At 41.8% G+C, this 144179-nt stretch overlaps 2 protein-coding genes across 3 annotated transcripts; one reads left to right on the forward strand and one right to left on the reverse strand.

Moving 5' to 3' along the window:
- Window positions 1-275: 275 nt before the first annotated feature.
- Window positions 276-35874, forward strand: ptchd4 (patched domain containing 4). The gene is made up of 3 exons (XM_061704614.1): window positions 276-881; window positions 20167-20662; window positions 33338-35874. Exons 1-3 carry the CDS (start codon window positions 333-335, stop codon window positions 35005-35007), a joined length of 2715 nt encoding a protein of 904 aa, XP_061560598.1. The 5' UTR covers window positions 276-332; the 3' UTR covers window positions 35008-35874.
- Window positions 35875-57510: 21636 nt separating this feature from the next.
- On the reverse strand, window positions 57511-110070 carry opn5 (opsin 5). 2 transcript variants are annotated; one of them, XM_061704601.1, is made up of 8 exons: window positions 97759-97790; window positions 96762-96876; window positions 96150-96296; window positions 88737-88856; window positions 62759-62929; window positions 62323-62657; window positions 62001-62239; window positions 57511-58244 (listed from the first exon to the last, which is right to left on the reverse strand). In XM_061704601.1, the coding sequence occupies exons 3-8, from the start codon at window positions 96280-96282 to the stop codon at window positions 58178-58180; spliced, it is 1065 nt and encodes a 354-aa protein (XP_061560585.1). In that variant the 5' UTR covers window positions 96283-96296; window positions 96762-96876; window positions 97759-97790; the 3' UTR covers window positions 57511-58177. The 2 variants fall into 2 exon arrangements, with proteins under 2 accessions (XP_061560585.1, XP_061560584.1); XM_061704600.1 differs by lacking the exons at window positions 96762-96876; window positions 97759-97790 and adding an exon at window positions 109829-110070.
- Window positions 110071-144179: the final 34109 nt, after the last annotated feature.

Consider the following 144179-nt stretch of genomic DNA (forward strand, 5'->3'; position numbering starts at 1 on the left):
GGCGGAACGTGTGTCGGCAGACAGGAGAGCCACGCGCGTGCACATGCACGTGCACACATCACATCACATCCCATCACACCGCCGCCACAGTCAAGTAGGGTCGCGCGGAATGGCTTGAAATGAAACAAGACGGATTATTTTTTCGGAGAGGCTGATGAAGGATGAATTAGTGAGTGTCCGACTGCCGGCGCGTCTTTGCTGCAATGCTGTCTTCGCAGGTGTGTGTTGGTGCGTGCACGGCGTTATTTCTCTTGCGAACTGGAGCGAGAGTCTGATGTCACACGTGCTTCGTCGGAGGAGACGGGGCATCTGCAAGCTGGATTCGGTGGAGGATGCTGCGGCAAGTGATACACAGAGGGCTCAAGGCTTCCTTCTACTGGTTAGGCTTATTCGTTAGCAGACACCCCGTTTTCTTCCTCACCGTGCCCGCGGTTCTCACCATCATTTTCGGATCTACGGTGTTGAGCCGATTCAAGCCGGAGACGGACCTCGAGTTGCTGGTGGCCCCGACGCACAGCCTGGCAAAGATTGAACGAAGTCTGGCCAACAGCCTGTTTCACATCGACCAGTCCAAGCACAAGCTGTACTCGGATTTGCACACCCCGGGCAGATATGGCAGGCTGATCCTGTCGGCCAAGTCCGGAGGGAACATCCTGGAGGTGGCCGATCAGGTGCTGCGAGTTCACAAGCAGGTGTTGGATTTGCGGGTCAATTACAAAGGATTCAACTATACGTTCGCGCACCTCTGCGTGTTGAGCCACAGAGACAAGCGCTGCCTCCTGGATGATATCGTCACCATCTTCGAAGACATCCGACAGGCGGTGCTTTCCAACAGCACTTTCCACAAGGTGCCCGTCAGCTACCCCAACACGACGTTAAAGGTGAGTTTGGTGCCCTGCGGCAGGCCTGTTCTTAACCTCTACTACCCTCTCCTCTCCAAAATATACTAGAGAAAGAGAGAGAGAGAGAGAGAGAGAGAGAGACCCCGTGATGGTGCAAAATGCAAATATGCGTGCAAGTGCCGCGATTTCTGAATGAATGCAGCATTTGCTTCGTGGCGGGCTGCATTGCTGCGTACAGTGTGGCCATGACTGTACACGAGGGAACCCTCTCCATCACCCAAACATCGGCAAGAGCTTTTCTAGGTGTTGGTGCAGGTGAATTGATTGGCTCCACTGGGCGTTCAGCTCTCTCCGCACACACACACACACGCGCGCACACAGGGATACCCTCGTTCTTTCTTTCTTTCTTTTTTTCATGCAGTGGTTCCCTCTTGCCATCTCCTGGCAACACATGCAGCATGACATGACTGCAATGGATAAATAGACTCCATCAGAATTCATTTTCCATTTTCGCTTTGTGCCCTTGCACTACACGCACGCAGCAATGCAATGCAGCCGGGATTACGCCATTTATAACACTTGCTAAGTGAATAAAAGACTGTTTTTCGTAAGGTAGCAGTGTGACTTGTGTGCTACTTGCTGCATAATTGTCCTGCATTTCTTCAATCATTTGTAATTTTATTTACTTTTAGTTCCCTTCACGACACTTCCGCTGTGGAAAAAAATATGAATGAAACAGTGCTACTCTCCAGCAAGTGTTGGATTAAACAGACATGGGTGCATTCTATGTACAGTGTAGGAGTAATTTTCTGATCATTTGATCAATAACGGTAAAGACACACACACACAAAAAAACAACTAATTCAGCAATTTAGCCATCTTGGTTTTATATGGGTAAACGTCTCCCATTGCTGCGGATACAAGTGTATAACTAACTAACTAATCATTAAACCCATTACGCTCTTGTTTTAAAAAAATCGTAATAACGGTAAAGACGTGCAAGAGTTCTGACACTTTCAGAAATTCATACATATTCATATTCATTCATATCTCAGAAATAAGGCCCTTTATTTTTCTCTCTGTCTGATATTGTGTTAATGCAAAATGGCTGCCTTATCCTGGTACAGCTTGCAGATCCCTCTTGTTTATTGCAACAACATAGTGAGGCTCTCTACGGTGGCATTAATGGTGAAGACAAGTTGTGTGACAAAGACAGACCATTTGTAAAAAAAATAAAATAAATTGAACTCGGACAAGATGCATTTATGTTAGTTTTTATGGAAAATGTGTATTTAGCAATAGGAGAAAAATCCTATATATTAAAAATGTAATTAGCATCTTCAGAAAACATGTTACAAATCATCAAACATAATTTCGGACACCTAACAGTAAAGAAACTTAAAAGTTTGAAAAATATAACTTTTTTCTTGGAAACCATTTTGATATTTTGACGGATAATACTAATACTGGTTAGCACATCTGCCTCACAGTTCTGGGGACCGGGGTTCAATCCCCGGCCTCGCCTGTGTGGAGTTTGCATGTTCTCCCCGTGCCTGAGTGGGTTTTCTCCGGGCACTCCGGTTTCCTCCCACATCCCAGGTAGGTTGATTTAAGACCCTAAATTGCCCGTAGGTGTGAATGTGAGCACGAATGGTTGTTTGTTTCTGTGTGCCCTGCGATTGGCTGGCGACCGGTTTAGGGTGTACCCCGCCTCTCGCCCGAAGATAGCTGGGATAGGCTCCAGCAGCCCGCGACCCTACTGAGTATTAGACTTTACACCGATTTTATCGGGCTGATTGGTATCGGCCGATATTTAGTATTTTATGCTGATCGGCTTTAATGTCATAATTCACCGATCCGCATTGATCAGCTCCGCAAAAGACATTTACTCTGTGTCGCCATCGTGCACAGTATATTTGAATTCAAAAGCTACTTTATTTTTAGCCTCTTCGCGCATCTTTTGACGTAGTATTGGAAATATCTGACGGCCAATAAATTTATTGAAAAAAAAAAAAAAAAAAACATGTTGGCGGTGTGGAACAGACAACACGTAATGCTACAGATTACAAGACAAATTTGCTCTTTCACAATTGCACTGTCAGACTACTGCAATCAAATCTTGTATTCCGATACCACCGCATCCCGTTTTTTACGATTATTGGCTTTATCTTGTCAACTAAAATGCGACCGGATACACTCATTACCATGGCGACAACAACAAGAGTAGAGCGTGCCGACTGTATTATGAGGACAAAATGTGGAAAAACGTGTGTTGGTGGTCACCGGTGCTCAGGACCGGAGAGGACGTTCGTTTAAGGCTTGCTTGAGGTATGGTCACGTACTTTGAATACGATACGGCTCGCAAGCCAGGCAACAGAACGTTATGTAGCCTAGCAAGCTACTGCTAGCACGAACGGTTGGACGTAAACATGCCGCCGTTCTGCCGAATCATGCTCTAAAGTTTCGGTGTGGGTGAAGTAATTTAATTCAAAATAAAGTAATTTAATTACAGTAAGTTAGCACCAATTATTTCTGTCATGTTGTAATGTTGGTTTGACCTGACTGATTAGAACACACGATCTGACTAGAGCAGTGACTTCCAACCTTTATGGAGCCAAGGAACATATTTTAAAATATAAAAATCTCAACAAACAAAAATGCAGAGTGAGGATAAGCGTAAAGAAAATGGATGGATGGATGGATGAACCATATGGACTTTTGCAATTAATCAACCGTTTGGTTGTATCCATAAATTCCTTGTACATGATTCTTCTTTTAAATACATTTCTTCTTCTTTCATTTCTTCAGATTGAGGAAAGCCTATCTCTGTCTCACTGTGGTCCATAAAGACGAATAGGTTGGATACTTTGTTGCTGTCATTGAAGAACATTCAAGCCCATCCATCCATCCATCCATCCATCCATTTCCTACCCCTTATCCGAGGTCGGGTCGTGGGGGCAGTAGCTTTAGCAGGGACGCCCAGACTTCCCTCTCCCCAGCCACTTCCTCCAGCTCTTCCGAGGGGATCCCGAGGCGTTCCCAGGCCAGCCGAGAGACGTAGTCTCTCCAGCCTATCCTGGGTTGTCCCCGGGGTCTCCTCCTGGTGGGACGTGCCCGGAAAACCTCACCGGGGAGGCGTCCGGGAGGCATCCGAATCAGATGCCGCAGCCACCTCATCTGGCTCCTCTTGATATGGAGGAGCAGCGGCTCTACTCTGAGATCCCGGATGACCGAGCTTCGCCCTCTATCTCTAAGGCAGAGACACCCTGCGGAGGAAATTCATTTCGGCCGCTTGTATGTGGGATCTTGTTCTTCCAGTCACGACCCACAGCTCGTGGCCATAGGTGTGGGTAGGAACGTAGATCGACCGGTAAATCGAGCACTTCACCTTTCGGATTAGCTCCTTCTTTACCACAACGGACTGATACAAAGTCCGCATCACTGCAGACGCTGCACCGATCCGCCTATTGATCTCCCGTTCCATTCTTCCCTCACTCGTGTACAAGACCCCAAGATACGTGAACTCCTCCACTTGGGGCAGGATCTCATCCCTGACCTGGAGAGGGCACGCCACCCTTTTCAGACTGAGGACCATGGTCTCAGATTTGGAGGTGCTGATTCTCATCCCAGCCCCAACACACTCGGCTGCGAACTGCTCCAGTGAGAGTTGGAGGTCACGGCTTGATGAAGCCAACAGAACCACATCATCTGCAAAAAGCAGAGATGCAATTCTGAAGCAACCAAACCGGACCCCTCTACGCCTCGCCTGCACCTAGAAATTCTGTCCATAAAAGTTCTTCTCCAAGTCCACAAAACACATGTAGACTGGTTGGGCGAACTTCCATGCACCCTCGAGGACCCTGCCGAGGGTGTAGAGCTGGTCCACTGTTCCACGGCCAGGACGAAAACCTCACTGTTCCTCATGAATCTGAGATTCCACTTCCTGACGGACCCTCCTCTCCAGCACCCCTGAATAGACCTTGCCAGGGAGGCTGAGGAGTGTGATCCCCCTGTAGTTGGAATACACCCTCTGGCCCCCCTCCTTAAAAAGGGGGAACACCACCCTAGTCTGCCAATCCAGAGGCACTGTCCCCAATGTCCACGCGATGTTGCAGAAACGTGGCAACATCCAGAGCCTTTAGGAACTCTGGGCGAATCTCATCCACCCGAATCTCTTGCCACCAAGGAGCTTTTTAACCACCAACCGCGCCCCATCCCCACTATACACAGTGTTGGTGCTGCACTGCTTTCCCCTCTTGAGACGTCGGATGGTGGACCAGAATTTCCTCGAAGCCGTCCGGAAGTCTTTTTCCATGGCCTCACCGAACTCCTCCCATGCCCGAGTTTTTGCCTCAGCGAACACCAAAGCTGAATTCCACTTGGCCAGCCGGTACCCATCAGCTGCCTCAGGAGCTCCACAGGCCAAAAAGGCCCGCTAGGGCTCCTTCTTCAGCTTGACGGCATCCTTCACCATTGGTATCCACCAACGGGTTCGGGGATTGCCGCCACCACAGGCCTCCGTAAGGTAGTACCGACTACCTTAGTCGGTACTACCTTACGGCCACAGCTCCGGTCGGCCGCCTCAGCAATGGAGGCACGGAACATGGTCCACTTGGACTCAATGTCCCCCGCCTCCCCCGAGACGTGGGGGGAGGCGTCCGAGTGCTGCCGGAGGTAGGAGTTGAAACTGCCAGATGTTCCCAGCAGACCCTCACAATACGTTTGGGCCTGCCACGTCGGACCGGCATCTTCCCCACCATCGGAGCCAACTCACCACCAGGTGGTGATCAGTTGACAGCTCCACCCCTCTCTTCACCCGAGTATCCAAGATATGGGGCCGCAAGTCAGATGACACGAACACAAAGTCGATTATCGAACTTCGACCCAGCGTGTCCTGGTGCCAAGTGCACGTGTGGACACACTTATGCTTGAACATGGTGTTCGTTATGGACAATCCGTGATAAGCACAGAAGTCCAATAACAGAACACCGCTCGGGTTCTGATCGGGGGGGCCGTTCCTCCCAATCACGCCCTTCCAGATCTCACTGTCATTGCCCACTTGAGCCTTGAAGTCCCCCAGCAGAACGATGGAGTCCCCAGCGGGAGCGCTCTCCAGCACCCCTTCCAAGGACTCCAAAAAGGGTGGGTACTCTCAACTGCTGTTTGGTGCATAGGCACAAACAACAGTCAGGACCCGTCCACCCACCCGAAGATGGAGGGAGGGTACCCTCCCGGGGTGAACCCCAACGTACAGGCGCCGAGTCAGGGGGCAATAAGTATACCCACACCTGCTCGGCGCCTCTCACCGTGGGCAACTCCAGAGTGGAAGAGAGTCCAACCCCTCTCAAGAGGACAGGTACCATAGCCCAAACTGTGTGTGCAGGCGAGCCCGACTATATCTTGTCGGAACTTCTCGACCTCACACACCAGCTCGGGCTCCTTCCCTGCCAAAGAGGTGACATTCAACATACCTAGAGCCAGCTTCTGTAGCCGAGGATCGGATCGCCAAGGTCCCGACCCCTATAGCCCCTCCCACAGGTGGTGAGTCCATGGGAAGGGGGACCCACGTTACCCTTTCGGGCCCCATGGGTGCAGGCCCACCAGGCGCTCGTCTTCGAGCCCCACCTCCAGGCCTGGCTCCAGAGGGGGGCCTCTGTGACCCGCGTCCAGGCAAGGGAAAACGTCTTCCTGAATTGTTTGTCATCAAAGGGGTTTTTGGAGCTTTGCGTTGTCTGGTCCCTCACCTAGGACCTGTTTGCCATGGGTGACCCTGCCAGGGGCATAAAGCCCCAGACAACTTAGCTCCGAGGATAATTGGGACACACAAACCCCTCCACCACGGTAAGGTGACAGCTCAAGGAGGAGACATTCGAACCCTGGTCTCTCAAATAAACTCCTTTGGGATGAACTAGATCGTGAGCTCACATCAGTGACCTGACCTCACAAATGTTCTTCCAGTTGAATGGGCAAAAATGTCTCCAGACACAAGTCTGCAAGAATGGAAACATTTATTTCTTATCAGTTCTTGTTGGTTTAATAACCATATGTTTTTATTATTTTGTGCTTATCGTGTGTCACATGCTTTTTTTCTTAGCAGGATGGGTTGTAACTTGTAGTGAGATGAGTGCTTCTCACACATTGGCATCCGATTTTAATTGTTATAAATCGAGGATTAATTGTCCTTCAATTGGCTGGCGACTAGTCCTGGGTGTCCCCCACCTCTTGCCCATAAATCAGGTGGGATAGGCTCCAGCTCACCTGTGACCCGAATAAGGACAAGTGGTACAGAAAATTGATCAATGGATGCATTGTCCTGCAACATGTTTTTTCTCAATTGCCTGGCTATGAATAGGACCATCTTCTGTTTTGCAATTCATCATTTCTTAAAGTTTCAGTGATCACATTCTGCACCTTTATACAATATTGTTTTGACTTTCAGCTTGTCCCATCATGAGTCGCCATAGCAAGTCACTCGCATTAGCTCTTTGCCACAGTTTTTGCCCTTTCTAACACAATACTCGCATTTATCTGTGCTTGGGACAAGGAATCAAACATGCGCCGTCTGCATGAAAGGCACCACACGACCAGTGCCTGCACCTTGAAACAATAATATATATTATTCAAACGTTCCATTGGTGTCGTCTGTCTACTTTTTTACTTCATTGGGAGACCTAAAATTAATTTTAAAAAAAATAAAATAAAAAAAGAAATATGTCCTTCTGCTAGTCAGCTAAAAGAAAACTAATTGATCAGTAATTTGGTCCATGCAAAGCAAACTCATAGTCCTGCTGCCCTGCTGTTATGCTCCATTTGTAGCATTGCCATCATATTGCCTGTTCACGTGTTTTCATAGACTTGTGAAACGTCGTTAGTACTGATCTTATTACAGTTGGGCGATATGGATATATGAGGAAAAATCCCAAGGACAATATTTATTTTTGTAAGGTGTATCAGAAAACTTCACCAGCAGCTAATATACATGCATCTATAGCTTACTGGTTTTCCTTTATGTAATTTTGCTCAATCATGAAACAGTTTTGTTCTATTTCTGACTTAAGTGGACTTAATTTTCTTTCAAATTATACATTCTCATCTTTTCTAGCTAAAACACAGGGGGCTCTTAAGCGTCTCAAGGCAATTCAAAAATTTTTACTGCGTGTTATACTGTGAGATGCTATTGTTTAAAGGGGGGGTGTTGCACTTTCAAAACTGCTACCAAGATTTATTCGAGTCTACCAAAGCCAGCCCCTTACAGCTGCTACACCGGTAACATTACTTATTTGTGATGGAGTGTTACTGTAACATTTAATGTTATCATTTTGAAGTTTTACTTTTTGGAGTGTACAATAAATAAAAAATCAAAAAGAAGTTATCAACCTTCCTGTTGAGCAGAAATGTTACTCATTTTGTGTCAGTTCTGAATCCTCTACGGTCTTTGACTGATGAATGAAAAATTGCTAAGATTATGATCAACGTCTAAATAAGCACTGTACCTATTCTATCCAGAAAATTAAAACATTGGTGTGATCTCAGTAGTGTGTTTGTGGTAGGTGGTAGGTGGTAGGAGGGCTAAAATTTGGAATGATTAACCTGCATGAAGGCGCCTTTAATCTATTCCCACAAGATAATTTCAACAGATGTTATGCTGATTTATCTCTCATGTCATTTGTGGTTGCAGCAGATTCAAAATGGATCATGCACACACAGCCCCATGTGTGCATGTTCACGCAATCATGAACCGAAGCGCTCACGTGTGTGGTTGAAAACGAATTCACGGGAGCCACAGACACACAAAACACCAGATAATTGTTGTAATATATTGTACTTTTGCTGAATTGATCTCATTTATCGTGGGGATGACAGTCTGTTCCAGAAAACCCCGCAATAGATGAAATCTGCTAAATTGTCCAAAAATTTACTCCATATTATATAAATTTTTAAGTTTCATATATGCAGTTCAATGTCAATGTGATACTTTAGAGATGTGCATTTATTTAAGTGTCCACAAGAGGTCACCATCAACATACTTTATACAAGCGCGTGCCTTTAATGGGCGGGTGTGCTCTGATTGAGTGAAATGAAAGTCAACCCATGCAGACATGCGAAAGACGGGCAATTTGTTGGCATTAGGCAACGTGCCTTACAGTGACTGTCTCTGAATTGTAGGCAGTGTAAAGCATCATTGTGCTTGCTAATGCTTCCCAGAATTCCTTGTGATGCTCTTTTTTACTACAGGTTGTTGAAAATCCAGCTAAACATTGCTCTTTACTTGCATTTGTTCCATATTGTTGTCGCAAACAGTTCCACATTTTTCTATATTGTTATGAGTGTGTGCATTAGTTATACTGTACATCGGGCTTTGTTAATATTTGTGTATTTATTTCATGAAACTCTCACTATGGCATGTGTGTTAACCAGTGGTATTCAGGTCATGTTCGCTGTGTTATTAAGCAACTTGGTAACTTACCAAGTGTGTCAGTTGAAATGGCTCAGTAGAGTTTCTTTTTCTGCAAAGAGAGCCTATTTGTCTTTATATGAGTCATTGCTGCCACATTATAGTCAAACAGCCAGCAATGCTTAGTGAACCAAAGATGTGCAGGTGAGTAACCGCACTATACTCTTGAAGAAAAAACCCTGCAATGCACTGAATCTGCAATAAACGAACCGCGATATTGTGAGGGATTACTGTATACATATTGAATATGTAACCGAGATCAGCAAAGGGAGTGTGCTTTGTGTGAGGTTGATGCTTAGCAAAGTTCACAATCACATCTGAGGTCTTTTTTTGGGGCACATTGGTTCCACGTATGTAGCACTTTGTACACATGGCGCAGCTTACAGTAATTTGTTGCTACCCTTCAGTTAATGAACTGATGAGTCCTTTCCCAAATACACATTAACACAAAGCTTCTGTGGGAATGTCGTTTGGAAAGATCAGACAAAACAGGAGCTTTCTTTTTACTCACATCAGCCCTATATTTACAGATGCAAAAATTAAGCATACAAAGAAAAGAACACTGTACATTTTATGAAACATGGAGGAGGCTCGGTTATGTTCTGGGGCTGCTTTTCAACATCTGGCACAGTGATGTCTTGAATATGTGCAGGGTACAGTGAAATCTCAAGACTATCACAGCCCTTAGAAAGCTTGGTCTTACCCACAGGTACAGAGGTACATTACATATGGTTAGTGGTGTTATGGCGTTGTTAAAGATATCATGCATCACCTTTTTTCTTCAACACTCATGTAAACATGGAGAGCGTTTGCTGATATCTAACACAAAATGAGTTAAACATAAACAGGTAGAAGAGTGAACCTCTCAACAAAATGACACGTGGTCAGGTGAAGTGTGATGTTGGTCTGTGGTTTCATCCAGCATGCACACCACAAGCCACCGGCCTATGGTTAATTAATGTTTACCGATTACTTTCAAACAACAAAGTGAACATATGCCCATACTCGTATGTGAGTATCTGCTGATACCCATTAGGGCACTTTCAAAGACTTTCAGCGCAGAACTGACAAGGACGCATGGCGCCATTCTACTACCTCATTAGCGTGGTATTTCTTTACATCATGTCATCCACGAAGGTTGAAAAAAGTAATGAGCCTATATTGATATGAATAGAAATCACTGATAAGTGTTTTCAAATGGAAAGGAAAAATGAGTCACAAAAATAAGTACTCAAGTAAAGTACAGATACCTGAAAAATCTACTTCTCTCAGTTTATCAGTATAGACCCCCCATTCTCTCTCAATGAATCATACAATAGGAGGTGAGATGCAGTTGCGGCATGCAGCAGGTTAGTGACAGTTTAAATAATTGTGACTAGAGGAAGATGGGAGAGCGGATGAGGCAGCAGTGCTGGCTGATAGCGTTTAGGGTATGAAGGGCTATAAATGTCTGGGTCCGCTGTCCATGTGTGTCGAAGGCAATAAAAGCAAGTCAAGAGCAAATGAATGACTATGCACTCAGTGGCAACAGCATGTGCATGATGCGATTCATTACAAACATGTTGCCTTTAAAAAAAAAACTAATTTAACAATTCTATTTTAGAATTGTGTCAAATATGTTATGCAGTGAACATACTGAGCACGGTGACCTCTGCCAAAGGCAAAAAGCAGAAGGTGAGATTTTAAATGGTTAGTTAGCTAATCAGCAGCAGAAGGCAAAAATACAGAGAGAGGATCCTCTTATTTTTTTCACTTTTTTCATAGTGCTATTGAGGTAATCAAAATATTCAATTTAGACACAGTTCTCGGGATCCAGTACAGTTCTGTCACTGCAAACAACAAAGCTAAACTGTCCATTACGATTGCAAAGGCAGAATATATGACACAGGTCTTGAATTGGATATATTGTGCAATTGGTCATAAAGACAAACAACTTGAGCAACAAGAAAACAAAACCACAGAAGCAAAGCAGGTCAAGGGAGGTAAGCAATACAATAATACGGTGTATTCCATCTGCTTCTTCTTTTCCTTTCGGCTTGTCCCTTTAGGGGTCGCCACAGCGCATCATCCTTTTCCATGTAAGCCTATCTCCTGCATCCTACTCTCGAACACCAGCTGCCCTCATGTCTTCCCTCACGATATCCATCAACCCTCTCTTTGGCCTTGCTCTCGCTCTCTTGCCTGGTCATCTCCATCCTCATCATCATTCTAGTAATATACTCACTATTTCTCCTCTGGACGTGTCCAAACCATCGAAGTCTGCTCTCTCTAACTTTGTCTCCAAAACGTTGAACCTTGGCTGTCCCTCTGATTAGCTCAGTTAAAATTTCCTCCAATTTGGTCACTCCGAGAGCGAACCTCAACATCTTCATTTCCGCCACCTCCAGCTCTGCTTCCTGTGGCCTCTTCAGTGCCACTGTCTCTAATCCGTACATCATGGCTGGCCTCACCACTGTTTTATAAACTTCACCCTTCATCCAAGGAGAGACTCTTCTGTCACATAACACACCTGACACCTTCCTCCACCCATTCCAACCTGCTTGGACCCGTTTCTTCACTTCCTGACCATTTCTCTTCCCATCGACACCATGGTAAAATAATTTAAACCCTGCCCCTAAACTTCTAGCCTTACTGTCTTTCCACCGGGTCTCCTGGACACACAATATATCAACCTTTCTCCTATTCATCATGTCAACCAACTCCCGAGATTTTTCCTGTCATAGTCCCAACAAAGTCCCCACATTCAGTTCCAGGCTCTGTGCTTTCCTCGTCTCTTTCTGCCGAAGAACCTGCTTTCCACCTCTTCTTCTTCTTCGACTTCGACACACAGTAGCTGAATTTCCACCGGCGCCCTGCAGGTTGACGCCGCCGGTGGCGGACGCTGTTAACCCAAGCTACGACCGATCCAGTATGGAATTCTTTGGATGAACGCTCATATTTGTTTGGCAAAGGTTTAAGCCGGATACCCTTCCTGACGCAACCCTCTGCATTTATCCGGGCTTGGGACCGGCCTACAGTTTCCACTGGCTTGTGCCCCCCATAGGGCTGCATTTCTTCCTTCTGTTTCTGCTGAACCTAAATACCCAGCTGATTGTCATGATCAGCCGGTGCGGCGCAGGAGGCTCCACCCACCAGCGCTCACCAAGGAGACGGAAACAGAAAAAAAGGCAAAACACAGGGAGAGAGGCATAACAATTTTACCATTAATATTCAATGTGATGCGTATACAATCCAACCCCTTGTGTCGGTTCCACCTGCTCACAAACCCAAACAAAAAAAAAACAAAAAAAACCACCCGCAACTGTATTTTTTCAAATTACAAACATAGTCAATTGAAATTTCAATTTGTCAGAAACGTACACAGGGTATGTGCAACCAACTTCTGAATTCACCAAAACAGGTCGCAGCACTTCCATCCGGCTTGGGTAAAGCTTTATTTTAGCGAAGCCTTAACGCAAGAGATAACTGGCGGAACTATAAAAGTCTACAATTTGTATTGTTTTCCACAAGGTGTCGCCAAGAGCTACCAAAGATGATAACATCCGATGTTTAGGCTTTCGTTCATGTTTACAGATATCATATCATATTTCTATAAAAAATAATACATACATGTCTTTAACTCTTGTCCAAAATTTTAGCAAGATGGGGTTGAAGCCATCATGACATGAACCTGCTAGTTCTGCTAGTTTTTGCGGCATACTCTGTAAGTCCGCTAACCTGTTTTACATGTTTGGTCACGTGACGTTCCGGATAAAGCGGGTTATTTATCTACAACAAATAATATATCTTTCTTCATCTAGCTATGCAAGTGAGGTATAGTGATTGGCGGAACAATTAAATGCTCTTTCACTAGATGGCAGAAGGTACACCTACCGTGTGTACCCACCTTTATGCTCACTGAAATAGGCCCAGATTTCACACTGAGTATGTAAATTTGTGAGTGCATTGAGAGGAGATCATTATTATTTCAGTATATATACTTTTTGTGACATTTTCATTTTATGGTTTGCCACAAGTTCTTCTCTTTTGTAAAAAATATGTGCCTTGTCTCAATAATGGTTGAGAAACTGTTGTTTTCAGGATACCACTGAAATAAAAGGACTGTTACCTTCGGAACAGTTATAACTCAGATCACCTGTGGATAGCAAGGGAAGAAACAAATATTCCATGAACAGATGTGATTTTGATTTGAAGGAAATTCCTTCAAACGAGAAGTAATCTTGGTCTGAGCAAGGTGGGTAAGGTGCTTCATTTGCCTCTTATGGCTTGAAATTGATTAACAAAGCTGGGAAAGATAGGGGAGGGATTTGAACCCAGCACAATTTAATTGTAAAAAAGATTTTGAAACATTCATAGAGTTGCAAAAGAGCAGATCCCTGACAGGCTGGGCCTATAGAAGTTTACTATAGGTCTCATTTAAGAAACGTCTGAGCTCTAGTTACAATGCAGTGCAACATCGGGTTCCGACTGTCCTGGTTTACGAACAAATCGGGTTACGCGCAAAAACTTCAAAAAGAAACCACCTCGATTTACACACTACTTTGGATTTGCGAACTGTGTTGCAAGGATACCTGTAGGTTGTGCTTTTTCTTACGATAAGTAAAACTACTGGCGATAGAGTTATTAGAAAACTAATTATGATCATCGTCCAGCGATTGGCTGGCGACCAGTTCGGGTTGTACCCCGCCTCTCGCCCGAAGATAGATGGGATAGGCTCCAGGACGCCCGCGACCTTAGTGAGGATAAGCGGTACAGGAAATGGATGGATGGATGATCATTTTGAAAAACAAGGATGGTGTCTTTTTGTTAGCTCGTGTTAGAAAAAATATTTTCTTTGATGATTGGTGACAGTTTTGGGACATTAAACCACATGTATGATTGCTTGGGTTCATGAGGCTTGCAAGGATGTGGCACTCGCCCACCGTGTTTGTATCATTTAAATCGATGACACCCTAATAAATTGGAGACTTTCCAGCGTATAAAATAAGCAATAAAACATAATTTTGGGTTGCTAGCTGCTGTTCATGTGCGATAGCTGTTGTTCAAATAAGAGTAAAACAGTATATGTCAGCAATATAAGGCATAATACCAATTTGAATAAAGAAGTGTTTGGAAACTCCAGGAAGTTGTCGTTTTTTTCCCCCCTGAAAAGTTGTCATTTTAATGGTGAGTGGATTCCACCAGACAGCTATGATGTATAAAATATGAGTTAATACTACCACCTTTATAGTATAATACATTTTCCAACAGCGCCTATGCAGTGAATTTGGTCTCCACCACGTCACACCATGACATGGCGACAAGTCGAGTTTGGCGATAAAAAGGGGATGTCCCAAAGAAAGGCAATTAGTTATTTACAAATTGCTCCAAAATGGATTGATTTTTGATTTTCTTCAGAAATAAGTACAGTCAACTTGTAAGTAAAAAATGGACCAATATGACCCACCGTCCGTCCCTTTAAGCGACATAAGCTTTTTCTGTGGTAAGCGCTCATACATGGAGAGCAAACACTTATAACGTCCATAAAATCCTAAATATTGGGGTGATCGTTCTGATATTTTCAGAGGTTGAAGTGGGCATATAAGTAGAGAAGTCCATATACATTTTGGTGACAAGTGATTGCAGTTTTGGCCAGCCGCAAGTCTCGGGTGCCAAAGAGGCTGGAAAGGGGAGTACAGTAATTTAAGGAAGAGAGAAAGAAAAAAGGAACCAGCTGGGGTAACTTGCTGTGCTGGCCGTGCCCACTCACAGCACACCGTCTTCGGATGCGAGTGCGCTGACAACCAGCTGAAGAGGACCAAGGTGGGAGGAGCATTACGTGGCGCAAATGAACCAAATGCGCACATTTATTGTGTCTAAAGTACTTCAGCAATCAAACTCGTGCGAGGGACACAAGGCTAAAGTTCGTTTTGGGGCCGGTGTCAATGTAGCATAAGAGTGTGTTCAATCTTGTGCAACCAGATTGGTTGAGTTGTTAATTTTTTCTTCCTCCCTCGATAAGATGTAAAGAAAAAATTTAGTCGTATAGGTTATATATCATATCGTTTATCATTCTTTTACTGTGTATATCACAATCAGCTTTATTGGCGAAGTATGTTACAAGACACACAAGGAATTTTTCTCCGGTAGTTGAAGCCACTCTAGTATAACAGCAAGCAGCCAATATGACAAAATATACATTTAGGACATTTAAAAAAAAAAAAAAACACACACATGGTGAGTCATTGAGCAATACTGATATAATGAGTCTTTAAGCACTTTAGAGCAGTTTAAAGTGATTAATTGTGCAAAGATCTGGTACAGTGACGATTGTGCAAATGGTGCAGAGCTCTCAAGCACACGAGTGGCCAGTAGTAATCAACAACTGGATGCAAATATTGCAGCATGATAAAAAAGTGAGTGCACGAATAAGGTAGAAGTGCTCCAACAGAGATGTGCACAATTGGCAGCATCTTGCAATGAAACTGTAAGTTAGTTGTTTAAGAAGTTAATGGCAAGAAGAAGCTGTTGGAATGTCTTCTGGTTTTAGTTTGGATTGTTCAATAGCTTCTACCTGAGTGAAAGAGCTTGAAGAGGCGGTGACCATGATGTGGAGGGTCCTAGAGGATTTTGCATGCCCTTGTTTAACTCCTGGCAGTGTGCAAGTCCTCAAGAGTGGGTAGGTGGGTATTAGGGTTGGGAATCATTTGAATTTGAGCGATTCCGGTTCCGATTCCGGTTCCTTATTTCGATTGTGGTTCCAAACGATTCTCGATTCTGATTCTTTTGGGGGGCTGGATCCAAAAACTTTGCATGGTTTAAATAAAGGGTGTCCAAATTTTGAACATCCATTTTCTTAGCAGCCCCCAGCATAGACTAAAATGAACATTTGACTCTTGGTTCTTTATAACAAATATCAATATCAAACCTACGAACTAAAAGGCAATGTGCGTGGAACTAACCCTCCATCCATCCATCCATTTTCTGAGCCGCTTCTCCTCACTAAGGTTGCGGGCGTGCTGGAGCCTATCCCAGCTATCATCAGGCAGGAGGCGGGGTACACCCTGAACTGGTTGCCAGCCAATCGCAGGGCACATACAAACAAACAACCATTCGCACTCACACCTATGGGCAATTTAGAGTAGTCAATTTACCTACCATGCATGTTTTTGGGACGTGGGAGGAAACCGGAGTGCCCGGAGAAAACCCACACAGGCACGGGGAGAACATGCAAACTCCACACAGGCGGGGCCGGGGATTGAACCCCGGTCCTCAGAACTGTGAGGCTGACGCTCTAACCGTGGAACTAACCCAATTTACTTAATATTCATTAATTAATGTTTAAGCTAAAAGGTAAATATAGAATTGCTAAATATAGTTATTTGGGACTGTTTTATTACGTCAAAAGGTTTATATGTGCAAGTTTGAACTTGACTTCCTGTTTTAAGCTTGTAGTCTTTTATTTTGAAGTGTATGCAGTGAAACTCAGCATTTTGGCACGAAAAGTAACTTCACACGACACGTGTGAATTTTGAAAACGAAAGTAATGGAACCAAATGCTAAAACACGTTCCTTTCCCTACCCACCGATGAGGCAAGGTTAGTGTTTGTGATAGTTGCTAGTTTGATCTTTGGGGAAGTTTTAGCTCAATGTTAAGCTTTTTTTTTTTCTGTCATCAGCTCTTACGTTGGTTTGAAGACTAAAATAAATCCTAAAAAACATCAGTGCAAAAGTGCAACCAACTGTTTACCTTGGTAACTGTCTCAATGTTGGCACAGACATATTTTATTGTTTCACTCACCCTATTGACTGAGAGTTTGACTTCACTGAAGTTCTGTGCGGTGTAAGCTGAGGCTCAGAGCGGAAGGGAGCACATCAGACTTCTACACTTCATGAAAGCCTCCTTTGCACAATATAATATTGTTCCAAGTGTTGCACTGAGGCTATTGGTAATTAATTTTAACAAAGTTAAGACACACTTGTTCGCCGCCTCCGTTATGCACAACCGCGTCTTCGTGCGCATTCTTCTTCGTTGGTTTTCGCCACTCTTTTTTGGGGTTGGCGGACTGTAGGCATCGAAACTGGGAACCAAATTTTTTTAATTTGAAAGATTTCAGGAGAACCGGAACGTCAGTCCCGGTTTCAATCGGTTCTCGATTCTCGATGCCCAACCCGAGTGGGTACCGCTAATTCTTTTGGCAGTCTTGACTGTCCGTTGCAGTCTGATTTTGTCCTTTGTGGAAGCACCAAACCAGACTGTGATGGATGAACACAGAACTGATTCAATGACTGCTGTATAGAACGCCCTCAACAGCTCCTGTGGCAGGTCACGCTTCCTCAGAAGCCATATGAAGTATATCCTTTTCTGGGACTTTTTGAGGATGAAGTTGATGTTGGTCTCCCACTTCAGATCCTGAGAAACTGTAATTCTCAGGAACTTGAAGGTCTAGACGGGTGACACAGGGCAGTTGTACAGCGTGAGTGGCAGCTGTGGTGAAAGAGGCTTCGTGAAGTCCATGATCATCTCTTCCTTCTTAGGCGTGTTCAGCTCCAGGTTGTGTTGGTTGCACCAAACCTCCAGCTGCTCCACTTCCTGTCGATACGCAGACTCGTCTTTTCTTTGATGAGGCCGATGACTGTGGTGTCGTCTGCAAACTTCAGGAGTTTAACAGCCACCTAAGTTGAAGTGCACTCGTTCATGTAGAGAGAGAAAAGCAGCAGCGAGAAGTCACCGGTGCTGATGGTGCTTCTGGAGGTCCATCCATCCGTCCATTTTCTGTATCAGCTATACTCGCTAGGGTCGCCGACGTGCTGGAGCCTATCCCAGCTATCTTTGGGCGCGAGGCGAGGTACACCCTGTACTGGTCGCCAGCCAATCGCAGGGAACAAACAACCATTCGCACTCACAATCACAGCTAACGTGCAATTTAGAGTACCACGCATGTTTTTTGGGGATGTGGGAGGAAACCGGAGTACCCGGCGAAAATCCACGCAGAACATGCAAACTCCACACAGGTGGGGCCGAGATTTGAACCCTGGTCCTCAGAACTGTGAGGCAGATGTGCTAACCAGTCGCCCACCGTGTCACCGCTTCTGGATGTTATATTAAAAAAAATCAGTTTTTATATCCACTTTATATTCAGCAGGCCTTACAGTGCTGTCACGGCATAACTTAGCTTTATCATAATTTATCTTTTTGCCATATGATTTATATAAAGTTGACTGTGTAACAGCACATTGTGGTAGCTTGCTAGTGAAGGATTAATACACTCAGCAAGAGTAATAAGAGCTAAGAATAATAAAAAAAAAAAACAGACATTGTTATGTAAAGCAAGTTAATATCACAAGTGAGTACAAATTGTCCAGTGCAAGTGAGACTCCATAAAGACAGGAAAAGCATAAATTGTATATTCCCATGTGGAGGCAGCACTTTATCACCACTGTCGCATTACACTTGTCAGTTAGTGTGTGGAGCGCGTATGTGGCACATGCAGCAGGCACATGACTGAACACAAATACCCCCGCCCACAACTTTATTGAGCAATCAATTGTGTGCCATTTATCAAACACTCCAGCTCCACTTTTTTGCTTTGTCTGGCTTTGACACAATACAGTGTACGTTTCCGTGTCATTCATCGGCCTGTCGCTTGAAAATAGTTGATTTTTGCCCAGCTTAACTAACAAATCATGGGTTGATTAAATTTAGGTAAGTCGTGGTATTATGTGAATGAGCCTCACTTTTATGTCTAAGTATGGCAAAAGTCAGAACGGGTTGCTCACCAACACATTTTCAGGTTGTTGTTTTTTTCAGGCTGCAGGATAATTGATTCTAAAAAGATTCGATAGTGACAGCCCTAAATTAATTGATTATTATTCAGTTACGGTTACGGTCCGTAACAGGTCAGAAAACAGGAAAAATGTTGATCATTGTTTTCCAAAGTAAAAACAAATGTTGCACTTTGATTAAACACAAAGATCAGGCTGCTTTCAAGGAGGACTACGGAATATCTGAGAATATTTTACAGTTGATAAAATGAAAGTCCGAGGATTTAACTTTTAACAAGGCCTCTAAACAATGAATCGATAATTATTATCAAAATCAAATCAAATAATTTGATACTTGATGGTGTGGCTCGGAAATGTCTGCGATTGGCTGCCACTTGCTTTCACGAAAAATGCATATTTTGATGGTGAAAGCTCATGTGATATGGCATGGCATTTTTAGATTGGCCGTTCATCTGCTACATATCAACGCTGTTCGCCGCGAATTCAAATTTTGAATTGCTGCAAAACCAGTGGCTGACGCGCTCCACTAGTTCCCAAGCCTCACACACTGTGCGACAGTTCATTCGGTTTTGGCCACATCGCTCGGTGTGTCGGCCTAACGCAACATGTCTGCATTAGATTGGACCCTCAGCTCGAGTGTAACCCCGTCATAATTAACTATTTATCAAAGGTTAAAAGTGAACCTTTCTTTGCAGTGTTCAAAATACCTTTATTTTATTTTGAAAGGTAGAACATTCTAGTTAGCATCATATACATCTATGGTCCTACCTGCTGACATCATCCTTTGAAACATGACAAAGATTCAGCCAACAATCACCTCATACTCTCAAAGCGTGTACCTGTGTATTGTTTTCCAACACTTTACTGATCTTGCCCTGGAAGGAGTGTAATTGTAATGACTCCATGCACTTGCTTGGTTGTGTAACCAAATAGGTTTGCATTACATCATCTATTTCTGTCCCCATCTTTAAGGAGTTAGTAAATCAGCACAAGAGAAATTAGGGATGTTATAATACAGTCATCTTTTGCTGTTCAACAAAGCATTGAAATATGAATCAGTAGTTTGGTGAATGCTCACTCCAATGTCCTTTATACTGCTTGCAGGATGGTCGAGTATCCTTCATCGGTCATCAGCTGGGAGGCGTGTCCTTCTCGCCCAACAGCCGGGACCAACAGGTTAAGTTTGCCCGTGCTGTCCAGATCACCTACTACCTCCGCAACAAAGGACCTGTGGTGCAGGATGCCATTGCAGAGCGCTGGGAGAATGAGTTCTGTGCCCTGGTCAGTCGGCTATCTACTGCCGAAACACCTCATGGACCAGACCAACTCCACATCCACTCCCTCACTTCCTTTAGCTTGTGGCGAGACTTCCATCAGACAGGCGTGCTAGCCAAGGGGGAGGTGTTGGTTAGCCTGGTCCTGGTGCTTCTGGCCGCCACCATATCCAGCTCCATGCGGGACTGTTTGAGGGGGAAACCCTTCCTGGGCCTCCTGGGGGTGTTGACCATCTGCATTGCCAACGTGACAGCCGCAGGGATCTTTTTCATATCAGATGGGAAATTCAATTCCACACTCCTGGGGATTCCATTCTTTGCTATGGGTGAGTATGGGAGTAAGTTTCATTTGATTTATGTCAATGTAATGGTCAATTGAGGCATTGAGCCGATAATGTCAAAACAGGATTCAAGTTACTGCTTTTGATTTTCTATCAATATTTAGGGGTTGTTACGCTATAGCTATGAATGCGTGTCTATTTGTACCCTGCGATTAACTGCCGACCAGTCCTGGGTGTAAACAGGCTCTCCTCCAAAATCTGCTGGAATATGATTCTTAGGAATGATTTGGGCGGATGCAATTGTACAGGAGCTCATTATGTCCTTTCCATCAATATATCTCCACTGTATAGCAAGTTCTGAGGTGATGATTGACAATTCAAAACAATAAAATAACGTAATTAAAAAGTTCAGGTTGAAATTAAACAGCAACACTATGAAGATCAGGGGAATCCAAACCGTGCTTTGGGCATTGGTATTGTTTAATATTGGAAAAACCCACTGATATAGTTTTATTTTATTCACAATCCATTAAAAGCACGTCTCTTCATCTCTCATTTCCTCTCTGTTATCTTCTATAATACATAAAGTATAGCGTGCAGTCCTCCCTTGTACAGCATTAAGGTCAAAGGATTCCCTGGGATTTCAGTTTAGCCCTACTGCAGGATTGGTGACGTCACACAAGTTTTAGTAAATTGTGGGAAAATGGAGGCTTAATGAACTTCTTGTGACCAAGATGGAGGAAATGTAATGGGGATTGGGTTAAAAAAAAAGGGACCCTATAAAAGGAGAAATAAGCAAAGAGGAAAAATGTATTGGAAATAAAAACACGAGTCCCTCAACATACAGGGAGGGAAAAGGAGAGAAGAGGCAATGCAGAAGGAGACAGGCAAAGAGATGGCGAGGACTTGATTAAGTCTATAATTTTATGTGACAGGACCTTAGAGACAGCAGATGTCCACACTCCTCCCTGGAGCCCCTGACTGACACACACTCCTTCTATCACTGTATCAACGTCACATCAGGGTTGACAACTGAAATGGATACAGTTTTTTGTTTTTTTTATCCTTACTCGAGGGCCCAATCTACTAGTCTGGCACCCCCACATTGAGACGTCACTCCATACTGTATATTTCTTATTTTCCTATGTTATTAGTTATGAGAAATTCCACCAAGGGCTAGCTATTCAGAACATCTTGAATTTGGCCTAGTTTACTGAAAACAGTTTCTACTTTTGTGTTAATGAGTTAGCCTGCAGCCACAGGAATATGTTGACTGTGAAGGTAGAATTTAAATGTTTTTTGTTTTTTTTGCTAGAGCTCAGGGAAACATTCAGTTGCATTATTCTGCATAGTGTGATTCAATCGTGGTTGTGAAGACCTCAAGAATAATTATCTCAGGATGTGTCCTCCTGGCTGTTTTGATAATGACGACTGGCATGTCAGATGTTTTCACCCATAATTGTTTGTATGTTTCCAGCATAACAAAAAAAAAACTTGCACAATCAATTTACAGTTGATAGGTTACTTACTTTGTAATGCCACCTACAGGACCACAGGGGGGGAGCCATTGTGTGGCCGCAAGACACCAAGAAAGCATTTCACCTGCACCCACTGTTAGAAATCCCACATTGTTTAGATATTGTAGTCATTTAAGTTATGTCTGAGTGTGGAATGTCCTATGGTGTGAGCACTCTTTGAACATACCTCGTGCCAAGTGCAAGTGAAGTCATCCGTCCATCCATTCTGTAACGATTCTCCTCACTAGGGTGACGGGCGTGCTGGAGCTTATCCCATCTATCTTTGGGCAAGAGGCGGGATACACCCTGAACCAGCCGCCAGCCAGGGCACATATTAAAAAAAAAAAACATTCGCACTCACATTCACACCTACGGACGATTTAGTCATCAATCAACCTACCATGCATGTTTTTGGTACGTGAGAGGAAACCAGAGTAGCTGGAGAAAACCCACACAGGCACGGGAAGAACATGCAACCTCCACACAGGTGTGGCCAGATTTGAACCCAGGTCCTCAGAAATGTGAGGCAGACATGCTAACCAGTTTTCCACCGTGCCGCGCGAGTGAGGTCCGTGTTTTTATTTTTGCTTCTCTCGACACAGCTACTGTATAACTGTGCAGTCAAACTTTGTGGTTCGGGATTACCTGTATTCTAAATGTGTTGTATCTACCATAATTTCTTGTGTATAATGGCACCCAAAGTTAAGCTAAAAATTCTGGAAAAACCTTCTTCCTATATGTAATGCATTTTTGCAATGCATAATTTTGCTTCTTCCCATATGATCAAAACATTAAGTATTATCTGTATTTTGTTAATTTTTGTAAGAATTATTCTGAAGTTAAGCACTTTATTTGAACACTTATTTAAACAATTCACAGCCCTACTTTTATTTAGTAAATGAGAAAACACACAGTTGTGCTCATATGTTTGATTACCCAGACAGAATTTGTAAGATGTGTACAATTCTTTACGAAAACACGAAGGACCAGGCGAAACACATTTAATTTTATTTTTATGGGATTCAAATTAAACGGTCAAGCTTTTCAGAAAGGCATTATCATTAAACAGAACATCACCATAAAGAAATGAATGATGGTTGTTGTTCAGTCATGTGTAAAATAATAAAAATAAAAAAAAAAATCACACATTTTGCCAGGGTATGTAAACTTATGAGCACAACTGTACATACAGTATATGCAGTCATACGTATTCCTGTCATACTGGAATGAAAGTGTAGGCTACACCTTTCTCATAACCTCTAGATGGCGGCATATATTAAAAAGGGTGACAGTCTTTTTCATTTTCTCCCATACCTTTGTGTAATGCGCACTATTGACTTTTGACAATTTTTGGGGGGGGGAAATGTCCACGAAAAATTACGGTAGATGCCAAAGGGTGAGTTTAATTACTTATAGTGTTTGTGTTGTGTTTAGTGTACACTGTAGCATATATGTCAGTTTATAATGCTTGCGATTAACACAAAACCTGACATTTCAACAGGGTGTGGAAAGACTGGACTGTATTGATATATATTGTCATGGATGATGACAAACAGGAATTCAGAGTTTTATCTGTCAGTCAAGTCGAGCAATCTCTGGACATAGATGAGTTTATGAATATCTTTTCTACCAACCACCATCATTTTCGAGTAGAGATGCTGTAATATACTGTAATAGGTAAGGTATCAGGCGTTCAATGTATTATATTATCAATATGTATATTTTTTTTATTGAGCCATTAATGTTTTAAAAGCTGCTTTGCAGTTTGTCTGTGTTCCTATTTCATTGGAAAATAAATGTACAGTATTGTGTTCCTGAGCTAAATATGTACTGTCAGACGAGTAGTAGTATAGAAGTCTGGGAATCTTGTACTCTACTTAGTAAGCTTGTTAACTTAATTGCAATTAACTGATACATTTAATTAGGCATTACACAATAAGGATTTTTTGGGCCGATCACCGATCATCGAGTTTAAAAAAAAAACGATAACCGATCTGATCACATGAGAGAGGAATGTGCCTATTTAAATGACCTGTTCATTTACTGTATATACTTGTTTACCTAATTGCTCCAAAAATCCATCCATCCATCCATTTTCTGAGCCGCTTCTCCTCACTAGGGTTGCGGGCGTGCTGGAGCCTATCCCAGCTATCATCGGGCAGGGGGCGGGGTACACCCTGAACTGGTTGCCAGCCAATCACAGGGCACATAGAAACAAACAACCATTCGCACTCACAGTCATGCCTACGGGCAATTTAGAGTCTCCAATTAATGCATGTTTTTGGGATGTGGGAGGAAACCGGAGTGCCCGGAGAAAACCCACCCAGGCACGGGGAGAACATGCAAACTCCACACAGTCGGGGCCGGGGATTGAACCCCAGTCCTCAGAACTGTGAGGCTGACGCTCTAACCAGTCATCCACCGTGCCGCCTGCTCCAAAAATCTATTTACAATAAATAATGTATCTTTGTTCCTCTATTTATGCCAGTGAGGCATAGTGACAGACAGAACAAATGAATGGTCTTCTATTAGATGGCAGGAAATAAATACAGTAATTAATGTATCCACTTTTTGTGACATTTTTGTTTGTTGGTGTGTCGTGAGATTTTTCAATTGTAAAATATGTTCCTTGGCTCCATAAAGGTTGGAAATCACTGCTGGAGTCAGATCGTGTCTTCTAATCAGTCAGGTCAAACCAACATTACAACGTGACAGAAATAATGGGTGCTCACTTACTGTAATTAAATTACTTTATTTTTAATGAAATGACTTCACCCACACCGAAACTTTAGAGCATGATTCGACAGAACAGCAGCATTGTTTACGTACAACCGTTAGCGTTAGCACTAGCTTGCTAAAAGTACAGGAACATACCTCAAGCAAGCTTTAAACGAACGTCCTCTCCTGTCCTGAGCACCCGTGACACACGTTCTTCCCCATTTTGTTCTTACAAACACGGCGCGATCCACTCTTGTTGTTGTCGTCACGGTAACGAGTGTTACATTTCAGTTGACCAGATAAAGGCCACTGATCGTAAAAACGGGATGCGGTGGTATCGGAATACAACATTTTATTGCAGTGCAAGCGTGAAAGAGCAAATTTGTCTTGTAGTTTGATCCGGGCATTACATGGTGTCTGTCTCAGACGCGTTGTCTGTTCCACACCGCCGACATGTTTTTTTTTTTTGGAAATAACTTTATTTGCTGTCAGATATTTGCAGATCCTGTGGGGTTCACTGCTGCCGTGATCAGTGAGGCAGTGATCCACAAACCTTTCAGCGCCTTTGACTGTCATGCGAAGACCTATGATTTACACACGACGGCCATATTTCATATTCCGTCAAGTGTTACGACAGTACTGTAAAGTGTCATGGTGTTTTGGTGTGCATTGTCTTATTTCTATGATAAATAAAGTTTTCGTTAGCATACAGTTGTTGTCCGCACAATTTTGGACAATAATCTGGCGATGAAGCTTCACACTTTGTGCCGCTGCCCTTTTTCCTCGCTGCCATTCCGTGGTCCCGCTGCAGCTGGTATGAGGCTAGGGCCGTTAGCTTCGTTGGTATCAGCTATCGACTTGAGGCTAATTCGTGTTCGTTCATCCAGTCAGTCATGTGCCACTCACGGGTTTTCCTTGCGTATTTCACAACATCCTGTCTCGGCGAGATGTTTTGGTAATGAAAGTATTTCGGTCCGCAACGGAAAATACACTTTTGAGTCCGTTTTGGCAGGCAAAAGGTTTCGGTGACAGAAATGTTTACTGGCCTGTATGTTTGTGAACTGGTTCTAAGTGTGGTGTGCATCATAAAGTATACACCCAAGTGGGAGTTGTATTTCCACTTGAGGGAAACTTTAAGTACAAGAAATCCCCCCCCCCCAAAAAAAAAAAAAAATTAAAATAAATATATACATTTACCTATGTCACATCCATCCATCCATTTTCTGAGCTGCTTCTCCTCACTAGGGTCGCGGGCGTGCTGGAGCCTATCCCAGCTGTTATCGGGCTGGAGGCGGGGTACACACCCTGAACTGGTTGCCAGCCAATTGCAGGGCACATTGAAACAAACAACCATTCGCACTCACAGTCATGCCTACGGGCAAGTTAGAGTCTCCAATTAATGCATGTTTTTGGGATGTGGGAGGAAACCGGAGTGCCCGGAGAAAACCCACGCAGGCACGGGGAGAACATGCAAACTTCACACAGGCGGGGACGGGGATTGAACCCCGAACCTCAGAACTGTGAGGCTGACGCGCTAACCAGTCGGCCACCGTGCCGCCCCTATGTCACATAGGTAGTCTAATTTCTGTGTCACAACATAATTCTGTTTACAGGAAAACACTCAATTAAGCAGCAACATTATATTAGATTTAAAGTCTGGCTGGGTTTAAAATGTGTTTTGCAGTAATTGCCCCCCAGGTGCAACACAAAGCACTTTGTCATTTACAGTCTCAAGTACTCTGTACAGGCAAGACACAGAATCATCATTTAATCTTTGTTTTTGTTATGATCATTGATAATATAGCAAATAATAAGGGAGCCACACCATTTGTTTAAGTGATGCAGTGTTACACATCAACTGCTTTCACTTTTTGTGTTTTTGTTTGAGCTGCATATTACTTGTAACTGTGTGTTTCCGATTTTCCTCTTAGAAAGAAAAATGCAAGTGGAATTTTTTTCTGGGCAAAATGCAAGTTCACTGTTGATACTGTCTATTATCAGTGGACCCTCTTTTTTAGCGACTAAAAAGTGTAAAAGGGGAATGAGTGGCATGAAATTTGCATGCTGGTCTTGGTCAGCTCAAAAAGCATATTTTTAATCTTCTACTCGGCATGTATTTGGGTTGAGAATATGAGCTACAGGAGTATGTACAGTAAGTAATGCGTAATGCGTCTGTTCGTCACATTAAATGTAGACTTTGCTCAATTTTTTTTTTTTATTAAACTCATTCAGTCCTGTGCTCTGCCTTACGTGAATGGAGGTGACATATTTAGAGAGAAATGCGTATTTCAGTCTTTTATCAAATGTACAATTTTAGACCAGTTTTTCAAGTTACATACGAGAGTAGGATACATTGATAAAGGGTCTCACTAAAAAGATCTGAAAATTGAGTTTGTAATTTATCGTGATAGTAGTTGTCCAAACTCTGTTGACTGTTGATGCCCCACCAGCCCCGTTTGGATGTCCCCCGCCTTCCCCAAGGTGGATGCTAAGTACTTGCTGGTACATATTAAATGGGGAGCAGTTCAAGGTGCTTTGCAACATTGTCTTATTCACCTTTTCAAACAAATAATTCATCCACAGATGGCAGAGGATGTGATGCAAGGTTCTGTCCAGCACATGGAGTGATTAGTGGTGCGGTGAGTTATTCAAGGACACGAGTTTCTGTAGGAGTCAAAATACTAACCACTCTACCTTGTGAACCATGAAAGTATTTTATGTCCGTCTATACATGGATGTTGTTACTGTGATCAGCATCACAACTTTTAATGCAATGAAGACAATTGTAATTTGAGAATCGTGTACTGAGGTTTTGTGTTGAGTGCATGCACTGTGGCCTGAATGAATCACAGAATCATTCCATTGGATGCATTCTGTTGTCAACTCTGTCTGAGTTTATAGACCACAGATACAGAAGTACATCAACACACAAAGCAGAATAATAAATCAAATTGTATTTTTTTTTTGTCATTGCACAGCAAAAGAAAAAAATTGTGCTGTCACTTTCTCATGTTTAATATGAGCTGACTTCATAAGAAATTATTGACAAAGCATATAAAAATAGCCCATTGGAAATAAATATACCTTTGTAAAAAGCTTGATTGGCGATGAGTATTCCTGACTCTTTAAAAATGCAACACTTTGTCACTCCTAGATGCTATATTTAGCGATATTTAATCCTTTTGAGGTGCCACTTCCTGCAGCATGTCCCATTAAAAATACATCCTCACTAGGGTTAGCGGGCGTGCTGGGGCCTATCCCAGCTATCTTCGGGCGAGAGGCGGGGTACACCCTAAACTGGTCGCCAGCCAATCGTAGGATACATATAAACGATCAACTATTCGCACTCACATTCACACTTACGGGCAATTTAGAGTTGTCAATTAACCTACCATGCATGTTTTTGGGATGTGGGAGGAAACCGGAGTGCCCGGAGAACACTGTTTGTTTCTATGTGCCCTGCGCTTGGCTGGCGACCAGTTCAGGGTGTACCCTGCCTCCCGCCCGAAGATAGCTGGGATTGGCAGCACGCCCGCAACCCTAGTGAGGATAAGCGGTATGGGAAAATGAATGAATAAAATGTGTCTTTATCTAGTGGTCTTTGTCAGTGCAATTGCACCTAGCATTTAAACAGTGGTGTGCAGACCTTTTATATCCACTGGAGAGCTGCCTCGTTCCTGTTTTTTTGTAATCTCTGCCTGGTGAGCCTATTGTGCTCTTTGTTTAACAAGTGGAAACAAAATTGTATAAGACAGTGTCTTGGGGCTGAATTTGCCTTAATTTACAGTATATTACTCATTATTTAAGATATTATTTAGCTTTTTTGCTCCATATATGTGCTAAAAAAAAAAAAATGTTAGTGGGTCCAAACAGGCCAGTCAATGTCATTGTCCACAATCCACAATGTTCTTTCAAAACAAAACTATTTTGTCGTCATTTTTTTCCCCCATAAGGCCTTCCCAGTTCCTCTTTACAAAGTTCTCTTAGCCTGGAAATATACCCAGGTATTTTAAAACCATCCTTTGCCAGGTCAGGTTTTGGTAGAACAAGAAGGCCTGTGGGCCATGCCCCAACAGCAAGGCCTTCACTCTTTAGTTCGCCTTGGCTGAGAAAACAAAATTAAAATGATTTGTTTAAATGTTGACTTCTTTTTGGTCTTCAATTTAAAAAAAAAAAATCAGTGTGAGCAGAATAATTAAAAAATAATAATTCAAATCTGTTAAAAACAAGCAACACACACAAAGATTTTCTGAAGGAGGTGTTCCAGGGAGTGGATAGTGCACGTCCGTGCACAACCCTGCCGTACACCTCAATTTATTTTTTTAAAAAGCACACATGCTCACACCTCCGAGAGTACCCGATCTTGGAAGCTAAGCAGGGTCGGTTCTGGTTAGAACTTGGATGTGAGACCATGTAGAAATGCTGGGTGCTGGCGTTCAGCAAGGGGGGCAATCCACCTACTCCTGTAAAAAACCTACAGATTGCAGAAACTGCATGCACATTCTCACATTACTATCTTTGGTCAATTTAGTGTTTTAATCAAGCATTGTCAGCATATGTCAACTGTGGAAATGAGCTAAAGTACCACAAAAACACAAGAGAAAGCATGTAAACTTCACGTTAGAAAGGCCTGAATCTAGATTCAAACCTATAACCTCCTTGCTGAGTACCTTCACCTTGAAGTAACTACTGTCTATGTTCAACATTAAATAAGAGCTTAAACGCCATTTTGACAATCACCTGGCAAATTTCCTTTGGGACACATCCTGGTACTACCAGGTACTATTTCTAATTCCTGGTCAGCTAAGATTCCCACTGCAGAGCTGATACCACCACAAAATCGAGCACATTTGTCTCTGTAGCATTTTAGGATATGCAGAACGGAAGGCTGTAATGTTCAAACAATATATACAATCCACACATTGCAGTACAGTGCAGATGATACAAGAGCAAAAATAAATAAATGAATAAATAAAAATACAAGGAACAAAAGCAACCTTGAAATGTTACCCAAGAGTAGAAAGAAAAGATGTTTTCATATGCACAGGCACTAATAAATCGCTAAAGTTTGCAGTTACAAGTTGCTCTGTTGTGGGAAAAGGCCAGAGGATGGCATTCATAACAAGTGTTCTCTCCCAAATATTGATTTTTATTTGAAGATTGATTTTGTCCTCCTGTGCGTTCATCTTAACTTTCACTTTCCTCGTGTGGTTTTATTGAGTTTCGATCTCGTCTGCAGTCCGACATCCCCCTTGCAATATTGCCTCCGCTGTCATTCCTGCAGTCATCCTGATTGGAAGACTGTATGGTGGGTGGGAGGAGCTGCCAAGCACTCTTGCCATGTGATGGATGTGTTTTTGGGGTGTGAAAGCCACAAAGGTTTCAGTGAAGTGATTTAGTTTAATGACTCAGTGGCATTTTGGTGTGGGCCAAGGGAAGACGGGAGGCAAATGCAGCCAAGGCTTCCATTATTGCCGTGCTGTGATCAGGCTGTGGGATTATTGAACAGAGACACACACTACACACACACACACCTCGTCTCGTGATAAAATAGCCCGGTTACAGGCCGTTGACGAACTGCTCTCCTACAATCCATTGAGCCCTGTACCTGCAAGTGGGACAGGCTTGAGGTACAATGCCTCGTGTCTCTGCCTCCTTTCATACTGAGCTATAGTTTATTATTGTTCTCTCGCGCTTTAGTCAGCCCTGCTTGCTGACTAACTGCTGCAGTGGCTGCCAGACAGCGCAGGCTGTCCCTTACTCAAGGGAGGGGGTAGGTGGACAAGGCTTTGCGGCTGGTTATGAAGGCCATTATTAGTCCATTCATCATGACGCTGGGGAAAAACTCAAAGCAACAATACTGAACAAAATTTGCTGGACAAATTTGGAATTCTATTCAACGGAGTGTTTCAACATCAGCTAATAACACAATTTATAAATTGACAATCAAACTCTGTATTCTGTCCATCTGTGACACGACCAAGAGGCAGCATATAGTTCAAGAAGGGATTCTTGAGTAAATACGACAATCTTAACATGAGAAGACTACATCAACTTCAATAGCTGCTTCCCTCTTCAGGATAATTTTATGTGTTCACTTCATTCAGTTCTTCAGCAATCTAAGGCCATGCTCCTCTCTACAAATGCTATTGTCTGCTACCAGTGAGAGACTTGTCAGCGTTGTAGTGAATTTGACAGAGTACGCTGTAAAAATGACTTTCTTATAACAAAAAAAATATTAAAGACAAGATGTCCCTCAAATAAGTGGAAAAGAAATCTGCCAATGGAGCTAGTATGAATTGACTTCATCTATCCAGCCATCCATTTTCTGTACCGCTTCTCCTCACTCGGGTCGCGGGTGTACTGGGGCCTATCCCAGCTATCCTCAGGCGAGAGGCGGGGTATACCCTGAACTGGTCGCCAGCCAATCGCAGGGTACATGTAAACAAACAACCATTCGCACTCACACTCACACCTACGGACAATTTAGAGTCTTCAATTAAACTACCAGGCGTGTTTTTGGAATGTGGGAGGAAACCGGAGTACCCGGAGAAAATCCACACAGGCACGGGGAGAACATGCAACCTCCACACAGGCGAGGCCGGACTTGAACTTGGGACCTCAGAACTGTGAGGCAGATGTGGTAACCAGTCGGTCACCGTGCCGCCGAATTGATTTGATATAAATCTTAAAATAAGAACTTGTATTTTAAAACAATCTTTGTCTTGCTTAAAATTCTGGGAAAATTTCAAAACGGTCTTAAAATAAGCACAGTAATAAGTTTTTACTAGAAATAAGATAAATTCATTTGGTAAGATTTTTAGTTTTTCCAGAGGCGGATTTCACAGAGTTGAGGTCAAGATTGACAATATGTGACACTAATACCAAGTTCATGGAGCATGCATGTTTTGATCTTAGAACACTTGTGGAAATATCAATGATTTCTAATATAAAATTGAATTTTGTGAAATCTTAGGTGAAGGACATTTAAAAAGTCCTTATTTAAGTCAGGTAACAACACATTAATGATGACCAGAGTGAATCATTCATAAGATGGACAGATAAATGGTGGGCAAAGTATGACCCTGCTCTGTTTTTTTAATCAAGTCCACAAGCATTTCCATTATTAAAAGACTTGTAATAATTGTTGCATTAATTAAATGCCTTTTTTCTAACATTGGTTGATCAAAATGTATTCATTTTTTTAAATTCCTTTATCTCACTATTGGTTATTTATTGTAAATTATACAAAACTATTGGTAATGTTAACACATTTACGTGTTTATTATTAAATAAATGTTTTACATAAACCTTTGGATTTTTAAAAAAAAAATTTTTTTTACCTCATCTACGAATGATCTTTACCATCTGTTTTCAATATAAAGTGTGGCCCTTGAGCACAAACGTTTGTACTGCTTTATATTATAAGCAGGTGTGTGCTGTTTTAATGTGCTGTAGGTCATATAGTTGTTGAACCTCAGCTAACTACCGACTGTCTCCACCTTATTTTACGTCACCTCCCTTCTCAAACCTGTGTCACCCTTCTGCCATTCTGGTTGTGCATCATTCAGCATTCATACATTCAGAGAATTTCCATTGAGCTCCAAAGCTGATTAGGATTGAGCAGCAGTTTGCCTCACAGCCACAGATTCCTCTCCTCATTTCGCTTCAGCTTCACAAAAGCTATTTCTCCAGCTACACTGGCCAGACAATTTTTAACAACCAACTACACATTTTACTGTTTACCAGTAGTGTAATTTGTAAGTGCATGAAAGCTATTTACCCAGATTTAAAATTGGACAACCATTGGGGCATTAAGCTTCAGTGGTTTCACTATGTTATGCTCCATTTGATTTACTTGATTTAAATGTGGCAGCAGTGACTCAGGCTACTGGGCTCTTGTTCTGAGCAGAAAAAGAAACCTTACTGAGTACCTTAAAACACAAACCACTGTTAGAGTTTCAGGGAAAAAAATGTATAAAAGATCAACCTTAGACCGACAATTAGCTAATGCACACACTCGTAACAATAGTGACATGAACAAATGCAAGTAAAGTGCAATGTTTAGCTTGATTTTCTACAACTACATTACAGTAGTTTAAAACATCACTACAATTAAATCTGGGTAGCCGCAATGCTTTTTGTTGACTTCATTGCCAGGACTGTGAGGCACGGTGCAAATGGTTAACCCAGGAAATCGCCTGTCCGCATGGGCTGTTGTTCACTTTTAAGCAGGCTATGTCCAATAGGCCTTTGCTTGTGTTGTGTAAGTGGATGGCGACCTCAAGTGGACAAAAAAAATACCTTTAAAGTGGAGTATGAAACTTATACATTTATATAGTATTATAATAAATAATTAGTCGCTACTTCACAAATTGAATGCACTGCGTGGGTTTTCTGGGAACCCGACCCCTGTGATAAATGACGGTTTAGTGTACATACAGTACATAATGTCTTACTGGTCTCTCTGTCATGTGTTCTATAGGTCATGGAAGCAAAGGGGTGTTTGAGCTGCTGGCAGGCTGGAGGAGAACAAGGGAAAACCTGCCTTTTAAGGAGCGTGTCGCCGATGCATTTGCCGATGTGATGGTGTGCTACACGATGACCAGCTCGCTCTACATCATCACGTTTGGCATGGGAGCAAGCCCTTTCACCAATATTGAGTCAGTGAAGATTTTCTGCCAGAGCATGTGTGTCGCCATCCTGGTTAACTACTTCTACGTTTTCTCATTCTATGGCTCCTGCTTGGTGTTCGCTGGGCAACTGGAGCAAAACCGCTACCACAGTGTATTCTGCTGTAAAATTCCCTCAGTGGAGTACTTGGACCGCCAGCCCACTTGGTTTAAAACCATGATGAGTGATGGCCATGACCTCTCAACACACCATGACAGTGTCCCTTACCAGAACCACTTCATCCAGCACTTCCTGCGTGAACACTACACAGAGTGGATTACAAACACCTATGTCAAGCCCTTTGTGGTTATTCTCTATCTCATCTATGCTTCTTTCTCATTCATGGGATGTTTACAAATCAGTGACGGTTCAAACATTGTCAACCTTTTGGCGAGTAACTCTCCAAGTGTTTCATATGCACTGACTCAGCAGAAATACTTCAGCAACTACAGCCCTGTGATTGGGTTCTACATTTATGAGCCCATTGAGTATTGGAACTCGACAGTGCAAGAGCATTTGAAGACACTTAGTCACGGCTTCAACAAGATCTCTTGGATTGACAACTTTTTCCACTACTTGCGGGTGGTGAATGTGAGCGCATCGACCAAGAGTGACTTCATCAATATCCTCAAAGGATCATTCCTGCGGAGCCCTGAGTACCAGCACTTCACAGAGGACATCATATTCTCCAAGAACCGTGATACCAATGAGTACGATATCATTGCCTCGCGCATTTATTTGGTGGCACGGACAACAGAAAAGAAGCGCGAGGAGGTGGTGGAACTTCTAGAGAAGCTTCGCCCACTGATGCTGATTAACAGTATCAAATTCATTGCTTTCAATCCCACATTTGTGTTCATGGACCGCTACAGTTCCTCTGTCATTTCTCCAATCCTGACCTCAGGCTTTAGTGTACTCACCATCCTTATTCTTACTTTCTTCCTTGTCATTAACCCCTTGGGGAACTTCTGGCTCATCCTCACAGTTACGTCAGTGGAGCTGGGCGTCTTAGGTTTGATGACTCTTTGGAATGTCGGTATGGACAGCATCTCAATCCTGTGCCTTATTTATACCCTAAACTTTGCCATGGATCACTGTGTACCACACCTATATACCTTTGTGCTGGCCACCGAGCACACAAGGACACAGTGCATCAAATTGGCACTGGAGGAGCACGGTGCGGCCATCCTGCAGAACACATCTTGCTTTGTGATTGGGATCATACCTTTAGTGTTTGTGCCTTCCAATCTGACCTACACACTGTTCAAGTGCTCGCTCCTCACAGCCGGCTGTACCGTGCTTCACTGCTTCGTCATCCTGCCCGTCTTCCTCACCTTCTTCCCACCATCTAAAAAGAGACACAAGAAAAAGAAACGGGCCAAGCGGAAAGAAAGGGAGCGGGAAAGAGAGAGGGAACGAGAAAGGGAGGAGATCGAGTGCATAGACGTTCGAGAGAATCCTGATCATGTGACAAATGTCTGAGTAGTTTGTTGTTTTCGCAGTGAATGTTCATTGGATTATATAATGTAATAAGACAATTCTCAAGATAAAGTGCAGTGAAGACGTCTGTCACCTGTGTGGTGAAGGGCTGCTTACTCCCGGCCAATAGCAACTAAGCAGCCCATAGTAGAGTGCAGTCCCATTGGACAACCTTTCAGTATATGTCCTGACAGTGTCTTTCATTGCTACCAACCACAGCATAATCATAGTTCTACTACTAGGTACAGTATATGTGAAACTAGGTTATCAGAACTGTACACAAATTATGAATATATAGTAGATTGCTCTATTGAAATATTTGTAAATCAGACTTTATCTCCAGCGGCCCTTATCTACATGAGTGAGGCGCAAAGCAGTCTGTTAGCCAAGAAGGCGCAAACAGGCTAGAGGAAATGTAATCATTAAGAAGCTACCAATACATCAGGGGCGCTTCATCCATTGAAGAAAATTGTGCTGCGTTTCATACACAATGAGTGAAAAGGATTTGGATTCATTTGTTTGTGTATGTCAACGGATGACTTGTCTGTTTTGCATCAACTAAAAGGTTTGTGACCTCCATATGCTAACAACACCTAGCTTACAATAGCTAGACTTTACCAGAAAACCAAATCTCTTTCGCAACTTTTATTAACATCTTTTTTGCCAATTGATTGGGCTTTGCCTACATAAAAGCAAAAATAATGAGGATTACATTGTTCTTTTTCCTCCCTCCAAATTGTAAATTTTAGTGGGAATTTTATGAGGAAAATATGGGATTTGGGAAGATTTCTAAGAAAACAAACCATAAAGCAAAAAGATCGGTATAAATGTGTGTTATGTTCTTTTCCACACTGTGAGACTTGAACCTTCCATAAGCTGAATCTGAGCTTAGTGCAAATCAGTCAAAACCTTCTGTTCTTAAGTGCCAAAACGGTGAGCAACCTGGCTTCAGTTTGGAGGTGGTACAACAGTTCACATCCGATAAGGCTGCAACTTACTTTTGCAGAACAACATTGCGAAGTTGCCCTTTTGCCAGGCCTCATAAAAGTCTTATAAGTGAGGCATTACAATTCTTGGATCAGATAGCTGGCAATTAGTATGTTCGGGTCATCATTTAAAGGGGAAATACAAGCGTTCCCATGCTGATAAAATGTAATGTCAAGAAACATTGTTACAACAGATTCTTTCAGCACAAATTTATATTCTAAAACACATCAGATATAATGTTTTAGCTAGATGCAGTCATGCATGTATTCCGTTACTTTTCTTTTATGTCACACGTTTTCCCAACAGAGTTGTGACAAGAGTTCAGCCACAAAGTCCTCTTAATATATATATATATATGTGTGCACACACATCGCATTGAATCATATAGTCATACCTGTTAAGATGTTTGAATGAAAAACTAGGGCCTGACAACATTTTGCTACTGGATAGAAAGTAAAAAAAACAAAAAAAAAACAGGAAGTCAGACCAAAGAAGCGAAAACATTCAAAAGTATTAGCACAGTGGGGGAAGTCTTTTATTTTTTGCTGAAGAATGCTTTGTTTGTCATCAAATGATTACTATGAGACAAGACAGCAACCGCTTTTTAGGTATTTACAGTTTTTGTTTTAATCCACCCATTTTCCATGCGAGCAAAAGTATAGGAACACGTAAAGTCATAAGATTGAAGACTGAGGGTTGAGGCACATTCAGGATGCGTGAGCATCAGAGCGGCCTCACCAGCAGCGAGTCTCCCCCGTGAAAGCCGGTTTGCAACACTTCAATGTTTTTCCTCCTCCCCGCGCTTGTTTTTTTGTTTTGTTTTTCTGGGAGGAATTGACAAGCGGAATCCTCCGGCAAGCAAACAAACGATTCCTAGGAATCAAATTACTGGGTATAGAGGGGAAGAAACAATTTTTCAATTCCCATCCCTACTTGGTACACCAGTTGTTTGTTTTCCAGGAAATTCTTAATGATTGCATTGGCTAACACCAATGTTTTATGCAACTGCTTTGATTGATCTTCATTCTTTAAAAATCAGACAATGGGATTTTCTGGATTTTCTTTCTCATTTTGTCTCCAATAGGTGAGGTATACCTATGATGAAAATTACAGGTCTCTCTCATCTTTTTTAAGTGGGAAAAAATTGGTGGCTGACTAAATACTTTTTTGCCCCACTGTAAGTGATGAGCGAATGGTGTTATTTATATTTCATATTTGTCTTTTGTTTTTTTACAGAGAAAAAGTTATTCACTATGAGAATCAATTAGCCTGTTAGGGAAAACACAAGGAGACCACTGGGAACAAAATACAGTATACAATTGCTCAATTGCAAAAGTGAGATTGCTTTTTGTTTGTTTGTTTGTTTGTTTGTTTTTGCTTGGATGTTCTCTCTGATTGGTAAATAAGATATATAATGAATAGTCTTCTAGTTTTTCAGAAAAGGGTCATTGCAAGACAAACTGTATTATCGCACATAAATCTTAGAAATAATACCCCGGATGAATTGTCACATTTAAATCAAAAATAAGAAGTCTAATTAGTAGTATAAATTGGTGTTGTTGAGCGGGAAAACAGGTGTAATGCCATAAGAACACAATATTTTTTTTAAGGAAAAAGAGTATAATATTTTGAGGATAAAATTAGAATGTTACAAGTCAATAAAAATGTAATATTGACAATGAACTCATAAGAAAAGAGGGATTCCACTGCAGGAGCAGTTTGTCACTTGCTTGAAGATGAGGAATGTGGAGGGTTGTCTTATGTTGGTTTAAGAAATACATAATTACTAGTGTTTTCCCACATCAATATTAGATTCTCATCTGTATCACAGTTTGTGTCCCAGTGAAAGAAAAATCTACACTCTACACTCTTTTTTCAGTTATTTATATCTTCAACTAGGATTTTTTGGAAGTAATATTAAAGGGGAACTAAATCAGAATCTTCATTATTTGCCAAGAATGTCAAAAACACACAAGGAATTTGTCTCCGGTAGTTGGACCTGCTCTCGATAATAGACAGCCATTTTGACAATGAATACTTTTGAGACATAAAATCATCAAAACACACTGTTACTTAGCCTCTAGCAGTATAATAGCAAGAGGGAAGAGGCTGTTGGCATTTCTGCTGGTTTTAGTTTGCATTGATCAATAGCGCCTACCTGAGGAAAGGAGCCGGAACAGCTGGTGACCAGGATGTAGAGGGTCCAAGAGGATTTTGCATGCTCTTGTCTTAGTTCTGGCATTGTGCATGTCCTCAAGGGTGGGTAGGAGAGCCACCAACGATTTTTCCGGCGGTCCCGATTCTCCGTTGCGGTCGGAGTTTGTCATTTTATGTGGCAGCACCAAATCAGATTGTGTTGGATGATAACACAGGACTGATTCGATGACTGCTGTCTACAACTGCCTCAGCAGCTCCTGTGGCAGGCCGTGCTTCCTCAGAAGCCGCAGGAAGTACATCTTCTGCTGGGCCTTTTTGAGGATGGAGTTGAGGACTTCAGGTCATTAGAGACTGGAATTCCCAGGAACTTGAAGGTGCCCCCAATTTCTTTGTAATATGTTGTATGTCTCAACACTAGTCTAAACATGGCATCCTCATTGATATTACGTTGGTGGAATAAGAATTAAGAATTAAACCCAAACTTGTTCAAATGTTGTTCAAACTATCATTTCATCAACCTTTTAAGTTATGCTAGTTATCATCGCATACATGGGTAGTGTACCTGTTTTCCGGGTTTGTTTACGTAATGTTTGCAACGCAAACAGTTGTGACGTTAATTTCAGTGGACAGCAGATGGCGAATTGCTAAACATGCAAACATGACAGCCCCCTGAGATGGATGAAAATTCATGACTTAATCTGTTTAATTCTCATTCTATGAACATGATATTAATCAGAATACCATGTTTAGACTTTTGGGGGCACAGACATTCTTGCAAAATATTGTTTTTGTTTAGTATCCCTTTAATATCTCTCAAGGGAGACTGACAAATATACGCTCACGTTAGAAATACAAAAATTTCTGGTGAAATTATGTCATTATTCTCACAGTCTAATAACATTTGTTTCAGACATTATAATAATATCGGCACTTTTTAATTTCCTTATAAAATCAAGATTTACTCTTGCAATAATTGTCATATTTCAATTAAAACTTCTCACTTTCTCAACATTATGGATTTATACTTGTAATTAGATTTTTTTCCTTATTTTTGATATCATAATTTTATCTTGTTATTCTTTCTCTTTTCAATATTCACGGCAAATTATTTCAGTTCAATTCTTTCTTTCCTAAGAAACAAGCTTCAGGTCACAGGCCCCCATAGACAGCACTTTTTCAATGACATCGTTCAATGAGATCGGAGGCTTGTCAGTGCATAGTTTCAGGTTCGTCACGAAGGAGCTTTCCTTGCAGTGTCGATGACAAACTGAATGGTTCACGCACAGACAGTCATCTGCGTGTGGGTGTGTGAGAATGTGTGTCTTGCAGAACGATTGCACAGGTCATGACGGATCAACGTTGCACAGGACTGTGTGAACTTTGTGACGGTATAAAAAGTTGTGTGTGAATTTTAACAACTATCGGTTTCTAGTTACAAATGACAGCTCAGCTATTTAAAAAGTTCTTCTGACAAGTCATTGTCGAAGTCTCACTTATACATGTCATCAATCAGACTTTGCCCTACTTAGAAAAGAGCAGTAGCAGCAGTTGAACAGCAGGTGATGGACGAGGTGTCATATACGTATAGCAAGAAGGCATGAAGTGTTAAAAGGGGGAAGGCGACAAATTGCATGGCACTGCATTGTATGTATGCATGTATGGAACTTGGTTTATATTCTTTGCAAAATCTTCTGACGTATGTTTGCTCTTTCGATGCATATTCTGTAACACCATGAGCTGCGAAAATAAGAAAATGACTCATGTATGAGCCTAAAGAAGATCCAGAGGATATTCCAAGTGTAAAATAAATGTACAATACTATTTTGTATATTTTCTAAGAAAATATATAATATAGAAAGATTTTTCTTGACAAGATTTTCTTAAAAAAAATGGAAATGGGAAAAACTTGAACACAGTAGACCAGTAATAAACAGTGGGAATGTTACCAGAATACATCTTATTCCTTGCACAGTGCACTGTAAATGTTGTTCATTCACATTTAAATGGGACACAGTGGCCAACATTTTGTTTACTTGTCTTGACTGCTCCTTGTCCTCTATGTGGGCTCATTTTCACATCTAAGGGAATTACGGTACAGTACGTACATGCATATGGATTGATATGATACAGAAATGCCCAAACTGACACCATCCAATTAATTGTCTCGCAGTTTGGCAGCAGTGCTAACCAGTGTGCACCAGGAGTTGCTGTCTTGCGACAGCAAATCTCGTGTCTGTGCTGATCTTTACATTTACATTTTTCTGATTTCCCTTTTCAGGCGCTCCTTTGTTCACACCAGGCTGGACATACAACACATCGAGGTTACAGACAATGCACGGACGTACTTACTGTATTTCATTGGACGGTTTTATATTGAATGAGGTGTTATTGGTTATTGATGTGTTATAAATATTGACTGTAGTTATGAATTTACACATATATTTGCGTCGCTAATACACATGCTGCACAACAGTTCGCTCAGCGACAAGTGTGAACACACGATTAAGAATAAAGACAAGGGGTGCTTTTACACCTAGCTGTCTCTGGTTCAAATTAGTTGATGATTAATTTCGAAAGACCATGTTAGCATATACATTTTCCACTTTGTGTACCTATGCATACTCCCCTCATATCTGACACAATCAACAAAAGTCCCCCACTTCTTATGACAGCTAAGTCTCCTCTGATTGATCAACCCACACAGGACATAGATTAGCTTGACATGAACTACTCTTCGTACCTGGTTAAATTGAGAATATCATCACTAGTCTTTAACTACCTACCGTAGTTTTACAGCTGCACAGTATTTCCAAAACATAAGGCAATACAATTATGAAAACTGAATTTTGCTCTTTTGTTTACAGTATTTATCTCTTATTAGCACACAGGGAGGAACAGTGATGACTTACATTCATCAAGGACAGACGGGAATTAACCACATTCATCAAGTGCTTTACACAGATGTAAAACAACTTCAGAATAAAGTAATATTCATCCAAATATTTGAAATATAACCAGGTGTCTCGTTCTGTATATAGGTTACTGTATACTCCAGTGGCAGGCGGTACATTTTCGGACATGGGCCTTTGCTCAGCCCCCCACCCCATTTTAGTCCCTCTATTTAAAACTTTTTTATAGAAACTTAAATGCACATTTAGTTATTCCTCTTACTAGTCTGACAGTTATGAAGTGTCAGTTTGTCAATGTCGATGTTCGATGTCCGCTTCAGATGGAGGGAAAGTCAGTATTCACTTCCAGGTGGAAGCTGGCTCAGTTGGGTGTATTGAACTGGAAAAGGTCTAAACGCGCATATTAAAAATGAAAAAGGACAAAATCCAGTGGTTGGATGTTAAACTGCAGCGTTAATGGGGCAAAATTAGCTAACCAAAGGATGGAAAACATCTGATAAACGAGTTTACCGGTAGCTTAAATTCACCGTCCTTCGCTGTCAAAACCTTTTGTGACTTTTACTTTAGACAATAATGTTTTTTAAATACAAAGCAGACATTTTGTATCAACAGAATAATTGTTTTTGAGGAAATAAAGCATAACTTTTGAAAAATACAAGGAATAACTAAGCTTTATTCAACATAGTTAGTGTTCCATTGTGATATTAAGAACAGAATAAATTGGCAGAATCAGATTGCAATTGGTAAGTGCAAGCCTGTAAATATTCTCATTCAGGTCATTTAATTCTCAGGGCAATGAATCGATCGCAACTGGACTGTTCTGTCTGCCTTAGAAAAAGTTTTGCCTCTCATTCGAGCAGGCTTCATCAGTTCATGCAACAAGGGTTAGTTACGACGCACTAGCCAATGTTTGTGTGGAAACCTCAACTATTTATGCTCCAAGTTGACACTACATAACACCACATACACAGAAAAGCATTCTGATGTGTGTGGTCAAGTGCAGTGACGAATGCACAGATACATTGGGGAAACCAAGAAACCACTGCGCAGACGCATGGCACAACACAGATGGGCAAGACTCAGCTGTCTATCTGCACCGCCAAGAGAAATGACTTTCTTTTGAGGATTAATATGTGCATATCCTGGACAGGAAAGACGAATGGTTCGAAAGTGGAGTGAGAAAGGATCTACACAAAGGTGGAAAAAACATCGTTTAACAGAGGAGGGGGCTTAGTACATCACCAATCTCCCACTTATAATGTAATTCTTTCATCCATTCCAAAGAAACTCAATAATTCTGCCTCGAACAAACTGCATGGCCTCCTTGACCATGAGCCAAGTCCACTACCACTTTAAAACTGAATTGAATATTTATGAGGGAGTTTCCACCCACGATGGACTGATAATAGCTTCTCTGCCAGGCATCTTAACGACTCTCCACCCTTTCTTGCATTCCAAAAGAATGATAAGATATGTGATTTGGGGCGTACTTCTAACTTGGAGCAGAAATAGTTGCGTTTTCCACACAAACACTGGCAAATGCATCCTCAGTCTTGTTGCATGAACTGATGAAGCCTGCTTTAGATGAGAGGCGAAACATCTTCTAAGACAAAGAGAGCAGTCCAGTTGCGATCGGATTAATGCCCTGAGAAAGTACAAGTGTGTTGAGGATATTGGAGTAAATCCAACACCTGCACTCATTTAATTGGTGCTGTAGTTTTTATGTCTGGACATGGCATGGCACTATTTGTGTTTGTTTGTCTGACAATCTTGTGGCAAATGACAGTTTCTGAAATCAGCAGAATGCACTGTAACGAGAATGGGCTTGAAGTCATCCAATTCAGAATTCGACTAAACATATTCTTCACCATCAAAATATCTTCATTTGTCAACCTGCCGTGAATGACGTCACACAAATCCTCCAAAGGTTTTCGCAAGACGTCAGCATATCTTGTGAGACTGCAGCTCAGTGAACGCCAAAACTTTTTTTTTTACTTTTATGAACTTTTATCCATTCATGTAGAGTATTTAATTTTGCTATGCCACTACACCACAGGATGCAATAATGATATTGACACGAAAATTGGATTTATGTTACAGTTACTGCTACTAAAGTGGAGTACACACGATCATCGGGATGAATTTGAGCATTTTTCCCCATTTATGATCAAAGTCAGAAAAGGGCCTGATTATTGGATGTCTCTGAAAGATTATCCTGTGGTATGGGATGCGTTAAGAATGCCTGTTCTTTTGGTATGGGACTTTAAAACCACCATTATACACTCATGGAAATTAGAAGAGCTGTGCGTGTATGTCTGTGCGACCACTATGATTAAGCTAGGCTCTTTTTGACACTGCATGATGCTGCAAATCTTAGAGTTCAAGTCACTGTCCTTGTGTCGTTTTTATAATCTCCCCCAAATATTGAACTTCCTGTGCAGACAGACTGACAGCAGGAGTTGCTTCTGTCATGTTGTGCTCCGTTGCTCCAAAATGCCTTGGCCTGGGGTATTTTTGTCTCCCAGTGCTTCTTAATCATGTCGCGTCTCTCTGGATTATTTGTACTTCTGCAAACTCACTGTTCTATCTTTTTAACGTGGTTTCATTTTAATGCTGTCATTGTACAGTGCCACGGTGGACGACTGGTTAGCACATCTGCTTCACAGTTTCTGAGGACCGGGGTTCAAATCCCAGCCCCGCCTGTGTGGAGTTTGCATGTTTTCTCCAGGCACTCCGGTTTCCTCCCACATCCCAGAAACACGCATGGTAGGTTGATTGAAGACTCTAAATTACCCTTAGGTGTGAATGTGTGTGCGAATAGTTGTTTATATGTGCCTGGTGATTGGCTGGCGACCAGTTCAGGGTGTACCCTGCCTCTCGACCGTAGATGGCTGGGATAGGCTCCAGCACGCCCGCGACCCTTGTGATGATAAAGCGGTACAGAAAATGGATGGATGGATACTACGGTGCAGGTTTGATCCGAGTGTATGTGCTTAATCACAGCTCCTTTTTTCCAGTTTGCAGGCTATAATAGAACATCTGCCCTGTTCTCCACACATCCGACAAAAAAAGAAGTAGAGGACTTAATCACATTAAGATGTTTCCTCTCCTCTCACTTTCACTGCAAAGGCTTTTCTTTTCTTTTTGAATGTCAACTGGGTTTGCTGCTGAGGACTGCTGTGAATTATTACTTCCATTTAATTATTTCTTTAACTCTTGCTCCATCTTAAAGTATTTGGGTATTTTAATAATTATATGTACTTGAAAAACATAAACACAAAAAAAGAGTAAACTAGTACAATCCTAATGAGATCTAGGAAATGTGTTCTATATACCTTGTTGCCATTAGTCTGGCTGTAATTTGCAGTAGTGAAGAACTGCACAACATCTTGCTTTGAAATTTTTTTTTAACTCTTCTGACTAAAGTAAACCTTATATCAGACACACTGTATCTCTCTGACAGACTAAATAAATACTGGGCATTAGCATTAATAATGTGGCTAGCCACAGCCAAAATACCTAAAGAGGGTGAGGCAGATCCTGAATAGTCAGCTGAATGGCAAAAATAAGATCCAGGCCATTAATACCTATGGCCTGCAGGTAATCAGATAGTTCACTGGCATAATACCATGGCCATAGGAAGAGATGCAAGCCACTGACATCACTAAAAGAAAGTTCCTTTCAATGCATGGAGGGTTCCACCCCAAGTCTAGCATATTGAGACTCCAAGTAGGGGTGGGGGTGGAGGGGGGGAGGTGAGGACTAGCGAGCGTCACAGGCACTATCCAGGAGGAAACAACAGGTCTCCAAGAATAAATCAAGAAGATGGCCCAGAGGGATGAACTACTAAATGAATGCCACAGGTAACAGAAGCCCAGTAAAGAGAAGGAGGCAGATGGGCTGTCATGGAAAGACAAGCTCCTGCACGGCATGTACCACTGACAAATTGAAGAAGTGGCTGACATAGACAAAACATACCAGAGGCTGGACTGAAAGACTGCACGGAGGCACTAATCATGTCAGCGCAAGAACAGTTCTTAAACACAAGATCAATCGAGGCCAGGGTCTATCACATCAGACAGGACCTCAGAAGCAGGCTGTGCAAAGAAGCGTCAGAGACAGTGCAGCACATCACAGCAGTGTGTAAGATGATGGCAGGCAAGGCGTACATGGAGCTGCATAACCAAGTAGCAGGAATAGTGTACCAGAACATCTATACCAGCTATGGACTGGAGGTCCCAGCATCAAGATGGCAGACACAAACTAGTGGTGACCTACCAGCCTGAAATAGTGGTAGTAGATAAACATAAGAAGACTGCAGTCATGATTGATGTAGAAATCCAGAGTGATAGCAACATTCGGAAAAAGGAACACGTAAAGCTGGAGAAATACCAAGGGCTCAAGGAAGAACTTGAGAAAATGTTGATAGTGAAGGCAACAGTGGCGCCCGTAGTGATCGGGACCATTGGGGGCAGTAACCCTTGGGAGGATGGCTCCAGCAGGAGCTCCCAGGAACAACGTCTGACACCTCCATACAGAAGAGACCAATACTGGGAACAGTTAAGCTCCTGCGCACAAACCTCAAGCTTTCAGGGTCCCAGGACCCGAGCTTGAAGTAGATACTGCCTCTGCGGGCAAGAAAATGAATGTGAGAGGCGGGGTACACCCTGAACTGGTCACAAACAAATCACAGGGCATATACAAACAAACAACCATTGAGACTCACATTCACACCTACGAATAATTTTGAGTCTTCAACCAAGATACTATGCATGTTTGTGGAATATTGGAGGAAACAAGAGTACCTGCATAAAACCCACGCAGGCATGGGAAGAACATGCAAACTTCACACAGGAAGGCCAGATTTGAGCCTGGGAACTCAGAACTGTAAGGCAATTCATAACTTGCGTTGTTTTTATTATGTACTAGGGCTGTGAAAAAAAATCTGCAAACTCGGCTAACTCTACCACAAAAATTGGTCGACACAAAAATTTCTGTATCGAGGCAATAAAAAGTATTAATAAAATCAAATTTATGCCGCCCGAACCATTTGACGAGTGCCCATGTTTACCAATCGGACATACTGTTGCAGACGGACACTGTTGGGCCAGTGAAAAACACTGCAAAAAGCAACAGAGGCGCGTCTGTAAGTGATTTTTAAGACACTCTTAGATGTGTAATGTTCGTATAACATGTTGTATAAGTGAGCTGATTGGTAGTTAACATTTTTTTTTTGTACCTAAAATGATCATTGCTGGCACGCTAATGCTAATCGAGAATCCTAACTGTTTGCTATTTTAGCAATCGCTAAAAAAACAATCTTGTTAAACTGAAAAGATAAACAAGCCACTAACATCAACCAATGGCAAAACCTTGTCGTAGAGTAGATACAGTAACACTAGAAAATATCTTTGCTAAACGTAATAACCCTTTCTCTGGGACCTTCCAGCCGGTCGGGAACCGCAGGAGTTTAGCCTCATACTCTTCACTTTTTTTTAATTCTTTTTTTTTCTACTCACGCTGTACATATTTCATTGGGGACATTCTCATTCAGGGTCCCCTCGTGGGCTGGTGCGAGACACGATGGTGCCGTCCTGGCAAAGCTTTGCTGCTCTCCCGTCCGGTCGCTCCCCTTCTCTGCACGGCCAGTCCCTCGGTTTTAATGCATCACACAACAGTCAGTGGGGGGAGGGCAGTGTCAGACTGGGGAGGACACACTTGTTCTCTGGCCAGCCATAACTTTCGCCCACTGATTTATTTTTTTAATGCACCACATACATTGGGACATCCTTTGGAGAGCTGGTTGTTCTGGATGGGAGTGACGGTTGCGGGTCATAATTGCCCCGTGACCGTCTCGCCTCACCCACACCAGTCTTCCCAATTTTAATGCACGACACCCCACCACACAAGATCACGGTACAGAAACAATGACTGCCATTCGGGGACATGGTAAGCATATAAATCGGGTGGGTATTCACATTTCTCTTAGCTTGACTCTTACGGCCTGCACAACCCCACCCCCCTTTTGGTTGCCGGGCCACAGGGAGACGGGGGTCCCTGCCTTCCTCTCCCCTCTCCTGGCTCCCTCGCCCGTCATTGCTTGCGGCTGGGACTTGACATAGGCTCACTGTTGGCTGGTCCGGGTGCTTTGGCTGGGCTGGGGGGACCACTCTGTGTCCTTGGGATTGGGTGCCGTCCCCCTCACTGATTGCCCCACTGGATGGGGAAGCTGGCTCGCCCCCCCCATTTGCGGGTGCACCTCAGTGTGGTGGCACAGCAGTTCCGTGAACCATTTGACTAACATGCATGTGATATGGTGTTTATTCACGAATACGTTTCATAGACACGCTATAGGTTGGACTCGCTTATGCTGGGACAACTAACAATAACACAGGTTGTATTAAGATATCAGGTTCTTACAGGTGTTTAGAAACTATAAAACCACACCACTCATCATTAGCACTGCCTTGCTCTTTTCCACAGCCAGACCTACCATTCCCTATTCTGTCCACTCTCATCTTGTCCTATTGTTTAGCTGTTGCATGTCCTCACCCCCCCTCACCCCCTTCCAGATATTAGAAGCGATTTCACTTTGTAAAGTTACTTTTGGTCAAATATCAAGACTGTCTAACTATCGTTCTGCTGTGGTTCACACCCCTATTCCCCTTGTCCGTTCTGTCCCTCTTTCTGTCCGTCCCTAAAGCCTTTTCTGTACGGCTGCATTTTCAGTAACCATCAGAGTAATTAACAAAAATAATAAATAAATACATTAAAGAGAGGGAGTATTTCAAACTCCCCTGTTACACAGCAAAACGGCTCCAGCACACAAGGCATCCACAGGCTCTGCACCATTCTGCAGAGCCATGCAGCTGAACAGGTTAAAAAAAAAAAAAGATTCAATAGTGACAGCCCTATTTATGTAAGTTACAATATCTTGTTATGTACATAATGGTAACTTCAGATTTGTTACTTCTTCTCATAGGTGTTGAATTTGTTTTGCTTCTGTCCTCTCGAGCATCTTTTTATCTTTAATTAGTATCATCATTATGATTGTTATTCGCGGCATGGTGCTTAGCACATCCACCTCACAATTCTGGTGTTTGCGTGTGCTCCCTGTGCTTGTGTGGGTTTTCTCCAGGTACTCAATTTTCCCACATTCCAAGAACATGTTTTTAAGGTTAACTGAAGACTCTATATTGTCTGTAGATGCCAATGTGAGCGAGAATGGTTGTTTGTCTGTATGTTCCCTGCGATTGACTTGCAACCAGTTCAGGGTGAACCCTGCCTCTCACACAAGGTCAGCTGGGATAGGCTCCAACACACCCGCAACCCTGGTGAAGATAAGCAGTACAGAAAATGGATGGCTGGCTGTTATTATTAGTCAAATGTGGTATACTCATAAACAATAGTGTCATATAGTGTGATGCCTCTTTTAGCAATGAAAAATATGATCTGGTATTTACGGACATTGTTCTGATGATGCAAAAATGCATGGATGACTTAAAAAAAGAGAGATAAGAGTAATCTCACACCAGCTACAACGATAATGGGGCTCATACACCAAGACTTCGTATTTGTTCTTACAGTATGGGATTCTACCGGGATTAATTGTCACACGTTTATATTGCATTACATACGTACTATACTCTTGACTACTGACAAGGCTGAGGCAAAAGGCTTTGTCTTCCTCAGTTGTACAACTTGAAAGTTATGTGTCCAATTACATATGGTTCCAAATTGACTTCACATTTTCTAATAAACAAATAAAGCTGACTTGCTTGAATGATATCCACTTTAGTGCCATGGTGTGTATACATCTTTAAATTGACCTTAAATTGTTGACATCAAAACCGAAACTAATTATTAATAGGTATTTTTACGTACTAATGTTCAAAAATACGTCTTGGTTTTTAATCTATAAACCCGAGCAGGAAAGTCTTGTGATTACAGGTCAAATAGATGGCATGTGGTGCACAGATCTGCCACCAGGTGGACTACTTGCATCTGCAATGAAGCAAAATAAAGAAGCAGATAACGTCACAGCATACCTGAAACAAATTATTCCTATGGCTAAAACAGAATTATATTTCTAAAAGTATTTTCATATTTGACCTTACATTATTATTATTTTTTAATTCATTTGATTAGCTAATAAAATTATAATCATATTCATTCATACCTCTTTCAATAGTACAGTTATGTTTTTATTGTCATTTCCCTGTTTAAGCACCATTTGACATTGGGGACAATGTTAATAGGACAATTAGAGTTAAATAGCCTGCCATTCTGTGCATTTCACTAAGATTAAACATTCTGTATGCCCTGATCAATTACTCAGCCAAGCCAAGCATTAGGAAGATTAACATTGTTTAAGAGACTTTTCACACTTTACAGTTGGTCTCCCTTTCGTGATTTGGCCTCCCGGGAGATGTGACGACTGAATGAGCTGTATTTAACAAGCCAATCCTCAAGGTAATGTACAACAAGCTCTAGTTCGTAGCATGGGCACTACATTGTGTTTGCGCATGTTTGAATGAGTGGATGGGTAGTTCGCCTGTTGTTGTTGACTCTTTGACATTCCAACAGCCTAGGGGGTCTGACTGGTACAGTAGATGCCATTTGAAACAAAATTTGGCACACATTGCGCAAGTTACACCCTGAACTGGTTGCCAGCCAATTGCAGGCCACATAGAAACAAAAAACCATTCGCACTCACATTATACAATATCATATTTGTATAAATGAATGATAGAAATGTATTGAGCTTTTGTCCAAAGACACATGCCATGAAAAAAAACAAACTTTTAGCAAGTTTGGCTTCAAACAATTAATTACTCAAAGCGTAGTCATGCTTGTTACCATAGCAACACAGGAAGTCAGCTATCCCGTTTTCTGGGTTTGGTCACGTGACATTCCTCATGGAGCAGATTGACCTTTTGGGCAGTTGTGATTAAGCTTGTTTCGACTGATGATATGCGTGTTCATCAGCGATTGGCATCCTGATCGCCAAATTTGTGACCTACGTTAGTCTCGCAGCTCTAGCCTGTCCACATTGGTAACAGACAAGAGAAGTGTCCCATTACCACTGATAATCTTCAAGGAACCATCGCAGACTTTGTTGTTATGTTGTACGAATTCTGCTGCGTAATCGTCTAACCTAATGTAGGTCTTTGTTCTTTGTGCACTTTTTGTGCACTTGTGTAAAAGTGCACAAATTCGTTTGAGTCTCTGACAGTAGAACGTACAATGTGAATTTAAAAAAGTTATTTCGTAATAATTTCACAAGTGCAGTAATGAGATACACCTCTGATTATGATGCCGTTCAGTTCTACGCCACTGCAAACTACAACCATGACAATAAACACATTGTTAAACCTACCTCTCTCACTCTGTCATTCAAAAAATGTTTATGATGTTTTTTATCGGATACGATTGTATTGGGCAACTGGTCGTAATGCTGTTACTGGTAACAATATACTGTAGACATGAATTTGATGTTGAATCAAAGATGAATAACGGCATGTACTGGATCAGGTGGGGCACTACATACAAAATGTATTGAGAACAAATTGACAGTTACTAAATTAGAGTAATTTTGAGAGGAATCTTTAATGTAATACATTATATTGCCTATATATATATATATATATATATATATATATATATATATATATATATATATATATATATATACACACATATATAGAGGATAAAGGTTATGACAGTTAGAGAATGTCGGATTCAACAAAAAAGAATAAATATACCGGGCAGCCACCGCATCTGGCTAGTACCTAAGCAGAAAATCTTGATGCTTATCTTCAAAATCCTCCCAAAGAACTGCCCCTTATGCAGATGTATCAGTTGCTACAGTGTGTGTTTCTGAATAGGAATGACTGCCGTTGCCCTCAACCATTTCATCGTACTTTTGTTTATGAAGCCAGTTGATGTTTTGGAATCGCGTCCTGGAATTGATGTCACCTCTGTCGACCTCGTCACCTCCGAGTTGCAGGAATTTTCTCAAGTGGACTTCGGAAAAGTCATAAAATCATTCAAAATTGAACTATATGGTATTTTGTTTTTGTTTTTGGGTGAGTTTTATATCGATTCGCATATATAAAAATACACAAGGCATCACATCTGACAAAAATCATCATCTGGTATTACTTCACATATTGTGTGTAAAGCACTTCCAAAATAAAAAGTCAGATGTTGTTCATTATGTATTTAATGTTCAGTTAAATGTTGAGTCAGTGCATCAAATAGAAATGCATTGAAACTTCCACTTTCACTTGATTGCGTCTCTTTCCTTGACTGCCGCAGCAGTGTTACTATTTTATTTTTATTCCCGCGCATATTTTCATCTCACTATATGCCATCATTAGCACCTCCAATTCCAGGGGGAAGTAAGTAACGCGACATGATTCTGTTTCCGTGGTGAATCCACATATCGGGGCTCCATTGATGATGTCTTTTTGTTGTGGCACACATTTTGATCAAGGCAAGAGTCTACAACCTGCGGCTCCATGTAGCTCTTTTATCCTTCTGCTGTGGCTCACTGACTTGAAAATAAACGAGTATCAAGTTGAAATTTGTCTTTATTTTAGTTTGTTTGTCTTTCAAATGTAATTCGGAATTTGAAGATGATGCTGATTTTGTAACAATAAAATAAAATTGCTTGTGTTTTTTTTTTTTTTTGTCTGTGACTGAAAATGTGCGTCACAACCGCCGACGTGCGACACCTGGCACCATGATTTATTGAGCTAGTCAACCCCCAGAAGGTAAACTATGGATAAATGCAAGAAAAGTTTATGAAGAAAACAGAACATTTAATGCTAAGTGCTACATGAACTAAAGTAAAAGCAAAGATCACGCTGAGATTCAGGAGCACAAATCACAGTAAGCAGGGACGATATTTTAATTGGCTATTATTTTACTAATATATATTTTACATTAAGTGAACTAGTCCTTTTTATTCAATTTGACAGCATACGGCACACTCCACATGCAATAAAATTGTGACGGAACACAAAAGCCGATGGCATTTTTGGTTTGCTGCAGGTGAATAATTAAAATTTGTCTTTAATTTCATAAATACGTGGAGGACAGTAAGAGTCACGGTATTGCAGGATGGTTAACGGTACAGGTGGGGCGAAGACGCGAAAGCAGGACAACCAAAAAAACCTCTTTTTCATGCTGGCCAAGTCCTCGGTAGGCTTTAATGGTTTCTATACATCTTCCTACAGGTTGTTTTTTTTTGTGAAAAAGACATCTTCAAATCATATATTACCATGCGCTCTATCCCTGTCCATCCGATTTTTAGATTCATATACTGTAACGCCAAAGCGCTATTATTTCTGCAGCAATAATCATGCTATGCTCACAATAACAAAACTGTCCATTGCGAATTTTTCTGTTGACTAATTTAACAGTATTTGAAATATTTTGTAAATTTATAACATTATAAATTGGATACTGCCTACTAAGGGATTTATTTGCTTGAGTCCAAAAATTTAAGTCAGAAACACAGGAGCAGGCTTAAAAGCAACCCAGGTTTAGAAACAGCCAAGTAGCAATACAGTAAAAGAAATAATCATGGGAATCCTACAGTTTCTTTTCCTCTGCCAAGTGATATTGTGAGATGATTTATTTTTCTGAGCAGACTCTGTAATATGTTTTTGTTTGAAATATGGACATTTCTATTTCAAGTGTTTAACACATTAACAGCCATTGACGGCTTTAGAAGTCAAATATCCATATTAACTGGGAAGGGTGGCAGTGAATGAGTTAAGATAATGAGTTAAGATAATTTATGTTTGCATTGATGTCTGTATTTGTATGTAATGGACCTATTTTATTATTTCATTTTTGGCAGTCATGGAATGAATTGGCGGAGGGATATGTTAATACGGGGAGACCATATTTCCTCTTTGTGTGATTTTCTATCTAACCCATGAGTTTTGCCTAGATATAAACACTCACGAGTACACCACTCAACAGTGATACTGTTACAATATGCATAAAAATTCGGCGGGAGGGAGGGCAGCGTCCAAAGGGGGTTCACGGCGGCGGCCGCCGCGATCCAAGCAGCGGATGTCCACTGGCAGCCGATCCCGGCCCGTGGGTCTGCATCTGGTTGGACAGAGGCCGGCGCAATCGATTGCAAAGCAACGCTCTGACAGACGTAGTAAGCCATAGCAAGTTGCAATACTTCCGCATCTCTTCCAATGCAGCCTTTCGGTCAATTCGTGGGCTGGCAGTCAATCAGTGTATTTCTTGTGACGTGCCCACATTATCACATAGGTTACGCGTCCAGTTGGGTGCGTTTACACTCAAAATGAGGAAGGGAAGCACACTAGCACCTGGCTAAGCGGTGTGACTTCGGCCCAAAACTAAATTTTAAGCACAACTGCTCAGTATTTTATACCGAAACAAGACCATGACGATATCGTGACAATTGTGACATGCCTAATAGATAAGTATTTTTATCCTTTGTATCTTTAGTTTCTCTTATCTCATTTTCTTAATCTTTTTACAGTACATTTCACAAGTATCTGGACTTATTTGGGCTAATTTGGGACCGTGGGTATCGTATTTCATGCCATATCATTTGCAGAGGTGGGTAGAGTAGCCACATATTGTACTCAAGTAAGAGTACCGTTACTTCAGATTAATATGACTCAAGTAAAAGTAAAAAGTAGCCCTCCAAATATTTACTTCAGCAAGAGTAAGAAAGTACTCAGTGAAAAAAACTACTCAGGAGTAACTGGTGAGTAACTTCTGATTAAAAAAGAACAACAAAAACAAAACAAAAATCAGAGCATGAACGTCAACTAAAATGAAAATGAATAATAGTACTCACACATCTGCGCCCATTTAAAATTTTAAGTGCCCCGAAACCAACCACTCATGCATTGGGCCCTACAGAAACATTATATGCTTTATTTACTTAAATGACTGAAGAAGCTGACCAGCTTTGCAGTGCTCAAAAGACTTATTGATTGTGAGAGAGCGAGAGTGAGAGAGAGAGAGAGAGAGAGAGAGAGAGAGAGAGAGAGAGAGAGAGAGAGAGAGAGAGAGAGAGCGGTCATGTGACTGCCTTGTGCCATCTGATTGGTGAATTGAAGTCAAACAACACTAGCGATCACATTGGATTGGCGCAACGGTGCCCGATGCTGAAGTTGAAGATGAAGTCTAAAAATAGATCGCACATGCAATAATGAATAAAAGTAGCGAGCAGCATGTAAGTCATTGTAACAGTTTAAAAGTATCGATTCTTTTTATCATAAATACTGAAAAGTAAAATGTATAGTGCATTCAAACTACTCGGACAAGTACAATTTATCCAAAATGTTACTTGTAAATGTAACGGAGTAAATTACTACGTGTTACTACACACACCTGATCATTTGTAAATGTGTGTTGGTATGAAAAGTAAATTCTTTGAATCCTTGAAACAGGTTTTGTGGCTCCCAGTGTTTTCTTTTGTTTTTTTTCCTCTCTGTAGGAGATGGCCCAAATGGCTCTTTTAGTATTTAAGGTTGCCAACCCTTGGCTCAAGGTGATTGTACTCAGACTTAAGTGATGGATACATTGTAATTTAATCATAAATTTAGTACACCTTTTATTTATTTCCCAATATCTAAGTGATGTGTTAATGTTCAAACTGTGCATATAATGTTACAGTGGCTTACCATAATCTTAAATACACTTTTTAGGTATTAAACCTCTGTATCGTTTTTGATGAACACGCCAATATTGTATTTTGATGTTGGTCGTGAAGGTGGTACTGTAATTGAAGAACTATTTTATTTGGTGACACGTGGTGTAAAAAGGTTTGCGAACCACTGCCTTTATTAAATACATTGAAAAATAAAAATATAAAATGTTTTTGCTCCCATTTTTCATTACCTGAACTTAAAGAGCTAAAACCTTATATGCACAAAAGGCCTATTTGTTTCAAATATTGTTAATGAATTGCTGTTATGATAATTTTTCCTTTGCCAAGAAACAGTAATTCATCCATCTCATAGATGGGGCATATTGAGATGCTTATTAGACAGCATGATTATTGTTATTTGTGTTTTTTCGTGCAGTTACCGGATTTTGGCAGGAATTGGAACATGTAGTCGTATACGGATCCAAACTACCCAAACAAGCTCAATGGGTGATACATCTTGGGAGTATGCTGGCTGTGCAAAAACTGCAAACAATTGTTTACATGGGGACATGCATTACCATACTGCAACATAATGTGAAGGTCACAGACGATGAATGGCACAACTGATCAACTCTATGCATAAAAGATGTGTTGCACTGTGTGAGGCAAATGGTGGTCACGCTATATATTGACTGGTTTTCTTTCTCTTGCTGTGCATGGTTCCCCACCCTTGGTGTATAGCACAATAACTGACAAATTTGAGAAAGAAAAAGCTTACACTCAAGCAGTGAGGAAATAATTTCTTTCTTAGGTAAAAACATAAAACATTCGGACAATATACTTTGAGATCGAAACTTTTAAAATCTGAAACAAGTTCAAGGCCACTGATGAACTCCAGTGACATCAGAAAGTAGGTGGCCGCTTTGTCTATTGTCAGAGTGATTTTAGCTATCACTTAAAGTTGATACTGCTTTGACCTAAAAAATAAAATTAACTTACAAAGTACAAGAGCAGGTTTTGCATATTTTGTGATCGAATCGGCTGGTTTTTAAAACTTAAACACGGGTCAAAGCAACAGAGCTAATGACATTTTGGCATCAAATATGGCAAGTAGCGAATTGTTTTGTAATTCATTCATCATCTTACAGAAAGGTGAAGTATCAATCCGACATAGCTACCACAAAAAACAAATAAAACAAAAAAAAAAAACATTTGTGTTCTTTGCTGACATTTAACATGAATTATGTGCAGTGCTTTATACAACCCCAATTCCAATGAAGTTGGGACGTTGCGTTAAACATAAATAAAAACAAAATACAATGATTTGCAAATCGTGTTCAACCTATATTTAATTGAAAATACTACAAAGACAAGATATTTCATGTTCAAACTGATAAACTTAATTGTTTTAGCAAATAATCATTAACTTAGAATTTTATGGCTGCAACACGTTCCAAAAAAGTTGGGACAGGTGGCAAAAAAGACAGAAAATTGACGAATACCCATCAAACACCTGTTTGGAACATCCCACAGGTGAACAGGCTAATTAGGAACAGGTGGGTGCCATGATAGGGTATAAAAGGAGCGTCTCTGAATTGCTCAGTCATTCAAAAGCAAAGATGGGGCGAGAAAATAGAAATAGAAAATGCGTGAGAAAATAGTCGAAAAGTTTAAGGACAATGTCCCCCAACGTACAATTGCAAGGAGTTTAGGGATTTCATCATCTGCGGTCCATAATATCATCAAAAGGTTCAGATAATCTGGAGAAATCACTGCATGTATGCGGCAAGGCCCAAAACCAACATTTAATGCCCGTGACATTTGATCCCTCAGATGGCACTGCATCAAAAACCGACACCAATGTGTAAAGGATATCACCACATGGGCTCGGGAACACTTCCGAAAACCAATGTCAGTAAATACAGTTCGGCGCTACATCTGTAAGTGCAACTTGAAACTCTACTATGCAAAGCAAAAGCCATTTATCAACAACACCCAGAAACGCCGCCGGCTTCTCTGGGCCCGAGCTCATCTAAGATGGACTGATGAAAAGTGGAAAAGTGTTCTGTGCTTCGACGAGTCCACATTTCAAATTGTTTTGGGAAATTGTGGACGTCGTGTCCTCTGGGCCAAAGACGAAAAGAACCATCCGGACTGTTATGGACGCACAGTTTAAAAGCCAGCATCTTTAATGGTATGAGGCTGTGTTAGTGCCAATGGCATGGGTAACTTACACATCTGTGAAGGCACCATTAATGCTGATAGGTACATACAGGTTTTGGAGAAATATATGCTGCCATCCAAGCAATGTCTTTTTCATGGACGCCCCTGCTTATTTCAGCAAGACAATGCCAAACCACATTCTGCATGTGTTACAACAACGTGGCTTTGTAGTAAAAGAATGCGGGTACTGCCTGCATTCCAGCCCTGTCTCCCATTGAAAATGTGTGGCGTATTATGAAGCGTAATATACGACAACGGAGAAGCTGCACATCAAGCAAGAATAGGAAAGAATTTCACCTACAAAGCTTCAACAATTAGTGTCCTCAGTTCCTAAACGTTTATTGAATGTTGTTAAAAGAAAAGGTGATGTAGCACAGTGGTAAACATGACCCTGTCCCAGCTTTTTTGGAACGTGTTGCAGCCATAAAATTCTAAGTTGATAATTATTTGCTAAAAACAATCAAGTTTATCAGTTTGAACTTAAAATATCTTGTCTTTGTAGTGTATTCAATTAAATATAGGTTGAACATGATTTGTAAATCATTGTATTCTGTTTTTATTATGTTTAACACAACGTCCCAACTTAATTGGAATTGGGGTTGTAAATGACACCTAACAATATATGTTGGTTGTTTTTTTTCTTTTTAAATCAAAGCAAAACATTACATTACAGCAAGAGGCTCAGTGGCAGTCAGGTGTTAAAGACAGTGGGACATGTCCTAACACTTAAGATTGGAGAGTGTGCTTAGTGCTGGCTGTTGACACCAGGAGGGAAACATCTTCACATAGCTCTTTTAAGTACTTTTACAAAAGGCTCAGAAAAACTGTTGTACAACTTTAAGCAGTATAGAAAACAAACTACACATCACTTTACATTACAAAGATTTTAGGATGATATCACATGTAACTGTCAATAACAGCTGAGAGAATTCCTACAATTCTTGCTGGCAGTGAGGCCTGCTTAAATATTCTTTAATAACCCTTTTGTACTCTATTACACACTCGTCTGGATTTGAGTGTTATTTGAGTTTCACCAGGGATACCATTTGGTATATGGCTGATTAATCTAAGACTCACAATCTCTCTTCGTATGCAGCAAATTCTTAAACAAACAAAAACGCTAGTTAACTTCATTAACCTGTTAGTATACAGTGGCTGCCACTGTTTCGGCACAGAGGACAGGAAATAGGACAAACTGTCCCAAATAAAAGTTGTAAGCAGGTCACACAGTCTGTCTGCCTCACATTTCGCCGTGAGCTTCTTTAGGTGCTCGTGTGTCCTTCAGTGAGCCGGAAATCATGTAGAACCTGCAAGCACAAGAAACAGGCATCCATAAAAAAGTAAGAAAACAAAATTGTATAGTTAAATAAACAATGGGACATAATATTTGAATTAGACCACATTGTCTTTCAGTATGGACTGTATATTAAGGGAAAATATTCCCAGAAGAATGAAAGCTGTTATTGCTGCAAACCTGTAGATAAAACGTGCAAGTAATGGCAAACTTGAATGTGAAAATGGCACATTTTTCTTTCTCGGATTAAAATTTACTCATTTCATTCACTTCTATCTAACACAGACTAGCCCAGGCATTGATATAAGACTAGCGACCACTATTTCCCTGAAAAACGACCGTTAACGCACACCTAGGGACTATTTAGAGTTGGCAATTAACGTCAGGAATGGGGGAAGCTGGATTACCTGGAAAAAACCTGGGCAAGCCTCCCACCCCCCTCCACCCCATTGCTCTGTAGCAGCCTGGCTCATTATCGTGCCTTGACAAATGTCATTTGGCGTGCCAGCTATAATTGGCGGTGGGCCAATTATGGTCCACGGGCCGCTTGTTGCCCACCTCTGGTCTAAAATGACATGTACAGTATGTGAGATAAAGTTTAAATAAAATGGCAGGCCAGATGAACTAAATGGTATGTAATGTTAAATATTTGTATTGTGTAAATCTAGCTGAAATATCAAAATCCTCGTGTTACAAATCTCTTTTATGGTGTAATTTGAATTCAGGGGGAGATAATGTGGTTTTCGACCTGGCTGGGGAACAATGGACCAGCTCTACACCCTCAGCAGGGGTCTGGAGGGTGGATGGGAGTTCACCCAATCATGTGCTTTGTGGACTTAGAGAAGACGTCCGACCGTGTCCCTCAGGGAGTCCTGAGTCCAGGGTGCCCCCTTGATACGCGGCTATTCGCACCCTGTACGACCAGTGTCCGGAGTTTGGTTGGCATTGTTGGCAGTAAATCAGATTTGTTTCCAGTGAGGGCTCGACTCCACCAAGGCTGCCCTTTGTCATCAATTCTGTTCATAATTTTTTGGGACAAAACTTCAAGGTGCAGCCGAGGCATTTCAGGGATCCGGTATGGCGGCCTCAGCATTGTATCTCTGCTATTTGCAGATGATGTTCTGTTGGCTTCATCAAGCCGTGATCTTCAACTCTCACTGGAGCAGTTCGCAGGCGAGTGTAAAACGGTTGGGATGAAAATCTGCACCTTCAAATCTGGGGCGTGGTCCTCAGTCAGAAAAGGGTGGAATGCCCTCTCCGGGTCAGGAATGAGAGCCTGCCCCAAGTGGAGGAGTTAAAGTATCTTGAGGTGTTGTTCATGAGTGCAGGCATGGAGCATGACATCACTGCAGCGTCTGCAGTGATGCGGACTCTGTATCGAGCCGTCATGGTGAAGAAGGAGTTGATCTGAAAGGCAAAGCTTTACTGATCGATCTACGTTCCTACCCCGCCTATGGTCACAAGTGCTGTGGGTCATGACCGAAAGAACAAGATCGCGGATGCAAGCGGCCGAAATGAGTTTCCTCTGCAGGATGTCCTGGCTCTCCCTTAGAGATAGGGTGAGAAGCTCTGTCGTCCGGGAAGGGCTCAGAGTAGAGCTGCTGCTCCTTCACATTGAGAGGAGCCAGATGAGGTGACTTGGGCATCTAGTTAGGATGCCCCCTAGACCAGTCATCCCCAACCACCGGTCCGCGGACCGGTACCGGGCTGTGAGGCATTTGTTACCGGGCCACAGAGAACGAATGACCAAGGTATATAATTTCCGTTGTATTGCAATTTGCGTGTCAATGTGTTTTATTTTGAAAATTAACCGGATCTTCTCCGCCGCACTAGCTGCGCGTCTTAATTGACACGTTGAGATTGCACACAACGCTTCCGTTTCCGGTCCCAGCCGCCTCGATCGCTTCTGTTTACGGTCCGAGCGGGGTGGCTAACGGCGGGAGAGCTCAAAGAACAAAATCACTTTGTAAACTAATTCAGTTAATTACCTTTACTTAAAAGATTTGTTCTTTTGAACGAAACGTTCGGGAACTAAACAACACTATATCAGGAGTCCTACTTAAAATACAGCTTTATCGCAACAGTTAACTCTCATGCACCAAGTCTGCTCTGATACAGATACAGTCGTAGGTTGCTGCTCGACACAGGCAGAATTACTTTTACGGAGTTCAAAGTCTACTCTCATTGAGGAGCTCCGACCCCCACTCCTGCATCACACCCAGAGTGGACACACCACGAATGGTGAAGGAGGAAGCAGAAGCAAGGCAAGCATGTGTGTGTACTAGACTTTACACCGATTTTATCAGGCTGATCGGTATCGGCTGATATTTAGCCTTTTATGCTGATCGGCTTTAATGTCATAATTCGCCGATCCGATAAATAACGCCATTGATCGGCTCCGCAAAAGACATTAACGCCGCATCGCCATCGTGCACAGTATATTTGAATCCAAAAGCTAGTTTATTTTTAGCCTTGTCGAGCGTCCTTTGATGTAGTATTGGAAATATCTGACGGCCAATAAAGTTATTAAAAAAAATACCACGGACGGTTGGACGTAAACATGCCGCCGTTCTGTCAATGCTCTAAAGCTTCGGTGTGGGTGAAGTAATTTAATTAAAAATAAAGTAATTTAATTACAGTACGTTAATGGATGGATGGATAATTCCATCCATCCATTTTCTGAACCGCTGCTCCTCACTAGGGTCGCGGGCGTGCTGGAGCCTATCCCAGCTATCATCGGACAGGAGGCGGAGTACACCCCGAACTAAAAAAACAAAAGTCTACATAATAAATGTTTTCTTCCCAAATTGTAACGGTTAGGTTATTTGAAGGCGAGGAAGGCAAGGCAAAAACGTGGAGGACCTAAGTGCAGGGAAGCAGGGAGGCAAGGCAGGAGTCTCAAAAAATCCCAAAAATGGATAAAGCAAACTAAACAACGTCCCACAACAGATAACCAAAGTAACAAAGAAACACTTGAATAAACCAAAAATGGAAACAAAACATGACTGGTCACTAAGACGTGGCACAGACAGAGAGAATGACACCTGACAATGACATACTACAACGACAATGAACTGACCAAAAGGGGAAAAAAACACGGAACTAAATACAAATAGATTGATGAGACTACGAGGAACACCTGGACAAGACACGAGCGGCTGGAGGGAGCTGATTGGTCGGCCCAAGGTAGGTTGACGAGAACAGGTGGACACAACTAATTGAGCACACGACAACATGGAACACAGGAAAACATGAAACAAAACTAACCACAACGCAAACCAAAACACAGACCATGAGACAAATGCTTCCTTCCTGGCACACACTGCTTTCATTGTTTGCAACAATAAATCACATTTAAAAAAAAAAAGAATCCTGTCTTGATTAATGTGCATGAAATGGCAAAATGATTAACCTTTCACTCATAAATTCGTAATATGTAGTGTGCATAAGTGTATGAGATGGGAAAGAATCTTTACATGAGCTGATCTCTCTCTACTTCGTCTATACCATTTCAACAATTTCAATTATTTGTGTTCATTTTATCATGACATAAGATTGACTCATGGAACAGATCAATTTACGTGATCTGTAATGGGCAAAATTAATTGAAAATCAAAATGAATCACTGTTCGAACAGCCTCCTGGAATGGTATCTGTTCAACTTATGGACCCCATCGTCAGATATCCATGAGGAAAAAGGTAAAATTATCGGTAGAATAATTACATTTTATTTGTTGTCAGAAATAAATATATGACCAAGGACCCTTACCTAGACGTTCGAAAATGCCTGTGTTTCCCCAGGGCCTTCAAGCAGGAGGGTGAACAGTTTTTCAGGTCCACAAACTGGTAGATGATTGGGTTATACATTGCTGAGGACTTGGCAAGCAGAGTAGGAACAACAGACACGGGTATGGGCACTGAGTCTGGCTCTCCAAACGCCGAAATCACTGACACAACTGCATATGGGATCCAGGCTATCAAAAATCCTGCACAGATCAGCATGGCCACCTAGGTTTGAACACATACAAGTGATTTAGATTGATTGTAACTCATTCTTAGAATGATGTGAAAAATGTGCTTCTTTCACATACCTTTGTGAGTTTTATCTCAAGGTTTTGGCTGTTATTGACTCGGGCATCAAAATGTGAAATTTCTTTTGCAGAAGATTTGACTTTAAAGATAATCATCACATAGGAAAATACGATGATGCCAGTAGGTAGGACAAGACCGAAGAAGAGGATAGACATTACAAAGCTTTGGCCGGACACAGAAGATTGTGCCAGCCACCAATTCAGGGTGCAGGACGTGCCAAATGGCTCTGGGGCGTAGCTTCCCCAGCCCATCAGGGGCATGATGGCCCAAAATGCTGCATAAATCCACACAAAGGTCAAGCAGAGGAAGGCGTGACGCCGTTTCAACCATGTCCCTTTAGATTAGAGAAATAGCGTGAGGTACAATCGTGTTATTGGCGATAATGGTAAATTAATCTCGTGGACAAAAAGTAAACAAAATATATCAGTAATTTACCGTAGCTGAGATGGCAGATCTTGAGGTATCTGTCCAGGCTGACCATTGTCATCGTGGTGAGGCTCCCACATCCAAAGAAAAAGCCTGCCCAGCCATAGAACTGACAGCCCTCCCAACCAAACAACCAACGGTGGGAGAAACTAGAAACAACAAAAAAGGGCTTTCCTGTCACTAAAGGACAGGGGTAGCGGAATAAGGGATGTACCAGAAAAACAGAGGGTGACACACAAATAATAAAAGGAGAAATTGGGAAAAGAATGGACAGATGTGTGAAAGTGTTTTGAAAAGGATGGTGATGATGGTAATGTGCATAAGAGAAAAGGAGGCAGAAGAAGGGCAAAGAGTAAAAGTAAGGAAAATAAGATTAGTATTTTTATTAGTTGTATTTACTCATATACTCATTTATCTTTGGATTTACATTGATGATACAGATTCGTTCTTGACAAGAATGAGAAGGTAGTGATGGTTTAACATTTTCAAGTAGCAGGACAAATTTGTTGTGCTCTTCCTACAATTGCAAAGTATAACTCACTTGTAATTTACCCTGGTAACATTTAAAGACAATCGTAAACATCAATTTGTTAACATGCAGAAAATTGTGAAAGATAATAGATATTGGACAGACATTTCAATTTAACAGCTTACACACACCACGAACATGTGTATGTGTTCACTGTGATAGGTTAAATGCAGAGAACAAATTTCGTGTGCATGCATGCATGTTCATGACAATAAATGGTGATTCTTCTGCTTCTTCTTCTTCAGAAAAATGTGCCTTGTTAGTCGTATAAAAACACCCACAAAGAGCAACCCTTTCAGTAGGATATCAACAGTAAAATAAAATAAATGAAATATCTGCCCATATATATTTTCCCATAAACAACATGTCACTCAGTCCACCAGTGTTCCCCTTTTTTTATAAGATGTCCTGTTCAGCTGCATGGCATTGCAGAGTGGTGGGTCTGTATGCCTTTGTGCTGGAACAGTTTTGCTGTGCAACAGGGGAGTTTGAAATACTCTCTGTTTTTAATTTTTTATTATTCTGATGTTTATTGAAAATGCAGCTGGACAGAAAAGGATTTTAGGGGGGTACAGACAGAGTGGACAAGGGGACTCGGGGTGACAACCACAGCAGAACGAAAGTGAGACAGTCTAGATCAGACATGCCCAAAGTCCGGCCCCCGGGCCAAATCCGGCCCGTGTTCATATTTCCACTGGCCCGAAGCATCTGTCATAAAATCAATAATATGTGACCCGGCAGTACAAAATACACGCGCAATTTTATATTTCACCACAGGATGGCAGTAAACTTGTGGCCGAACTGTCACGGGGCCCTTTTGTGCATGATCTGTTTTTTGCCCATTTCTAAAATGGCAACTGGAAGTAAAAAAAGGAAAGTTGATAGCGAGGGCCACCGTTTCCAGGACAAATGGAAGTCTGAATATTTTTTCACTGAATTTAGAAACAACTGCATCTGCCTAATTTGCCAAGAGACTGTGGCTGTGTTCAAGGAGTTCAACATAAAGAGGCACTACCAGACGAAACATGCTAATTATGACAAGCTAACTGCAAACGAATGCAGTGAAAAATTTAAGCAACTGGAAGCTGGTTTAACGGCACAGCAACACTTTTTCTCAAGAGCCAGTGAGTCGAATGCAAATGCAACAAAGGCAAGCTATGAGGTGGCAACGCTGATTGCCAAGCACTGCAAACCTTTTACTGAGGGTGAATTTATGAAAGACTGTATGATGAAAATGGTGGAGAACATTTGTCCTGAGAAAAAGCAACAGTTCGCCAATGTTTGCCTGGCTCGTAGCACTGTGTTACGAAGGATCGAAGAAGTTTCTTCTGATATTAAGAGACAGTTGGACGCAAAAGGAGTGGAGTTTGAATTTTTTTCGTTAGCCTGTGACGAAAGCACGGATGCATCCGACACCGCACAGTTACTGATTTTTTCGAGAGGAGTGGACAGTGAAATGAACGTGCGTGAAGAGCTACTTGACCTCCAGAGCCTTAAGGACCAAACAAGAGGGAAATATTTATTTTCTTCTGTTTGTTCCGCCGTAGATGACATAAAATTACAGAGGAATAAAATCACGAGGATTATTACGGATGGCGCACCTGCCATGGTTGGCGAGCACAGTGGATTATCAACCCTAGTGTGTAACAAAGTAAGCGAAGAAGGAGGTAAAGCTATAAAACTCCATTGTATTATTCACCAACAAGTTCTATGTGCCAAACATCTGAAATATGATCACGTTATGAAACCCGTGATAAAGGCTATTAATTATATTCGCTCCAAAGCCCTGTGCCACCGCCAGTTTCAACAATTTCTACTTGATATCCACGCTGAATACGGAGATGTTGTGTATCACACCGATGTAAGATGGCTCAGACGGGGGTCTGCACTGCAGCGTTTCTACTCACTCAAAGAGGAAATTGGACAATTCTTGGCAAACAAGGGACAACCGATGCCAGAACTAACCGATCCTGTTTGGCTGTCTGATTTTGGATTTTTAGTTGACATAAACTGACATCTGAACGCCCTGAACACGAGCCTTCAGGGGCAAAATGCATTGATAAGCCAACTGTATTCACATATTAAAGCCTTTCGGACCAAGCTGCTACTTTTCCAAACCCACCTGTCACAAACGCAGCCCAATACCACACATTTCCAATCTGTGCAAGAAATAATGACGTGTTTTCCAGCGCACAATATTAGTGCGCAAATGAGGAGGTATTCCGCTAAAATCTCATCTCTGACTGAAGAGTTTCAACAACGTTTCAGGGATTTTGCAACTATTGAAAAGGAGATCACGCTTTTTTCTTCTCCTGTTTCCGTGCATCTCAGTGACTTTCCAGCCCACCTGCAGTTGGAGCTCATTGAGCTGCAGTGTGACACGGACTTTTGCAGCCGGTACCAACAACTCCCTCTTGTCAACTTTTACCAGCAGCTGGATAAAGACAGGCTCCAAGAGATTCGTACATTTGCGAAGAAAATGCTGAGCTTGTTTGGCTCGACATACTTGTGCCTGAAGACATTCTCAGTCATGAACATGAATAAGAACCGCGTGAGGACAAGACTAAGTGACTCCCACCTGCGTGACATCTTGCGCATTAAAACCACCGCTTTTGAGCCAGACCTGCCCCATTTACTGCAGTCGAGATCTCAGTATCACCCTTCACATTAATGCAAACATGTTGTTTGTTGATTCTGATGAATAAAGTTTGAGTTTGAGTCAAATTCCATAAAAATACTTTATTTTGCATTTAATTAATTTTTATTTTAACCTTCATTTATCTAGGTCAGGCAGTTATCAGATCTACCTAGCAGCAGACAGCATTGTAAAACAAAGTAAAATAAAAATAAATACAAAAAAGCATTCCCCTCGTCGGTAGCATGTAAAATTAATGCTGGCCCGTATGACAATTTTTTTATGTCAATGTGGCCCATGAGCCAAAACGTTTGGGCACCCCTGGTCTAGATATTTGAACATAAGTAACGTTACAACAGTTATTTGTAGATTAGGGGGGACACCATGGATAAGACATGCAACAACTAACCAAGAGAACCAGATAAGAGAGGACAGAGAGGGACAGGACAGGATGTGGGAAAATGAGCAAGGCAGTGTTACTGGCGAGTGGCGCGGTGGTATTCTTTTTAGTGTCTAAACACCTGTAAGAACTTGTGAGTTGATATGTTAGTATAACCTGTATTGTTATCAGTGATCATAGCACAAGTATTTTAAAGTCTATAGTTTCTGTGCCGGCGCATCGAGGGAGAGTGAGCCTGGCTTGTGGGTGGAGAGGGGGTGGGGGGTGAGCCGAGTCAGTGAGCCCGTCCACCAGGGGACCCAACCGAGGGGATGCCACCGACCACCCAGGACCCAGGGAGGTCCCAAGCCTGACCGAAGCGCCCCGACCAGTCCCAAGGGGGAGGGGCAAGGGCACCGGATCACCACCCCCCACATCCAACCACCCCAACCCCTCGCCCCCCACGACACAACCCCCACCCACCCACGCAGCGAGCCCACAGCCGCCCCCGATCCCTGGACAGCATCGGGACCCCAGACACCAACAGGGCCCGGTGCAGGAGCCAGCCACGACAAAAAAAAAACAACAACAAAAAAAAACGGTCAAAGCTAAGCGCCGGTCATGAGTAGAACTGGGCATCGAAAATCGACCTGGACCCTGGCCACCCCGGAACCGACCAAACCCAAAACCCCCGGCCCCCAGCCCCGACACCCACAGCCCGCCCACCCCAAAGAAGAAGAAGCGGCGGGAACCAACGAAGAAGAGCACACGAGAAGACGCACCCGCGCCCAATGGGAGCGGAGGCAAACAAAACCGCGCCCCAACCCTGCCAAAATCAATGACCACTCACCAAAGCACAACACCCGGAATAAAACCATACCACGCAAAAGAGACCCCGACAACGCGGAGCGCCCAACGCGTCCCGAGCCCCAGCCAACACCACACGGAGCCCCAGTGAAGCCAACTCGCAGCCAGCCAGGCTAGCGAAACCACAGAACACGTCCATGCCAACACTGAGACAGCCTACAGGGCAAACAGCCGGCCGCACCCCCGCCCCAACGGTCCCCAGCGCCAACTCCAGTCCCCAAACCAACGCAAGCGCCAACGACAGAAAGAGAAAAAGCCAAAACCCCACCGCAGCAACCCTACACACCACAATGAACCGGGACAAAGCCCACACAAACGACATCCCACAGCACCCCAAATTCCAACCCCGTGCAACAATGTTAACAATATTAAACACACACACAGGAGTGAATCATTTTCTGTATTTATAAATAATAATAATATAATTTAAGAAACATTGTATTAAAAAGTGGCAGAACTTCAATCCAAATAGATATGGTTCTAAAGATATTTATTTAACAGTACATTTCATTTTTCTTGTGAAGGATTGTTTCAAACTTTTCCTCTTCCTATGTATAATGCACAATATTGAAAATGTAAGATTTTTTTGGGGAAACAAATTGCACATTCTACATGAAAAATTACAAGAGTAAAATTTGACATTGAATTTATTAGTTTGGAAGTGAAATCCAGTAAACTGAATGTAAGATTATTTGATCCTCAATGAAAATTCACGAGCATGTGACATAGGGACTCTCCGGAAAGTCACATCTCCTAACCAGCTCTTTTCAACTTTACCGTAATTTCTCGTGTATCATGCGCACCCATGTATAATACGCACCCCCAAAGTTGACTACAAAATTCTGAAAAACCCTTCTACCTATGTGTAATGCATGTTTACAATGCATGATTTTGCTTGTACCCATATAATCAAAACATGAAGTATTATCTGCATTTTGTTAGTTTTTTCAAAGAAGTATTCTATACTTCATTTGAACACGTAATATTTTCTTTTTATTTACTTGCTCTTCTTTTGAAATTCACAGCCCTACTTTTATTTAGTAAATGAGAAAACACGCAGTTGTGCTCATATGTGTGATTACCCGGGGAGAATTTGTAAGATGTGTACAATTCTCTAAAGAAAACATGAAGGGCCAGGCAAAAACACATTTAATTTTATTTTAATGGAATTCAAATTAAACTGTCAAGCATTTCAGAAAAGCATTATCATTAAACAGAACATTACCATAAAGAAATGAATGATTGTTGTTGTTCAGTCATCAGTCGTATTTAAGAAAAACAATATTTCTCAAATTCTCCCAAGGTATGTAAACCTATGAGCACAACTGTACATATTATGCAGTCATATTTACCCCTGTCATATTGGAATGAAAGTGTAGGATACACCTTTTTCATAGCCTTCAGGTGGTCCTGGCATATTAAAATGAAAGGGTACACCTTTCTCATAACCTATAGGTGGCAGTGTCATATTGAAATGACCGTGTACCGTTTTTTTCATAACCTCTAGATGGCGGCATACAGATATAAAATGGGACAGTTTTTCCCCCCCATTTTCCCCTATACCTATGTATAATGCGCACCGTTGATTTTTGACATTTTTTTTGGGGGGGGGGGGGAATGCGCATTATACACAAGAAATTACGGGTATATCACCTTTCCTTAACCTTTGTGTATTGTGTCATCTGGTCACGGAGAAATAAAAAGGTGTTTCCTTTCGAACATTGGAAAGGGCAGTGTGTTGTTAGGAACATCTCACACCAAAGTCACTAGTACGTCTTATCTGTTTTTCTTCTTCTTTTTTTACATAAGTACTTTACAAAACTACTATTTTCCAAAGATCGATGGACTACAAAAAGTAGTGATGATCCATTCCTGCTTGTATTTATTTCAATCAGGTTGTCCCAAAAAGTGAGAATCACTTAAGAGTCTAAACTTACGTTTATGTGGAAATTCACTGCTCCGAGCAGTGTAATGTGAAGTTGACATTATATTTTCTTAAGGTTTCAATTATAGACTACAAAAATAACTAACTGATTTTGTTGTTTATGAGTTACTAGCTTGAAGGTTTTCCATTATGTTAGATCATTTTCTAAAGCCCTTTCCTTGACTGCTATTTTCCAAGTGCGATATATATAGCCTACCGATATGTTATTGAAATTATCCATTGGCAGTTAATCCATAATTGCCAACTTTCAGCAGTGTGGTAATTTTGTGTACTAACCATTAATAGATGGATTGTTTTTCGATTCAAATTGTTATATTTCAAGAAATGGTATTCATTATTATAAAAATGACTGAAGAATGAAGATATAGGCCACAACTTAACTGGCCTACAATTCAATCACGTAAACCCCTTAATGTTATTACTGAGAAATTGGAGCGCAGTCATCTTTTTTCAACAGGGCTGTCTGTATTGGTATGTGCCGTGTGCTGGTTCTACACCTAGGTGTCAGTATTGCCTAAGGCATGGAGTTCAATGCCTGGATGAAAAAACAACAACCCAGAAGTCGGACCTACGAGTGACTTTGGTGTGAAACTCTCCTAACAATACACTGTCCTTTCCTATGTCCGAAAGGAAGCACTATTCATCCCTCCCTGACCCGGTGAAGCATTCCACAAATATTAAGAAAAGGTGATATAAAGGTTACAAGAGCTGGTTAGAAGATTAGATTTTCCAAAGAGTCCTGATGTCATGTGCTCAAAACCAAAGGTGCTAATTGGCCGAAGAGGAGATGTGTGTATCTGCGATCGATTGTTATTCCTAAAGTACCCCGGATGTGTGTCACAGCTAATTTGAAATTGAATTTGTAAAACTGAATCTGAATTTATCAAACTCAATGTGAAAATATATACATTAGAATTTTCATTGAGGATCAAATAATCTTACATTCAGTTTCAAATTTATTGGAGTTCAGTTCCAAACTAATAAATTCAATTTAAAATTATACAGTTCAGATTCAGTTTTCCAATACAATGTTTCAAATTAAACAATAAACAGTTTTAATGTAATTATTCAAGTTTAGCAATTCTAATATAAATATAAATGATTCAAATTCAGTTTCTGGTGGCACATATTTCAGATCCTAATCCAGAATTTTGTCACATGTTAAAAATCTAACCACCTGCACCTCAACACCACCAAGACCAGGTAGCGGACTTTAGGAGGCCAAGGCCTTTTCACATCAACAGTGACAGTATGGAGATTGTACAGATGTACAAATACCCCGGTGTACAGCTGGATGAAAAGTAGGACTGGACTGCCAACACCAACACCCTTGCGCAGGAAACGACAGAGCTGCCTGTACTTCCTCAGAAGACTGGCTTCCTTTAACATAAAAAAAAAGCAAAAAGCTGTTGCATACTGTACGTTTTACCAATCTGTGGTGGTGAGCGCCCTCAAGAAAATACACACTTCTCCCCTAGAGAAACTGAGGAAGAGGGCAAGCTTCGTCGTGCACAGAATTCGACAGCTTGAAACCTGTGGCAGAGAGACGGACGCTGAAAAGCAATTTTCAAAAGACCAGATCACGTGTTTAACAGTCAGCCATAAGCTGCCTCTCAAACATTCCTCCAAGCATGTGCGACAATCATCAACATTATCAAATTCAGTTTTATAATGATATACTTCCCTTGGAATCCTTAGACTGACTGTTCTGCATAAAACAAGGCAGATATGTACATTTCGAAAATAAAATGTAGAAAAAGAAGACTACAGAAATTAACATTGCAAAGAGGAACTATGCAGCAAAGATGGAAAATCAATTTAGCATTAACAACTCTAAATCAGTCTGGCATGCATTCCAATCGCTGACAAATTACAAGAGACGATCCCCCCAAACTGAGAACAATAGCACACTAGCCAACGAGTTGAATACCTTCTACTGTAGATTTGAAAAGGACACTTTCACACCCCACACCCACCCAAACGCACCACCGACCACTATCACACCACCGACTTCTGCGTTGACCATCCGCGAACAGGATGTGAGACGCATCTTCAAACAACAAAAGATTAACAAAGCGGCAGACCCAGACAATGTGTCCCATCATGCCTCAAAGTCTGCGCGGACCAGCTCGCTCCAGTCTTCACTCAGATCTTCAATAGATCTCTGGAACTGTGCGAAGTACCATCCTGTTTCAAACGCTCCACCATCATCCCAGTCCCCAAGAAACCTACAATCTCGGGTCTAAGTGACTACAGGCCTGTCGCCTTGACATCTGTGGTCATGAAGTCTTTTGAACGCCTCATGCTGGACCACCTCAAGAGCGTCACAGGCCCTGAGCTGGACCCCCTGCAGTTTGCCTACCGAGCAAACAGGTCTGCGAATGATGCAGTCAACATGGGACTGCTCTTCATCCTAGAACACCGCGAGAGTGCAGAGACCTACGCGAGGATCCTGTTCGTGGACTTCTGGTCAGCGTTCAACACCATCATCCCTGAACTCCTTTCCTCCAAGATTCTCCAGCTCAGCGTCTCACCTGCCATCTGCCAGTGGATTTACAGCTTCCTGAAGGGCAGGATACAGCAGGTGAGGCTGGGGGAGGCCACCTCATCCACACGCAGCATCAGCACTGGGGCGCCTCAAGGTTGTGTCCTCTCTCTGCTGCTCTTCTCTCTCTACACGAACGACTGCACCTCAACGCACCCGGCTGTCAAACTCCTGAAGTTTGCAGATGACACCACTGTCATCGGCCTCATCAAGGACGGTGACGAGTCTGCATATTGACAGGAAGTGGAGTGGCTGGAGTTCTGGTGAGGCCGACACGACCTGGAGCTGAAAACGCTCAAGACTGTAGAGATGATCGTGGACTTCAGGAGGCATCCTTCGCCACAGATGCCCCTCATGCTGTCCAGCTGCCTTGTGTCAACCGTCGATACCTTCAAGTTCCTGGGAATTACAGTCTCTCAGGACCTGAAGTGGGCGATCAACATCAACTCCGTCCTCAAAAAGGCCCAGCAGAGGATGTACTTCCTGCGGCTTCTGAGATAGCACGGCCTGGCACGGGAGATGTTGAGGCAGTTCTACACAGCGGTCATCAAATCAGTCCTGTGTTCTTCCATCACAGTCTGGTTTGGTGCTGCTACAAAAAAGGACAAACTCCGACTGCAACGGACAATAAAAACTGCTGAAAGGATTGCTCGTAGCCCCCTACCCACCCTTGAGGACTTGCACGCTGCCAGAACTAAGACAAGAGTGTGCAAAATCTTCTCGGACCCTCCACATCCCGGTCACCAGCTCTTCTAGCTCTTTCCCTCAAGTAGGCGCTACCGATCAATGCAGACTAGAACTAGTAGACATTCCAACAGCTTCTTCCCTCTTGCAATCAACTTCTTAAACACCTAACCTACAATTCCATTGCAAAATGCTGGCAATTTTTTTCTTTTTGTCTTGAGTTTGTTGTCAAATTTCTGTCGGGCCAATTATATATTACTCGTGCACTCACTGTAGTAGTCTCACCATGCTGCACTATTTGCATATCTGTTGTTGACCAATACTGGCCACTGATGCCAGAGTAGCATCTGCTCCATTTGCACACTGACTGAGGAGTAGCTGCAACATTTGCACAATCAAAATTGCCCCAGACTATCGTGCTACTCGCTTGAAGTCTCGGCACCCTTTCCACAATGGTCGTTGCACCGGACTATTGTAATATTCGTCATTTGAAATGCTCTAAGTGCTGGAGGACTCTGCATCTTTTTGCACAATTGTCAAAAAAAAAAAAAAACTTGTTTTAAAAAAAACATGCATTACCAGATAACTAGCAACCCTTTATTGCTCAGTGACTGTTTTTCTCAATGTCAATATCTTTATGTCTCAAAAGTGTTCTCTGTCAATTGACTGTCTGTTGTCGTACTAGAGCGGCTCCAATTACCAGAGACAAATTCCTTGTGTGTTTTTTGTGCATACTTGGAAAATAAAGATGATTCTGATTTCGTGTTACTAATGCAACACACTAAGAAATGCATTAGTCACTCTACAGTTAATTAGTATGCATGGTATGGCCATGTATAAGAATCCAGGAGAAGCACACATCTTTGTAAACTCGCCAAAAGTGATACATTCTATAAAGCAGATAAACAAAAATAAAATAAAAATAAAAAAATAAAAAAAAAGTGAATGCGCAAATTCTGATATTCCTGTGTGAGATTAGCAGGTACCACAAAAGATGCACTTTTTACTTTTACTTATGACAATAAAATAGGGCTAATGTGTTTTCTCAAGTTAGAAGTGGGCTGGAATATCCACATTTGGGCAGACAGTGCCAGACAAATACTACAATGCAGGAAAGCGTTTATTTATTTTTTTTAAACACAATCGCGCGTCGCCATGGAGCCACGTCATTAGCCGGGCTGGCATATCTACTGTTTATATCTATGCCCGCGAAGCCCAATAGAAAACGTTGTGTGCTGCCATGTGACTGACTTGTGTCGTTTGATTGGTGAACTAGAGTCGAACGTCACGAGCACATACGTTGGATTAGATCAAACAGCTCCCAATGCGGAAGTTGTATTATAAACAGATGACATGCACATGAAAAACAGATGACATGCAAATGAAAACAGTGATAAATAAGTACTAATTGATAAATAAAAGTAACGAGCGATGTTGATCAATGTAACGGAGGAAAGGTTTCATTTGTTCTTAACATAAATACTCAAGTAAAAGTAAAAAGTATGCCGCATTAAAACTACTCTGACAAATACAATTTATCCAAAATAGTACTTGAGTAGACGGCAAAGTGGACGACTGAGCGCCTGCCTCACAGTTCTGAGGACTGGGGTACAATCCCCGGCCCCGCCTGTATGGAGTTTGCATGTCTCCCCGTGCCTGTGTGGGTTTTTTCCGGGCACTCCGGTTTCCTCCCACATCCCAAACACATGCATGGTAGGTTAATTGACAACTCTAAATTGCCCGTAGGTGTGAATGTGAGTGCGAATGGTTGTTTGTTTGTATGTGCCCTATGATTGGCTGGCAACCAGTTCAGGTCCTGCCCAATGAAAGCTGGGATAGGCTCCAGCACGCCCCCGACCCTAGTGAGGAGAAGCGGCTCAGAAAATGGATGGATGGATGGTACTTGAGTAAATGTAATGGAGTAATAAGTGTGCGTTCCTACCAACCTCTGCTTGAGAGTCATGTTGAGTTTCTGTTCAGTTTTAATAGTAAAGTTACTACAACTATGTTCATGTGGGTGGTCATTTTGACTTAAGTATAAATGCATAAAATAACTCAAATGGAGGAAATAATATGCTCAGGCTATCTGATAGGAATCAATCCACTCCAGGTGCCTTTTGTTCAATGCTTTATAAAGTATAATGCGAGAACTAAATCTTTTGCTCGTGTTTACAGCATTTATGACCATGCTTTGGTTGAAAGTGAAAGGTACTTATTGTCATGAGCTGCCCTGCAGTTCCATTGTCGGAGTCAGGGTGGCGCTTTATGCCCTCTCGCCCTGTCACTCCCTTCCCCCTCTCTTTCCAGCACCTTCCTCGGCCGCATACCTGTCAGCAATCAGCCTGCATTTAAGCCTGCCAGTTCCCGGAAACTGTTTGCCAGAGTATTGCAGCTTCTACAGTGGTACCACGGCTCGCCTGTCTCAAGTAATCAGAATCAGATCAGAATTAGAATCCGAATCAGAATCAGAATCAGAATCATCTTTATTTGCCAAGTATGTCCAAAAACACACAAGTAATTTGTCTCTGGTAGTTGGAGCCGCTCTAGTACGACAACAGACAGTCAATTTACAGAACACTTTGGAGACAGAAAGACATTGACAAAAAAAAAAAAACAGTCACTGAGCAGTAAAGGGTTGCTAGTTATCTGGACATAGTCTCTCCAGCGTGTCCTGGATCATCTACCGGGTCTTTCCCAGTGGGACATGCCCGGAACACCTCACCAGGGAGGCGTCCGGTAGGCATCCAAATCAGATGCCCCAGCCACCTCTTCTGGCTCCTGCGGAGGAAACTCATTTCGGCCGCTTGTATCCGGGATCTTGTTCTTTTGGCCCACAACTCATGACCATAGATGAGAGTAGGAACGTAGATCGACCGGTAAATCGAGAGCTTCGGCTTTCGGCTTAGCTCCTTCTTTACCACAACGGACCGATACAAAGTCTGCATCACTGCAGATGCTGCATCGATCCGCCTGTTGATCTCCCGTTCCATTCTTCCCTAACTCGTGAACAAGACCCCAAGATATTTGAACTCCTCCACTTGAGGCAGGATCTCATCCCCGACCCAGAGAGGGCACTCCACCCTTTTCCGACTGAGGACCATTGTCTCAGATTTGGAGGTGCTGATTCTCATCCCAGCCACTTCACACTCGGCTGCAAAGCACTCCAGTGAGAGTTGGAGATCACGGCTTGATGACAACAGAGCTTCATCATCTGTAAAAAGCAGCGATGCAATTCTGAGGCCACCAAACCTGACCCATTCTACGCATCGGCTGCGCATAGAAATTCTGTCCATAAAAGTTATGAATAGAATCGGTGACAAAGGGCAGCCTCGCAAGAGTCCAACCCTCACCGGAAACGAGTCCAACTTACTGCCGGTAATGCGGACCAAGCTCTGACACCGGTCGTACAGGGACTGAACAGCCTGTTTCAGAGGGTTCGGTAGCCCATAATCCCGAAGCACCCCCCACAGGACTCCCCGAGGGACACGGTCGAACGCCGTCTCCAAGTCCACAAAACAAAAGTAGACTGGTTGTGCGAACTCCCATGCACCTCGAGAACCCTGCCGAGGGTGTAGAGCTGGTCCACTGTCACACGGCCAGGACAAAAACCACACTGCTCCTCCTGAATCTGAGATTCGACTTCCCGACGGACCCTCCTCTCCAGCACCCCTGAATAGACCTTAACAGGGAGGCTGAGGAGTGTGATCCCCCTGTAGTTGGAACACACCCTCCGGTCCCCCTTCTTACAAAGGGGGACCACCACCCCGGTCTGCCAATCCAGAGGCACTGTCCCGATGTCCACACGATGTTGCAGAGGCATGTCAACCAGGACAGCCCCACAACATCCAGAGCCTTTAGGAACTCCGGGCGAATCTCATCCACCTCTGGGGCCTTTTTAACCACCTCGTGACCTCAACCCCAGAGATAGGAGAGCCCGCCTCAGAGAACCCAGACTCTACTTCCTCATGGTAAGGCGTGTCGGTGGAGTTGAGAAGGTCTTCAAAGTATTCTCCCCACCGACTCACAACGTCCCGAGTCGAGGTCAGCAGCGCCCTATCCCCACTATACACAGTGTTGGTGGTGCACTGCTTTCACCTCCTGAGATGCCGGATGGTGGACCAGAATTTCCCCGAAGCCATTCGAAAGTCTTTTTCCATGACCTCACCGAACTCCTCCCATGCCCGAGTTTTTGCTTCAAACTACATGTGTAGCCACAGCTGCCCTGGGGAAGTTTGGCAGAAGCATGACTGCCGTTCTGCGCCTACAGCACCTCCGACCACCACCAACCATGCAAACACATTCATTTGGAAGCAACATGGGTTAAGTGTCTTGCCCAAGGACACAATGACAACATGCACTCAGGCGGGGATATGAACCGGAGACCCTCCGGGTGCAGGGCATACAATTAATCTTGGCTCCACACCGCCCGTGGGTTGCCACTAAAAACTTTAAATAGGGCTCAAAATCTTTCTTAAACCGTTTTCTTGCCCAAGGACAACCTCTGTTTTGTTTTGGATGATGTTTCCTGTAAATAATACTTCAATCATGCCATGCTCTTAAAAATTGATTACACTGACAAATAAATATATACATCCATCCATCCATTTTCTGAGCCGCTTCTCCTCACTTGGGTCGCGGGCATGCTGGAGCCTATCCCAGCTGTCATCGGGCAGGTGGCGGGGTACACCCTGAACTGGTTGCCAGCCAATCGCAGGGCACATAGAAACAAACAACCATTCACACTCACAGTCATGCCTACGGGCAATTTAGAGTCTCCAATTAATGCATGTTTTTGGGATGTGGGAGGAAACCTGATTGCCCCGAGAAAACCCACGCAGGCATGGGGAAAACATGCAAACTCCACACAGGCGGGGACGGGGATTGAACCCGGCTTCTCAGAACTGTCAGGCTGACGCTCTAACCAGTCGGCCACCGTGCCGCCTAAATATATACATAAATAAACTAATAAATAAAAATACATACATACATAATGTTACAATTAATCTAGTAAAACATTTCACAGGTCTTGTCCAAAAAACTAGCATCGGTACAAAAAAATACTGTATTTTATAAAGCACTCGTTGAGCCCTGAGACATTCTGATGTCTATTCGGGTTCATGTTGCGGTAAAATAGGAATGAATTCAATTAGACTGTTAAAAGACTGTCAACAGTCACAAGGGAAAATATTTGACAAACACTGACTGTGAGCAGGATCTACTGAGAAAGTAGCTGTGAGGCAAACACATGAGCAGATTCTTTTCGGGGGGGGGGGGGGGGGTTTAGCCCCCAACACACACTGTCTTTGTTTAATAGATGACTCTATACTTTTGCATAAAATGGTCAGCATTCCGCTAACCAACAGCTGATCCAAATATGGGGAAGGGACTTCCTCAACAAATCAGACAGGCCTCATTTTCACCTGTTTCCAAATCACTTATTAAAACTCATGTCTTCTTCTTTATCTTTGATATCCATTTGAGATGTTGAATTGTTTATCATTATTCATGTTTATCTATTTTTTTTAAAATTCCTATTGATTTTATTGGGGCGGCACGATGCTTGATTGGTTAGCGCATCTGCCTCACAGTTCTGAGGACCCGGGTTCAAATCAGCTGTGTGGAGTTTGCATATTCTCCCCTTGCCTGCGTGGGTTTTCTCTGGGTACTTCGGTTTCCTCCCACATCCCAAAAACATGCATGGTAGGTTAATTGAAGACTCTAAATTGCCTGTAGGTGTGAATGTGAGTGGCGAGCAGTTTAGGGTTGCCTCTCAACCGAAGATACCAGGGATAGGCTCCAGCACGTCTGCGACCATAGTGAGGAGGAGTGGTACGGAAGATGAATGAATGATTTTATTGTTCTTTTTATGACTGAAATTTGTAACTTTTTAAATGTTATTTATTTACCCCCATTTGTGCTTTATGTGATACTTTCTGCTGATGTTGTTATGGATTTATTGGTTTGGTGCACTTTGCTTGCTTTTAAAGTGCTTCACAAATAAAGTTGGATTCGATTGAAGTGGGCGGCACGGTGACCGACTGGTTAGCACATCTGCCTCACAGTTCTGAGGACCAGAGTAAAAATCCAGCCTCACCTCTGTGGAGTTTGCATGTTCTCCCTGTGCCTGCATGGTTTTTCTCCAGGTACTCCGGTTTCCTCCCACATCCCAAAAACACGCATGGTAGGTTAACTAACGACTCTAAATTGACTGTAGGTGTGAGTGTGACTGGTTGTTTGTATATATGTGCCCTGCGAATGGCTGGCGACCAGTTCAGGGTGTACCCCGCCTCTCACCCAAAGATAGCTGGGGTAGGCTCCAGTACGCCCGCGACCCTAGTGAGGATAAGCAGGATGGAAAATGAATGAATGGACTGAATTGGACAAAGGCCAATGAAAATACCACAAGATTAAGACCAAGATTAAGTACTGTACATTGACGAACCTGCACTATACTTCCAGTAGAAAGAAATAAAAATGCTTTCCAAGTAAAGTCCAGTATCCACTTTAGTTCTTACAGTTATGTCAGTCAATTTAAAGAACACGAACCAGAGAACACAATTTTAATTTCAAACAGCTGAACCTGCATGGTTTAGAAATCCATAAATATATATCATCAAGCTACAAACTGATTGAATGTGGCTAATATCAGGCAAGTCATATCTGAAATGTCTATATATTGTTAGTTATAACCACCATTTAAAATGAAGAAAAATAAAAGTTTTTTGTTAAAAACAACAACAACAACTTTAAGCCCTCATAATAGGCTTTAGCATAACCGCACCAGAAATGCTAATCTTGGTTACTTTTGTACAGTTAAAACTAAAAAAAAATATATATATCATTTATTTGCCAGGTGCTAGTGTATTTTTTGCTGCTGTTTGTCACATGTGACATCACAACCAATCATTCTCACTGCCACTGAGAGGGAACTGAACCCATGCTGTCTGCCCTAAAGTCAGGCAAGAGAAACACAACACGTTAATGAATCAATGTAGAAAATAACGATGATGTGCAAATTAAATGTAATAGCTGAAATTGGTGACTAGCTTCTATACCGCCGTGCCTCTTGCTGAAAGTCAAATGAAATTGGCTCTTGTTAAGAATTTCCCCTTTTATATCTGCACGAGACAATTACCTATTACCAGAACATATTCAATAAGTGGGTTAGTCAACAGCGCACAAGTGCAGTCTGAAAGGCCTTAAAATGTGGCCAATGCTGTGAAGATTACTTTGGAAATGTAGTTGTAGTTAGTTACAACTACAAGCTACCTGGTTGAAAATTGAATAGCCTTGTAACTATTTCCCTTGCTTTGTCAAAGTGATATAACTAATTATATTTGATGACATTTTGATGATGTTTCTTAATTTTAATGAATGCATCAACAGGACCCTTACATGTGTCCTCTAAAAAAGTGGATTAAAAGAATTGATCATTGTATTGGAATTAACCACGTATTTATTCTTTACACAAAACAATAAACTGATAGCAAAACATGATGAAATGCAAATACATTAAAAAAATGTGTTGCATTATATGTGTACAGCATGTGGAAAACCACCATACCATACCATGGTGACCTAATGACAAATGTGCACAATTTAGACAATACAATTCATAAGACAAAGCAGATAAGTGAATGTTACATAAAAAAGTCCAAAATTATAAAAATGAGACTTTTCAAAACTCAATGTTCTTTTATGTGTTTCGAAAGTGTAACTTTGAGTCAACCTTTTCACAATCTCAGCCAAACTAATAGATAACACTACGCAGTGGTGCTTCGAGGTCATATTTGGAAACAGATGTCCTGTTTGAGACTACATGTTTAAGACAGAATGGCACATGACCAGAGAGAGCCAATCACAGATGTCGGCTTTAGAAGGAGGAAGTGATATGAAAAATATCTGAGCTTTTGTAGCTATTTTTCAAATTTAACTAAAATTATAATGATGGAAATTTCCAAAAGAAACTCTAATTCAATTACACATTTTCTCCCACTAAAGTATGGATTACAATTACATACATTTTGTGACTAAATTTCCTCCTCTCGTTTTTAGTTACTCCCTAACACTGGTGGTGGTGGATGGATGATTAATAATCTATGTATCCCTCTGTGGTATACAATTATTATTATTATTTTGTTTTTGTTCTGTTCGGCTTTTAGGTAAAGCTGAATGGAAAATCTGTATCCCTTTTATGCCATAACAGTTTTACTGTTTCACAGTGGAGTTTTTAAGCTTCCACTGTGGTATTATAATTGAGGTTTATTGAGAATCAGACTTGATCAGTCGAACAGAACAAGGTTTCTCAAAGGGAGAGACAAACAAAGACATAAGAAAAAGCACTAATTGTAAACAGGATGAGAGAAGTAAATCATAACATTATCTACAACAATGAAACATTAAATATGAGTGTTGCATGGGGCTGTAGTGCTTCACTCTGTGAGGGAAGGACAGGACAAGATAGAACAGGAAAAGGACAGGAGAAGAAGCATGCAGGACAAGGGTTGTACAACTGAAGTGTGGTGGCATTAATTATGTAAATTATAAAAGTCTACTGGACGAGACTATAAGTGAGGGGATACACAAGAGATTTGCATATTCATGAGTTATTTGTCGCAGTAATTGCGTGACCCCACACTCAGTGAAAGACTGCTAGGGGTTAGTTCCTGCGGATACATGCAAGTGAATTGATACTGTTTTACCTGCACAAAGACTGACAGAAGTGTTCTGTAATTGCTGGGGACGCACCGCGGCGGCTGAGGACCCCACCCAATCAATCGAGGGGCGGGATCAGGGCCAGGGGTCCACCGAGAGCAGCCCGGTGGACGGGACACGTCCCACACCGAGGGACCCAGCGCGGTCCGCCTGCCCCACCGAGGCAATTATTTGTATGTTAATTGTGAGCGCTATACCACTACTTCCCCAGACATTATTTGCTCTTTTCTTATTTCGGAGGAACAAGAAAATATAATGCTTAACTTGGAAGTACAACCCCAATTCCAATGAAGTTGGGACATTGTGTTAAACATAAATAACAACACATTACAATGATTTGCAAATCATGTTCTACCTATATTTAATTGAATACACTACAAAGACAAGACATTTAATGTTCAAACTGATAAACTTTATTGTTTTAGGCAAATAATCATTAACTTGGAATTTTATGGGTGCAACACGTTCCAAAACAGCTGGGACAGGTGGCAAAAAAGACTGAGAAAGTTTAGGAATGCTCATCAAACACCTGTTTGCAACATCCCACAGGTGAAGATGCTAATTGGATCGTTGTGAATGACTGAGCAATTCAGGGAAGCTCCTTTTATACCCAATCATGGCACCCACCTCTTCCCAATTAGCCTGTTCACCTGCGGGATGTTCCAAACAGGTGTTTGATGAGCAATCCTCAACTTTCTCAGTCTTTTTTGCCACCTGTCCCAGCTTTTTTGGAACCTGTTGCAGCCATAAAATTCTAAGTTAATGATTATTTGCTAAGAACAATCAAGTTTATCAGTTTGAACATTAAATATCTTGTCTTTGTAGTGTATTCAATTAAATATAGGTTGAACATGATTTGCAAATCATTGCATTCTGTTTTTATTTATGTTTAACACAACATCCGAACTTCATTGGAATTGGGGTTGTAGAAATGAATTCAAGAAAGTGCTAACAGGTAAGGTATTGCTTTCGATTTAAGAATACTGCCTTTAAAAATATTGTTTTGATTTACACCGATAGAATTGTCTTCACTGAATTTGCAAGACATTTGGCAATAATTTAATTGCACTGCATCATATTGAAAGGTGTTTCCTATATTTTGTTTGGCTTGTTTTTTGGTATATTGGAGGGGTAAAGGTACTGTTCTCTATCTTGTGTTACTGTTTTGAATTTTTTTATTTTATATTTTGAACCGGTAATTGTTTTTCATAAGACAAAGTCGAGCTACAGAAGTGTCGTAACACTGGAACTCATAATAAACTGAGGACGCCCTGTACACTGTGGTAGTTTCTAATGAAGTGTCAACTAATATACTTTTGGAATGTATTTTCTAACGCTACCAACACATTTCTAATAATCCTTACTCGCTGATCTATTGTTGCACAGTATGTATGAGGTTATTATACAGTATATGACAATAATGAGGTTGTTTGACTCAAAGACTCAATAGAGCATGGGAGAATACCAGTAAGCAACATCAAGTTCACTCAGGAGGATGTTAGTTGTAATAATTTTGAAAATTTTGTTAAAATGTATTTATTTTTGTACTGTTCTTACACCACCCACCCAGAAACAAGCTGGAGGTGATCAGAACCATAGCCCTGAGGCTTTCCCAGGCCAGCTGGAAGACATTGCCGTTCTCATTCCTAATCTCATTCTAGACCTGGAGAGGGCATGCACCCTTTTATGACCGATCTCAGATTTGGTGCTGATACTCCTCCCAGTATCTTCACTCTCAGCTGCGAACCTCTCCAGTGAGTGTTGGAGATCATGGCTTAATGAATCCAACAGAACCACATCATTTGCAAAAAAAAAAGACAGTTGAATTTCTGGAGCCACCAAACCACACCACTTTGCTGCTGTTTTTGATCTTTGTCCAAGCCAAAAGAAAAAGAAGGTCCAGATATTTTAGCCATTATTAACAGTTCTTTCATCACAGGCATTTTAAAGATTCTGTTCAAACGCCGAACTTCAAATCTTGCGTGATCACACGTGATCTCTCAAAACCAAAAAAGAAGAAACACTTCCAGCTTTACACCGATGTTTCCTGAACGTTCCCGAACATTGCCATAGCCTTATTAAATGGTGTTGTCCTCAAAAAATAACTTGCTGTGGAAAATACTTCTTGCCATCTAGGAAACCACTTTTATCCAAAGGATTGTAAGATAGCCTTATTTTTATTTACATTATTTTCCCTTTGTTGAGTCAGGGTGCTTCTTGATTGGCTACATCCGTTCCACGTCACGTTAACGTGTCATGACTCAGGAGAAGTCAGCTCTCCCCCACACACAAGACGACTTTTGGTCATAACTATAGAACACGTTTATTATATAAGATTGTCTGCCACAACTTGTTTCGGACCCTTAAATCAGGACAAATCCACTCTTAACACACATCGGCCCTAAGAACAGTTTTATAGGATAATCTTATAAGACTTAAGATTGTCTCATGGCGTTTGACGTGCTTGGTTAGGAAAGGGCAGAATCCGTACAAAAACAGGCCGATTGTCTTTATGTGTGTATCGGGCTTAAGAATGACCGGGCCTTTTTAGGTCGACCCCTTCAACTGTGAAACTCCCTGCCTGGGGATATCAGGCAAGCAAACTTCCATCCATCCATTTTCTCTACCGCTTATCCTCACTGGGGTCATGGGCTGCTGGAGCCTATCCCAGCTATCTTAGGTAGGGAGGCGGGGTTCACCCTGAACCGGTCACCAGCCAATTGCAGGGCACATAGAAACAAACAACCATTCGCAGTCACATTCACACCTACAGGCAATTTAGAGTCTTCAATCAACCTACTTGATTGAAGATGTGCAGCAGGTTTGGATGATTAAGGATAGAGATGGAAATGTATTGACTGGTGCCAGCAGCGTGCTGTATAGATGGAAACAATACTTTGAGGAGTTGATGAATGGCAAAAATAAGAGAGAGAGAAAAAGAGTAGAAGAGGCAAGTGTGTTGGACCAGGAAGTGCCAATGATTAGTAAATGGGAAGTTTGAAAGGCACTAAAGAGGATGAAAAATGGAAAGGCAGGTGGTCCTGATGACATACCTATGGAGGTATGGAAGCATCTTGGAGAGGTGGCTGTGGAGTTTTTGACCAGCTTGTTCAACAGAATTCTAGCGGATGAGAAGATGGAGTGTGCTGATGTCCATTTTTAAAAACAAGGGTGAGAAATATAGAGGAAAAAAGTTGATGAGCTACACAATGACGTTATAGGAAAGAGTAGTGGAGGCTAGAGTCAGGACAGATGTGAGTACTTGCCTAGAAAGAGTATCACAGATGCATTATTTGCCTTGAGGATGTTGATGGAAAAGTAGAGAGAAGGTCAGAAGGAGCTACATTGTGTCTCTAGAGCTAGAGAAAGCATAAGACAGAGTACCCAGAGATGAACTGTGGTCCTGCATGCAGAGGTCTGGAGTGGCAGAGAAGTATGTTAGAATAATACAGAACATGAACGAGGGCAGCAGAACAGTGGTGAGGTGTGCTGTAGGTGTGACCAGAGGAATTTAAGGTGGAGGTGGATCAGCCCTGAGCCCCTTTCTGTTTGCAGTGGTGAAGGATAGACTGACAGATGAGGTTAGACTGGAATCCCCATCGACCATGATGATCGCAGATGACATTGTGATCTACAGTGAAAGCAGGGAGCAGGTGGAGGAAAAGTTAGAAAGATGGAGGCATGCACTGGAAAGGAGAGGAATGAAGATTAGCCGAAGTAAAACAGAATATATGTGCATGAATGAGAGGGGTGGTGGGGGGAGAGTAAGGCTACAGGGAGAAGAGATAGCAAGGGTGGAGGACTAAATACTTGTGGTCAACAGTCCAGAGCAATGGTAAGTGTGGTAAGGAAGTGAAGAAACGGGTCCAAGAAGGTTGGAACAGGTGGCGGACGGTGTCAGCTGTGTTGTGTGATAGAAGAGTCTCTGCTAGGATGAAGCGCAAAGTTTATAACACAGTGGTGAGGCGAGCCATGATGTACGGATTAGAGACAGTGGCACTGAAGCGACTACAGGAAGCAGAGTTGGAGGTGGCGGAAATGAAAATGGTGAGGTTCTCTCCAGGATTGAGGTTGGATAGGATTAGAAATGAGCTCATCAGAGGGACATACAAGGGTAGAGGTTTTGGAGACAAAGTTAGAGAGAGCAGATTTCGATGGTGTGGACACATTCAGGACCAATAGTGAGTAAATCGGTAGTAGGATGATGAAGATGGTGCTGCCAGGCATGAGAGGTAGAGGAAGACCAAAGAGAAGGTTGATAGATGTAGTGATGGCAGCTGGCGTGGGATCGATTCACACACAATTCACACAATATAATTCAAGAAAAAAGGAAAAAATATGCTATTAACTCGTCACCAGTACAAACTATAGCATAACTATAGAATAGGAGAGGCTCTAGCTTCCCTGTAACCCTCAACAGGATACATGGTATTGAAAAAGGATTTTCGCGCAGTATGTATAGGATAAAATTACTAAAATCACTAAGACGCATGCTTTTACAAATAATTTACAGCATATAGCTGAAAGTTGAATCATTTTCAAATGTTTTTCCTGGCATTTGATCAAGGTAATTACTGTGAGAAATGACACATACTGAAAATATCTCTTGCAGAAAACATTGAAAAAAAGGCCGATTGGTAATACAGGCCAGAAACCACTGATTTAATAACAAGTCAAGAATTTGCAGGATGTCGAGCTACAGTATAGAGAGTCGGGTCCCTCATCGAATATCGACGATGCTGCAGCACTTCATTAATAGATGTAGACGCAGGTCGCAAGCCTTTGTATTATCACTTTTTTCTGTTTTCACATGATAATGCTCATGGATTATTATAGGCATGTTGTTGTCATAATTTAGTCATACAAAATGAAAGATCAGAAGACATTTTAGATTTCCTTGACAAAAACAACTTCAGGGCAAACGCATACATTTCTGATTCCAATTTGTAGGCACCTATGGTGTTTGTTTATTGATCTTGTCAAGCAAGCAATCAGCATATGACCACAGACTCGAATGATATGAGCATAGGCTCTCCAAAACAGTCACTCAGGCTTGAGGCGCCAAACCGATTCGCTTCAGTTTCTAATGTGCAACTAAACTGTAAAAATAGTTCCAAGCTGCTGATTCTTAAGGAATACGAACATCTGAAAGTAGACCAGTAAGCCATAAATCATGCTGAAATGCTAAAAACACTGCTCCAATTTAGATGATCTACCATTACTTTTTCTTGGTTTTGAAATAATCCCAACACAAATCCTGCTCCCCAGACAGAAGTGGAAGAACAACAATTGGCGACATTCATATAATCTTTAACACAAATTCCAAACTCAAATCCATCACGCTGTCATTTTATGTGCTCAAGCTTAACATGCCTATGCTTGGTGTCAGAAAGCCTACAATGTTTACATGCCTGTTGTCATTGTTTCATTCATGAATTGTATCTTTACCATCTACATTTGATATATGCTATATTATTGATAGTCCTTTAAAGCCCCTCACACTACATTGAAGTTATTTCATTCTCTCCAGATGCAGCTACTGAAAGCGTGTGCAGTTTCCTTTGCCTTCTACTATTAGCATTACCATTACCACCATCAAAATGAAGGCCAAAAAACCTGTCATAGCTCACAGATGAGAATTATCTTTAATTAACTGGAGGAGGGCAACCATGTTGTATGTATATACAATGGTTAAACAACCATTCGCACTCACATGCACACCAACGGACAATTTAGAGTTGTCAATTAACCTACCATGCATGTTTTTGGGATGTGGGAGGAAACCGCAGTACCCGGAGAAAACCCACGCAGGCACGGGGAGAACATGCAAACTCCACACAGACGGGGCCAAGGAACGGTTCGCTACCCCATATTCCCGAAGCACCCCCCATAGGACCCCCCGAGGGACACGGTCGAACGCCTTCTCCAAGTCTACAAAACACATGTAGACTGGTTGGGCGAACTCCCATGCACCCTCGAGGACCCTTCCAAGGGTGTAGAGCTGGTCCACTGTTCCACGGCCAGGACGAAAACCACACTGCTCCTCCTGAATCTGAGATTCGACTTCCCAACGGAACCTCCTCTCCAGGACCCCTGAATAGACCTTACCAGGGAGGCTGAGGAGTGTGATCCCCCTGTAGTTGGAACACACCCTCTGGTCCCCTTTCTTAAAAAAAGGGGCACTGCCAGCCCAGTCTGCCAATCTAGAAGCACCATCCCCAATGTCCACGCGATGTTGCAGAGGCGTGTTAACCAGGACAGCCCTACAACATCCTGAGCCTTGAGGAACTCCGGGCGAATCTCAGCCACCCCCAGGGCCTTGCCACCGAGGAGCTTTTTAACCACCTCGGTGACTTCGACCCCAGAGATTGGAGAGCCCGCCTCAGAGAACCCAGACTCCGCTCCCCTGTGCTTAGGGTCATTGTCTTGTTGGAAGGTGAACCTCCGGCCCAGTCTGAGTTCCTGAGCACTATGGAGAAGGTTTTCGTCCAGGATATCCCTGTACTTTGCCACATTCATTTTTCCTTCGATTGCAACCAGTCATCCTGTCCCTCCAGCTGAAAAACACCCCCACAGCATGATGCTGCCACCACCATGCTTCACTGTTGGGACTATTCGACAGGTGATGAGCAGTGCCTGGTTTTCTCCACACATTCCGCTTAGAATTAAGGCCAACAATTTCTATCTTGGTCTCATCAGACCAGAGAATCTTATTTCTCACCATCTTTGAGTTCTTCAGGTGTTTTTTAGCAAACTCCATGCGGGCTTTCATGTGTCTTGGACTGAGGAGATGCTTCCGTCGGGGTTCTCTGCCGTAAACCCCGACTGGTGGAGTGCTGCAGTGATTGTTGACTTTTAATATCTTTCTCCCATTTCCCGACTGCATCTGTGGAGCTCAGCCACAGTGATCTTTGGGTTCTTCTTTGCCTCTCTCACCAAGTCTCTTCTCCCCCAATTGCTCAGTTTGGCCGGACGGCCAGCTCTAGGAAGAGTTCTTGTCGTCCCAAACGTCTTCCATTTAAGGATTATGGAGGCCACTGTACTCTTAGGAACCTTAAGTGCAGCAGAAATGTTTTTGTAACCTTTACCAGATCTGTGCCTTGTGACAATTCTGTCTCTGAGCTCTTCAGGGAGTTCCTTTGACCTCATGATTCTCATTTGCTCTGACATGCACTGTGAGCTGTAAGGTCTTATATAGACAGGTGTGTGGCTTTCCTAATCAAGTCCAATCGGTATACTTAAACACAGCTGGACTCCAATGAAGGTGTAGAACCATCTCAAGGATGAGCAGAAGAAATGGACAGCACCCGAGTTATATATATGAGTGTCACAGCAAAGGGTCTGAATACTTATGGCTGTGATATTTCAGCTTTTCTTTTTTAATAAATCTGCAAAAATGTCAACAATTCCGTTTTTTTCTGTCAATATGCGGTGCTGTTTGTACATTAATGAGGAAAAATGAACTTAAATTAGTTTAGCAAATGGCTGCAATATAACAAAGAGCGAAAAATTTAAGTGTGTCTGAATACTTCCCGTACCCACTGTAAATATAATTTTCTCATCTACAAATCTTTTATTTTTGTATTACTGATTAGATCAAAATTATTTAACAATGCTAATGTTTTTGGGGTAGCATTTAAACAGTGTGGTGTTGCTTTGCAGACACCCCAACAATGATGTAAAAGTACCTGATATGCCGAAGTCGAAGATGGCTAAATTCACAGTCATGAGCTCTGGAGGCTTCAACTTAGTCTTGCGTTTCATAGTTTTGTACAAGACATATCCATTCCCTGTTGTGGAAATAATACCTGTAAGAGAGAGGAAATGTGTTGAACGCATTATTAACATTGACAATTTGGTCCCTGTTGGATTCACTGTCTGTTGTACATGATTTTGGGCATTATCCGTCCAACCATTTAAATTTCATGTCTTTGACTCTAAATTGCCCGTAGGTGTGAATGTGAGTGCGAATGTTGTTTGCTTGTATGCGTCCTGCGATTGGCTGGCAACCAGTTCAGGGTGTACCCCGCCGCCTGCCCGATGACAGCTGGGATAGGCTCCAGCACGCCCGCGACCCTAGTGAGGAGAAGCGGCTCTGAAAATGGATGGATGGATGACTGTCTTTGCTGGCATTAGCCCAAAATCTTTTATTCGTGAGGTTACGCATGGGTTTTCTTCCTCCCACATTCCAAAACCATCTCAGGTCACAAAAGACAGTAAAATCCCCACTGGTGGGAATGTGAGTATGTATGGTTGTTTCTCAGGGACTGGGAGTGAGACTGACTCCAGTTCATCCCTAAAGAGGAGAAGAGGGAGCAAATGGATGGATGACATCAAAAGTTGGCTTGTCCAAAATTACAGTGGCAATATCAGAATGCATTATACTTTATGCTAAATTCAATGGACCCACAGAGAAATTTATTATAAATTCAAATTATTTTTGTTGTTGTTGCAGTATTGTATTTTGTAGTTTTATAAATGACAATCCGATTTTGCTATATAACTTATAACAGCAACAGGATTTTTATTTATATAAAAATTTGACTGTTCTTTGTGATGCGGCAGGAAAGAACCACATAAGTTATGATTGATAGGTAGGGTCAAATTTCATTCATCCATTCATTCATTTTCCTCCGCTTATCCGAGGTCGGGTCGCGGAGGCAGCAGACTCAGCAGGGAAGCCCAGACTTCCCCAGCCGCTTCCTCCAGCTCTTCCGAGGAGATGCCAAGGCATTCCCAGGCCAGCCGGGAGAAATAGTCTCTCCAGCGTGTCCTGGGTCGTCCCTGGGGTCTCCTCCTGGTGGGACGTACCCGGAACAGTGTTCAGGAGGCATCCTAATCAGATGTCCGAGCTACCTTATCTGACTCCTCTCAATGTGGAGGGGCGGTGGCTCAACTCTGAGCCCCTCCCGGATGATCGAGCTTCTCACCCTATCTCTAAGGGAGAACCCGGACCCCCTGCGGAGGAAGCTTATTTTGGCCGCTTGTATCCGGGATCTTGTTCTTTTGGTCACGGCCCACAGCTCGAGACCATAGGTGAGGGTAGGAACGTAGATCGACTGGTAAATCGAGAGCTTCGCCTTTCGGTTTACCTCCTTCTTAACCACAACGGACCGATACAAAGTCTGCATCACTGCAGACGGTGAACCGATCCGCTTGTCGATCTCCCGTTCCATTCTTCCCTCACTCGTGAACAAGACCCCAAGATATTTGAACTCCTCCACTTGGGGCAGGATCTTATCCCCGACCCGGAGAGGGCACTCCACCCTTTTCCGACTGAGGACCATTGTCTCAGATTTGGAAGTGCTGATTCTCATCCCAGCCGCTTCACACTCGGCTGCGAAGCACGCCAGTAAGAGTTGGAGATCGCGGCTTGATGAAGCCAACAGAACCACATCATCTGCAAAAAGCAGAGATGCAATACTGAGGCCACCAAACCGGACCCCCTCTACGCCTCAGCTGCGCCTAGAAATCCTGTCCATAAACGTTATGAACAGAATCGGTGACAAAGGGCAGCCTTGGCAGAGTCCAACCCTCACCGGAAACGAGTCCGACTTACTGCCGGCAATGCGGACCAAACTCTGACATCGGTCGTACAGGGACCGAACAGCCCATATCAGGGGGTTCGGTACCCCATACTCCCGAAGCACCCCCCACAGGACTCTACGAGGGACACGGTCGAACGCCTTCTCCAAGTCCACAAAGTACATGTAGACTGGTTGGGCGAACTCCCATGTACCCTCAAAGACCCTGCTGAAGGTGAAGAGCTGGTCCAATGTTCCACGGCCAGGACGAAAACCACACTGCTTCTCTTGAATCTGAGGTTCGAACTCCCGATGGACCCTCCTTTCCAGCACCCCTGAATAGACCTTATCAGGTAGGCTTGAGGAGTGTGATCCCCCTGTAGTTGGAACACACCCTCCGGACCCCCTTTTTAAAAAGGGGGACCACCACCCTAGTCTGCCAATCCAGAGGCACTGTCCCCGATGTCCAAGCGATGTTGCAGAGGCGTGTCAAGCAGGACAACCCCACAACATCCCGAGCCTTTAGGAACTCAGGGCGAATTCTCTCTCTTCACCAGAGTGTTCAAGACATGCGGCCACAAGTCCGATGACACGGCCACAAAGTCGATCATCGAACTACGACCTAGGGTGTCCTGGTGCCAAGTGCACGTGTGGACACCCTTATGCTTGAACATGGTCTTCGTTATGGACAATCCGTGGGGAGCACAGAAGTCCATTAACAGCACACCACATGGGTTCTAATCGGGGGAGCCGTTCTTCCCAAACATGCCCCTCCAGGTCTCAATGCTATTGCCCATGTGAGGAATGAAGTCCCCCAGCAGAATAATGGAGTTCCCAGTGGGAGCGCTCTCCAGCACCCCCTCCAAGGACTCCAAAAAGGGTGGGTACTCTGAACTGCTGTTTGGTGCATAGGCACAAACAACAGTCAGGACCCGTCCCCCCCACCTAAAGGCGGAGGGAGGCTACCCTCTCATCCACCGGGGTGAACCCCAATGTACAGGCGCCGAGGCGGGGAGCAATAAGTATACCCACACCTGCTCGGCGCCTCTCACCGTGGGCAACTCCAGAGTGGAAGAGAGTCCAACCCCTCTCAAGAGGACTGGTACCCGAGACCAAGCTGTGTGTGAAGGAGAGTCCGACTATATCTAGTCAGAACTCCTCGACCTCAAACACCACCTCGGGGTCCTTCCCTGCCAGAGAGCTGACGTTCAACGTCCCTAGAGCCAGCTTCTGTAGCCGGGGATCGGCTCGCCAAGGTCCCTGCCTTCGGTCACCGCCCAGCTCACAATGCACCCGACCCCTATGGCTCTTCCCACAGGTGGTGAGCTCATGGGAAGGGGTCAATATTCATTGTAAGCCAATCAGAGGTAGTGTTGAGCAGTAAAGCGTTTTGAGGACTGAGGATATGATAACCAATAGGAATGGCGAGCCCATCAAAATCTACAGGATTTTCAAAATATATAGATGCTCAGAAAGGTGAAATTAATATAAAGAGTTTTAAAAAAAATCTACTGTGTTTTGTTTATTGATATACTCTATAAACAGTAATTATATGTACAATAATACATTGGTGGCTACACTCACTTCATCCCATAGCAACATTAGAATAGTTTATACTTGTGTACAGTGTTTCTGTGAGTAATTAATACATTTAGGGCCCTTTCAAGTCTTTTTGTTTTTTAAAGTGACGGGCTTGCGCACCTTCAAGGTACACCCAGTGTCCCGTAATGAGTTGTGGCCCACCCAATGTGTGCACAATCTCCCAAGAGTTGTGATGGGAATGGCATAGAAAGCCATTTTGAAAAAATATCACCATTGAAATGTGAAATTAGCTTCCGTCGCGGATAGGTAAGTGAAGTAGTTAAAGTAATGAGATAAGTTAATAGTCACCAGTGAGAGACTGGTTTAACACGCTACATTTTGAAGGAGATCTAATCCAATTTTGCTTTGAGCAACTGTGATAAAAGTAAGACGAATTCCATGATCCTGGATAGCAAAAAAAAAAAAGGGATTTCAAAATCTGCATCATTTTGATCCAGAGAACATCTTTTGAACAACTCCTCCCACAACACGTCACATTTGGCAGACACAATGCTCGTTGAGCCCGATTGGTAGATCAGCATCCACATCTGTTTGCATGCACATTCAAGTATGCCCCCATTTTTGCTAATGCAAACTGAATTAAAACATTGATTTAATGTCTTTATAGTGTTATAAAGACTTTAAAGGATTTGTCCACCTCTGCTTACACTTTCGCTGATCAGAAGTTCTATTCACTACAGGAGAAAGTTCATGAGTGACTATGGGATATGTCTTTTTATTATGCTACATGGTTACTTATTATATAGGGAGAACAAAACATTTATAGGGAGAACAAAACATTTACCGCATCATTGCGAGGGAACCTCCATACAAGGGTTATTGTTTATGCTTTGTGAGTGACAGTTTTTTTTTTTTTTTTTTTGGAGCTAAAGGAGCTAGGATGGCTGGGTTACTTGCTCTTGGGACTGAAGCCGAATGTAAAGAGAGTTGGCGAATGCTAAGTGATGAGTGGCAAATAGTGCTACACTAGTGTTAGACATTCCTGTAATTTCTAGAGTTATTTACCACATACCATACAGTTAAATACTTTAAAGTCATTGTACAGTAATTGCCTACAGTTTCCACTGCATCATGGGATTTTGGTAGACATCACACAGAGTTACTGTATTTGGTAACAGAAACCTTATGGCTCCCTGTATTCATTGCACCATGAAATTAGGAACTGTTGCAGTAATAAATACGTTAAGGAATAATGTTCATGAACGATCAGGATTAACGTAACATCATTAAATATGTGTTTATGTTACCCTTAGTTTGTTGCATTTTTGTCTGCTTTAACTCTTGCATTGCCTTTATGTTGCACTTAGTTTTCATGAAACCCTGACTGTGGGTTGTGTGCAATAGAGTGACATCCCGGTCAGTTCACCTGTATGCTGAGCTAACACTATCAACTGCATTAGATGCAAATATGAGCTTTCTTATGATTATTCAATTTGACCGACTTCTTCTGCAAGCCAAAATAGTTCAAATTTTCCTAATGTGACTCATCAGCACCACAATAAATAAAACATTGATTTAAAAAAAATATATTGTAACTCTCTGTTCATCGTGTGTAATGTCAACCAAAATCCCATGATGCAGTGGAAACTATATTTAATTAAAATAAAATCACTTTAAAGTACTTTAATGCATGGTATGTGGTAAATAACTGTAGTAACTGTAGAATTCACAACAATGTCTCAGTTTATATGTTCCCAGCATGGATTGTAATATTCATGGCTCCACAGTGTTCAAGCATTTCGGTGTAAACGTATATAACAAGAGACACATGCAATAAAATATTATAATTCAGATTGATTGGTTCAGGTTTAACTAATCAACTAGAACTGGACTAATAATGTACTGTGTATAATGTACAACTAGTACTGAACTAATAAGGATTTACAGCTGGCATATGAGGACAATGTATCAAGTGGTGCAAGACTCCAGAATCTAATTCAGACTACTCACCACACACTTGTTAAAGTGTTTTTTTTTTTTTTTTTTTTTTTTTTTTTGCAGTACATAACATATTGGCAACAGTTGCCAGTATGTTATTGTAGATTCTAAACCCTATGAAATGTCTAATAGTGTATAGTAATCAAAAGTTAACTTTTCTGACACACCTCATATACACCTGTATTTGCTTCCATATAACCAGAGGTGGGTAGAGTAGCCAAATATTGTACTCAAGTAAGAGTACTGTTAAAGGGACTTTAGAATAATATGACACAAGTAAAAGTAAAAAGTTGTCCTCCAAATAAAGCTACTCAAGTACTGAATAACTAGTGAGTAACTTCTGATTTGTTTTTTTAAATCAGAGCATGAACGGCAAATAAAATAACTATATAAAATATGAATGTGCAAATTCAGATATTGATGAACATCCATCCAGCCATTTTCTGAGCCACTTCTACTCACTAGGGTCGCGGGCGTGCTGGAGCCTATCCCAACTGAACACCCCGAACTGGTTGCCAGCCAATCGCAGGGCACATACATACAAACAAACAACCATTCACACTCACATTCACACCTACGGGCAATTTAGAGTCTCCAATTCATGCATGTTTTTGGGATGTGGGAGGAAACCGGAGTGCCCGGAGAAAACCCACGCAGGCACGGGGAGAACATGCAAACTCCACACAGGCGGGACCGGGGATTGAACCCCGCTCCTCAGAACTGTGAGCCTGACGCTCTAACCAGTCGCCCACCGTGCCGCCTATTGCTGAACAATATCACTTAATATAAAACATCATAAATAAAATCTTGATAAAATTAAATCTTTGTAAAATAACAAAGAGGCAAATTCAGCTACAAGAAATGGAAAAAAATAACACATGCATATTATTTGCTTTATCCACATTAAACATTATTTGCTTTATCAGAATCAGAATCATTTTTATTTGCCAAGTATGTCCAAAAAACACACAAAGAATTTGTCTCCGGTAGTTGGAGCCGCTCGAGTACGACAACAGACAGTCAATTGACAGAGAACACTTTTGAGACATAAAGACATTGACAAAAAACAGTCACTGAGCAATAAAGGGTTGCTAGTTATCTGGTAATGCCGGTACATTATTTTATTGTATTTTTTTTTGACAATTGCGCAAAAAGATGCAGAGTCCTCTAGCACTTTGAGCAGTTCGAAAGACTAATATTGCAATATTCCGGTGCAATGACCATTGCGCAAAGGGCGCCGAGACTTCAAGGAGTGTATGCAGTTTAAAGGGGCGAGTTGTGCGATAATCTGGGACAATGTTGATTGTGCAAATGCAGCAGATACACCTCAGTCAGTGTGCAAATGGAGCAGATGCTACTCTGGCATGAGTGGCCAGTATTGGTCAACAACAGATATGCAAATAGTGCAGCGTGGCGAGACTACTACAGTGAGTGCACGAGTAATGTATGTTGCAATACTGCTTATCCAATAAAATAACTGAATGAAGAAGCTGTTTGCTGACCAGACTTATTGATGGTGTGTGTGTGTGTGTGTGTGTGTCAGAGAGAGAGTGAGAGAGAGAGAAAGAGAGACATAGAGAGAGAGAGAGAGAGAGAGAGAGAGAGAGAGAGAGAGAGAGAGAGAGAGAGAGCACAGAACATACCAGAGAAGGTGCATGTTTTACAGTTACTTGTGACCATAAAATAGTGCTAATGTTGCCGTATGAATAGCCAAAACAACAGTAAAAAAAATCTGCAAATTACCACAAGGTGTTTTGTCAAACCAGGAGTGGACTTAAAAAAAACACCTGTGGGCAGTGACAAAAATATGCTGCATGGTAAACCGTTTTTGTTTTTTTTCGTAGTCTGTAATGTTAACATGAGTCCCGTGCGGCTGTCACGACTCCTTTTGATTGGCCCGCGTTCCAACCCTCTGCTGCATATTACTGTATTTTTTGGTTCACAGTAAGCCCAAACTGTCAGATTTTGTATATAGTACATCAAATGAAAGAAATCAAGAAAAATAATATCAGTAATAATAAACAATAAGAAACTGACCAATAATGCAGATGTAAAAAGCTGCAACAATGTCTGCCTCTTTCGAGAGTCTTGAAGCAAAAGGATCACCATGGAGGAGAAAATGGGGCACATATGATGGATGTGGCCACGTCTCATTCGTCATCACTGCCATCAGTCGGTCAATTTCTGTGAAGAGGAAGGAAAGGCTGAAGTTATTCGACTGCTTATCTGAATTTAAAAAAAAAAAGCCACATAACAGGGATCAGGTAAACAAACATGTTGCATGTGCATGCATGAAATACTTGAGAAATGGTTTCAAGTATTTTAATGTATAAATATATTTCTTCTCTCATTCAAAACATCTGTCCAAGCTCATTCCGATGAAGATAAGCTGCCTTGACCCTGTTTGTTTTACATTTAATCAAATAGTGTGTTCATTGCACATATCTCATAAGCAAATCTTTAAATGGATGAACACTGTGTGGGCCACACATTTACTGTGTGATGTCTGATCACATGTGTACACATCTCAAAGCACTTCACTTTCTCCAATTTCTTTTCTGTTACAGCGTTATTCCAAGATGGAATTAACCGCTTTCCTCAAAATTCTACACGTAATGCCGCATAATGAAATCTTTGTTAATGCTTTACCACTTCATTGATATCTTGGCTGTGTGCGCAGGGCTGTTGTCTTGTGAAAGCACCGCTCCAGGATGTTTGTTCTTTTTTATTTATAGATGATGGCGGCCACTGTGTTCATTGAGACCTAGAAAGGAGCAGACTTTTTTTCCTGTACACTTCCCCAGATCTGTGCCTCGAGACAATCCTGTGGTCTATAGATAATTCATTTGACTTCATGCTTGGTTTGTGCTCTGACATGTACTGTCATCTGTGGGAACTTACAGTATATAGAACTGTGTGCCTTTTCAAATCATGTCCAAGCAACTAAATTTACCACAACTACATTTGACTAATACAAGGTTGCTTATCTAATTATATGCAGGCCTTTCTTCTTCTTGGTGTTAGAAGATCAGTAACCAATATGTAGGTCGGTGTAGCATATATTGGCGTTTGGATAAAACATAATTTATTTAAGAAATAAATTTGTCAAAGTTGAACGCCTGCGTTCATTTCCGGGTTAGTTCAATTTACATTTTTACCGTTAAAATCAAACACATTTTCTCTCGTAAAGGGGATCACGTCACTTTTGATATGTATAAAATGTAGGAAAAGCAAGGACAAACCTTTTATCAGTCTCATAATCAAAAGGTTGCTACATTTTATGAAACACGAATCCTAGATTACAGAAGCTTCATTATTAAACTCAAAACACAACAAGGAGTGGAATTTTATAATAATATTTAATATCTACAAGGGATCTATCGGGAAACACAAAAAGGGGTCTCACTACAGAAAGAAAATAACACTAATAATGGTGGAAGAAAGAAAAATAGGGGTACGAAAAGGGAAATAAAACATCGTGTGTTGCTGGACTAAAGTTGAAAACGTGAGCGTTTAATGCGTTGAGTCCGAACGAGTGAGAGATAGAGAGACCAAAGTTAGGATTTTGTGTGAAGCTATTAATTTACCAAAAATTATTAGGCACTAATATTGTACATTCTAGTAACGCTTGTTGTGCTGTACTCACGACCGTAGATCAGTTGGTCGGTGGGGATGGTCTTTCTCCGGACATCTTAGGAGGACAACAAAGCAGGTTTGGTGGAAGAAGAAAAAGGATGCGAAAAAATAAAACAAAAACAGGCGGGAGGAGGAAAAGGGAAGTTGTTTGTCACGCTTGGTTGGGAAGACATAACCGTCTCTCCCCCTGCCGGTTTTCAGGATCCGTTAGCAAGTTCAGAGAACTCACATTTGGCTGGGAGCGTATCTGGTACCTCAGCAGCAACTGTTCTGGATGCTCAGCAGTGGTGATCCACAGAGGCTAGGAAGCCGGGTCTCCATCCCCAAGGCTCACGTTTACTGAGGCGCGTGTTTGAACAAAAGAAAGGGGAGGGGGAGGGGCGGCGGCACGGCCGAGTCGTGCTGAGGTCACCCAAAGCAAGCCAGAGGAAAAAACAAAAGAGAAGACAGAGGTGGGAGTCACAGGTTAAATACCCCGGAAGCATGTCCAAGAGGACGGAGGAAAGACCACGCCCATCGACTTGAATTTCAGTCTGCAAATTAGCCATAAGAATGGTGTAAAAATCATATCTTAATATAAAATACTCCCAACTTTGTACTCTTATTCCTAGATCAAGCATATAGATTGATTGTTTCAACTTCAGTCTTGGCAAATCAACAGCTTATGGTGCAATTAAACACTTCATGCTGTTGGGCTTTAAATCAAGACAAACAGTTCTCAAAATCAGAATCAGAATCATCTTTATTTGCCAAGTATGTTCAAAAAACACACAAGAAATTTGTCTCCGGTAAAGTACGACAACAGACAGTCAATTGACAGAGAACACTTTTGAGACAAAGACATTGAAAAAAACAGTCACTGAGCAAGAAAGGGTTGCTAGTTATCTGGTAATGCCGGTACATTGATTATTTATTTTTATTTTTATTTTTTTGACAATTGTGCAAAAAGATGCAGAGTCCACCAGCACTTAGAGCAGTTTGAATGACTAATATTGCAATAGTCCGGTGCAATGACCATTGTGCAAAGGGCCCGGTGACTTCAAGTGAGTAGTACGATAGTCTGGGACAATGTTGATTGTGCAAATGTTGCAGATACTCCTCAGTCAGTGTGCAAATGGAGCAGATGCTACTCTGGCATGAGTGGCCAGTATTGGTAAACAACATATATGCAAATAGTGCAGCGTGGTGAGACTACTACAGTGAGTGCACGAGTAATATATAATTGGCCTGACTGTAATGTGACAACAAACTCAAGACAAAAAGACAAAACATTTGCAATGGAATTGTAGGTTAGGTGTTTAAGAAGTTGATTGCAAGAGGGAAGAAGCTGTTGGAATGTCTACTAGTTCTAGTCTGCATTGATCGGTAGCGCCTACCTGAGGGAAGGAGCTGGAAGAGCTGGTGACCGGGATGTGGAGGGTCCGAGAGGATTTTGCACGCTCTTGTCTTACTTCTGGCAGCGTGCAAGTCCTCAAGGGTGGGTAGGGGCGTACCGACAATCCTTTCAGCAGTTTTAATTGTCCGTTGCAGTCGCAGTTTGTCCTTTTTTGTAGCAGCACCAAACCAGACTGTGATGGAAGAACACAGGACTGATTCGATGACCGCTGTGTAGAACTGCCTCAGCAGCTCCAGAGGTAGGCCGTGCTTACTCAGAAGCCGCAGGAAGTACATCCTTTGCTGGGCCTTTTTGAGGACGGAGTTGATGTTGATTGCCCACTTCAGGTCCTGAGAGACTGTAATTCCCAGGAACTTGAAGGTCTCGACGGTTTCACACAAGGCAGCTGGACAGCATGAGGGGCATCTGTGGTCCACGATCATCTCTACAGTCTTGAGCGTGTTCAGCTCCAGGTTGTGTCGGCCGCCCCACAGCTCCAGCCGCTCCAATTCCTGTCAATATGCAGACTCGTCACCGTCCGTGATGAGGCCAATGACAGTGGTGTCATCTGCAAACTTCAGGAATTTGACAGCCGGGTGCGTTGAGGTGCAGTCGTTCGTGTAGAGAGAAAAGAGCACATCTCACATCCTGTTCGTGGATGTTTAACGTAGAAGTCAGAGGTGTGATTGTGTTCGGTGGTGCGGCTGGGTGGGTGTGGGCTGTGAAAGTGTCCTTTTCAAATCTGCAGGAGAAGGTATTCAAGTCGTTGGCTAGTGTGCTATTGTTCTCAGCTTGGGGGGATCGTCGCTTGTAATTTGTCAGCGATTGGAATGTATGCCAGACTGATTTAGAGTCGTTAGCGCTAAACCGTTTTTCCAACTTTGCTGCATAGTTCCTCTTTGCAATGTTAATTTCTTTAGTTAGCTGGTTTTTAGCTCGATTATACAGGGCCCTGTCCCCGCTTTGATATGCGTCCTCCTTAGCTTGGTGAAGCTGCTTAAGATTGGCAGTGAACCACGGCTTGTTGAATGTGCGAAATGACTTTCTTGGGAGACACACATCTTCAGAGAAACTGATATAGCATGTGACAGTGTCCGTATATTCATCCAGGCTGCCAGCTGAATTTTAAAGCCACTCCAGTCTGTGCAGTCTAAACAGCTTTGAAGTTCCATCTTTGCTTCATTGGTCCACTTTTTCACTGTTTTCACTGTAGGCTTCGCGCATTTAAGTTCTTGCCTGTACGCCGGTATTAAGTGAATTAAGCAGTGATCAGACAAGCCCAGTGCTGCACGACGTTTGGCACGGTATGCGTTTTTTAGCATAGTATAGCAGTGGTCCAAAATGCTATTTTCCCTGGTAGGACAGTCGATGTGCTGCTTGTATTTAGGGAGTTCGTGGTTGAGTTTAGCTTTGTTAAATCTCGCAGCTGCATCTGTAAAGTTGACACACTGACACAGACATCAAGGCATACATTTGGAATATTTCTGCAGAGTTTGTGAAATATCACAACAAAACCCTGAATGGAAGTCCACCTTGCAGTAACTCAAACGGTAGTGGGTGGCACCCATGTCCCAGCAATTGTTCCTTTTGGGCGTTTGGCTGGGCCTTGCGTGCATGTTTTAATATTCAGCAAATAGTTAATTGCTGTATTTGCGTTCCGTTGTCGATCTGCCCCAGCTTGGTCTTCTTGGAGAGATGGTCCCCCCCAATTTTTTGGTCGCTATCTTCAAAAGAAGGAAAGTCTTTTGAAGATGGGAATCAACATTTGACGGGAAGTTGCTCATTAGGTTAAGGTGCAGCAGGCGTCTTTTAGTGGTTGTCTCACACAGCAGGGCTGCAGGGGGGCATGCAGTTTATCAAGTTGTTGGTGGGGCGGGTGAGGGTTTTGGCAACTGGGTCTGAGTCACAACAGTTGGAATTGACGACCTCAACAAATCATTGCATGTACCGTATTTTCACGACCATAAGGCGCATTAAAAGTCTTACATTTTCTCCGAAATGTTGTTGAGTGATGAGCGCTCCATTTGACTAACTGGGAGCATTTCCTGCTGACACGCTGCTTATATAGAGGAAAGGCGGACGTAACTGAGTACAGCATGTGGACGTAAAGGGGGAAGGGTGAGCGTGAAGGAGGACGCTAAAGGCACGCCAAAAGTAGGTATATAGCGCCGGTATGCGCATTGTGCAAAACAACATCGGTTTGGCTAAGGACCCCCAAAAATGGCAACTACTATGAATAGACATGCTTACGAAGCACAGTTTAAACTGGAAGCTGTCAGTTACGCGGAGGAAAATGGGAATTGAGCAACCGTGAGAGAATTCAAGCTCAACGAATCCATGGTTCGCAAGTGGAGGAAGCAGGAAAACGAGCTTCGCCAAGACAAGAAGACAAAGCTGAGTAAGAAGACAAAGCAGGCCACCTCGCCTTGTTTCTGGCGAAACAAGGCGAGGTGGCCTGAGTTGGAAGACCAACTCGAGCAATGGATTAATGATCAAAGAACAGCCGGGAGAAGGGTCTCTACAGTCACCATTCGACTGAGGGCAATAACGCTTGCAGAATAAATGAAATTCTAACATTTTCAAGGAGGTCCGTCTTGGTGCTTTCGCCATCTATCCATCCGGGCAAGGACGACAGTGGCGCAGCAACGTCTGGCGGATTACAAGGAAAAGATGGCCATCTTCCGCTCCTACTGCAGTAAAAAGATTGCCGACAAACACCTCCAGCCCAACCACATCACCAACATGGACTCGGTGCCGCTCACTTTCGCTCACTTTCGACATCTCGGTGAACCACACTGTAGAGAAGCAGGGGACCACCACGGTAGCGAGACGCACAACGGCGAAAAAAAAAAATAAAAAAATAAAAAAATAAAAAAAATATTGGAAAGTTCATAAGTGTTATGTGTTTTTTTAAATTATTATTATTATTATTGTAACCTATTCACAGTACCAGGGGATTTTACCAAATCTTTATTTGTTAACTGGGCAAGAAAGCACTGGCTTTGCTATTGACAGAATGTGTTACCTTACAACACACAGAAGAAGCTGATATCATGCTCGAGCTGTTTGTGACTGAAAATAAGAATCCATGTGGATTGCAATATGTCTTGCAATGTCCACCTATGTTCATTTATCATTTACATTTGAATCTTTGACATTTAAACAATTAAGGTCGCAAAGTCGGATCCATCTGCATTGAGTTTGACTGCCTTGAGTTTGCCAACTGGCTAGCTGCTCTATGCTTTTCACTTAAAAAGTGGTATCTTTAATGTGTTAAAAAAATGAGACGAAGACTTTTGATTGGCCTCCTAATTTCATCATCAAAGTGAAGAGTATTTCATTTTCCGCAAGTGACTATTACAGAGCTTAATGGCGGCTTATACTTTTGATAGTTAACAAAGTTAAACCAATGTTACACTGTTACTTAAAACTACTATTTACTATTAATTGTATAGAAAGTTGTTTAGACCAGGATGGTGGCCACGAAGCTGACAGCTGCATCATGTCTATGTGGGAATTTAAAATGTACATGCATTAAAAACACACATAAATGCAGTACATACAAACATAAATACAGTGCATAGAAAAATACATACATACATGACTCGCAACTGTTAATGACGACTTACTGATAAGTATCAATCTTTCACCACTCCAAAAGGTAAACCATCTGATGGAAAAATACTTTTTCACAAGATAATAAAACTTCTTTTTCTGTCTTATTTTACCTATTTTATCAAGTGAAATGCAGTTGACAATCTCCTGTATATTTTATCATTGCACACCACACAGAGAACACGACCATAATCATAGTGGCATGTAAGGAGCGATGTCAGAGTGATGCAGTGTCCAAAAGGTAACTGTGCCCCTGAGCTGAGTCTCACAACGCGTTGCTCAAGAGCACCTCGACAGTAGAGTAATTCCAAGCCAAACTCATCCAAGCATGCGTTTATGGATCATGCTTTATAAACTAGGGCACAGTCATGCTGAAGAAGAAAAAAAGGAGGAAGCATGGAGAAATCCTTAAAGCTAATAGTCGAGGTTTTCTGCTGTGTGTCAGCTAGGTTACGTTTAGGGCTGTGAAAGAAAATCATTTAACTCGGCTAAGTCGACCACAAAAATTGTGACGACGCAAACATTTCTGTCTCGAGGCAATAACAAATATTAATAAAAGCACACTTGCACCGCCCGGAATCATTTAGCCACGGTCCATGTTTACCGCACGGACATTTGTTGCAGACGGATACACTGTTGGACCATTGAAAAAAAAAAAAAAAAAAAAAAAAAGGAGCGTCTGGAAATGTTGTTTCCGACACCATTAGATGCGTAATATACATATAACATGATATATAAGTGACCTGAATGGTAGTTAGCGTTAGGGTTTTTTTTGTTTTTTTTTGTTTTCATGAAATGGTAATTGCTAGTGCGCTAATGCTGATCACGAATGCTAACCATTTAGCAAAGGCTGGTTTTGTTGTCGCAAATTCTGCAGAGTTTATATCATACTCTTACCACCAGTGGATGCAGTTTAAGGATAGAAGTCCAGTCCTCTTACAGTAAATGAGAATTAAATGCATTTTAGTAGTATAAATAAATGAATACATGAATTAATGGGGTGTCGATAAAAATTATATCGTGACAAGCCTAGTTACATTCACTTATCGTGCTACTGGTTCATAAAGGGCAGGGGTCCCCAAACTTTTTGGCTCAGGGGCCACATTGACGTAAAAAAATTGTCATGCGGGCCAGCATTAATTTTACATGCTACGGACGAGGGGAATGCTTTTTTGTATTTATTTTACTTTGTTTTACTATGCTGTCTGCTGCCAGGTAGATCTGATAACTGCCTGACCTGGATAAATGAAGGTTCAAATAAAAATTAATGAAATGCAAAATAAAGTATTTTTATGAAATTTGACTCAAACTCAAACTTTATTCATCAGAATCAACAAACAACATGTTTGCAATAATGTGAAGGGTGACACTGAGATCTCGACTGCAGTAAATGGGGCAGGTCTGGCTCAAAAGCGGTGGTTTTAATGTGCAAGATGTCACGCAGGTGGGAGTCACTTAGTCTTGTCCTCACGCGGTTCTTATTCATGTTCATGACTGAGAAGGTCTTCTCACACAAGTATGTCGAGCCAAACAAGCTCAACATTTTCTTAGCAAATGTACGAATCTCTTGGAACCTGTCTTTATCCAGCTGCTGGTAAAAGTTGACAAGAGGGAGTTGTTGGTACCGGCTGCGACACTCCGTGTCACACTGCAGCTCAATGAGCTCCAACTGCAGGTGGGCTGGAACGTCACTGAGATTCACGGAAACGGGCGAAGAAAAAAGCGTGATCTCCTTTTCAATAGTTGCAAAATCCCTAAAACGCTGTTGAAACTCCTCAGTCTGAGATGAGATGTTTGCGGCATACCTCCTCGTTTGCGCACTGATATTGTGCGCTGGAAAACAAGTCATTATTTCTTGCAGAGATTGGAAATGTGTGGTATTGGGCTGCGTTTGTTACAGGTGGGTTATGAAAAGGTGCAGCTTGGTCCGAAAGGCTTTAATATGTGAATACAGTTGGTTTATCAATGCATTTTGCTCCTGAAGGCTCATGTTCAGGGTGTTAAGATGTCGGGTTATGTCAACTAAAAATCCAAAATCAGACAGCCAAACAGGATTGGTTAGTTCTGGCATCGGTTGTCCCTTTTTTGCCAAGAATTGTCCAATTTCCTCTTTGAGTGAGTAGAAACGCTGCAGTGTAGACCCCCGACTGAGCCATCTTACATTAATGTGATACACAAAATCTCCGTATTCAGCGTGGATATCCAATAGAAATTGTTGAAACTGGCGGTGGCACAATGTTTTGGAGCGAATATAATTAATAGCCTTCATCACCGGTTTCATAACGTGATCATATTTCAGATGTTTGGCACATAGAACTTGTTGGTGAATAATACAATAAAGTTTTATAGCTTTACCTCCTTCTTCGCTTACTTTGTTACACACTAGGGTTGATAATCCACTGTGCTCGCCAACCATGGCAGGTGCGCCATCCGTAATAATCCCCGTGATTTTATTCCACTGTAATTTTATGTCACCTACGGCGGAACAAACAAAAGCAAATAAATCTTTCCCTCTTGTTTGGTCCTTAAGGCTCTGGAGCTCTTCACACAGGTTCATTTCACTGTCCACTCCTTTAAAAAAAATCAGTAACTGAGCGCTGTCGGATGCATCTGTGCTTTCGTCACAGGCTAACGAAAAAAATTCAAACTCCACTCCTTTTGCGTCCAACTGTCTCTTAATATCAGAAGAAACTTCTTCGATCCTTCGTGACACAGTGCTACGAGCCAGGAAAACATTGGTGAACTGTTGCTTTTTCTCAGGACAAATGTTCTCCACCATTTTCATCACACAGTCTTTAATAAATTCACCCTCAGTAAAAGGTTTGCAGTGCTTGGCAATCAGCGTTGCCACCTCATAGCTTGCCTTTGTTGCATTTTCATTCGACTCACTGGCTCTTGTGAAAAAGTGTTGCTGTGCCGTTAAACCAGTTTCCAGTTGCTTCAATATTTCACTGCGTTCATTCCCAGTTAGCTTGTTGTAATTAGCATGTTCCGTCTGGTAGTGCCTCTTTATATTGAACTCCTTGAACACAGCCACAGTCTCTTGGCAAATTAGGCAGACGCAGTTGTTTCTAAACTCAGTGAAAAAATATTCAGACTTCCATTTGTCCTGGAAACGTCGGCCCTCGCTATCAACTTTCCTTTTCTTACTTCTCGTTGCCATTTTAGAAATGGGCAAAAAACAGATCATGCGCAAAACGGCCCCGCGAGAGTTCAGCCACAAGTTTACTGCCCTCCTGTGGTGAAATATAAAATTGCGCGTGTATTTTGTACTGCCGGGCCACATATTATTGGTTTTATGACAGAGGTTTCGGGCCAGTGGAAATATGAGCACGGGCCGGATTTGGCCCGGGGGCCGGACTTTGGGCATGTCTGATATAGGGTATTGGTACAAAACCACCAGTCATAGGGAATGCTTTTGTCAGATCAGCATTCTTTCATCTAGCACGTTGTTATTCGTCCTTCAGTAACTTAAAGTTTCCTTTCAGAGTCAAAACATTCATTCTTCATTGATCAAAATTATGCAATTTTTATAAACATTATTTACACTCATTGCAAGCATTCCTCTTCTTTGCTTCTCAGTGACATGAGAAAAGTAATCGACAGACTTTGTCAGGAATCGTTTCTTTTTTTTTCTCCGGTTAGGATACAAGATGGAATATTTCATCTCCTTCTATGCATGCCTTTCACTAAAAAATGGCAGATTTAATTTACTTCAGGGGATCAAGTCACAGTCTCAATTAATTTGCAAATGTCATTTTATCAGTGCTAAATGCCAATAACATAGAGACTGCAGGGGGTTCTCGGCTTACGATGGCGAGCCATTCTGTCCGAATTTGTACATATGTCGGAACACGCAAATAGTCAAACACTATGGTAAAGTCACGATTACAGACAATATTTCTATAAAATCACTGGGCCATGACTATAAAATAATCAAATGAAAAGCATGATGTACACCAGTAAAACAATCTCCCTGTATCTGTTTTATTTGGGGAAAAAAAAAAGAACTGCCCTGCGATTGACTGGTGGTGTCCCTCCTCCTAATCGCCTGTCAAGGCACTTAGGTGGAACTGGCGGACCACCCTGCTCTGTCCTGCCCTGTCCTATTTGTTAACCATCATATGGTGAAGCGCTGCCTTCCCAGTTCACGTATAGGTAAAATCCAACTCCTATACAATGATAATGTCCTGTACTGTTGTTATGCTGTCATTGTTTTCTATTGTTTTAGCTCTGTTTTCTCTTTTCTCTCTGTCTGCCAACCCTCTCAAAACCTCCTTCTGTCCAACAGAATTTGTACATATGTCGGAACGCGCAAATAGTCAAACGCTATGGTAAAGTCACGATTACAGACAATATTTCTATAAAATCACTGGGCCATGACTATAAAATAATCAAATGAAAAGCATGATGTACACCAGTAAAACAATCTCCCTGTATCTGTTTTATTTGGGAAAAAAAAAAGAACTGCCCTGCGATTGACTGGTGGTGTCCTTCCTCCTAATCGCCTGTCAAGGCGCTTAGGTGGAACTGGCGGACCACCCTGCTCTGTCCTGCCCTGTCCTATTTGTTAACCATCATATGGTGAAGCGCTGCCTTCCCAGTTCACATATAGGTAAAATCCAACTCCTATACAATGATAATGTCCTGTACTGTTGTTATGCTGTCATTGTTTTCTATTGTTTAGCTCTGTTTTCTATTTTCTCTCTGTCTGCCAACCCTCTCAAAACCTCCTTCTGTCCAACAGAATTTTTAATACATGGATACTCATTGTAAATGCTGTCAATACAAATAACACAGAGATGGGGTTTAAAACACTACTGTTGCAAGGCAAAACTGTTCCAGTATGAAATCACATACAGATCCAGCATACTCCATGACAAAGCAGCCAAACAAGATAGCTTAAAAAAAAAAAACATTTAAAAAGATTTTAAGACGCTGCAAATAGGCGCTGTGTCAACTGACCAAATGAGGACAAGCAGTTGGAAAATGAATGGCTCGACCAAAAGACCTGCACGAAAGCTTCTAATGTACAACCCCAATTCCAATGAAGTTGGGACGTTGTGTTAAACATAAATAAAAACAGAATACAACAATTTGCAAATCATGTTCAACCTATATTTAATTGAATACACTACAAAGACAAAATAGTTTCATGTTCTAACTGATAAACTTTATTGTTTTTAGCAAATAAGCATTAACTTAGAATTTTATGGCTGCAACATGTTCCCAAAAAGTTGGGACAGGGTCATGTTTACCACTGTGTTATATCACATTTTCTTTTAACAACATTCAATAAATGTTTGGGAACTGAGGACACTAATTGTTGAAGCTTTGTAGGTGGAATTCTTTCCCATTCTTTCTTGATGTACAGCTTCAGCTGTTCAACAGTCCGGGGTGTCCGTTGTCGTATTTTACGCTTCATAATGCGCCACACATTTTCAATGGGAGACAGGTCTGGACTACAGGCAAGCCAGTCTAGTACTCGCACTCTTTTACTACGAAGCCACGCTGTAGTAACACGTTCAGAATGTGGTTTGGCATTGTCTTGCTGAAATAAGCAAGGGCGTCCATGCAAAAAATGTTGCTTGGATGGTAGCATATGTTTCTCCAAAACCTTGATGTACCTTTCAGAATTAATGGTGCCTTCACAGATGTGTAAGTTACCCATGCCATTGGCACTAACACAGCCCAGTACCATCACAGATGCTGGCTTTTGAACTTTGCATCCATAACAGTCCAGATGGTTCTTTTCCTCTTTGGCCCGGAGGACATGTGTCCACAATTTCCAGAAACAATTTGAAATGTGGACTCGTCGGACCAAAAAACACTTTGCCAATTTGTATCAGTCCATCTTCGATGAGCTCGGGCCCAGAGAAGCCGGCGGCGTTTCTGGGTGTTGTTGATAAATGGCTTTTGTTTGCATAGTTGAGTTTCAAGTTGCACTTACGGATGTAGCGCCGAACTGTATTTACTGACATTGTTCCTGAGCCCATATGGTGATATCCTTTACACATTGATGACATTTTTTGATGCAGTGCCGCCTGAGGGATCGAAGGTCACGGGCAGTCAATGTTGGTTTTCGTCCTTGCCGCTTACATGCAGTGATTTCTCCAGATTCTCTGAACCTTTTGATGATATTATGGACCGTAGATGATGAAATCCCTAAATTCCTTGCAATTGTACGTTGCGGAACATTGTCCTTTAACTGTTCGACTATTTTATCACGCACTTCACAAAGATCGCCCCATCTTTGCTTGTGAATGACTGAGCAATTCAGGGACGCTCCTTTTATACCCAATCATGGCACCCACCTGTTCCCAATTAACCTGTTCACCTGTGGGATGTTCCAAACAGGTGTTTGATGAGCATTCCTCAACTTTCTCAGTCTTTTTTTCCACCTGTCCCAACTTTTTGGAACGTGTTGCAGCCATAATATTCTAAGTTAATGATTATTTGCTAAAAACAATAAAGTTTGTCAGTTTGAACATTAAATATCTTGTCTGTGTAGTGTATTCAATTAAATATAGGTTGAACATGATTTGCAAATCATTGTATTCTGTTTTTATTTATGTTTAACACAATGTCCCAACTTCATTGGAATTGGGTTTGTAGATAGAATCCAAGGAAGATGGGACTGCAAGCACGGGATAGTCCTCACATGTTTTTCAATGGCTTGTATTGTTACAGTTTTTTCCAGGTCAGTCAAATATTTTCGTTTTTTTTTTTGTTTAGTTTTTTAATTATGTTTTCAATTTTCCACGTTACTGTAATAATCTCTCCATCTCTTTTTGTCGAATGAGGCCAGGCTTCTGAGGTTATACTGTACACAGGCACCACACTACAATCATAAGAATTGGTTTGGAATAACAGTAAAATATATTTATTCGGAGAACACATACCTATGGTAAATTACTAATCAGTTGGACTCCGCTCCGATTTTTTTGTCCCAGTGGCCTGGGGAATTAAGATGATAAATATTTACTTGACCTGACTTTTTGTATCCAAGCAAGAGTCCAAATAAATACACACATATATATAAATATAAATATATATATATATAAAGCACATCAATTGAGGTAATACTCACCTTTTGATGATCGGTCATCAGACAGGTCGTGAGTTAAGTCGCTATTAGAAACAATAAATGTGGAAAAGAAAAACAAGGTGTTTCTATTTGGGGAAAGTGCTCGACGAGATAATCGAACTTGTACTTGATTTAAAAAAAACAAAGCAAAAGTCAAATAGTCCCACGATGCAGCCACTACTCCTCGCCGAATCTGTGAATCTTCTCTGACCCTCCGCTGCATCAGTTTTTCACGACAGACTCTCTCTCACGTGTCAGACGCCAAGTTGGTGTGTGGAAACTAAGCGAATTCCTTGTTATTACTGCCAATATAAAATCGGTTTCGCCGTGTGGAAAAAAAATGCACTAGACTTCCGGTCGATCCAATTCAAAATAAATGTTCGCTTTCGGGGTGTGATAGCTCGCCCCGGTATACCAAGAGCACCCCCGTCACACCCAATACATTTTGTAGGATAAAGGATCTGAAGGTTGTTTCCTGAAAAAAAAAAATTGAAGACTCAATTTGCCAGGAAGTGTGAATGTGAGTGCGAATGGTTGTTTATACGTGCGCTGGGATTGGTAAGCGACCAGTTCAGGGTGTACCCCGCCTCTCGCTCGGGCTAAGGGAGAGGTGGGGTACACCCTGAACAGATGCACCTGAGTGTCATAGCAAAGGGTGTCAATACTTAAGTACCTATTATGTTTGAATGTTTACATTTTTCATAAATTTACACAACTGTGTCAAAATATGTTTTTACTTTTGGAGATTTTTTTTTAAGAAAACTATACGCAAATCAGCTTTAGACACAGCTTTGTAACACAATGAAATGTGGAAAACATGAATACTTTCTGGTGGCATTGTGTGTGTGTGTGTGTGTGTGTGTGTATATATATATATATATATATTGAGGAATGTACACTCTAACTGTACATTGTTTACAATTCAAGCAGTCCTGGAAGTATTAAACACACATTCATTATATTAACAAGTTTATTATGTTCAAGAGTCTCAACCTCCTGTATTAGCGCTATTCGGACAGTACATATTTAGCTTAGCGACTTAACTTATCTTAACTCTGCAGAACAAACATCAAAGTCATCATCCATGACAATATATGGCTCATTTTTATATAATTTCAACAATAATGGTATGTATATGGGCGTTTATTTGATTTCAGGCACTTTTGATTTCCGTTTCTGTCATCACCACCACACTGCACTATGTGATGACATGTGATGGTAATGACATTTCAAAGTTTTTAGCTAACTGTGCTATGCTGGTAGAGTTAGCTTAAATTTTTCTTTTCGCTAGCTAGTCCTGTACAACATTTTTATATGATTATCAAGTTTTTACAGGAAAATCTTTAAACATATTAAAACTACAAGTCATTTGGTAATGACATGCAATAAAAATATTGTGTCACTTAAGGGTACAAATGAGGAAAAAAACTTACTCTTCCAGTTATCAAAATGTCTGACTTCTCTCTGCCCTAGCATGTGCTTGCGTGACAAGACAAAATGACACAAGGAATTAAAGAATGAGATTTTGAATAAACTTTATTGATCTGAAAATGGTCAATGTGCCAGTAATGACAGCAACTTGAAGGGACAGACATCCATCCATCCTTCCATTTTCTGAGCCGCTTCTCCTCACTAGGGTCGCGGGCGGGACAGACATATTTTTGTAAAAATAAAAGACAGAATTTGAAATGTTTTGTAGATATGATGAGAATTCATTAATTCTAATATATTTTCAGGAATTTATGGTAAAAGTTACACCATTTTAGCATTTTTTTGTCGAAAGATAGAGCTTCATATATCCAAACCCTGTGCTAAGGACAGGGTGAAAACTGTAAAATAGCACCATAAAACCGCTCAAAAAAATTTAAAATCTGCTAATATTAACATGAATTTTTAAACAACACTTATAATTAGGCACGCCTACTGCTGGTTATTGAAAAAATCTATTTCAATATATTTTGTTTTCTTTAAATTTTACATCACCCTGAATGTCAAGACAATAAATGGGGTTTTCAAATAATTTGTAACTAAATGAGAGTGTACGCATTTGGTCATCTACTCAATCTCTGTGTAAAAGGAATATTAGGTTCTTTTCGGACACTTCGTATCCAGTTAAAGGGGACATATTTTGCTAATTAACTATGTCTGGAATTTGGGATGAAATGTTGTCTCTATGGTGACTCAGTAAATATGTGAAATATGAATTACAATCGTCCACGGATTCCTGAGTGCCAAATGTTTTTTTTCTGTCGAGAATCAAAATTCAGATCATTTGAATTTCTTTAGCTTATCTTTGTTACTAAGCGAAGATTTCTGCCTTTACTTTCCGCTCCCAAGCCAACGCTGTCAACATAACAAATATGTGTGCTCTCACAAGTGGATACAAAACTGAGTTAAAAAAAAGTAGCTGTCGGAGGGGCCTTTTATTGACTCTTGTATGACAAAACCAAGGTGTTTTTAAAAAAAAAATGAAATTGACACTTTTATACTAAGTCCACACACCATATTATCCCCTTGTCACTACTGTTTGTTTTCTATGTTCAGTGTTTCTTTGCTATCCTTCTGCTGTATGTACCCTGGTTTTGCTGTACTTAAATATAGCATCTTTGTCACCCTCTCTAAATAACATTTGTCAACACAATACCAAAGAATTAGCCGAAAACTGTCAAAACAACTACAACAAAGAATGCATAGTACCAAATATATTTAAAATTATGATACACGCACCCATTATATGTCACACTTAACTTTTGTGTCATGGAATGTCGATGGCATTTGATCGAAGATAATAAAGATTATGTCACTAAATTTAAAACAGACCTCCTCCTATTACAAGAAACGCACCTTTCCTCCAGGGAGGAAAGGAGTTATTTGGTAACCATTGGAAGTGTTCAATCTCATCAAATGGCAATGACCTGTGGAGTCCCTCAAGGCTCAGTTCTTGGACCCCTCCTGTTCAGCCTGTATATGCTACCCTTGGGTCAAATTCTTCAGAACTTTCATTTTGACCATCATAGCTATACAGATGAAACAGTTATTATCTATCAGTGTCCCCAGATGACTACAGTTCAATTGAGGTGTTGTGTCACTGTCTAAAACATAACTGGATGAGCCAAAACTTTCTTCAATTAAGCCACAACAAAACTGAGATAATTGTTTTTGGCAATAAAGAAAAGAGGATTACTGTTAGTAAATACCTGGAGTCACTCTCTTTAAAAATCAAAGACCAAGTCCGTAACCTTGGTGTTCTGATAGATTCTGACCTGACTTTCAACAGTCATATCAAATCAATACTAAAACTGCCTTCTACCATCTGAATAACATATCCAGAGTGAAGGCTTGCATGTGTCAAGCAGACCAGGAGAAGCTCATCCATGCTTTTATCTCAAGTAGACTTGATTATTGTAATGGTCTTCTGACTGGACTCCCAAAAAAGAGCATTAAACAGCTGCAGCTCATTCAAAATGCTGCACCCCGGGTTCTGACCAGAACAAAGAGGTCAGAGCATATTACTCCAATTCTAAAGTCTTTACACTGGCTCCCAGTCAGCTTTAGAATACATTTTAAAGTTCTGCTTCTGGTCTATAAATCACTAAATGGTTTAGGTACTGAATTCATGAAAGAAATACTAATGGAATATAAACCCAGTAGGGCTCTGAGTTCAACAGACTCAGGTCAAATAGTGGAGCACAGAGTCCAACGCAAACATGGTGAAGCAGCATTTAGCTATTATGCTGCACACTAATGGAATAAGTTGCCAACAGAAGTGACGTCAGCCCCAAGTATGAATTATTTTAAGTCCAGGTTTAAAACTCTTCTTTTTTCTCATGGTTTTTAGAGCATTTACATTTTTAAATTATATTTATTTCACTATACGCTCTTTTAATTGTACTTTTTTCTCATTGTTTTAAATTTTTATAAGCTGTTTTTTTCTTTGTTTTTAAATGCTTTTAACCAGATAAAGTACATTGAGTTGTGTATGTAATAAATTTGCTTTGCTTTGCTATTGCGCTGAAGTTGGTTCACAATAAATTTTTCTGATTTATTATTGTACTCAACGTTAGTGTATATTAACTGTTGTAGAAAATCTCTTCTTTTTGATAAGATGATGTTTAAGTGATGTTTTGTCCTTTGAAGTTGTTTTCAAAGCGTATCTGTTGGATTAATTGTGTATTCTTCTGTAAGGGGTTTAATTTTTTTCCTCAATTTCATTTTCGAATTTTTTTTCTTTTTTTTTCTTGTACGAAGAGTATGATACGATTCAACCTCTCAATACAGCTTTTACGGTTTCCCACAGCAGAGATGGGGATATGGTTGGGGAGTCATTGAATTTCAAAAACCCATCCCATTCCTTCCTCACGAAAGAATCAAAAGCCGCGTCCTTCAATAGGGAAATGATGGGTCATCACTGAGATATTCAAAGGAGCTAAAATCACCCAGTATAATTTATTTACACTGAAATAATTACTTAAAAATGTTGGTGGGGGTCCCAGATTTGACAAAATCTTTAGATTGAGAGAAATGGGTGCATGGTCACTGATGATGATTGCATGTATTTTGGAGGTAATTCTTTGAGCTCCCGAATTGTTTGAGAGAAATAAATCTATTCTTGAGAAAGAGTGGTGAATCGATGAGAAAAATGTGTATGATCTTTTTGTATGGTTTTCCAGCCGCCATATCTTAACAAGTCCAAAGTCGTCCATATACTGCTCTAATATATTGTCGTATTGTGGCTGATTGCTATTTTTTAGACTTGAGTGCTATATTAGGGGATTTAGCGTAAGGTTAAAGTCACCTCCCATGATAATTCTAGAATTGGCTGACAAGTTTAACCCTCCTGTTATGTTACGGGTCAAATTGACCCGTTTTAAGGTTTGAAGATCTAGGAAAAATAGATACAAGTATTTTTGCAGGATGAAACTTCTTCTACTTGCCTTAATTAGTGCAATCAACATGTAAAATGAAAATGGTTCATCTCACATATTTGCAACCACGTGTGTGTTTATATCACATAGATACTGTTCGGGTCAATTTGACCCACCAGTCAAACTGGAGGTAAAAGGGTGTCAGAAATGTCTGACTATTTCTTTCTTTGTAACTGTGAGACTTAGACTGACATTGGGTTTCACACACACACACACACACACACACACACACACATACACACACACACACACACAAGTGCGATGACTTTTGACGGGAACCATTTATGTTCTCCACCCACATTCAGTGGACACTCAAAAGGGGAGGGGCAAAACATATAAAGATTCTATGCATGGGAGTCCTACCAACATTACACTCTGTCAGGCAAAGTTTCCAAAATGAGCAACAGAAGCAAAAGGGTGACAGTCCAGAAGGCTCTGGAAGTCATCTTTGATCAGGACAGTGAAATAGAGGAGGATGTGTCTGAAGATGAAGACTATCTTGAGCTAAATTCTGATTCTAATGATTCTGATTTTGAACCAGATGAGGGAGCGCCTTTATTTTTCAGAACAGTCAAGGAGATAAATAATAAAGGTCAAATAAGTAGCCATATGAACACAGCTTCAATTAAATTATTACTAAAGTCAGGTAAAGACCCCACTCTCCTGGGTAATTTTCGGCCCTTATCATTGATTAATGTAGATATCAAGATTATCGCAAAAGCCCTCATCGTGAGACTCCTGTCAATAATCCACTATGACCAGACAGGTTTCATTAAAGGTAGAAGTTCCACAAATAATGTCAGATGTCTATTAAATTTAATAAGCATGTCACAGCGTAAAAATCTAAATGCAATCATCAGGTCACTTGACGCAGAGAAAGCTTTCGATAAAGTTAACCAGGCTTTCCTGTTTGCAGTACTCATTTATACATTGGATAGTAACATTATACAACTCGCCGAAAGCAACAGTCACCAAAAAAGGGATTACATCACAAAGTTTTACTTTACAAAGAGGAACCAGACAAGTCCACTCTCACCAATGCCAGTTGCAATATTCAATGAACCTCTTGCTACCGCTCTATGTCAGAATACGAATATTAAAGATCTCTGCTTGCCAGTGACAGAACACAAAATCAATCTGCCCAATGCATGTGTTGTTGGTTTTTGGGGAGTTAAAAATTTAAATGGTGGCACGTGTGTGTCGTCTCCCCAATATCATTGTTATTATTTTTTTTATCTTATTTGATGTTCATACTCTGATTTCAAAAATCATGTTACTCACAAGTTACTCTTTAACTTTTAACTTAATTGAGTACTTTCTTACTTTCTTTTTCATTGAGTACTTTCTTACTCTTACTCAAGTAATGTATTTGAATGACTACATTTTACTTTTACTTGAGTTATATTCTTCTAAAGTAACAGTACTCTTAACTTGAGTACAATATTTGGCTACTCTTCTCACCTCTGGTGCTACGACCTCAGGATGCTTTCTGCTCTTTTCTGTTGCCTTTTGCTAGTATTTCTGTCCTTTTAGTCTGGATCACTGAGCACAACACCCAGAGCTATATAAAATTCATCTTTGATGAGATGTGGTTGGACAGTGCTTAGAGCGAAATCTAAAATACATCAGGTGAAGTCAAACTTTGGACATGGTCGCTTACAGATTAACACAAACAGAATTACTTTAAATAAATGTTTTTATTTGTGTCATTATAAAAAGGTGCAAAATTGTGATTTGTTCTGGACGCTGCAGTATTATAATCCACAGTAGTTTCTGGCTGTTCTCAGTCTCCTCTTGAATAAAATTTGTCTCTATAGCCAACAGCCACATGCAAAGTTAACCCCTTTTTTTTAAAGAGTGCCAATCTGCATAGTTAATTCAAATCTTGATATTCGACACTAGCACATCAATAAAAATTACAAAACAAAGGCACAATACATTACTGTAATCGTATTTGATTGAGCCCCATGCATGATAAGGTGTCAGAAAACATTTATTCATGACACAGTTACAACTAACAACATAGATTCAGTAGCTTAGCTTCTTTAATTTCTTTTGTCATCATGGCACGGACAAAACCTATGGTAAATAGATATATTTATACATTACAGGCTATTTGAAAAGTAACTCCCTATTTTTAAGTACTTGTAATTTATTTTCGAACTATATTTCTTACAAGAAATGAACATGAGAAGAAAGTAATTGCATGGAGTTTTATTTAAAATTCGATATGGACTCCAGCATTAGCCACCAGTTTCTCAAGCCGCCTGGGAACCACATTAACTGATTTCACAAGGAACTCTCGTATTCCCCCTTCAAGTTCTTCTAAAGTCGTTGGTTTGGTAGAATAGACTTGCTCCTTGAATCAAGCCCACAGAAAAAAGTCACAGGGTGTTAAATTAGGCCTTCTGGCCGGCCACTCTTACACAAAAAATTTTTGGAAAATATTACAACATGAATAAATTATAAGTATTTTAAAATAGGGAGTTACTTTTTAATCACTCTGTCTATCAAAACTGAACCCTAAATCAAATTTCCAAAGAGACCATTCAAATCAGTAGTGCTGATCCAATGAAAATGAATACGATAATCATCATGAAAGGATTAAAGGATTTAGTTTGGGCCTGTTGGGGACTACAGCAAATGGAGCCACTGGTTTTAATGATATAGAGCCATCAACTGACGGCTCTATGACCAGTCAGTGGTGATAGCAGCTGATACTAGTGCAAGGGAGATGTCATGATAGCAAAGTGTTACATCACTGAACTATTTTTTTAATACAACACTTGGCATTCTTTGCTGTCATTTCACCTCTAGCGCATCACGGGTGGAGGGGTTTGACTCTATTCACTTTCATGGTCCCTTTTGCGCTCCAGCTGCCTTTCACACCTTAAATGGAGATCTGCAAAGGTTCAGTTAAGGGTCACTGAAGAACCAATCCATTTTCTTGAACAGCACGTGCCAATTTGATTGAAACTTCAAACCACAGCCAGATGATCCAATAGCACATGCTTTCAGTTTAACTCCATCCATTCATGTGATAGAAGCAGATGACAACACAGCACAATTGTTCCTCTGCATTTTGTGAAAAAAAAACTGCAATAATACCAGAACCAGATCAGAATCATCTTTATTTGCCAAGTATGTCCAAAAAACACACAAGGAATTTGTCTCCGGTAGTTGGAGCCGCTGTAGTACGACAACAGACAGTCAATTGACAGAGAACACTTTTGAGACATAAAGCCATTGACAAAAACAGTCACTGAGCAATAAAGGGTTGCTAGTTATCTGGTAATGCCAGTACAAATAAAAACAATTTTTTTGGACAATCTTGCAAAAAGATGCAGAGTCCTCTAGCACTTAGAGCAGGTCGAATGACTAATCTTGCAATAGTCCGGTGCAATGAACATTGTGCAATGGGCACCGAGACTTCAAGGAGTGTATGCAGTTTAAAGTGACGAGTAGTGCGATAACCTGGAACAATGTTGATTGTGCAAATGTTGCAGATACTCCTCAGTCAGTGTGCAAATAGGGCAGATGCTACTCTGGCATGAGCGGCCAGTATTGTTCAACAACAGATAAGCAAATAGTGCAGCGTGGCGAGACTACTACAGTGAGTAATATATAATTGGCCCGACAAAATTGTGGCCGACTGGTTCGAGCGTCAGCCTCACAGTTCTGAGGTGCGGGGTTCAATCCCCGGCCCCGCCTGTGTGGCGTTTGCATGTTCTCCCCGTGCCTGCGTGGGTTTTCCCATATCCCAAAAACATGAATAAATTGGAGACTCTAAATTGCCCGTAGGCATGACTGTGAGTGTGAATGGTTGTTTGTGTCTATGTGCCCTGCTATTGGCTGGCAACCAGTTCAGGGTGTACCCAGCCTCCTGCCCGATGACAGCTGGGATAGGCTCCAGCACTCCCGCAACCCTAGTGAGGAGAAGCGGCTCAGAAAATGGATGGATGGATGGAAAATTGTGAGAACAAACTCAGACAAAAAAATTGGCAGCATTGTTGCAATGGAATTGTAGGTTAGCTGTTTAAGAAGAGGGAAGAAGCTGTTGGAATGTCTGCTAGTTCTAGTTTGCATTGATCGGTAGCGCCTACCAGAGGGAAGGAGCTGGAAGAGCCGGTGGCCGGGATGTGGAGGGTCCGAGAGGATTTCGCACGCTCTTGTCTTAGTTCCGGCAGCGTGCAAGTCCTCAAGGGTGGGTAGGGGGGTACCGACAATCCTTTCAGCAGTTTTGATTGTCCGTTGCAGTTGGAGTTTGTCCTTTTTTGTAGCAGCACCAAACCAGACTGTGATGGAAGAACACAGGACTGATTCGATGACCGCCGTGTTGAACTGCCTCACCAGCTCCCGTGGCAGGCCGTGCTTTCTCAGAAGCCGCAAGGAAGTACATCCTCTGCTGGGCCTTTTTGAGGCCGGAGTTGATGTTGATCGCCCACTTCAGGTCCTGAGAGACTGTAATTCCCAGGAACTTGAAGGTCTCTACGGTTGACACGAGGCAGCTGGACAGCGTGAGGGGAAGCTGTGGCAAAGGATGCCTCCTGAAGTCCATGATCATCTCTACAGTCTTGAGCGTGTTCAGCTCCAGGTTGTGTCGGCCGCCCCACAGCTCCAGCCGCTCCAATTCCTGTCGATATGCAGACTTCCGTCCGTGATGAGGCCGATGACAGTGGTGTCATCTGCAAACTTCAGGAATTTGACAGCCGGGTGCGTTGAGGTGCAGTCGTTCGTGTAGATATAGAAGAGCAGCTGAGAGAGGACACAACCTTGGGGTGCCCCAGTGCTGATGCTGCGTGTGGATGAAGTGGTCTCTCCTAGCCTCACCTGCTGTGTCCTGCCCGTCAGGAAGCTGTTAATCCACTGGCAGAAGCCAGGCGAGACGCTGAGCTGGAGAAGCTTGGAGGAAAGGAGTTCAGTGATGATGGTGTTGAACGCTGAGGTGAAGTCCACGAACAGGATCCTGGTGTAGGTCCCTGCACTGTCGAGGTGTTCTAGGATGAAGCGCAGTCCGATGCTGACTGCATCATCCGCAGACCGGTGGGCAAACTGCAGGGGTCCAGCAGGGGACATGTGACGATCTTGAGGTGGTCCAGCACGAGATGTTCAAAGGACTTCATGACCACAGATGTCAAGGCGACAGGCCTGTAGTAATTTAGACCCAAGATTGTAGGTTTCTTGGGGACCGGAATGATGGTGGACCATTTGAAACAGGATGGTACTTCACACAGTTCCAGAGATCTATTAAAAATCTGTGTGAGGACTGGAACGAGCTGGTCCGCGCTGACTTTGAGGCAGGATGGGGACACATTGTCGGGGCCTGCCACTTTGTTAATCCTTTGTTGTTTGAAGATGCGTCTCGCATGCTGTTCGTGGATGGTTAATGCAGAAGTCTGAAGTGTTATTGTGGTCGGTGGTGCGGCTGGGTGGGTGTGGAGTGTGAAAGTGTCCTTTTCAAATCTGCACTAGAAGGTGTTCAAGTCGTTGGCTAGTGTGCTATTGTTCTCAGCTTGGGGGGATTGTCGCTTGTAATTGGTCAGCGATTGGAATGCATGCCAGACTGATTTAGAGTTGTTAGCGTTAAACAGTTTTTCCAACTTTGCTGCATAGTTCCTCTTTGCAATTTTAATTTCTTTAGTCAGCAGGTTTCTAGCGCGATTATACAGGGCCTTGTCCCCGCGTTGATATGCGTCCTCCTTAGCGTGGCGAAGTTGCTTAAGTTTGGCAGTGAACCATGGCTTGTTGTTATTGAATGTGCGAAATGACTTGGTTGGTACACAAACCTCTTCACAGAAACTGATATAGGATGTAATATTGTCCGTATATTAATCCAGGCTGCCAGCTGAATTTTCATAGACACTCCAGTCTGTACAGTCTAAACTGCTTTGAAGTGCCATCTTTGCTTCATTGGTCCATTTTTTCACTGTTTTCACTGTAGGCTTATTTAAGTTCTTGCCTGTATCTCGGTATTAATTGAATTAAGCAGTGATCAGACGAGCCCAGGGCTGCACGAGGTTTGGCACAGTATGTGTTATTTAGCGTAGTATAGCAGTGGTCCAAAATGTTATTTTCCCTGGTGGGACAGGCTGCTTGTATTTAGGGAGTTCATGGTTGAGTTTAGCTTTGTTAAAGTCCCCACCATTATACATACTCTATAATGAAAGTTCCATACATACTGTATAATGCCAGTTCACAAAATACTCAATCAGTTCAATACATCCATCCATCCATTTTCTGAGCCGCTTCTCCTCACTAGGGTCGCGGGCGTGCTGGAGCCAATCCCAGCTGTCATCGGGCAGGAGGCGGGGTACACCCTGAACTGGTTGCCAGCCAATCGCAGGGCACACAGAAACAAACAACCATTCGCACTCACAGTCATGCCTACGGGCAATTTAGAGTCTCCAATTCATGCATGTTTTGGGGATGTGGGAGGAAACCGGAATGCCCGGAGAAAACCCACGCAGGCACGGGGAGAACATGTAAACTCCACACAGGCGGGGCCGGGGATTGAACCCAGGTCCTCAGAACTGTGAAGCTGACGCTCTAACCAGTCGGCCACCGTGCCAGTTCAATACATTTTGGGAGTTTTTCTTTATATACTACTACAATAGATTTTAAATAACTATAATAAAAAGTTAACACATTAAAAAAAATTCACAAAAGTGCCAATTAACTTGCAGGATCTCAGCAGTGTTTAATATTTGCGATGGGAATCTCTTGCCCATGATTCCATTATTTTACAATTTAGAGGGCATTGATTCTATGCATATTGAATTAATACATGTATATTTTGTCCTACTTACTCCTTAACAATAATTAAACTGTTTTTTTGTAAAAACCCCAAATTCCATGATTAAAATAAATGACAGATTTATTCAGATTCATTTAATTTTGTTTTCCTTTGTTAAAAATTCCATTCATGCATCCCTTTTCTCCAGCTTATCCAACGTTAGGTCGCTTGGGCAGCAGTTTAAGCAGAGAAGCCCAGACTTCCCTCTCCCCAGCCACTTCCTCCAGCTCATCCGGGGAGATCTCACACCCTTCCCAGGCCATCCAAGAGACGTAGTCTCTCCAACGTGTCCTGGGTTGTCCCCGGGGCCTCCTCCCAGTCTGATGTGCCTGGAACACCTCACCAGGGAGGTGTCCAGGGGGCATCCTAAGCAGATGCCCGAGCCACCTTTCTGGCTCCTCTCGATGCAAAGGAGCAATGGCTGAACTGAGCCCCTGCTGGAAGACCAAGCTTCTCACTCTATCTCTAAGGGAGGATGTATCTGCGATCTTGTTCTTTCAGTCATGACCCACAGCTCATAACCATAGGTGAGGGTAGAAATGTCGATCAATCGGTAAATCAGGAGCTTCACATTTCAGCTCAGCTCCTTCTTCAACATGACGGACCCATACATTGTCTGCATCACTGCAGACGCTGCACCAATCCGTCTGTCGATCTCCCAATACATTCTTTCCTCACCCGGGAACAACTTTAACTGCTCCACTTGGGGTTGGATTTCTTCTCCGACCCAGAAAGGAAACTCACAGTTTTCTGACTGAGGACCATGGCCTCAGATGTTGGGGTGATGATTTTCATCCCAGCCCCTTCACACTCAGCTGCAAACGGTTCCAGTGAGAGTTGAAGATCACAGCTTGACGAAGCCATCAGAACCACATTATCTGCAAAAAGCAGGGACGTAATACTGATGTCACAAACCAGATACCCACAACACCTCACTTTTCCACTCCGAGAAGGGTCTTCCCCCGACTCAGAGAGGGCACTCCACCATTTTCCGACTGAGCACCATAGCCTCAGATTTGGAGATGATTTTCATCCCAGCCACTTCACACTCGGCTGCAAACACTTCTTGTGAGAGTTGAAGATCACAGCTTGACGAAGCCATCAGAACCATATTATTTGCAAAAAAACAGGGAGGTAATACTAGTTATACTGATGTCACAAACCAGAAACCCTCAACACCTCGGCTGCACCTAGAAACTCTGTGCATAGAGGTAATGAACAGAATCAGTGGCAAAGGGCGGAGTCTAACTCTCACTGGAAAACAATCTGATTTACTGCCGGCAATGTGGCCCAAACCCTAACACCGATCGTACAGGGACCGAACACCCTGTATCACGGTGTCTGGTACCCCATTTTCCCGGAGTACCTTCCATAGGACTCCCTGCAGGACATGGTCAAACGCCTTCTCCAAGTCCACAAAAACACATGTAGCCTGGTTGGGCGAACTCCCATGCACCCTTGAAGACCTTGCTGAGGGTGTAGAGCTGGTCCACTGTTCCAAGGACGAAAACCACACTACTCTTCCTGAATCTTAGAATCGACTTCATGAATGATCCTCCTCTCCAGAACCACTGAATAGACCTTTCAAGGGAGGCTGATGATTGTGATCCCCTGTAATTGGAACACACTCTGGTCTACCAATCCAGAGGCACTGTCCCCGATGTCCGAGGGATGTTGCAGAGGCGTGTCAACCAGGACATTCCTACACCATCCAGAGCCTTCAGGACCTCTGCGTGGATCTCATCTACCTCGGGGCACTGCCACTGAGGAGCTTTTTAACCACCTCTGTGACCTCAACCTCAGTGATAGGAGAACCTGCCTCAGAGTCCCTGGACTTCGTCATGGGAAGGTATGTCGGTGGAATTGAGGAGGTCCTCGAAGTATTTGGCTCAAGGACTCACAACTTCCTGAGTTGAGGTCAGCAGCACCCCAAGCCCACTATAAACAGTGCTGATGGTGCAGTGCTTCCCCCTTCTGAGACGCCGGATGGTGGACCAGAATTTCCTAGTTGTGAAATCAGTCGTTCTCCATGGCCTCGCCGAACTCCTCCTATACGCGGGTTTCTGCCTCAATGACCACCAAAGCTGCATTACGCTTGGCCAGCCAGTACCCAACAGCTGCATCCAGAGTCCCACAGACCAAAAAGGCCTGATAGGACTCTTCAGCTTGACCGAATCCCTTACTGCTGGTGTCCACCAACAGGTTTGGGGATTGCCGCCACTGCAGGAACTGACCACCTTACAACCACAGCTCCGATCAGCTGTCTCAACAGGCGCGGAACATAGTCCACTCAGATTCATTGAGCCCTGCCTCCCCCGAGACATGGGTGAAGTTCTGTCAGAGGTGGGAGTTGAAGCTCCTTCTGCCCACACATGCGCTGCACCTCTCATCGTGGGCAACTCCAAAGTGGAAGAGAGTCCAACCCCTCTCAAGAGGACTGATACCAGATCCCAAGTTGAGTGGAAGTCATACCGACTATATAGAGTCATAACTTCTCAAACTCACACACCAGCTTGGGCTCCTTACCTGCCGGAGAGTTGACATTCCACATCCCTAGGGCAAGCTTCTGTAGCCGAGGATCGGACCGCCCAAGGTCTTCACCTTCAGCTATCAGCCAGCTCACTACGCACCCGACCTCCTAGGCCCCTCCTACAGGCGGTGAGCCCATGGGAAGGGGAACGCACATTGCCTTTTTGGACTGTGCCCAACCAGGCCTCATTGGTGCCAGCCCGGCCACTAGATGCTCGCATTCGAGCCCCACTTCCTGGCCTAGCACCAAAGGGGGGCCCAGGTGACCCCCGTCTGGGCAACGTAAATCTAGGTCTCTTTAGTACATAATTCATCATAAGGTATCTCTGAGTGGTATTTTGTCTGGTCCCTCACCTAGGACCGGTTTGCCTTGGATGATCCTACAAGTGGCGTAAATCCCCAGACAACGTAGCTCCTAGGATTATCAGGACACAGAAACCCCTTCACCACAATAAGGTAATAGCTCAGGGAGGGGTTGGTTAAAACAAGACAGACAAATTAAAATGTGAAATTTCTAGACAAATATTTCTCATCATTGAAAAAAGCCTATCGTGGTGTTTCAAATGTCTTCATCTCAATTATTGAAAAAAACAAAACAAACAAAAGTGTTTATAATCAAGTTTATTATGATTAGCATTTAAATTAGGTACATTTTGTACGGTCACCTTCCTCCGAGCCTCAGGAGCAGACATCCCAAATGGTAGATAAATGTTTTCAACCTTTCAAATTTAGCTGGTTTGGGTTTTTCATCAAATAATGCAAATGTCCAATTTAAGTATATATTCATTGTGCTCATGAGATTAGCTACAAGGATGAGCTACATGCCAAAACATGTTTTATGTGTATCAATCATACCAGAGTTCTAATTTGCACAAAGCAGTTTTTATGTTTGTGCAGTGGACTCCATACATCACAGGTGTCAAACTGAAGGCTCAGGGACCAGATCCGGCTCGCCACATCATTTTATGTGGGCCGCAAAGGCAAATTATATGCGTTGGTTTCGTTTCTTGGAAACATACCAAATATTATTCACCTTTAATAATATTGAGATATTGCAACCATTAAAAAAAGCATTTTTAAGCAATACCCCTTAATAAATAAATAGAAAAATAGTGGAACACTTTTTGTTTTACTGGCTTCTGATTTTGTATATGTGATATGAGGCGATCATACATTTATATGGGTTCAAAGTCACAATGGCCCTCCCAGGGGAAACAATAATTAAGATTTGGACTGTGACAAAAATTTGTTTGACACGCCTGCCATACATAGTCATGTACAGTATTTTTCTTTTTTTAAATTAAGCCCTTTATGTGTGTATGGGCATTTATTTTTGTATTATTTCAGAATAGCACTCTGAGGGTTGATTTCAACAACTGAAAAGTTTCTCATTTTGGCTTGAAAAAGGGCCCCTGAATTGGTCATTGAACAATATCGAATTTTTTTTTATTGGGATTTGTACCATTTCCATTGGAAGAGAAATTGGAATTTAAAAAACTGAGGGTGGGCCTCCTGTAGTTTTCCTTGTACGTGGCCTAATAAAATACCTTAATAAAAGGTCACTGATCTTCTTACATCCAAAAAAAATAAAAGATAGAGAATTGATGCACACGTAACATGCACTTATCACACTATGCACACTTTTCTGTCTCACGCAAATGCTAAGTACGGCTAGTGTCACCATGACGACCTTTCCGACCCCTGTAGGTAATGTTCCTCCCAAAAGTGCCTTTTTGTGGTGTTACTGTAGACTCTGAGACTCCTCAAGTTTTACCCCTCCACATCCGCACTGCAAGTGAATACAAGTACATTGCATTAAGTTTTGTTTGTTATCATTCCACAATTCTTCTTTGCCATCACTGGAATTATTATGTGGTGGCATCACAAACCAAAAACTGGCAAGTGATGTGAGATTTGATGACATTTCTTGATCTTTAACCTACAGTATACTCGGCCTACCTGTTGAAATGTCAAAGGTTCTCTGAGATGAGAGAGAAAGAGCAGGCAACTCATGTATCCATGCTGTGGACTTGTGGTAATCCTTGATGAAACATCTGCTTGAAATGTGTGTGAGGAGAAACTCCAACCCAATGACGCGAGGGATGACTTTTCCAGTTCATCAATGAAGAGCCTTTGATAAAGCAGCTGGTCACGATGAAGGCTCTGTCACAAGATGAGGTCAATACTGTCTGAGTTCTAAGCGTTACGCCCCTCTTTTCCAGCAACAATCAACCAGACGAAGTAAACACAGAAAAAAAAAAAAAAAAAAAAAAAACATGAATAGAACTGCACTTGAGTCTAAATGATTAAACACAAAAAAAGTATTGCATCTCCAATGCACAAGACAAAGAAAAAATGGTTGCTGTTGCTGCTCTCAGCTCCCGTTTATTTTGGGGCAGATGTGATTGCTAACATTACAGCCTCCTCAACAGTTCAACAAGTAATCATTTTTTAACACAGTTGTGTGTCAATTCCAGCTCAACTCCATCTAGTCCTCCACCTCGCATACTAGCTCAGACTCCTTCCCGGACAGAGAGGTGATGTTCCATGCCCCTAAAGCCTGCTTCTGTAGCTGGGGATCCGACCGACAAGATCCCCGCCTTCGGCTGCTGCCTAGCTCACTGTGCACCTGTGCCCCTTGGCCCCTCCCACGGGTGGTGCGCCCATAGGAAGAGGGGCCCACAATGTCTTTTCGAGTTGCCCCCGTCCCCCAATGTACTCTGGAGAGAAATTCTATTGCAGGGGTGTCAAATTAATTTTTATTACGGGCCACAATGTAGTTCCAGTTTCCTCAGAGGGCCGGCATGATTGTGAAAGGATGTAAATGTTTACTCGCCTCCTCATATTATCACATAGATCAGGGTTATCAGTCATTTTTGTCACGGGTCACAATGTAGTTATGACTTCCCTCGGAGCACCGGTATGACTGTGAATCCGTATGACGGAATTATCACCTCATATAATTAGATATACACAACAAATTGATGAACAACTAGTTGTGAAATCAGAAGCCTCTAAAAACATGTTTTTAACTACTACATTTCTTTTCAAAGCGGGATTGAAACAAAAATGCTTGCAATATCTCAACATCATTGCATTGGAACACTATTAGCAGTTTCGATTTGCTTTCGCAGGCCACATAAAATGAGATGGCGGGCCGGATCTGGCCCCCTGGGCCACCAGTTTGACACCTGTGACATAGACACAACAAATTGGTGGATAACTACTTTTAAAATCAAAAGGTCAAGGATAATAATTTTTTCAACTATTGTTCAAGTAACTGTAAAAAGGGTTTGGTACTAAAAAATAATGATTGCAATATCTCAAGCTTATTATCCATTACATATGACAATTAGAAATTTTGGTACAGGTTATAGCAAGAATCTTGGAAGTTCACACACATGATTTGCTTTCAAGGGCCACAAAAAAAAATGATGTGCAGGCTGGATCTGACAAGTGTTTGAAAAAAAGCGCTATAGAAATTCGATCATTATTGTTATTATTTCCATAATGCAGATGGTAGATTTCTCCAAACCAAAGCACCCAGCAAGACCACCAAACACCATTCTCATCTTTAGCTATTATGTCCTTCTTTTTTTCAACAGTAATACAATCAGCTTCCCTAATAGCACTATTGCTCGTAGTTTTCAGTTCCTTTGGAGCTATACTGAGAACTAAATTAGATTCAAAGAAAACAAAGAAACTACGTTGAAATGAATGGAAGAGTTTTATTTAGACAAAACAATATATCGACAATGATAAAGCGTTTGTGGGGAGTGTCCTTTACTTGTGGATTTTTTGCTATTGGTGGCAGGGCACGGCCCCTATCCCCCCCGTGAACAGCGAGGGGACACCATATTAGAAAATTCATCAATAATATGAATTCTATAATCTATGATATTCGCCTCAAGCCTGACTCAGTTACCTCTGAAAATGTATTTCAGATATTACAGAGTTGTTGCTTCTGTTGATAGACAACATCGGTGGTATACCATATAATTTTACACAGTAGAATGTGTAAAAGTCATAACAACTGGAATTTGACCAACATTTTGAGAAATGTGTGCTCTTAAATTGCACAAAACGTCAGAGTTCAAACCACCGTCATGCATGATTTCCCCAGTGAACTTCATGAAAGCTCAGTTTCAAGAGCGTGTCAAAGAATTTACTCTGCATCACTTAGTCCACAAGAAGTATTATCCTTAACAGATTGTTCTCAGGAAGAGGAAAATACTGTAAGAAGAAAAAGAAACACTAGAAGTTCTCATTCACAGCAGTAGGATGTTGTGTCCCTATATTTTGACCCAAACTCCGAGGATGTTGACCATTTGACAGCGGAACAGATGATTTTCCATTCCCAATTTAAGGGAACATTCCAGTTGACTTTTCTCTTTGTTTTATTCAAAGACGACCAGACTCCATTTCTATTGACTTTCAAGTGTGTTGAGTTGCAGTCAGCAATCTGGATTTGCTGCATATGGGCCTTACCCAGTCTTCCAGCCTTCATTTCCTTTCTCTCCCAACTTACTGTTGACACTTTTAGCCTTCCACCAGCATGATAAGAGATAACCTTCTGAGAGGAGAATAATCGAAAAATTGGGAAGCACACTTGATCGCAACCTTTTTCTGTGTTTCAGCTAGTCTGTTTATTTTTTGGTTTACAATTCCTCGATCCTACTTTTGTTGTTGCCCATGTAGTGACAATTGGTTCTTAATTGCATCATGGGCTTTTTTTTCATTGAATTCAACCCCTCTCATATAGTCTTAAACACCAAAACTTATTAAAACACACTTTTCAAATGCATTGTAAACATATTAGAACATGTTTTGCAAGTATAAAACATACAGAAAATAATCTGCGTAGCTATCTGTGTGTGACATCACGTGCTGGAGGGAAGGTCATTTCCCTCAAGCTGCTGCATGGCGAGTCTGTATGTTAAACAACCTTTTCCCAAATTGGGTATATTTGGTTGTTGTTTACCACGAGGTTCACAGTCACGAGGTCTCAGGTTTGAACCTCACTTTTCATGTTCTACCTGTGCTTGCACGGGTTTTTCTTCCTATACAGTCGCCCATCGCTATATAGGGGTTCACCTTTTGCGGCTTCACTCCATAGCAGATTTTTTTTAATTGTACTTACTGTATATTGCGGATTATTCACTATGTTGCAGGATTTTGCGGTAAGAATTTAATAAACACATTCACACCTACGGGCAATTTAGAGTCTTCAATCAACCTACCACACATGTTTTGGGGATGTGGGAGGGAACCGAAGTACCGGGAGAAAACCCACGCAGGCACGGGCAGAACGTGCAAACTCTATCTTGGCCAAGGGACATTTGAGGATGAAACCTGGCTTTTGTCAGAAACAGACATTCTTTTAATGGCTTCCCAAAAATTCTCATGGTAGTTAGTGAGCGTAAAACTGTCGTGGAGAATAAAATGGAGAGGTGAAATGGGAAAAGATACACACTGCAGTATTGTGAAAAATAAATTAATTAATTAATAAAAGAAAAGCTGAATGTTAACTAAAAAATGAGCTGCATGCATCTTAAATATAATAAGCATCACAGTCTACCTTTAATATATGTGCTGTACACACAATAGAAATGAAAATATTAATGTGTAATGGTCTTTTGCAAAAGAAAAGAAAAACTGATTGATTCAGCTGTTTGCACCTTTAAGATGTATAAGTTACTCACCTCAACATGTGTACCATACACAATATTTCATAAAAGGTGACAATTATCTGTATTTTAAGTGGAAGTGAGACCAAGTTGTGCTGCCACCTCGTAAGTGTTGATTGCAGCTGACTGCCATAACACCTGTGACTAAACTAAGTGCAGATCTTGAAAGACTGATGCAGAATTATTCTTTACATAATTAGGTGCCTAATTATAAACGAAAATCTTTAGCAATTAACATTTCTATTATCAGTAATTGCACATCACACCTTTATCTACTGAAGCATTACATTTGCCATTAACTTTTAAAAAAGTGTTCCCAATGTAAAGTCCATCCATCCATCCATCTATTTTCTTATCCGCCCGTCCTCATTAGGGTACAATCTGTTCTAACTAGCGGTGGTAGGCTATATTAAATTAGCTAACAATGTTTACTTCAGGCGGAACGGTGGACAACTGGTTAGCACATCTGCCTCACAGTTCTGAGGACCGGGGTTCAAATCCCGGCTCCACCTGTGTGGAATTTGTATGTTCTCCCCGTACCTCCGTGGGTTTTCTCCGGTTACTCCGGTTCCCTCCCACATCCCAAAAACATGCATGGTAGGTTGATTGAAGACTCTAAATTGCCCGTAGGTATGAATGTGAGTGCGAATGGTTGTTGCATGTAAGAGATATGTTATTAGAAACCTGGGAACTGTTTTTGAATACTAAACACAAATACATTCTGTGTTTCCTTTAAGTGGAATTATCAGTCAGTCGTGAAAAGGTTCACAGAGGACAATGCAAATAATTGCTGTCATCATTCCGTCATGAGGTAGCACAACGTCATGCATGCTAATCAGAGTAGGTTGAATACAATAACAGCCTTTAACAAGAAAACTAAGCCAAAACCATGAATGGCGAATTAGAATGACCTGAGGAGGTCTTCAACATTTTTACTGAATCAAACAATCAAACACAGATTCAAATGAAATTAAAAAGTCAGTTGCTAAAAACATTTCATTTGCAGTCTACCTGGTATCTTTTACCATAACCTACTTCCAGAAGATACCTTAATTAATTGTTGCTGCAGGTAACAAATGACTGATAGACTGGCCTATAACATAATTGAATATCCAGTTTCATAGACCATGCAAGGACAGCAGCACTTAACAGAAATGCATGTTTTATATTGTAGAATTTGAACCCCAAAAAAAATCACAGGCCTCTGATCCTTGTGTCTGGAACTGACCCCTTCCAAACACAGTTAATATATGCTGAAGCACGTAGTTTGTTTGCCCTGTCATGTCACACTTGGATGTTGTTGCCTCGAACTATGGGGAAGAGTGTGGATGTGATGTGAACAAACTATTTCATTCTAACAGTGAAACTCATATACAATATTGATTCATTGTATATACAGAGTATATATACAGTGGGTACGGAAAGTATTCAGACCCCCTTAAAATTTTCCCTCTTTTTTATATTGCAGCCATTTGCTCAAATCATTTAAGTTCATTTTTTTCCTCATTCATGTACACACGGCACCCATATTGACAGAAAAAAAACGGAATGGAAATTTTTGCAGATTTATTACAAAAGAAAAACTGAAATATCACAGGCATAAGTATTCAGACCCTTTGCTCAGTATTTAGTAGAAGCACCCTTTTGAGCAAATACAGCCATGAGTCTTTTTGGGAATGATGATTTTTCACACCTGGATTTGGGGATCCTCTGCCATTCCTCCTTGCAGATCTTCTCCAGTTCTGTCAGGTTGGATGGTGAACATTGGTGGACAGCCATTTTCAGGTCTCTCTGGAGATGCTCAATTGGGTTTAAGTCAGGGCTCTGGCTGGGCCATTAAACAACAGTCACGGAGTTGTTCTGAAGCCATTCATTAATTCATTCATCTTCCGGTCCGCTAATCCTCACTCCTTTGTTATTTTAGCTGTGTGCTTAGGGTCATTGTCTTGTTGGAAGGTGAACCTTTAGCCCAGTCTGAGTTCCTGAGCACTCTGGAGAAGGTTTTCGTCCAGGATATCCCTGTACTTGGCCGCATTCATCTTTCCTTCGATTGCAACCAGTCTCCCTGTTCCTGCAGCTGAAAAACTCCCCCACAACATGATGCTGCCACCACCATGCTTCACTGTTGGGACTGTATTGGAGCAGTGCCTGGTTTTCTCCACACATGCCACTCAGAATTAAGACACAAAAGTTCTATCTTGGTCTCATCAGAGCGGAGAATCTTATTTCTCACCCTCTTGGAGTTCTTCAGGTGTTTTTTTTAGCTAACTCCATGCGGGCTTTCATGTGTCTTGCACTGAGGAGAGGCTTCCGTCGGGCCACTCTGCCATAACGCGCCGACTGGTGGAGGGCTGCAGTAATGTTTGACTTTCTAGAACGTTCTCCCATCTCCCGACTGTATCTCTGGAGCTCACCCATAGTGATCTTTGGGCTCTTCTCCCCCGATTGCTCAGTTTGGCCCGACAGCCAGCTCAAGAAACGGGTTCTGATCATCCCAAACATCATCCATTTCAGGATTATGGAGGCCACTGTGCTCTTAGGAATCTTAAGTGCAGCAGAATTTTTTTTACAACCTTGGCCACCACTGTGCCTTGCCACAATTCTGTCTCTGAGCTCTTCAGGCAGTTCCTTTGACCTCAGGATTCTCATTTGCTCTGACATGCACTGTGTGCTGTAAGGTCTTATATAGACAGGTGTGTGGCTTTCCGAATCAAGTCCAATCAGGATAATTAAACACAGCTGGACTCCAATGACGGTGGAGAACCATCTCAACGATGATCAGAAGAAATTAACAACACCTGAGTTAAATACATGAGTGTCACAGCAAAGGGTATGAATACTTATGGCTGTGTTATATTTCAGTTTTTCTTTTTTAATAAATCTGCAAAAAAATTCAACAATAATTTTTTTTCCTGTCAATATGGGTGCTGTGTGTATATTAATGAGTGGGGGAAATGAACTTAAAATGGTTTAAGGAAATGGCTGCAATATCACAAAAAGTGAAAAATTTAAGCGGGTCTGAATACTTTCCGTACCCACTGTATGTACATACAGTATATCCATCCATTATGTGAGCCGCTTATCCTCACAAGGGTCGCGGAAGTGATGGAGCCTATCCCAGCTATCATCGGGCAGGAGGCGGGGCAAACCCTGAACTGGTTGCCAGCCAATCGCAGGGTACATATAAACAAACAACCATTCGCACTCACAGTCACACCTATGGACAATTTAGAGTCTTCAATTAATGCATGTTTTTGGGATGTGGGAGGAAACCGGAGTGCCCGGACAAAACCCACGCAGGCACGGGGAGAACATGCAAACTCCACACAAGCGGGGCCGGGGTTGAACCACGGTCCTCAGAACTGTGAGGCAGATGCTATAACCAGTCGTACACCATGCCGCCCATACAGTATATATATATATATATATATATATATATATATATACATGGTCACTGATGGTGTAGTGGTACACTCGCCAGACTTTGGGGTGGGCAGCGTGGGATCAGTTCCCACTCAGTGACGGTGTGAATGTGAGTGCGAATGGTTGTCCGTGTCTATATGTGCCCTGCTACTGACTGGCGACCAGTTCAGGGTGTAGTCTGCCTTTCGCCCGAAGTCAGCTGGGATAGGCTCCAGCGCCCCGCGACCCTAACCAGGATAAGCGGTGTTGACAATGGATGGATGGATGGATGGATATATATACATACATATCAGAATCAGAATCAGAATCATCTTTATTTGCCAAGTATGTCCAAAACACACAAGGAATTTGTCTCCGGTAGTTGGAGCCGCTCTCGTACAACAGACAGTCAATTTACAGAACACTTTGGAGACATAAAGACATTGACAAAAAACAATTGTGCAAAAAGATGCAGAGTCCTTTAGCACTTAGAGCAGTTCGATTGACTAATATTGCAATAGTCCGGTGCAATGACCATTGTGCAAAGGGCGCTGAGACTTCAAGGAGTGTATGCGGTTTAAAGTGACGAGTCGTGCGATAATCTGGGACAATGTTGGTTGTGCAAATGTTACAGATACTCCTCAATCAGTGTGCAAATGGAGCAGATGCTACTCTGGCATGAGTGGCCAGTATTTGCAAATAGTGCAGCATGGCGAGACAACTACAGTGAGTGCACGAGTAATACATAATTGGCCCCACAGAAATGTGACAACGAACTCAAGTCAAAACATTGCCAGCTTGTTGTTATGGAATTATAGGTTAGGTGTTTAAGAAGTTGATCGCAAGAGGGAAGAAACTGTTGGAATGTCTACTAGTTCTAGTTTGCATTGATCGGTAGCGCCTACCTGAGGGAAGGAGCTGGAAGAGCTGGTGACCGGGGTGCGGAGGGTCCGAGAGGATTTTGCACGCCCTTGTCTTAATTCTGGCAGCGTGCAAGTCCTCAATGGTGGGTAGGGGGGTACCGACAATCCTTTCAGCAGTTTTGATTTTCCGTTGCAGTCGGAGTTTGTCCTTTTTTGCAGCAGCACCAAACCAGACTGTGATGGAAGAACACAGGACTGATTCGATGACCGCTGTGTAGAACTGCCTCAGCAGCTCCGGTGGCAGGCCGTGCTTTCTCAGAAGCCGCAGGAACTACATCCTCTGCTAGGCCTTTTTGAGGATGGAGTTGATGTTGGTCACCCACTTCAGGTCCTGAGAGATTGTAATTCCCAGGAACTTGAAGGTCTCGACGGTTGACACAAGGCAGCTGGACAACGTGAGGGGCAGCTGTGGCGAAGGATGCCTCCTGAACTCCACAATCATCTCTACAGTCTTGAGCGTGTTCAGCTCCAGGTTGTGTTGGCCGCACCACAGCTCCAGCCGCTCCGCTTCCTGTCGATATGCAGACTCGTCACCGTCCTTGATGAGGCCGATGACAGTGGTGTCATCTGCAAACTTCAGGAGTTTGACAGTCGGGTTCGCTGAGGTGCAGTCGTTCGTGTAGAGAGAGAAGAGCTGCGGAGAGAGGACACAACCTTGGGGCGCCCCAGTGCTGATGCTGCGTGTGGATGAGGTGGCCTCCCCCAGCCTGACCTGCTGTGTCCTGCCCGTCAGAAAGCTGTAAATCCACTGGCAGATGGCAGCTGAGACGCTGAGCAGGAGAAGCTTGGTTGAAAGGAGTTCAGGGATGATGGTGTTGAACGCTGAGCTGAAGTCCACGAACAGAATCCTTGCGTAGGTCCCTGCACTGTCGAGGTGTTCTCGGAAGAAGTGCAGTCCCATGTTGACTGCATCATCCGCAGACCTGTTTGCTTGGTAGGCAAACTGCAGGGGGTCCAGCAGGGGACCTGTGACACTCTTGAGGTGGTCCAGCACGAGACGTTCAAAGGACTTCATGATCACAGATGTCAAAGCAACAGGCCTGTTGTCATTTAGACCCGAGATTGCAGGTTTCTTGGGGACTGTAATGATGGTGCAGGATGGAACTTCGCACATTTCCAAAGATCTGTTGAAGATCTGAGTGAAGACTGGAGCGAGCTGGTCCGCGCAGACTTTAAGGCAGGATGGGGACACATGGTCCGGGCCTGTCGCTTTGTTAATCTTCTGTTGTTTGAAGATGTGTCTCACATCCTGTTCATGGATGGTTAACGCAGAAGTCAGAGGTGTGATTGTGGTCGCGGGTGCGGCCGGGTGGGTGTGTGGTGTGAAACTATCCTTTTCAAATCTGCAGTAGAAGGTATTCAAGTCGTTGGCTAGTGTGCTATTGTTCTCAGCTTGGGGGGATCGTCGCTTGTAATTCGTCAGCGATTGGAATGCATGCCAGACTGATTGAGAGTCGTTTGCGCTAAACTGTTTTTCCAACTTGGCTGCATAGATCCTCTTTGCAATGTTAATTTCTTTAGTCAGCTGGTTTCTAGCTCGATTATACAGGGCCCTGTCCCTGCTTTGATATGCGTCCTCCTTAGCTTGGCGAAGCTGCTTAAGTTTAGCAGTGAACCACGACTTGTTGTTGTTGAATGTGTGAAATGATTTTGTTGGTAGACAAACCTCTTCACAGAAACTGATATAGGATGTGACAGTGTCCGTATATTCATCCAGGCAATTTTCAAAGACACTCCAGTCTGTGCAGTCTAAACAGCTTTGAAGTTCCATCTTGGCTTCATTGGTCCACCTTTTGACTGTTTTCACTGTAGGCTTCGCACATTTAGGTTCTTGCCTGTACGTCGGTATTAAGTGAATTAAGCAGTGATCAGACGAGCCCAGGGCTGCACGAGGTATAGCACAGTATGCGTTTTTTACCGTTGTGTAGCAGTAGTCTGAAGTATTATTTTCCCTGGTAGGACAGTCGATGTGCTGCTTGTATTTAGGGAGTTTGTGGTTGAGTTTAGCTTTGTTAAAGTCCCCGAGAATTATGAGGGGTGAGTCCGGGTGATTTTTTTCAATTTCGTTGACTTGTTCGGCGAGCGTTAGCAATGCGGCGTTCGTGTTAGCTTGAGGCGTTATATAGACTCCAGCCAGTATGAATGATGCAAACTCACGTGACTATAATGAGCCAGTCAATCAGTTTGTTTACCGGAAGATATTTGTGGGAGAAGATGTGGGCGGCATGGCATGGTTCAAAGTTCTCAAAGTAGACTTAAAAAAGAGAGTTTTTAAAAATGAATGGAAAATTAATGGGCAGACCACTATTTTTCTATTCTTCTGGTAGGCATCTCATATGCTGCGAGACTGTAGCTTTGATATGCAGCTCTTACAAATGAAACACGAATCCTTCGACCATCCACTGATCCATTACTCGCAAGATAACCAATGTGAGAGCCCAGAACAGCAGAGCCTACGTGACTCAATGCAAAAAAGAGCAAATTAATGTTCACTCTGGACAGCATGGATTTGGGGCAATGTAAACGAGCTGTTAGCAACTTTTCAGTCGTAAAGGAATGTGTCGATGCAGCTGCCGAGACGTTACCCGAAGGTAAACAAAATAATTTTGTACAAAGTACATGCCCATGCTGACATTGACAATAGTGTTTGACTGCATCTCAGTTGGATTACTGTCTATTTATACCAGTTACTCCAGGATGAGTCATGTGATTCTCAAGAGTCCCCAGTGACTAATGTGACCGAAATCTCTTTGGTATTCAAACAAACAAGAAAGGAACATTTTACATGCAAATAAACAACAATCCACTCCCCCACCAGCATAAGGGAACTGATTTATCTATTTATTGGATAGCCTTTCTGTTGTCTTAGCCGGACCAAAAAATCACGAATGCAAAACCAAAATGTTTCATAATTTTATCAACAACTTTATGCAGCAAAGGGTTTTCTGTTTTCTAGATATTTTTGTCATTCATCCAAAAGGACATTTGTTAGGTTAGAGAGTTTAATGGAGTTGCGTTCCGGTCTTTTAACTTTCTTGGGATATCTCAACACAAATATTGACTTTGTAGTGCAGTCCAAACTTGCCAGTTGACAGAACATGTCAGACCAACTTGATTCTCAAAGACAGCAATTGTCATTGCTGAAAGGCAGCAAAGAATGCTGGAAGAAAGGATGAAATCATTCCTGATGAAATCTACACAGGCTTGACCCAAGTCCTTGCCATCAAAATGCACCATTTACTGGAGGCGATAGTCGTCTCAATCAAAGAGTCACAGATTCAAGAAACTGAAAGCCATTTACATTCCATCCCTTGAGTCTTGGCTAGAGTGGAACATAATGGGTACCACAAGGAAAGTGTGACGAAATCCGAGGCTTTTCAAAAAATGTGCCAGACGTTCCACTTATGTTAGAGCAAAGTGAATCTCTCTCACATCAGTAGGCAAGTTTGGTAACCTCTACTTGTTTACTGAGGCACAATGCTTACACGTTGCTGTCATTTGCCAATAACACTATTGCTTGTTTATTTGTTTATTTCATATGGACATCACAAGAACATTGGACAAACCAGACACATTGCTTTGAGTGTTGTAGCATAAGTGCTAATTCTCCACCCTTGTCCACAGGAGGGTTTTAAAAAGGCACATATAATACAAAATAGCCACAATACAAGTTTGTAGATAGCAAGTAATTTCAAAATAAAGCAGGAACATTTTTATGTGAGCAGATCTGCCCAGACCAGCCATTTTCTTTGGGACCTGCCAAAAATGTTTGGATCACCCTACAGCATCAACACGCTGGGAAGCAAATTCCAGAGTCTGGCCCCATTAAAGAACAAACTGGACCGTCCAAATGGATACAGTCCCCCGTGACAGAGTGGCCAGTCTCTCAAAATTTTGACATCTGGTGATCAGAGCTGAAAACAACAGAATGATTCAGACACTGTAAAAACAAGCTTCTATATACTACAATTTACAATGTTTTTAAAGGTAAAGAGTTGTTCTTAATTATTTCAGTGTTACCACCGTATTGGCTTCTTGTCCATTACCTTGATTATCTGTTTTAAAGTGAGATGACATTTTTCATTGTGGTAGATGACATTTGTGACCAGGATGTGATGCAGATGTGATTTGGGAGATCATTCATGTAAATTCAGTACAATATTGGACTTAAACCTGATTCCTATGGAGCTCCCAAGTCATTAGGACAGAGATTGGATTTACCCCCATTTACCTTCACACAGTTTTTTTTTTTTTTTTTTTTTTGTTGTGTTCGGCTATTAGGTCAAGCAGAATGGAAGATCTGTATCCCTTTTATGCCGGAACAGATTTACTGTGTCACAGTGGAGTTTTTAATCTTCCGCTGGGGTTTCTTAGTATCATAATTGAAGTTTATTCAAAGTCGAACAGAACAAAGTTTCTAGAGGGGAGGGAGAAACGAAGACAAAAGTCAAAGCACTAATTGTAAACAGGATGAGAAAAGTAAGTCATTACATTATCTTCAACAATGAAACATTACGTATGAGTGTTGTATGGGACAGTAGTGCTACACACTGTGAGGGAAGGACAGGACAAGATTGGACAGGACGAGGACAGGAGAAGAAGCATGCAGGACAAGGGTCGTGAACCCGGCTGTACAACTGAAGTGTGGTGGGATTGACTATGTAAATTATAAAAGTCTATAGGACGAGAGTATGACACACACATACCCTCCAGGTATGATTTAAAACACAATGGCACTGTAGATGACATTTTAAAATTCTGCATTTTTTCAATTTTTTTCTCAAATGCTTTTTCCTTTTTAAATTAAGTCTAGAAACAAAGCACCAACAATATGGCCATTGTCCAGTGGTGCTTTTATTTGTTCTAAAAGATAGCTGTTCACCAACTCTGTAGAATAGTTTCGCCCAAACTGTTGAGGACGTAGCAATTGGTTGGATTCAAGATAGTTGATTAGTTGCTCGGCAACAATCTTTTCAAGTCATTCGGAGACAAATTTAAGAATGGCAATGGGCCTGTTGTTGCTGGCTTTGTTCCTATCCCCAGATTTGTATAAGGGTGTGACTACCGCAATCTTCCATATTTCAGGGAAGTCTTTTAATTATATTGAAAGGTTAATCAGATGCGTTATTGGTTCTACTAAATATATATATATTTGTATATTTTTGGTGGGTCCTGACTGTTGTTTGTGCCTATGCAACACACACGTTGTGCTGATATATGGCATAATACACGATAACATCCAACGATATGTTCACAAGATCTTCTAATGACCATTGTGTAATCCTATTTGACTTCCTACACACCAACAGAAAAACCTATCTCTCTCAAACCTTGGTACTCCGACAAATATCATAAAACTTAGAAAGAAAATTCAGTTCTACTTGCCAGGAAAGTGAGTCTCAAAATCTACAAAAAAGCTCTCTGTAATGCCAGTGTAGCCTAGTATTCATATTTAATAAAACCACCATAAATTTATCTTCAGTAAGTAGCTAGGCTGACAAAATGACTATAAAACTATGTGTTCCTAATACTCTCAGCAGAGGCAATTTCATGACCTTTGTTGTTTTTTTACAATAAAATTGTAAAACCTTCAGACCTTCAAATTGTCACCTTCAGAGGCTAAAGTATTCACCTCCTGACAGCATTGCTCTTCAGATTGTTTGTTTGAGCCAATTCCTACAGGTCTACTCCGGGACCACACTTAAGTCTTTATTGAAATGCTTTGTATCACAGTCATTTAAAGTGGCTGTAGCCAACCTCTTCTTAACAAAGCCGCTCTTGATCCAGTCGTCCCAGCCAATTATAGACCAATATCCAGTCTTCCTTATATGGCCAAGTTTCTTGAGAAAGCAGCGGCCAAGCAATTGTCTGACCTTCTAAAAAAAAAAAAAAACGATTCCTTTGAGGACTTTGAGTCAGGATTTAGACCAAATTATAGTACTCACACAGCACTACTGAACGTTACTAATGACTTCCTTGTTGCTTCAGACAAACATCCCATCTTTGTACTTGTCTTGTTCGATCTTAGTGCAGCCTTTGACACAACAGATATGTCATTGGCATTAAAGGAATTGCCTTTATTTGGTTTAAGACCCACTTGCCAGCAATTCTAAGCAATTATGTATTGTTAATAAATTGTAGTTATTTAAAAAAAAAAAATAGAAGCTAGATCACAGCTTTCTGTTAAAGGTGATAAGGCAAATTATGGGGTGGCCTGCAGCCCTGCAACACACTAGAATAGATTTGCCTCCTGCATTGTGCTGATCTCCACATTCACAGCTAAAACAAGAGCAATCTGTAGTAAACTGACAATTTTCTTTTGAGGATCAATAATATAACATGTTCACAAATGGGATCTTAACATGGAGCAGAAAGTGGAGGTAACATTTTTTTCTAATTATCTTTATTCACCTTAATAAAGACAAATGTTGTTACTATTTCCGTTGTAAATAGTTTCTTTGCATTTTTGCCTATCATTAGCCTCACAGCATAATGGCCTGAGTGTTTTTTTGTACTTACTATTGCAATATATATATAAAGATACCAACGTGCTTGCTAGAAATTGTGTTTTTTTTTTTTTTTTGTCTTTGTAGATTCTCAGTCCCTTTCAAATTAAACTCTTCAAGTAAAACTAGTTTGCCTGCAAGGGCTTTGCCCATAACAGAAAAAGAGACTTTTTTTTCTCAATACTTTTCCATAGGAAGTTGTCACGATGGGTCAAGATCCATCCTCTGCTATGCGCAAGTGTTACTCCTATAACCGTTAGAGCAGCATGGACTCGCAAGATTAAGTTTGTAATTAAATCAATTTGTATTTGTGCAATTTGAGACAACCGTAACATAGCCGTACTGATCGCTAACTTCTTGGAAGAGAAAGGAGGCTTATAATATGGTTTTGGTATGTGACCGTGCTTCCCAAACAGGGTGCTTAGTTTTATCAAAGGAAAGCAATACAAATGGCTTTTCATTGCAAAGTTAACCTTCACGTCTAATGTTTTCCCAAACTGTTTCTGTCAAGTCTTTTCAGATAGATTATATATTGTTCGATGTGTTGTGTGTCACTTTATAATGTCATCAAGACTTACTTTGCTACACTATTAAAGGAGAACTATGATGCAGCCCCCTGGCCTCAATTTATAATTTTTGCTCGCAATTTAAAACAGTTGATCAATTTATTAACTTTCTTGCTTTTGTCAAAATACCCCAAGGATAAAAAATTATGTTATACACAATATTTTGGAGATAAAAGAGTCAAAAACAAAAATAATAACCACACTTGTGAAAATGCTATGTGTTCTATATAATATTTGGTATCAAAGTCTGTGGTGCTGTTAAGTTGCGAGAAAATGTCTACATTTCTTTCCAATCCCAAATAATGACAGTACGTTTACTTTTGGTTGTGTCCTAGTTTATGGACTGAACACACCCCAATTCACTTATTGCATCTACCAAGCTGCATTTGGGTGGCTTACAAACTTGTGGCAGAGTGACACGCTAACAAATTCTTTCGTTGCTTCTCCTGGCTGGCCAAAATCAAGCTTGACGATAAAAGGGGATTGAATGATATCTGTAAATCTTTTTATCGGAGGGGTTATGTCATAAAGTTGATGGAGAGCTCTTCTTGGAGGGCATTCCAGACCTTTGAAGGATCTGGCAACAAATGCTCGGCTTCCTTTTCAAATCAAGTTTAAGCCATAACCAGAAAAGAATCTCAAAGGGCTTTTATTAAGTATATTTTTCATTTCATTCAAAGTATCACAGATAAGAATTTTTCCTTGACCTCCAGGGACTTTTTACCTGCCACTCAGAAGAAGAAAAAAAAACATCCTCCGCTTTGGTGATTGGTAACTGCATTGATTTAGTACATGAAATTAATAAACCTTTGAGAGATTTCTTTTACTTGGCGGGACAAGCTTCACTATTTGCCTGGTTGGGTGCTCTTGAATGTTGGTATTCTTTTTTTTAATTGATGCTTTTAATTTATTGTATTGACGAACGTTTCTGCCTGTTATTTGGAATTCTTGGAACAGTTCATCGCGTGTCCTAAAAACATTATTGTTAAATGTCGGTGGTCAATTCCATGTTGTTCCTATGTACTAAAAATGAAGATGATCTGCCTCACAGTTCTGAGGGCGCCGGTTCAAATCCTGGCCTCGCCTATGTGGAGTTTGAATGTTGTCCCCGTGTCTGCGTGGGTTTTCTCCGGGCACTAAGGTTCCCTCCCACATCCCCAAAACATGCATGGCAGGTTAATTGAATACTCTAATACTTTGTAAGAGAAACTTTTTGTAAGAGAAAAGACAATAAACAAATACAAATACAAATTAGTAAATGAAAACCAAAAAAAAAAATGAAACCAAAACATAGATATGAAAATAACAATAATCACATGAGTACACTTACAAATTATCGCTATTGCATTTGAAAGTGTGTGTCGCTACTCATTTGCGACTCACTCGCTGGACCGTTCGAATAACAGTTTGGTCGATTGCGCACAGTTGTGCGATATGAATGGTGGCTTTCGACCATACTATATATAGTTATATATACAGGTCTGTTTCCTTATTAAAGTCACCTGACTGTTGAACTCTGAAAGACTTATATATTATCCATCTAAATATCAGGATCCTACCATCTACAATGGACCTTTTAAAGGCATTTAAAGGCATTCACAAGCCCAGTGTAATCACTCTCTGTGTGTTATGGCTGTATGATATCATTTCTCATAATGTAATAATTACAAATTGTAAAGAGCTGCTAGTGGTACTAGAGGTGGCGAAGCGCCTACATAAGTTGGTCTAATTTAGCCTTGGGACTCGTTACACACACACAGGGCCCACCTTTTTGAACTTTGACTGTACCTTTGTAAAATGAACTCTTCATACCAACAAGCATCTAATCATCAGAAATATTTATGGGCAGTTTTCATACCATTTGATCAATAGTGGTAAAGACATGGCCCACTGAATTTCCATTTAAAAATCAATTAATTGCACTCATATGAGAATTAGACTTATTGACGGTTGTCATTCATCAAAAAGTGATCCAAAAAAAATTATTTTAATGCCAAAATGTCTTTACCGTTAGGTGTCCAAAATTAAGTTTCATGATTTGCAACATGTTTTCTGAAGATGCTAATTACAATTTCGGACATATAGGATTTTTCTCCCATTGCTTTATGTCTTTTCCATGAAAACTAATAAAAATGCATCTTAGTGTCTTTAGAGTTTCTTTTTTTTTTTTTGGTTCTGTTACAAACGGTACCTTCTTCACCACTCACACCACGCTTTCCATTTGCTCTGTCGATAAGGGTTGCCTTTACTATGAATGCCTAAAATTTGGAATCATCAATAGCTTGTTGAAAATAGAACTAAGCGTGGCTGTTTAAGCACGTGAGACTTTTACCCACACCAAAACCGAAAAACATTCAGAGAATCTGGAGCAATCTTTTAAGAAGAATCATCTTAGTTGTCATGACCATGCATGCATGCATGCAGATGAAATTTGTTCTGTGCATTTTACCCATCACAGTAAACACAGCTAACACACAAACACTTGTTAGTGGACCACACAGGAGCAGGGGGCAGCATTTAAGCAGTTTGGGGGCATCGGTGTCTTGTTCAAGGACACCACAGCCGTGAGTCTGGGGTATGTTGGTGATGGATGGTCCGTCGCCGCATCTTCTCTAGCTCTGTCAAGCTGCCGCGTGTATTTTTTCCCCCCACATTCTTTCTGGTGGGTGTCTTGAATGAGGGTTCCCACGGTGACAGGTGATAATCTTAACTACTGGGCCACGACAAAGCCACTTAATGAGGTTGATAATAGACATATCCCCTGGACAACAATGAGAGTTAAGTGTAGACATCTACCACGGATAAAGGCTGAACTCATTTGCTGTTTTAAAAAACAGACAGGTGGGAAAAACATAGATAAAGGATACAGATGACCTGAACATATACACTTGGTACTGTAAACATCTGAGAAATATATGCACAACTCAAACAAGCAATGCACAATCCAGGTATTAGAAAGATTTGTTAGGTGATGCTTTCACCAAACACCCAAAATTTTGTAGTATTATTAATTCCATTATCTT

This window comes from Phycodurus eques, chromosome 18 (assembly GCF_024500275.1).
Source record: "Phycodurus eques isolate BA_2022a chromosome 18, UOR_Pequ_1.1, whole genome shotgun sequence".
Classification (NCBI taxonomy): Eukaryota; Metazoa; Chordata; class Actinopteri; order Syngnathiformes; family Syngnathidae; genus Phycodurus; species Phycodurus eques.

Coding starts and splice junctions, on each gene's coding strand:
- ptchd4 (XM_061704614.1), top strand. CDS start 333: ATGCTGCGGCAAGTGATACACAGAGGGCTCAAGGCTTCCTTCTACTGG. Junction 882..20,166: donor ACCCCAACACGACGTTAAAG/GTGAGTTTGGTG, acceptor TACTGCTTGCAG/GATGGTCGAGTATCCTTCAT. Junction 20,663..33,337: donor GATTCCATTCTTTGCTATGG/GTGAGTATGGGA, acceptor TGTGTTCTATAG/GTCATGGAAGCAAAGGGGTG.
- opn5 (XM_061704600.1), bottom strand. CDS start 110,048: ATGCAGCGGAGGGTCAGAGAAGATTCACAGATTCGGCGAGGAGTAGTG. Junction 62,930..88,736: donor CTTCGACTTCGGCATATCAG/GTACTTTTACAT, acceptor CCTGTCCTTTAG/TGACAGGAAAGCCCTTTTTT. Junction 58,245..62,000: donor AGGCATTTTCGAACGTCTAG/GTAAGGGTCCTT, acceptor TTGTGCTTGCAG/GTTCTACATGATTTCCGGCT.